The sequence below is a fragment of the Aedes albopictus genome, chromosome 1 (genome assembly GCF_035046485.1).
Source record: "Aedes albopictus strain Foshan chromosome 1, AalbF5, whole genome shotgun sequence".
Taxonomy (NCBI): Eukaryota; Metazoa; Arthropoda; class Insecta; order Diptera; family Culicidae; genus Aedes; species Aedes albopictus.
In genome coordinates this window covers 175,320,117-175,464,295 of record NC_085136.1, presented here as the reverse complement: position 1 = coordinate 175,464,295, position 144,179 = coordinate 175,320,117, and the positions used below count along the sequence as shown (strand labels likewise).

The 144,179-nt window shown below is 42.2% G+C and overlaps 7 protein-coding genes and 1 long non-coding RNA gene across 8 annotated transcripts in view; 2 read left to right on the top strand and 6 right to left on the bottom strand.

Moving 5' to 3' along the window:
* Positions 1-752, bottom strand: part of LOC134289892 (uncharacterized) — a 1,155-nt gene extending 403 nt beyond the window's left edge. The window contains exons 1-2 of the mRNA XM_062856599.1: positions 702-752; positions 1-647 (exon numbers count right to left, since the gene is read on the bottom strand). The exon at positions 1-647 is cut by the window's left edge and continues 403 nt beyond it. Coding sequence (XP_062712583.1) covers positions 1-647; positions 702-752 — 698 coding nt within the window. The remainder of the gene's footprint in view (positions 648-701) is intronic.
* Positions 753-1,322: 570 nt separating this feature from the next.
* On the bottom strand, positions 1,323-2,501 carry LOC134289891 (uncharacterized). Its single transcript, XM_062856593.1, has one exon. The coding sequence runs from the start codon at positions 2,499-2,501 to the stop codon at positions 1,323-1,325; it is 1,179 nt and encodes a 392-aa protein (XP_062712577.1).
* A 41,726-nt stretch (positions 2,502-44,227) lies between these two features.
* On the top strand, positions 44,228-53,361 carry LOC134285303 (uncharacterized). Its single transcript, XR_009996283.1, has 3 exons — positions 44,228-51,330; positions 51,393-51,466; positions 51,524-53,361. It is a non-coding gene; the product is annotated as an uncharacterized LOC134285303 (long non-coding RNA).
* A 12,722-nt stretch (positions 53,362-66,083) lies between these two features.
* Positions 66,084-67,376, bottom strand: LOC109408040 (uncharacterized). Its single transcript, XM_019681266.3, has one exon. The coding sequence runs from the start codon at positions 67,374-67,376 to the stop codon at positions 66,084-66,086; it is 1,293 nt and encodes a 430-aa protein (XP_019536811.3).
* Positions 67,377-98,077: 30,701 nt separating this feature from the next.
* Positions 98,078-123,611, top strand: LOC134285309 (uncharacterized). Its single transcript, XM_062845870.1, has 2 exons — positions 98,078-99,765; positions 99,829-123,611. The coding sequence occupies exons 1-2, from the start codon at positions 98,078-98,080 to the stop codon at positions 100,739-100,741; spliced, it is 2,601 nt and encodes an 866-aa protein (XP_062701854.1). The 3' UTR covers positions 100,742-123,611.
* An 8,930-nt stretch (positions 123,612-132,541) lies between these two features.
* On the bottom strand, positions 132,542-133,822 carry LOC134289882 (uncharacterized). The gene has a single exon (XM_062856579.1). It carries the CDS (start codon positions 133,820-133,822, stop codon positions 132,542-132,544), a length of 1,281 nt encoding a protein of 426 aa, XP_062712563.1.
* A 60-nt stretch (positions 133,823-133,882) lies between these two features.
* On the bottom strand, positions 133,883-136,657 carry LOC134289881 (uncharacterized). The gene has a single exon (XM_062856576.1). It carries the CDS (start codon positions 136,655-136,657, stop codon positions 133,883-133,885), a length of 2,775 nt encoding a protein of 924 aa, XP_062712560.1.
* A 162-nt stretch (positions 136,658-136,819) lies between these two features.
* LOC134289879 (uncharacterized) lies at positions 136,820-137,938 on the bottom strand. The gene has a single exon (XM_062856573.1). It carries the CDS (start codon positions 137,936-137,938, stop codon positions 136,820-136,822), a length of 1,119 nt encoding a protein of 372 aa, XP_062712557.1.
* Positions 137,939-144,179: the final 6,241 nt, after the last annotated feature.

The following is a 144,179-nucleotide window of genomic DNA, read 5'->3' as shown; positions in this document are numbered from 1 at the left end:
GGTCCGACCATCAGGGCATCGTTTAACGAAACTCCTGTGGACGTTTTGCAGGATGCGTCGAATACTACCCGCAACTTCGTCGTGGTACTGTCTGGTTTCAACACTGCGTGATGCGGAAGGAAGTAGATGGGAAAGTCTGGATCTTCGCTGTCCACCTGTTTCATATGGCCAAGCTGCTCATATTCTCGGATGATCTGATGGTACTGAGTCTTCAGCTCGGGGTTGGCTTCTAGTCGTCGTTCCAAGGCTAAGAAACGTTTAGTGGCAATCGTTTCACATTCACCAAGCTGCTGCCTGACGAACTCCTTCTTCGGCAACGACACCATGAATCTGCCACTGCTATCCCGAGTTGTTGTCTCGTCAAAGATGGTCTCGCACGTTGATTCTACCGACTGGATGCTACTGGACTTGCAGGACTCCAACTCCCAGAATCGTGCTAGCTGGTCCTGGATGTCCGCTAGCGTGCACGAAAACGAAACTGATTGCGTTGGGCTCACTGGTTGATCAGGAATGCGTCCTGAAACAATCCAACCGAAGACAGTATTCAGAGTTGGTCCCTCCTCGCTAATCTTGCTTCGTCCTTCGGTGAGAAGATCGTAGAAAGACTCGGCACCGATGATGATGTCGATCTGCCCGGGCTCACAGAACTGTGAATCGGCCAACACGATGCTGGATGGCGGCTTCCATTAACCGACGCTGACCCTTTGGACAGGCAGAGTGGCTGTCATCTCCGGTAGAATGTAGAACGACATGTCCTCGTTGTAGGACGAAATATCACCGGACCGGGGAAGAATACGAGCGTTCACTCGTCTACGAGATATGGAATTGGAACTTCCGATTCCTTGAACAGTTAAGTGATCGGGAAATCCACGGAGTTTCAGTTTTTGACTGAAATTGGTGGTCATAAAACAGAACTGCGAACACGAGTCTAGCAAAACTCTGGCTAGTCGTGTCGCACCGTACTGGTCTTTGACAGAGACTACGGCAGTGGAGAGAAGGACATCTCCGGTACGGTTGCTCACTGAGAGGGAAACGGAGTTCTGGCTTGTGCATGTCTGATTTGTGGTGTGCAATGGTTGAGTGTTTGGCGAGTGAGTAACAGGGAGAGCGCTTGTGGACGGTGTAATGGTCTGGGTTGGTGTGGAATGGCTACTGGTGTGTGGTTGTGTTTGGTGTTGCTGCTGGTTTGACGATGGAGGTTTCTTCTGCGACGGGACGGAGGATTTGACAGGTGGGGGTGACTGCTGGCTTGAATCAGTGTGCAACAGGGAATGATGTTTCTGCTGGCAGTGATGACAGCAGCCCTTCGTGCACGACTTCGCTTAATGTCCAGCAGTTAGACAGTTCAGGCAAACTTTACTCCGCCGAGCCACGTCAAGACGTTCTGGAACCTTCATCTTCAGGAACTTGAAGCAACGGAATGCAGAATGGAACGATTCTCCACAGAAGAGGCACTTGTTCCACGACTGAACTGCAGCATTGCTCACGCCAACCTTCGACCGCTTTTCTTGGACAGGAGTGGAATTACTCGGCGCAATTGACTGGAGTACAGAGCAGTGCTCACGAAGGAACTGAATCGAATTCGCGTACGTCGGAACCGCATTTGACTTATGGTGTGCCTCCCATTGTCTGAGAGTGGCCGGATCTAATCGCGAGCAGATCATGTACACCAGGATGGTGCTCCAATTCGCCGTGTTCTCTCCTATCTTGTCCAGCATCAACAGGTTCTTCTCAAAGTCGCCGATCAGCTTACTCAACGACTCGTAGCTCTCCTTCTTCATCACCTCGACCGAGAACAGCGAATCCAAATGGGCCTTGACGATCAGCTTCTTGTTCTCGTACCTACGCTCCAATGCTACCCAGGCTGCGTCGTAGTTCGCTTCAGTCATCTCCACAGAATTGATTTCTTGGAGAGCCTCTCCGGTTAACGACGATCGTAAATACGTAAATTTGTCCATTGCTGACAACTGTTGGTTGTTGTGAATCAAGCTACGGAACGTGTCACGGAATGTGACCCACTCTCTCAGCTGTCCATCAAAGCTCGGCAGTCGGATTTCTGGGAGCTTCACTCTCGAAACAGCTGGAGCGGCTGCTGGTATGGGTTGACCACCGGACACCGCATCGACGGGGCTCGTTTTGGGTAGCAATCGGGTGAGGGCAGCCTTGATTTTGTAGTAGACGTTCTCGATCTTCATCATGATCTTGACGTTCGCTTCTTCTCTCGCTTGGATCACGCCGGCAATACGAGCCTTTCGCTGTTCCTTGGTTTCCTTCTGGTCCACTTTTTCTTCTTCTTCTTCGGGAAACACATCTTCAGTGAGCAGCTCTATCTTCCGACGGACAGCATGGAATTCTTGGAACACTTCCTCTAATCGCTGTAGACGAATCGCCACTTGATCGACTTGGTCAGGATTGTAATGCTCAACGAAGTACTGCATCCCTTCCAACGTCTTCCGGATGTTGCGATCCTGCTTCTCCAGCTCACGAAGATCGTTCGTCATGGTCACTGATCAAGGATTCATCACCGCACTCAATAATAATGGTATCAAACACTTCACTGCCACTGATAATTAATCACTTCCACTGTGCACTGATTTTTCAAAAAAACACCCACAATCGACTCGACGTCCCGCGCGACCTCGCGAAATAGCAGACAGACGACCGTTACTGACAGCAGCAGGCGAACAAACCAAAGCAGACAACAACCAAAGTGACGAAATTGCCAACAATTCCAAGACCAACCGAACCGACCCACCCGGGGGATAATTGCATTGATGCAGGGGCTCGATTCCACTCAAAAACAAAAACGCCAATCGAATTTATTGCAATTCAATAGGGTCCTAAAATGAAAAATATTTCCCCGGTTTTGCTGCATAACACGAAAGAGCATGCTTTTCTGATCTCAATGGTAATTTTTCCGAACTTAAACAATAACAGAATAGTTAATAAACTTGAAAATAAAATAATGATGAGCAGGTCTTGTTTGACATTCGAGGTCAACCTTGACTTAACGAAAGTGAAACGGCGGGTTGCAAAAGACACCACATTGGCTCACTTTTGACAATAAATGTTCCTGTTTGACATACACGGTAAACAAAATTTACCCAAAATTTAGTGCTAAACAAGGAGTGTTGCAAAAATTATTAAAATTTTTGAATATATATTTTATGAGCTTTACCTAATAGGAATACTTAAAAAATGAGTAAACATGTCGTTTTAATCAATGCTTGATCTATTTATGCAGAAATTGAGATAGGCCTTTAGGAGCCTATTATGCGTAAATACACTCACCATTCAGTAGCGTATCATGCAGCCACCACAAGAAAACAGATCATGCAAATACTTCCCCGGTTTCAGCAGTCTCGATGCTATTGTCGTCGTCGTCGTCGTCGTCTTTGTCGTCGTCGTCGTCCTCTCGATCGAACTGCCGCCTGTGTCGTCGCAGCCAAACGGGAATAATTGCTCGGCTGGGTCTTCCGAATTGCCAACAGCTATCACCGTCGCACTAAACTCTGGATCGCTAGGGTTCACTGCTCTTCGCTTGCAGGTCACTGAACCTCGTTCACACGCACTGGACCCTCTTCACCAGGTCAACGTTCAGTCCATATGGTTTGATGACTGTTCGCAGTCCATAGGTCACTGGGTTTTCGGCAACTTTTCACGGCACTAAGTCCCCGAAATCCGGTTCGAAGGACCAAAAAATGTTGAGTACCTACAGCTACTCGGGATGATAGGGAGCAATAACAAGAGAGTGTTATGCATTCTCTCTTCTGTGGAGCGTTTGCTATTTAAAACTAGGGTGTTACAATAATTCAAAAGAGTTCAAACATGTGTATTTTGATCATTATTTTGTCGGTATAATTTTTTTTTCGCTAAGCCAATAGTGGACGTAAAATAAGGTTTAGGTGTATTTATAATAATGGTATAAGTTTGCTTGAATAAGATGAATGGGGTCAATAGTGACGTAGATCGCAAAGGAAACTTCCTTGAATTTCTTCATGCCTACCACACGATAAACAAATGAAAGCCCCTCTACAGCTCAACGGACTCAATATGTTTGATAAGTCGTATTAGAGTAATATTTTCAGTCTTACTTCCAATACTTGTTTTGGTTAAGTTCTGTCGAAACATAATATGTTTCATTTGTTCTTATGAAGTCATATTGAGTGTTTCTGCAGTATGTATGCAAACATGTGCAACATGATGACATGTTCATTATGTCTCATAAGTCATATACAGGGTGACTGGTAATTCATGTTACACCCGAAAGGAGGTGAAAGTAGACCATATTTGCAGCAAAAAATTGTTCTACAGGTAGGTCCGGAAATCACTGCTAAGTGAGTTATTCAAAAATTAGTGTTATTAAATAACCCCATCTTTAAACATCTCTAACTCAGAAACTATGAACCGTATAATCAATCTTAGCGCATGGATAGAAAGCTTAAAGCTTTGTCTTTTAATGTTCTTTGGACAGGTAATTGATAAAAAGTCATTTAAGTGCAGAAATTTTGACTTTTATGTAAAAAGTGCCTAAAAATGTACCCCCTTTTCACCTTTTTTGATAGTTTACTCGTGAAAAACGTGATAAATGTGAGAAATGTTCTTCTACAAAACATTCATTTTTTGATACGCTACCAAACTGTCCTTTGGTGCAACATTGTATCTTTCATAGTTTTGTCACAATCTTGAATTCAAAATTTTGTGAAATAAATCAATGTTTTTATTGCAATACTGTCTGGCAACCCTACACGTTTGCTTGCTGTTGGTCGTCGTGCGCATGGCAACGAAGTCCAGCGTCGCGGTGGCGGTCATCGTTTGACAGAGCCAACAGTGAACGGCAAATTGCGCGCAATGTTTATGAATCAATCTCAAGGCATCCTTTTCTTTGGGTGAAGATTCAATTCGCCTAGATGCCATACACCCAAACCCACTCACTGGTGGAATTTAGCGAGATCATACAGCTGGGTGGCACCGTTTTAAAGGATATTCAAACCTACGGGCTGAGACTGGGTCCGGGCCGGGGCCGCGGCCGAGACTCGATAGGGCTTTTGTCGCTTCGTTCTCACGGCACACAATGCTCACCGGGCTATAGCGCATGCGCACCAGCAATTTATGTTGCGCGAACGCACGCACAGTATGAAGCGGTTGTCATTTATTTTTGTTTCTGCGCACTTTCTCCAGTGTGTTTGATGTACATTCATCCAGAACTTTCTTTTGTAATTTCAGAACCAAAAGACGTCTTTTCATTTTCTGCTGACGTACATTGTCTGAAGTTCCCATTGCTGCCGTTCTTCTCAAGATCTTTCCTTGACCAACTGCTTGGACCGATTTCCCCTCCCCGTGATGCATCGTCCATTCTGAAGCCCCTCATTTGGATGTGTGACCGATATGGAAGGCCTACCCGTCCCTTCACCGGAGAGCTGGTGATTCCGATGTCCCTGGTAATTTCTGATCGGTTTTGGGCATTCGTCCTGCGCAAATCCGATTCGTTGGAAACGCGGATGGCTCCAGCTTTTTTATGATTTCCCTTGGAGTGCTTTCTGGGACTCTCCCGTAGTTCTTTCTGGAAAACCTCTAATGAGATTCTTCTAGGAGTCCTTCCTGGTATATCTCCAGCTACTCCGTCTGGGTTTTTGTCCTTGAGTTCTACTAAAATTTCTTCTGGGATACTTTCAAGAACTGGTTTAGAATTTTTCTCCAGAAATTCCTCCAGGAGTAGCTTCCCACAGTTTATTTATTTTCAGTTCAACGGGAAGCCCTCCTGAAGTTCCTGAGAGTGAGTCCAGGAGCTCCCAAGGCATTCCTCCAGGGCACCCCCAAAAAATACCAAGGGAATTTATTTAGAATTAGCCCAAGAATTCCTCCAGCATTTGTCGTAGAATCACCCTAGGATTTTACTGGGAATTTCTCCATTATAACTCTGGAAATTAATGCAGGAGTTCTCCAGCAATAATGCATGCTTCTGTTCAGGATTTTTCCCGAAAATTACTGAAGGACTCAAGGGATTTCTCCAGAAATTCCTGCATTAATACCACCAGGACTTCCTCAAGAGATTCCTCCAAAAAATCCTCCACGATGTCAACTAAAAATTCTTCCAGTAGTTCTTCCAGGAATAACTCCAGAAATTCATCTCGAAATTCCTACAGGAATTTCTCTTCAGGAATTGTGGAAGGGATTTCATCAGGAATTCTTCCAGGGATTTCACAAGACAATTTTTCAATAAATTGCTCCAAGACTTTCTTTAAGAATTCCTGCAAGGATTTATCTAGGAATTTCTCTAGATTTTTTTCCACGGTGTCTCCCAAGAATTCTTCCAGTTATTCCTTCATGAGTTCCTGCAGGAATTCATCCCGAAATTCTACCAGGAAATCCTGCAGGGATTCCTCCAGGAATCCCACCATAAATTCCTCCTGTAATTGCTGCAGGAGATTCTCTAGAGATTCCTCCAAGGATTACTCTAGAATTCCTTCCTGAATTTCTCCCAGGAAATCATCAAGAAATTGCTCTAGAAATTCCTTCAGTAATTCCTCCAGAAATTCCTTCAGTAATTCCTCACAGAATTCCTCTAGGAATTTCTACAGGGATTTCTTCAAAAATTTCTCCAGAAAGTACTCCAGGCATTTCTCCAAGAATTACTTCATAAATTTCTCCATAAATTATTCCAGGAAATCCTCCAGAAATTACTTCAGGTACTACTCCAGGAGTTCCTCCAAGAATTCCACCGGAAATTCTTCAAGGAATAGCTCCAGAAATTCCAACAGGTATTTTTCCAGGTAGTCTTCTTGGAAATACTCCAGGCATAACTCCAAGAATTTCTCCGTGAGTAACTCCAGGTATTCCTACTGGATTCTTACAGATGGTCATCCAGGAACCACTGCAAGATGTCCCCCAATTTTTTTCCAGGAATTCCGCCAGTGATTCCTTCATAAGTTTCTCCAGTAAATGCTGCAGAAAATTCTTTAGAGATTCCTTCAGAATTCCTTCCTGTATTTCCTCCAGGAAATCGTCCAGAAATTTCGCCAGTGATTCCTTTAATAAATCTTCTATGGATTCCTCCAGGAGTTCGTACAGAATATCCTCCAGAAATTCCTCCAGACATTCCTCCAGAAAACACTCCAGGAATTCCTCTAAGAATTTCGCCAGTGATTTCTTTCGTCCAGAAATTTCGCCAGTGATTCCTTTAATAAATCTTCTAGGGATTCCCCCAGGAATTCCTACAGAATATCCACCAGAAATTCCTCCAGGCATTCCTCAAGGAATTCCTACAGAAAATACTCCAGGAATTCCTCTAGGAATTTCACCAGGAATTACTCCAGGAATTCATCCACGAACTTTTCCAGAAATTCCTCCAGGAATTCCTCCGAAATTTCCTCCAAGAATTCTTTCAGGAATTTTTCCATAAAGTCTTCCAGGATATACTCCATGAATTACTCCAAGAATTGCTTCAGGAATAACTCGAGGAATTCCTCCAAAAATTCCTTCAAGAATTCCTTCAGAAATTCTTCCATAAAGTCTTCCAGGAAATACGCCATTAATTACTCCAAGAATTGCTTCAGGAATAACTCTAGGAATTCCTCCACGAATTGCTTCAGAAATGACTTCAGGGATTCCTACGGGAATTCTTCCAGGAACTACTTCAGGCTGTCCTCAAAAAAATCCTCCAGGAATTCTACAAGGAAATACTTACGGGATTCCTCCAAGAATTACTCCAGGAACTACTCCAGGAAAGCCGTCAAGAATTCCTCTCGGAAACAATCCAAGAATTCCCATAATTTCTCTTTGAATTACTCCAGGAATTCGACAAAAAATGACTTCTGGATTTTTTTCAGAAATTCCTCCCAGAATTCCTTTTAGAAATACCTCAAGGAAATGCTTCAAGAATTTTTTCAGAAAATCCTTAAAGAACTCCTCCAGAAGTGCCTCCAGTCAATCTTTTAAGGAAATCCTTCACGATTTTTTTTTCAGGAACTGCTCCAGATATTGCTTTGGAATATCTCCAGGAATTCGTCTTGAAGAACGATTCCAGAACGTACTCCAGGAATTACTCCAGGATTTCCTCAAGAAATGTCTCTAGAACTTCCTTCAAGAATTCCTTCGGTTAACTTTCTAGGAATTCCTCCCGGAATTATCTCAGGTACAGTATTCCTTAAAGAGTTACTACAGGGATTCCAGGAATAGCTCCAGAAACTCAGTTAGAATTTACTAAAAGGATTCCTCCAGGAATCACTCCAGTAATTCCTCAAGGTAGGATGTCATCCAGGAATTTCTGTAGGAATTCTGGGAAAAAATTTTGAACGGATTTTCGATTGAAATCTTGAAAGAATTCTTGGGAGAGTTCCCGTAGCAGTTTTTGGAATAATTTCTGGAGGATTTTCAGGGAGAATTCTGGAGTGATTTTTGAAGAAGATCCTGAAGGAATTTCTGGAGGATTTCCTGGGAGAAATCCTAGAAAAGTTTGTTTAGGAATTCCTCCCAGACTTCCGCCAAGAATGGCTTCAAGAATCCCTCTATGAATTTCTCCAAAAATCCCTCGAACAGTTCTTCTTGGGATTTTTGAAGAAATTTATTCAGGAATTACTTTACAATCTCCTCCAGGAATTCCTTCACAAATTCCTCCAGTAATTCCATCAAAAATTTCTCCAAGAATTTCTCCATGAATTCCACCAGGAAATCCTCCAAAAATAACTTGTGAGATAGCTCCAGGGATTCCTCCTTGAATTCCTCCAGGTATTCCTCCAGTGACTCTTTCAAAAACTCCTTCAAGGCTTACTACAGGTATTTCTCTAGGAATTCCTAATGAAATTTCTCCAAGGAAATCCCCCAGGAATTCTTCCAAGACTCCCTCCAGGTATTTCTTCGAAAATTCCTATAAGGATTATTTTAAGAGTTCCTCCAAGGATTCCACCAGGGATTCTTCCAGGGAGTAATTCCTGAAAGAAATTTCGAAGGAACTCCTGGGAGGAATTCTTAGATGAATTTCCGGATGACATCCTACCTAGAGGAATTACTGGAGTGATTCCTGGAGGAATTCTTGGAGTAAGTTCTAACGGAGTTTCTGGAGCTATTCCTGAAAAAAATATGAAGCGCTTCCCCGAGAAGTCCCTGGAGTAGCTCTTTAAAGAATTCCTGTACCTGAGATAATTCCGGGAGGAATTCCTGAAAGATTAACCGAAGGAATACTTGGAGGAAATTCTAGAGACATTTCTTGAGGAAATCCTGGAGTAATTCCTAGAGTAGGTTCTGGAATAGTTTTTGGAGGAAGCCTTGAAGTAATTCATGGAGAAATTCTTAGAGTGTTTCTGAGAGGAATTTCTGGAGGCCTTCCTGGAGGAAATTCAGAAAGGAATTCTGGAGGAATCTCTAAAGAATTTTCTGGACCATTTACTGGAGAAATTTATGAAGGAATCACTGGAGGAATTCCTGGGAAAAAAATTGGAGGACATCTTGCAGTAGTTCCTGGATAAACACCTGTAGGAATCCTGTAGGAATATCTGGAGTAATTCACGGATAAATTCTTGGAGTTATGTCTGCAGTATTTCCAAGAAGACTTCCTGGAAAAATACCTGCTGGAATCTCTGGAGGTATTCCTTTAGGAATTTTCGGAGAAATTCCTGGAGGAACTCCTGGAGTAGTACCTGAAGTAATTCCTGGAGGAATGCCTGGAATAATTTATGGAGAAATTCATGAAGTAATTCTTGGAGAAATGCATGGAATACTTTCTGGAGAATTTTTTTAAGAAATCCCTGTGGAAATTCCTATAGGAATTCTGTGAGGAATTACTGAAGGAATTCCTGGAGGAATTTCTTGATGATTTCCTGGGAGAAATTCTGGAAGGAATTCTAGAGGAATCCTTGTAGGAATCACTAGAGAATCTCCTGCAGCAATTACAGGAGGAATTTAAGGTGGAATCGCAGGAGGAATTCCTCAATGGACCCTTGAAGGAATTCCTGGAGGCATCTCTGGATGATTCACGGGAGAAATCCTTGAAGGAATTCCTGAAGGAATCCCATGGGAATTTTCTGGAGGAATTCCTGGAGGAGTCCCTGCAGGATTTCCTGGTAGAATTTTGAGATGAATTCCTGCAGGAACTCATGGAGGAATAACTGGAAGTAGCTGCTCCAGAAAATTCTTTTGAGATTCCTCCAGAATTCCTTTAATAAATCTTCTAGGAATTTCTCCAGGAGTTCCTACAGAATATCCACCAGAAATTCATCCAGGCATTCCTCCAGGAATTTCTCCAGAAAATACTCCACGAATTCCTCTAGGAATTCCACCAAGAATTACTCCAGGAATTCATCCACGAACTTCTCCAGAAATTCCTCCAAAAATTCCTCCAAGAATTCCTTCAGGAATTCTTCCATAAAGTATTCCAGGAAATACTCCATTAATTACTCCAAGAATTGGCTTCTTTAGTGGTGTTGAGATAATTCCACATTCTGAATCTGCATGCCAAACTGAGCCGAAATCCAAATTTTCATCAATTTTGTTGCCCGAGAACCTATTTAAAAATCAATTAGAAATTTGTATGGGAGCGATTTGTTGAATCACCCCTCGTCGCATTTTGTACTGAGCGGAGCTGTCGAGCAGTTGCCCAGCTGTCAAAAGGTGATTTCAAAAAATCTCTTTGAAATTGATTTTTGTACCAAAATAAAGTTCTAAAAATCTGGAAAATTCAATCGACTTTGAAAAAGGTGCTCTTTTGTGTAAAAATAAAAAATTCATTGAATTTTTCTTAATTTAAAAACCCAATTGCTTCAGGAATAACTCTAGAAAATCCTCCAGGAATTGCTCCAGGAATGACTTCAGGGATTCCTACGGGAATTCTTCCAGAAACTACTTCAGAATATCCTCAAAAAAAAGCCTCCAGGAATTCTACAAGGAGATACTTACGGGATTCCACTAAGAATGACTCCAGGAATTCTTCTAGGATCTACTCCAGGGATTCCTGCACGAATTCTTTCCGATATTTATCCAGGAAAGCCGTCAAGAATTCCTCCTGGAAACAATCCAAGAATTTGAAATTGAATTACCCCAGGAATTCGTCAAAAAAAACCTTCCAGAATTTTTCCACAATTCCTTTTACAAATACCTCAAGGAAATGCTTGAAGAATTTATTCAGAAATTCTTTAAAGAGCTGCTTCAGAAGTGGCTCCAATCTTTTAGGAATTCCTTCACGAATTATTTCAGGAATTCCTCCAGATATTGCTTACGAATATCTCCAGGAATACGTCCTGAAATTCTTCCCGAAATTTCTCATGGTTTTATTTTAGAAATTCCTCAAGAATTTTTCCAGGAAGGCCTCCAGAAATTCCTCTCAGAAACACTCTAAGAATTTCTCCATGAATTACTTCAAGGCTTTCTCCAAAAACTATTCCAGAACCTACTCTAGGAATTACTCCAGGATTTCCTCAAGAAATGTCTCTAGAATTTCCTCCAAGTATTCCTTCGGTTAATCTTTCAGGAATTCCTCCCGGAATTATCTCAGGTACAGGAATTCTTTAAAGAGCTACTCCAGGGACTTCTCGGGGAAGCGCTTCATATTTTTTTCAGGAATAGCTCCAGAAACTCCGTTAGAACTTACTCCAAGAATTCCTCCAGGAATCACTCCAGTAATTCCTCTAGGTAGGATGTCATCCGGAAATTCATCTAAGAATTCCTCCCAGGAGTTCCTTCGAAATTTCTTTCAGGAATTACTCCCTGGAAGAATCCCTGGTGGAATCCTTGGAGGAACTCTTAAAATAATCCTTATAGGAATTTTCGAAGAAATACCTGGAGGGAGTCTTGGAAGAATTCCTGGGGGATTTCCTTGGAGAAATTTCATTAGGAATTCCTAGAGAAATACCTGTAGTAAGCCTTGAAGGAGTTTTTGAAAGAGTCACTGGAGGAATACCTGGAGGAATTCAAGGAGGAATCCCTGGAGCTATCTCACAAGTTATTTTTGGAGGATTTCCTGGTGGAATTCATGGAGAAATTCTTGGAGAAATTTTTGATGGAATTACTGGAGGAATTTGTGAAGGAATTCCTGGAGGAGATTGTAAAGTAATTCCTGAATAAATTTCTTCAAAAATCCCAAGAAGAACTGTTCGAGGGATTTTTGGAGAAATTCATAGAGGGATTCTTGAAGCCATTCTTGGCGGAAGTCTGGGAGGAATTCCTAAACAAACTTTTCTAGGATTTCTCCCAGGAAATCCTCCAGAAATTCCTTCAGGATCTTCTTCAAAAATCACTCCAGAATTCTCCCTGAAAATCCTCCAGAAATTATTCCAAAAACTGCTACGGGAACTCTCCCAAGAATTCTTTCAAGATTTCAATCAAAAATCCGTTCAAAATTTTTTCCAAGAATTCCTACAGAAATTCCTGAATGACATCCTACCTTGAGGAATTACTGGAGTGATTCCTGGAGGAATCCTTTTAGTAAATTCTAACTGAGTTTCTGGAGCTATTCCTGGAATCCCTGTAGTAACTCTTTAAGGAATACTGTACCTGAGATAATTCCGGGAGGAATTCCTAGAAAGTTAACCGAAGGAATTCTTGAAGGAAGTTCTAGAGACATTTCTTGAGGAAATCCTGGAGTAATTCCTGGAGTACGTTCTGGAATCGTTCTTCAAGACGAATTCCTGGAGATATTCCAAAGCAATATCTGGAGCAGTTCCTGAAAAAAAAAATCGTGAAGGATTTCCTTAAAAGATTGACTGGAGGCACTTCTGGAGGAGTTCTTTAAGGATTTTCTGAAGAAATTCTTGAAGCATTTCCTTGAGGTATTTCTAAAAGGAATTCTGGGAGGAATTTCTGAAAAAAATCCAGAAGTCATTTTTTGTCGAATTCCTGGAGTAATTCAAAGAGAAATTATGGGAATTCTTGGATTGTTTCCGAGAGGAATTCTTGACGGCTTTCCTGGAGTAGTTCCTGGAGTAATTCTTGGAGGAATCCCGTAAGTATTTCCTTGTAGAATTCCTGGAGGATTTTTTTGAGGACAGCCTGAAGTAGTTCCTGGAAGAATTCCCGTAGGAATCCCTGAAGTCATTTCTGAAGCAATTCGTGGAGGAATTCCTAGAGTTATTCCTGAAGCAATTCTTGGAGTAATTAATGGCGTATTTCCTGGAAGACTTTATGGAAGAATTTCTGAAGGAATTCTTGAAGGAATTTTTGGAGGAATTCCTCGAGTTATTCCTGAAGCAATTCTTGGAGTAATTCATGGAGTATATCCTGGAAGACTTTATGGAAAAATTCCTGAAAGAATTCTTGGAGGAAATTTCGGAGGAATTCCTGGAGGAATTTCTGGAAAAGTTCGTGGATGAATTCCTGGAGTAATTCCTGGTGAAATTCCTAGAGGAATTCCTGGAGTATTTTCTGTAGGAATTCCTTGAGGAATGCCTGGAGGAATTTCTGGTGGATATTCTGTAGGAATTCCTGGGGGAATCCCTAGAAGATTTATTAAAGGAATCACTGGCGAAATTTCTGGACGAAAGAAATCACTGGCGAAATTCTTAGAGGAATTCCTGGAGTGTTTTCTGGAGGAATGTCTGGAGGAATTTCTGGAGGATATTCTGTACGAACTCCTGGAGGAATCCATAGAAGATTTATTAAAGGAATCACTGGCGAAATTTCTGGACGATTTCCTGGAGGAAATACAGGAAGGAATTCTGAAGGAATCTCTAAAGAATTTTCTGCAGCATTTACTGGAGAAACTTATGAAGGAATCACTGGCGGAATTCCTGGAAAAAAATTGGGGGACATCTTGCAGTGGTTCCTGGATGACCATCTGTAAGAATCCAGTAGGAATACCTGGAGTTACTCACGGAGAAATTCTTGGAGTTATGCCTGGAGTATTTCCAAGAAGACTACCTGGAAAAATACCTGTTGGAATTTCTGGAGCTATTCCTTGAAGAATTTCCGGTGGAATTCTTGGAGGAACTCCTGGAGTAGTACCTGAAGTAATTTCTGGAGGATTTCCTGGAATAATTTATGGAGAAATTTATGAAGTAATTCTTGGAGAAATGCCTGGAGTACTTTCTGGAGAAATTTTTGAAGAAATCCCTGTAGAAATTCCTAGAGGAATTCTGTGAGGAATTACTGAAGGAATTTCTGGAGGAATTACTGAAGGAATTTCTAGAGCAATTTCTTGATGATTTCCTGGGAGAAATTCAGGAAGGAATTCTAGAGTAATCCTTGGAGGAATCTCTAGAGAATCTCCTGCAGCAATTACAGGAGGAATTTATGGTGGGATTCCTGGAGGAATCCCTGCAGGATTTCCTGGTAGAATTTCGGGATGAATTCCTGCAGGAACTCATGAAGGAATAACTGGAAGAATTCTTGGGAGACACCGTGGAAAAAAATCTAGAGAAATTCCTAGATAAATCCTTGCAGGAATTCTTAAAGAAAGTCTTGGAGCAATTTATTGAAAAATTGTCTTGTGAAATCCCTGGAAGAATTCCTGATGAAATCCCTTCCACAATTCCTGAAGAGAAATTCCTGTAGGAATTTCGAGATGAATTTCTGGAGTTATTCCTGGAAGAACTACTGGAAGAATTTTTAGTTGACATCGTGGAGGATTTTTTGGAGGAATCTCTTGAGGAAGTCCTGGTGGTATTAATGCAGGAATTTCTGGAGAAATCCCTTGAGTCCTTCAGTAATTTTCGGGAAAAATCCTGAACAGAAGCATGCATTATTGCTGGAGAACTCCTGCATTAATTTCCAGAGTTATAATGGAGAAATTCCCAGTAAAATCCTAGGGTGATTCTACGACAAATGCTGGAGGAATTCTTGGGCTAATTCTAAATAAATTCCCTTGGTATTTTTTGGGGGTGCCCTGGAGGAATGCCTTGGGAGCTCCTGGACTCACTCTCAGGAACTTCAGGAGGGCTTCCCGTTGAACTGAAAATAAATAAACTGTGGGAGGCTACTCCTGGAGGAATTTCTGGAGAAAAATTCTAAACCAGTTCTTGAAAGTATCCCAGAAGAAATTTTAGTAGAACTCAAGGACAAAAACCCAGACGGAGTAGCTGGAGATATACCAGGAAGGACTCCTAGAAGAATCTCATTAGAGGTTTTCCAGAAAGAACTACGGGAGAGTCCCAGAAAGCACTCCAAGGGAAATCATAAAAAAGCTGGAGCCATCCGCGTTTCCAACGAATCGGATTTGCGCAGGACGAATGCCCAAAACCGATCAGAAATTACCAGGGACATCGGAATCACCAGCTCTCCGGTGAAGGGACGGGTAGGCCTTCCATATCGGTCACACATCCAAATGAGGGGCTTCAGAATGGACGATGCATCACGGGGAGGGGAAATCGGTCCAAGCAGTTGGTCAAGGAAAGATCTTGAGAAGAACGGCAGCAATGGGAACTTCAGACAATGTACGTCAGCAGAAAATGAAAAGACGTCTTTTGGTTCTGAAATTACAAAAGAAAGTTCTGGATGAATGTACATCAAACACACTGGAGAAAGTGCGCAGAAACAAAAATAAATGACAACCGCTTCATACTGTGCGTGCGTTCGCGCAACATAAATTGCTGGTGCGCATGCGCTATAGCCCGGTGAGCATTGTGTGCCGTGAGAACGAAGCGACAAAAGCCCTATCGAGTCTCGGCCGCGGCCCCGGCCCGGACCCAGTCTCAGCCCGTAGGTTTGAATATCCTTTAAAACGGTGCCACCCAGCTGTATGATCTCGCTAAATTCCACCAGTGAGTGGGTTTGGGTGTATGGCATCTAGGCGAATTGAATCTTCACCCAAAGAAAAGGATGCCTTGAGATTGATTCATAAACATTGCGCGCAATTTGCCGTTCACTGTTGGCTCTGTCAAACGATGACCGCCACCGCGACGCTGGACTTCGTTGCCATGCGCACGACGACCAACAGCAAGCAAACGTGTAGGGTTGCCAGACAGTATTGCAATAAAAACATTGATTTATTTCACAAAATTTTGAATTCAAGATTGTGACAAAACTATGAAAGATACAATGTTGCACCAAAGGACAGTTTGGTAGCGTATCAAAAAATGAATGTTTTGTAGAAGAACATTTCTCACATTTATCACGTTTTTCACGAGTAAACTATCAAAAAAGGTGAAAAGGGGGTACATTTTTAGGCACTTTTTACATAAAAGTCAAAATTTCTGCACTTAAATGACTTTTTATCAATTACCTGTCCAAAGAACATTAAAAGACAAAGCTTTAAGCTTTCTATCCATGCGCTAAGATTGATTATACGGTTCATAGTTTCTGAGTTAGAGATGTTTAAAGATGGGATTATTTAATAACACTAATTTTTGAATAACTCACTTAGCAGTGATATCCGGACCTACCTGTAGAACAATTTTTTGCTGCAAATATGGTCTACTTTCACCTCCTTTCGGGTGTAACATGAATTACCAGTCACCCTGTATGAGTAACATTTTCAGTCTGTCTTTCAATTGCACTTGTTTTCGATGAAGTTTTTGTGAAACATAATATGTTTTGTTTGTTTATATTAAGTCATATTGATGTTTTTTCCAATAAGTAAATGAACATATGTAACATAAACAAAAGTCATTATTTTTAACTAGGCTATGTTACACTACCGATCATAAAAATGTCGATATGATGTTCAATGTGTAATAAATTAAGAATAAAAACTATACTTTTACCGTGCCGCTCTACAATTTTGATTGTATTATTTAATAAAATTTCAATTGGCTCGACTGCATACATCAATTTTATCATCCTGGAAAAAAACTAGTAGTGTACCATTTTTCTAGAAGGAAATTCTTATCGACTTTCACCGTATTTTCTATGAAAAATTACCCATTTTACGAACCGACAACAATGTTGATAATGATATTGATTTTCACGAGGTAGTGACAACACCTCCTGTCAAATTTTCGTTTATAAAATCAGCCCAAAAATGTGAAATACATTTTCTTCTTCTTCTTACGTTGTCAACACTGGACCAAAGCCTGCTTCTCAGCTTAGGAGCACTTCCACAGTTATTTATTCAGAGCTTCCTCTGCCAATGTCAATTTTGCATGTGCATGTCACTTTAAAATTTCTTCATTAGTATTGTGCGCGACAGTAGAAGACCCCTTGTCACCGGTTATCACACGCAGCTCTCGGTCGACCGTGACCATGACAGACAAGAATGATGTCATGTAAGCTGTCATTATCACTTTGATAGATGTTCATTATTAACGAAAAGCTCTAATCAAAAACGAAGAACAGTGAAACACGTTAAAAATTGAAATAAATAGATTACAAGGACACTGATATTATAAAAACTACTTGTTACACGAAGACGGATTGTAAACGAAGAAGACTAGATAATCTTAAAGCTTACTCTGAACAAATAGACGATTTTGCCTTTGAAACGTCCGAACGACTTCACCGTCACCGTAACAAGATCTTTAAGATTATCTACACGAATTACGAGTGCATCTAACCATGTCGAAGGATGGCTCACGTGGGAAATCCAACCCCAAATCAAATGCAGGTGCCGATTCAACATTGCATCAGTGCATGATATGCAGCCTCCCGAATGATGCTGATCGGAAGATGGTCCAGTGCGACCTGTGCGACCAATGGTTTCATTTTATGTGTGCAGGGGTCAATGATAGCATCGAAGTTGAGAACCGAAGTTATGTTTGTGTAGCATGTACTCTACCAGCTCCGTCTGCGAGGATGTGACTCGAAATGCAACGTTTAGATGAGAAGAAGCGGCTTCAGGAACGGCTGCTAGAGGAACAAGAGAAGCAGGGAAGGGCTCTGCAAGAAATGACGATACGTTTGGAGAGAGAACGCGGTGAGAAAGCAATTGCGGCGATGCTTGCTCTTGAGAGGGAACACATTCAGCAAAAGTATAGTATGCTTCACACACAGCTGAATGATGATGGTGATGTAGGTAGCGTGCGGAGCCGAATGAACTATGGCACAACAAGTAAAGTTCAAGATTGGATGAACCAGAATACAGCCATAACCCTAAGTACCAATACTAGAAACAACCCCACTGGGCTTACGTTACAACCAGCTGCATCCGTTAGTTCAACCCAGATCAACTCGTCTGTTGTCGTAGCTTCTGGTAACACAGCAACACCATCTCAAGATCAACGTGTATCCCAGCCAGAGCCAGTACACTCGAAAGACGATTCGGTCGTCACTCGATCACACGGTCTTTCGTCACTAGCCACCCCACAAACGAATGGTCAGCCTGTATCGATGCAGCCACAAATTGAGCAACCTGCGAGTTCCCTGTCGATGTTGTGGTGCTACAGGAATCCAATACCTACACCGTCGGCGAGCGTACAAGAGACTGCGACAGTAGTGGCTACAACGAGTAATATAAACAACGTTTTTGTTATTTTGCCCCCTGTTTACTCAACCACTTCGTACGCACAACTGGCACCGATTCCCAATTCATTGTATTCGCACCAGTCAATTGCATTGCCGTCTACAACGTTTCCACCGATCGCTCAGCAGCAGCCTACAGCATCGTCAGTGAGACGAGGACCACCGTACCCAGCAGTCGTGTCATCTAGTTCCACGCAGTACGCTCAAAGAGGTTCGTTACCATGGAATACTACGTTGCCGCCGCCAGCACATCAGTCAACACCAACAAGCATACCGCTTGGAAGACAGTCGATGGCTAGAACTGCGGAGAATCTACCCTTCCATCCGCACTCAGCTCAGCACCTGGTAACATCCAGCCACCATAGGCTACTCCCAGGGCAAAATAATATAGTAAATCCTGCTGTGGGTCAGTATATCCCCTCAACTGTGGTGGTAAGTAACCAACCCCAGTTCAGTGACACACGGAACATGCATCAAAATCATTGGGCATCCGCACCAAACCAAAATTTGTCGTACGGATCCCAAAATGCTCCAAATAACATGGGTAATGCAAGTGGTCAGGGATATCTAGGGCACATTCCAAATCAAACCAATCAGTTCTCTCGCCAAATACCGATAAATATAATACCAGCTAACAGTGTGGGGTTGAATGTATCCAGTTTTCCAACACCAAGTGGGTATGGGCTAGCTTCCTATAAATCAACTGGGCCAGAGATGGGACCAAACGCTCAACAACTCGCTGCGCGTCACGTTGTCCCGAAAGACCTTCCACCCATCAGCGGGAATCCCGCTGAATGGCCGTTGTACTGGAGCAGCTATGAAACCTCGTCGCAAATGTGTGGGTACTCGTCGGCCGAAAATCTGCTGAGGCTACAGCGATGCTTAAAAGGGGATGCCAGAAAAGCGGTTAGCAGTTTCTTGCTGCATCCGTCCAATGTTGGAGAAATCATGTCAACGCTTCGAACTTTGTATGGCCGCCCGGATGTCATCATCGGCTCGCTGTTGCATGACGTCAGGAACACTCCAGCTCCGAAGCCGGAGAAGCTGGAGACTTTAGTAAATTTCAGACTAGTGGTGCGCAACCTCTGCGCACACCTGATATCGGCAGGACAGCAAACGCATTTGGCCAACCCCATCCTCCTCCAGGATTTTGTGGACAACTTACCAGCCAATGTCAAGCTTGGGTGGGCATTGCATAAGCAAACAATGGTGGATGCAGACCTTCGAAGCTTTTCAGACTACATGAGTGTTATGATCAATGCTGCAAGTAGTGTCACTAGTGGATTTGGGGAATCTTCCAAACTGGAACGACAGAAAGGAAAGGCGTTTGTCAACGCGGATCGTGCAGGGATCGATACCAACAGTAACCCTGGAAGCAGCAGTAAGAAGATCAGCGGTGGGAGGAATATGGACAATTCGCAGACATCGGGAGGTATCAAGGTGCAACCGTGTGCGGTATGCCAAGTGGATGGACATAAACCAAAAGATTGTCCCTCTTTCAAAGCGAAAACTCTCTCCGATCGTTGGCAAACCGTGCAAGAAGCGAATTTGTGCAAGCGATGTCTGTATCCTCATGGCAAATGGCCCTGCAAGGCGCCTTTATGTGGAACTGAGGGATGTTAGGAAAATCACCACAAATTTCTTCACCCAGGAAACCCAAGAGCAGTCATCAATTCGGCAAATAGCGTTTCCGCACCATCCAGTACTGAAGTTGTAACCGTGCATCAGCAATCGCATCAGAAAATTTTGTTCTGTATTATTCCCGTCTCGCTTCATGCAAATGGGAAAACAGTGAACACCTTTGCATTTTTAGACGGGGGATCTGATTCGACTTTGCTGGAGAGTTCAATTGCTAAGCAGCTGGGTCTATCTGGGCCAGCAGCTCCACTTTGTATGCAGTGGACGAATGGAGTGCAGCGAACTGAAGAGGATTCCGAGCGGGTTCAGTTAGAGATATCTGGAAATGGTCGAAAGCGCTACAATTTGAGTGACGTTCACACGGTGTCGAGTCTGGATCTGCCGCTGCAGACTATGGACTTCAAGCAACTCCAAACGAAGTTTCCGCACTTGAAAGGGCTGCCCATCACGAGCTACGAGGCAGCAGTGCCGGGGATACTCATCGGTTTGGACAACACCCAGCTGAAGACAACTCTGAAACTCCGCGAAAGTAGCAGCGATGAACCCGTAGCAGCGAAAACGCGGCTTGGCTGGACGTTATTCGGTAAAACTGGAAAATCGGAAGCGTCGTCATCTCACCGAGTTTTGCACGTCTGCCAGCAATCAACGGATACAGATCTTCACGAGTTGGTGAAAAGCTTCTTCGCGATCGAAGGAACCGGAGCTGAGGCAAACACAGTGGTCGAATCGAAAATGAACAGACGAGCTCGGGAGATTATGGAGACCACTACAGTACGTACGAATTCAGGAAAATTCGAAACAGGACTTCTCTGGAGGTTCAACAAGATAGCATTTCCCGATAGCAGACCAATGGCTGAGAGAAGGCTGCGGTGTCTCGAGACTCGTCTGTCGAAGAAGCCAGCACTCTACGAAAACGTGCGGAAACAAATGGTCGAATACGTCAACAAAGGTTATGCTCATAAAGCTACCAAAGAAGAGCTGGAGACAACTAAATCATGTCAAGCATGGTATTTACCACTGGGCGTGGTAAGCAACTCAAAAAAGCCGGAGAAAGTTCGTATTGTGTGGGACGCTGAGCTTCAGTTAAGGGAGTTTCATTGAACTCGGTTCTCCTCTAATCTTCTGCAGTCTCTACCGACAGTTTTATGCCGATTCCGACAACGGGAGGTTGCCATCAACGCGGATATCAGAGAGATGTTTCATCAGGTGTACATTCGACCGGAGGACCGCCAAGCCCAACGATTCCTTTGGCGAAACAATTCGACGGAACCGATGGAAGTATTCGTTATGGATGTTGCTATATTTGGCGCAACGTGTTCACCGTGTTCTGCGCAGTTTGCAAAGAATCTCAATGCTAGCGAGCATGCGACGAAATTTCCAAGGGCTGCAACTGCAGTAGTCGAAAATCATTATGTTGACGACTACTTAGATAGTACGGATACCGTCAACCAGGCAATACAGTTGGCAACAGATGTAAAATGGATACATCAGCGAGGAGGCTTCGAACTTCGGAACTGGCTGTCTAACCGCAAGGAAGTATTGGAGATGCTAGGCGAGGAATCACCAGATGCGTCCAAGAACTTCGTGATGGGTAAGGGCTGTACGTCAGAGCGTGTTTTAGGCATGATTTGGCTACCGCAGGAGGACGTCTTCTCCTTCGCTATCGATTTCCGGAAAGATCTGGATCGGCTTCTAGGCGGCGACATCTACACCACCAAAAGAGAACTGTTAAGCCTTGTGATGAGTATATTCGATCCTCTTGGGCTTGCGGCAAACTATATCATTCATGGCAAGATGTTGGTGCAAGACGTGTGGCGCACGAATACAGCATGGGATGAGAAGATACCGGATGATATCTTCCCGACGTGGCAACGATGGGTCCAGTCACTCCGTGAGCTGACACAGTTTCGCATTGACCGCTGCTACTTTCCGGGATACACTCCTAAGGCACTGGAAACATTGGAACTACATGTGTTCGTCGACGCAAGCGTGTCAGCGTATGCTGCGGTGGCCTACTTCCGCATAGTGGATCGTGGGACGGTCAGGTGTTGCCTCGTGTCGTCGAAGACCAAAGTAGCGGCGATCAAACAACTCTCCGTGCCCAGACTGGAACTGCAGGCTGCAGTTCTAGGAACGAGGTTGATGAAGTCCATCATCAGTGGTCACACGCTTTCGATCAACAGAAAGGTATTTTGGAGTGATTCCAATACCGTCCTAGCTTGGCTCCGTTCAGATCAGCGTAGATTTCACCAATTCGTGGCGTTCAGGATTGTCGAGATTCAGGAGGAAACGGACGTTTCAGAGTGGAGAAAGGTGCCGTCAGAATGGAACGTAGCAGATGATGCCACGAAGTGGGGCAATGGTCCAAAAGCTTTGAACAGCAGCAGATGGGTGCAAGGACCAGAGTTTCTCCAAAAGGACGAATCAGAATGGCCAGAACAAAAAAGTGACTGGATCACCGATGAGGAATTGCGAGCAACCGTGACTATCCATCGTCAGGCTGAACCAGAACGAATTATAGAGTTTGATCGTTTCTCTAAATGGGAAAGGTTGGTACGTGCAGTAGGGTACGTTCTGCGATTCCGCAGCAATCTCCAGAAAAGATTACGTAGGCAGCAGTTACCCGGCACCATCAGTCTAAGTAGCGAGGAGTTGTTGGAAGCAGAAAAGACGATAATCCGCTCTCTCCAACGAGAAGTATTTTCCGAGGAATATGCTATACTGGATTCGAAACAACAGTCTGAGAATGATGAGCCCAAGACGGTAAAGAAGACCAGTAAAATCTACAAGTTATGCCCTTTCGTCGGAGTTGACGGCGTACTACGGAAGGACGGGCGCATCGGTGCCGCTCCATGGCTTACTATTGAGGCTAAATTTCCAGCCATCCTTCCGAAAGCTTACTACGTAACAGCATTAGTTGTCGACGAGATCCACCGAAAATTCGGACATTCTAACAACGAGACCGTCGTCAATGAGGTCAGACAAAGGTATCATGTGTCCGAACTCAGAGCTGTCGCAAGAAGAGTGGCCCAGCGCTGTCAACGATGTAAGATGCGGAAAGCAACCCCTCTACCACCCCGAATGAGTTCTTTACCAGAGGTGCGTCTAACTCCTTACGTCAAGCCATTTACCTACACCGGTCTTGACTATTTTGGTCCACTTTTGGTGAGGATAGGACGAAGTCATGCAAAGCGATGGGTGGCATTGTTCACATGCCTTACAACAAGAGCCGTTCATTTAGAGTTAGCGTACACTCTATCCACGGAATCATGCAAGATGGCTGTACGGCAATTCGTGGCTCGCCGTGGAGCCCCAATGGAGATATACTCTTCCAGGGAGCCCGAAAAGAGCTGAACGAACAAGTTCGACGGATGAATTGCGAGTTGTCTTCAACGTTCACCTATGCAATAACTAAGTGGAAGTTGAACCCCCCGTACGCTCCTCATATGGGGGGCATATGGGAAAGATTGCTCCGATCGGTGAAGTGTGGACTAGCGGCCATGGAGATTTCAAGGAATGCGGATGAGGAAACGCTTCTTACAGCGCTTGCTGAAGTTTCTATGGTGAATGCGCGTCCCCTGACCTATTTACCGTTAGATGCAGCAGAGGATGAGGCGCTCACACCGAACCACTTCCTTCTTCTCAGTTCCAACGGTATTTGTCAGCCTGCGGTCGCCCCTCAGGACGAAAGGTCAGCGCTACGGTCTAACTGGAACCACGTTCGGGTCATGTTGGACAGGTTCTGGAAGAGGTGGATTAGAGAATACATCCCGGTAATAGCGAAGCAGTCCAAGTGGTTCGGCGAAGTGAAGCCACTAAAGGTCGGTGACCTGGTGGTTTCCGTGAATGAGAACGTGAGGAACAGCTGGGACCGAGGAGTAGTTATCATCGTATATCCAGGGAAAGATGGAAGGATCAGACGGGCAGACGTGAGAACGGCAGCCGGTGTATTTCTACGGCCTGTGACTCAGCTAGCGGTCTTGGATGTGCTGGAAAAAGGTGGTATAGCTGAAGAAACTACCAGCAATACGGGGTGGGGTATGTGCGCGACAGTAGAAGACCCCTCGTCACGGGTTATCACACGCAGCTCTCGGTCGACCATGACCATGACAGACAAGAATGATGTCATGTAAGCTGTCATTATCACTTTGATAGATGTTCATTATTAACGAAAAAGTCTAATCAAAAACGAAGAACAGTGAAACACGTTAAAAATTGAAATAAATAGATTACAAGGACACTGATATTATAAAAACTACTTGTTACACGAAGACGGATTGAAAACGAAGAAGACTAGATAATGTAAGTAGAACAAACTATTGAACTTTAAAACTAATAACTAAACAAACAATAAATATTTCAGCTTAAAGCTTACTCTGATCAAATACACGAGTTTGCCTTTGAGACGTCCGAACGACTTCACCGTCACCGTAACACGTATCCATATATGAATATTGTGATGGCTATATGTATGACATTGTAAAAAGAATATTCTCAATTTACATTTACAAGTTTACCAGATTGGTAAGCATTAAGCTAATTTCTAATCATAGCATGCCGTGTCATTATAATCTTAGCATGCCGAATCATTAAGCATGCCGTGTCCAAGTATGCCATTTATTCATTCATTAATACTTTTAATATTTATAAAATATCCAGTCAAATATCCCATTTTTATTCATGATGTATGATTTTTTTGCAGGAATTAGAAATATTATTTGGGAAAACAAAGCACTTTAGGTTACACATGTTGAAGTAAAACGATGGTTTTAATTTGTTTTATTTTATTATCCTTCAAAGATACGTGTTCATAAGGCGCATTAAATTTATCGAAGTACAAATGCCTATTTCACCAGAAAAAATGACTCGCACCACAATTTCTGGTCATAGAAAGCCAATTTTAAGTTGAAATAGTTTAGCTGAAATAGTATCGCAAGCCATATTTTGCACTTGAATAGTTTTTTTTTTACATTTTGAAACATAGTTGAATACGGTTAACAAACATTGATTACGCTTTGGAAAAGAAACTGAGTTTTCATCCTCAATTAGAAAAAGAAGACGTGTAGTTTGTTCATTGAAAGTTGTCAGAATTACGTACTGCAAAACATACTAAGAAACATTATCAAGTATGCTTCGATTCATATCCAGCTTTTTACGCTGGCCTGCCATCAAATTTGAATCACCCCTCTCTGACAATTCTTGCCACCACTATAATTTTATTATGGTTGGATCGAAGCAAGCTTTTTAGTGCTGAAAATTTTGTTGGGGACGATAGAACGTCAATATTGAAATTTTGGCTTGAAAAATAGCAATTATTTGTATTTAGGGGGATTAGGGGCATAATGGACACCCGGGGTGAAATGGACACCCCTGTTTTTGCCGAAACCGTTGACTTTTATGTTCAACTTTTAATGCATAAGTGCAAAGCAACAAGTCACGGTTCTATTTTTCAAAAGTACCATTTATATTGCTCCAAAATAACCAAAATATCATTGAAATTGAAAAATGTTCTTCATATGGTGAAATTCTTATAATTTCGAAGCATCAGCAAATAAGATATTACGAGTGTTGGAGTGTGTCCACCATAAAAACAAATGAATTGTTACCTTATCTACATGTAAACGGAGATTTAGCAATGGATGAAGTATTTTATTTTTGATCAAAATTTACTTGAAATAGCAATTTTAATGTTGTAGTCGATTCGGGGCGAAATGAACACCGGCAATTACAAATGGATGTACGCGCATTGCATACTGTTAGGCGTTTTAGATAGTTTGGAAAAAATCAATCCGATTATTTTAGCCTGAATTTTACTTAATTAACTTTGATGCTATGTAAACGCATCTAAGATGGAGTATTACATCTGTGGCATTGATCTCCGTCGGCAGATTACTTAGCTGATCCATGTAACCAAAGAATTAGCATAAAATATACAGGGGTGTCCATTGTGCCCCGATGGGTGTTCATTTCGCCCCGTACCTTTCCTGCCAGCCCTAAAAAACACACGATTTAAAATTTGTTATTTCTTCACAATAAAGACATTCTACCTGCTGTAAATGATTGAAATACGGAGGAAACAAGTTAAAGTTGTAACTAAACTGATAATATGTTAAGTTTTACTTAGTTATACAGGTCTAACGTACTCATTTGCTTAGGGTGTCCATTATGCCCCTAATCCCCCTAATCTCTAAAATTTTGCTTTTTAGGTATATAAGGCCGAACCGGTCGAACATGCAAATTGTGTGATAATTGCATGGGTAATTGCCAAAATGTTTTTCATGGACCAAGGAGATTTCAAAATGTTACTGTAGTGCCGAAGTATCGACCGTTGGCGAAGAACGGTAGAACTATCTGACACCGGTAAATGGAGTGCAAATGCCTCTTTTTCACTAGGCAAATTGTGGCCTAGCTGTGACTGCAATCCAGATGATTTTTAGCCGGATTATGTTTCTCCAAGTTCGGTTAGAATCACGACAGAAATCTCACTGAGCTGTGCCTCGCCATAGATATGTCCAGATCCTGGCCTGGTATGAGCGTCATCATCAAAGCCATGGTTTACAAACGACGAAATTGTGCAAAGGAATATACGGCTTCATAAATGTTGACTCATCAGCTGGTAAATAAAGTCGATAATGATTTTACATGTTACATTTTTGACGACAATAGGTAAAGAAATTTCCGCCGCGGTCATTTCCTTAGCTTTTTACCTTAGATGTAAGGTACCTCGGGGCAAGTGAGACCTATAGCTAGTATTTTTTTATTATTTATTTTTAAGACTAACATTAGGGGTACTCACTAAACAGATTAAATTGCAGCGTAAGCCATGATTTTCTGCTTATTTGAAATGTTTCATGATTTTGCGAATGAAATAATCAAAGATTGCCTTGGCGATCGCGACGTTTAATCAGTTTAATCAGTTTACGCTGTTAAGTGAATCCCCCTATTCTTCATAAAAAACATAGGTATCACACCTACGGATACTTTGAATACAAAAAATGTTGATGATTAACCTGGGCTTGTTAGGGAAATATCTGTAAATAAAACAAAATCGGGTTAAGTACGGTTCCTTTGAATTCCACTAAGAATTTGCATCCTTTGACAGATACGTATTTCGACCTCAACTGTAAGGTCGTCTTCAGTGTCTTGTACTTGACTCGACTGAAGAGATCCATCGCATTCTACACGTCTTATACATCTTAGGTAAAAATAACAGGTAATCTTAATGTAGGTAGTTTTTTTTTTTTTTTTTTTCTCCCGAGCATGCAAAAACTTATATCTATATTAACCTCCACCATAGAATGGGAATGTTATTGTTTCAACCATAAAGAGACCATATACGTTATTGTTGTTCATATGTAATTTTCAATTCACTAGTTAAGATTGACGTGCTCTACTGCATTCGTCATTTAAAAATAGATTTGTTATTCTACAAATATTTTTTTGGTTTCAGGATAGTATTTGGAGTTCATGCAAATGATTTCAAGCGAAAAAGCTGTATTTTATTTTTATTTATTACCTCTAGTTTACTGCTCTCACTTACCCCAGGGCATTCCACCATTTGGGGCAAGTGGGACCTATGAGAATAAACAAACACAATTTTATGGGTTCATCTCGTCTTGTCCAGCCTAAGATGAAATAAGCACGAAAGTTAATAAAAATTGACGCGTTAAGTAGTCTACTGTTGAATTATACTGTATTACACTAGTTTACAGCATTTTTGAGCTCGGTAAGCTGATGATCATTTTAGGTGTAGAATCATGCCCTGAGTTCGAAAACGCGTAGGAAAAAAATTACAGTAGAGCGGAATTTTTTTCGACTTTCCATACAAGGTTGACGATTTGAAATCGATTTTTGTTCTATTTTTAAGCAAAGTCGCTCACTTCAAACATCTCATTCTCCGTAATCAATGCTCCGATTGAGCAGAAATTTTTACTGTAACTCGCCTACATATAAAATGTCAAATAAACGTCGAGAAAGAATTTTTAAGTTGTTTTTTTCTTATTGAAAAAAATACATTTCTTCAAAAAAAAATAGGAATTTTGCTAAAATTTAAGGAGATCGTCCCCTAAAACTCGCCAATATCTTGAATTTCATCAATCTGACGCAAAACCTGTGTTCATATGGTCGAATGGTATTGTTTTCAGCTTTTAATTTATGGAAAAATATTTAAAATTGGTTGAACAAAACGCAATATATTTGAATTTTAGTAAATTATATATTTTGAAAAGTTGCAAAACTCGATATTGAGCTAAAACTCAAAAACTGATCTACTTAAAATTTTTTGAAGGTCGGTTTCGAAATCAGCACTAAATTGTGCTTCAAAAATTTTGGTCTTTGACAGAAGTTCACGACTTTCGTTTTATTTTGTAAACTTGTGTTACCTCTATTAAGATGATGAAATTCTTGTTAAAAATGGTAAAACCTTGGGTGTAAAAAAAAACAAACAAAAGCATGTATTTTTTATGTTTTTGTCTAAATATCTTACATTTTTTTCACTAAACGATACATAATGCATTCTTCTGAGCATTCGGGAACCGTCCATAAAAAATTAAAATAGGGAAATGGCCTTTTCAAAATTTATTATTAAAAATCATTATTTAATGATCGTAAGATTATGTAAGGGAGAAGATATTACTGAAAATCTCGAAACTCCAGATTTACTATTGGTTAGAATCATCAACTATATAATATAGAGAGCAAGTTTCGAAATCTTTTGTCTCTTCACTTTACGGCGCTTTTTGTACAAAAAAAAATCAATTTATGTTGCATGAGCTGCTAGAAATGATTCAATTTCCCCCAGCGATTTGTTATGTGTTACATAATTTATGCATGATACCATAAATCTCTTCTTATTTTAATCTCTAAACATAGTCATTCATATAAGAGATTTATGATTTATGTTACCTCATTTGTTGCAACTTATATTGAGCCCTTTGAACAAAAACTCTGAATAGGTCCCACTTGCCCCGTGAAACGCAGTAAATGAAGATCTGCTACACTTTTCTTTATATGCATAATACATGGAATGTAAAAATTTTGAAACAGTTTTAATGCACGTTAATAAGTACAAATATACCAACAACGTCTTTTGAGTCCATTGGCATTATTTAGGAATTTGTGTTCTGAAACTTTCGGCATGACAAAACCAAATTAGCATTTTTTAGGTCCCACTTGCCCCGGGGTACCTTATGTGATTTATTAAAAAATGAGAATTAAAAGAAAAGTTACGCCTCAAATGTGGGTGAAGATATTTTTGTTGGGTTGACTAATAAGTATATTTGTTTTCACGCATTGGACGCAGTGGACGAATGAATGAATTTCATTGTAAAGGGTAACTCATACTTCGCTTGATCTGAAACAGGCAGAGATACGCCTGAGCTCTTCACATCCTTTTTATTGGAAATCCTTTGATTGAATTACAACGCACTGCAAGGCCTCAAATATTCCATTTTCATTGAGATAAGCGTCACAATATTGTGGAAAATGAACGACGAATGACGAATTTCTGTTCAACTGTACTTGTTGTACTGATTCTTTGAATAAACAAGTTCTGCGCACTGTACAGAAAGTAGGTAGGTTTTAAAAGCTTTTCAATATTTTTTCACAGCAGCCAAATAAAATCGTTAATCCTGCCAGTTTAGTACCTAAAATTCATAAAAAGAAATTACAAATAGTAAATTAATACGAAAAATAATTCAAAACGGTCAGCTGTAAACAATTGTGAAAAATTTTGACAGCCGAATCAACAACCTACATTTTTAGCCTACTCAGACCCAACCATAAAATCTTTCGGCAAGAAATGTCTAAATCGATGAACCCCTCGTTACTTTATGGCTAGCGTAAAAAGCTGGATAGAACATGATAACATCTCAAATATGTTGCCGAAGCTCCACCTTCTGCGCTTTTTCGGTCATATATCTGTCTGAAAAACGGTTTTATTGTTACGAACCAAAACACAGTAACTGGTCATATTGGAGTCGAAATAATTCCTATAGAACATGTCGTGTTACTTGGGCACTTTCGTCAGTTGCTCTTTCCCCCTGAGAGCAGCTGAAACTGGCCCTCTTCTGAGTCCATGGATAGAAAATGATAACATCTCAAATATGTTGCCGAAGCTCCACCTTCTGCGCTTTTTCGGTCATATATCTGTCTGAAAAACGGTTTTATTGTTACGAACCAAAACACAGTAACTGGTCATATTGGAGTCGAAATAATTCCTATAGAACATGTCGTGTTACTTGGGCACTTTCGTCAGTTGCTCTTTCCCCCTGAGAGCAGCTGACACTGACCCTCTTCTGAGTCCATGACTCAAATGGACCCGGATACTTGGGCGTCGGCGAACGGCAACTCATAATGGACCCATGATAGGGCAGATAGTGAAAGCAGCGCAATGGCAACCAGTTCGATATAGAACAATTAGAATAGAATATATTCAGGCGCAGTACAAAGTGTAAGTACAGTTTCCAATTGGAATCGCTCACGCAGTGCCCTAGTGAACAAAAGAGCTGTAAATTAGGATAAGTGAATGAAGAATAATATATGGGTGTAAGAAGGGTAAAAAAGGTGGCAATAGTGGGCCGGTCTCAGCGAAAGCTGTTCTGAACAAATTCCCGAAGGAACCTCTAAATGATTCGCGGAGGAACTCCTGGAGCAGTTTCCTGAGGAACACTTGAGCAATTTCTGGATGTACTACTAGAGCAATTCTCGGAAGAAAACCGGAGAAACTCCTGGAGAGATTAGCTGATGAACTCCTAGAGCAACTCTCCAAGGTATTCCTTGAGAAACTCTCGGAGGAACTTCTGTAAACATGTTTGGAGCAACTACTACCCGACCAGAAGCTCCTAACAAGATAATAACAAAATTACAACAACCGTTGTTAGAAATAACAGAATTTGATATAACTTTGTTGTAAGGACTCTTATAGGTGTATAATCATAACATAATTGTAACAGAATTTGTTATTATTTCAAAAACAAAACTATATCAAAACTTGTTTTATTCATTCAAACAGATATATAACACCATTTGTTACATTATGCATATATTAAAATAATTGTCTATAAAATAATTTCGTAACACATTTATCATAATATTTACTGTATTTTTTGTAACAAATACAAAATAATTCCAAAATTTGATAGATTTTTTGTATTTACAAGAAAAAGTTTGATCATCTTTGTTATATTGATCACTTGAGCCATAAGACTTGAAACAAAGCTTATAACATAGATAGCATTCATTTGTAATGCATCCAGCAAACCATAGATCGTATAAGAATGTTAAATTAAAATTGTATAAGTGTACTAAGTTAAAATTACATAAGATTCAATATAAGATTAGTTTAAGTCGTTTAAGGCACCCGCATTTTCTACCAATTTGGTTTTGCATCTTATACAATCACAACTTCATATGTACATTTATATAACTTCAGATTGACATTATATTACAACTTCTGTTGCACTTGTTGCGACTGTATTGTAATTTAGAATTATCACTGTTTGTAAATATGAAGTCATGCGGAGGAAGATGTCGTTGCAGTGACGTTCAAAGTGAAAAATTAGTGTTTGTAAAAGATATGTTTTTCGTGGTTCGATAATTTACTTGTCAGATAAAATTCAGTGAGGGTTCGGCATTTCAACTCTTAACTTGGATTCTTGTTTGGCTGCAACTTTGCTCTACAACCGTGCTGGAAAATCATGGAGCTTTTGTGTTAGGCAAAGTTACTACACTGCTGCAATTACTCCGGTCGATCAAATGTTGTTATTTACCAGTGTGCTAATTTCATTAAGGTATGCCACGAAGCTAGTTTTTTCGAAGTTTCTCAGGAAAAGTGTTAATTATATATGCACAATTTTATTACCCAACTCTGGTAGCCAAGGTCGTTTATACCAGCCTCCAAATTATTTATATTTGTCCAAATTTCACGTCCTGCAACAGTTAGTGATTGACACAGTGGTAGGGTGTCAAATTAGTAATCTGCAGGTCGGAAACTGTAGGCTTGCAAAATTTCTGTTTTTATTATTTATTATTTGAGCTGGTAAAAATGAAATCGTATATATTTCCAGACAAAGTTATAAGTTAGAAGATGTTTTGCATTCCATATGAAGTCGCCTGAAATTGTATATCTCAAAGTGGTTTTCTCAACATGTGCGTATACGGCCTCCAAACTTGTGTGAATAGAGCATATTTGGTGCATCTTATACGATCTTTTTTGGACGGATAAGAGTTCACATAACAGAGTTGTAGAAGAGTAATATGAATCAATTTGTTGGCTGGGCAACGCTAAAATCGTCGTGTTTTAACATCCCCTCCTCTCCCGTTACGCTTTTTTGTATTATAGTCCTAAAATTTGTGTATTAACAGTAACGCTAAATTGTTCTTCCCCCTTTTCCTTAAGCGATACGTAATTTGTGTATAAAGGGTGATACGGTCAAAATTTGGTCACACAATTTGTTTCATAACTTGAGACTGCGTACACCAAAACAGCTGATTTTTGGACCAGTAATGGTACATTATATGTAGCTTATACCATAAAATTTTCATCAAAATCGATTGAGTGTTGGTTGATATATAGATAAAACAATCGACCTATTTTTATAAAATTTTGAATGAAACTATGAATGAATGATATAGAAAATGCCAAAAATTCTACTAATTCTGCTCAATTTGATTGTGGAATTTGTTTATTCTACCTGTTTGGCTTCGACCTAAGGGAGCATCCATTAAGTACGTCACGCTAAAATTGTAAATGGATGACCCCTTATGTGATAGATTTCATTTCATTGCCTAAAATAAAATAAAATGTTGAATATAACTAAATTATATCTGCAGTTGTTCTCATATCTGCATATGATATAATTGTGCTCGATTAAGGACAGACTTGTTAGAATCCCAAAATGGCCGCCACAATGTCCGGCTTTGGAACCTACTCACGATTTCGAGGGCACAAATCTCTTCGTAAACAAAACCAGTGCACCTGAACTTTTTATTTTAAGCTAATTACAAGTGAGCAAGAACAGAATAATGAAATACATTGTTGTTTGAAGCTTGCTTCTTGAGATTTGTGCGCCTGAAGTTTCGATGCAATGTTGAAGCGGGATTTCAAGACGTTTGTCCTTAAAACAAAGTCACTGAGCATGAGCATGAGCATGAGCATAGATGACCGTACAATTCGTAGTTGCTACTCCGTGATTGACCAGAACAATCGAAATTGCACAAGGAACCAAGCTTACGCAAACGGAGGCCTTCTCCTTCGCGGGTAGTCCGAAGAGTGTGGAAGCGAATGCTCGTGACAAACGTGACAAGCATTCGCAGAAGCGGGCGAGGCAGCCGTCAGGTGAGGAGCTGTCTGGCGGTGCCCGCAAGGCCAGGCGCATAATAACCCCGAAAGCCGGTGGTTATGCCGGAAAGTCGGACCCCAGCCAGGGTTCCCGGAAAGCTGGGAAGGGTGGTCCTGAAAAGGCCGGCCCGTCCCGGAATGATGGGAACAAGGGGTTGCGACCAATGGTGGGCCCTCAGCAGCCACAGAGCAGGGCGATCCAAGGAGAGGACCCTCCTTGGACAAAGGTAGAGCGGAAGAGGAAGAAGAAGGTGAATCCGCAGGTAGAGGTGCAGGTCGCCAAGCCTAGGCGTAGGAAGGCAGGTGCCAGGCGCGAAAAAGGTGACGCTATCGTCATCAAGACCGAACAGTCGAAATACTCGGACGTCTTGAAGGCGATGAGGTGCGACGCCAAGCTTGAGGGTCTTGGAGCCGACGTACGCAGTATCAGACGTACTCGTACGGGCGAAATGATCCTGGAGCTTAAGCGCGAGAAGGATCACAAGGGCGCCGCCTACAAGAGGCTGGCAGAAGAGGTCCTTGGTGATGGAGTGGAGGTGAGGGCTCTTACGCATGAGGCGACTCTGAAGGTCAAATACCTAGACGAGATCACCGAAGCGGAAGAGCTCATCACGGCACTGCGGCAACAGTGCGATGTTCAGGTGGCCGCCACAGCCGTCAGGCTGCGGAAGGGGCCAGCAGGGACACAGATAGCTCCGGTTCAGCTACCTGTGGCGGACGTTAAAAATACCCGTTAAAGTAGGGCGGATAAAGGTGGGCTGGTGTGTATGTCACCTGACATTCCACGAGCCACCAGAGGTTTGCTTCAGGTGTCTGGAACCAGGACACAAGTCGTGGGACTGTAAAGGCCCCGACAGGCGCAAACTGTGTAGGCGATGTGGCGCTGAAGGTCATAAGGCCCAAAGCTGCACGAGTCCGCCCATCTGCATGATCTGTACCGGGAAAACCTCGAAAAACAGACATGCGATGGGTGGTCCAGGGTGCCCGGCCTTTAAGAAAGCCGCAGTGAACAACAAATCACAGTGCAGGTAACGCAGCTGAACCTGAACCACTGTGATGCGGCTCAGCAACTGCTTTGTCAGGCGGTTTCTGAGTGGGAGATGGATATCGCCATCATTTCGGACCCATACCGAGTACCCGCCGGCAACGGCAACTGGGCCTCGGATGGGACCAGGAAAATGGCGGCGATATGGACGACGGGTAAATACCCCGTGCAGGAGTTGGTGTCTACTACCTATGAGGGCTTCGTGGTCGCCAAAGTAAACGGGGTCTTCTTCTGTAGCTGTTATGCGCCTCCGCGGTGGCCGATCGAGCGGTTCACGCAAATGCTGGACCGCTTAACGACCGTGCTAACAGGGCGAAGGCCGGTGGTAATAGCGGGTGACTTTTAATGCCTGGGCTGTGGAATGGGGAAGCCGTTTCACGAACCAGCGGGGTCAGATCCTGCTAGAAACACTGGCCATCTTAGACGTCGACTTGGCTAACGTCGGTACCAAGAGTACCTATAGTCGAAATGGAGCGGAGTCAATTATTGACGTGACCTTTTGTAGTCCTGGCCTAACAAGTAGTCCGAACTGGAGAGTAGATGATGGCTACACTCACAGCGACCACCTGGCGGTTCGCTACAGTATCGACTACAACAACAGCAGACAGCGGATAGAAGAAGAGGCGGCTAGGCCAAGGCTAAGCCCTCGTAGGTGGAAGACATCATACTTCGACGAAGAGGTATTTAGGGAAGCGCTCCGCCGTGAGCGAAACTTACTCGGTTTAGACGGCGACGAGCTGGTAACGGTGCTCTCACGTGCGTGTGATGCGACCATGCCTAGGCGAGTCCACCCTAGAAATTGGAGGCCACCGGCTTACTGGTAGACCGACGCGATTGCGGACCTGCGCCGCGCCTGCCTACGGGCTAGGCGGCGGATGCAGCGAGCACGATCAGAGGAAGAGCGAAACGAACGGCGGGTGGTGTTCGCCGCTGCAAAAGCCGCGCTCAAGACCGAGATAAGAACAAGCAAAAAGGCCTGCTTTGAGGGTCTCTGTCAGAGTGCCAATACGAACCCGTGGGGTGATGCCTACAGGATCGTTATGGCCAAGACGAGAGGTGTGATGGCTTCTACAGAGCAATCTCCAGAGATGTTGGAGGGGATCATTGGAGGACTTTTTCCGCGTCATGATCCTAGTCCTTGGCCTCCTTTCGTAGGACAGCCGGGGACTGGGGCTGGCGATGAGGAAAGGGTCACCGATGTGGAACTTGCGGGGATAGCTAAGTCCCTTAGCGTAGGTAAGGCCCCAGGTCCGGACGGAGTTCCGAACCTGGCCTTAAAAGTAGCTATTGCAGAAGCTCCCGAGATGTTCAGGTCTGCTATGCAGAAATGCCTGGACGAGGGAGTTTTCCCGGAAGCTTGGAAGAGGCAGAGCCTGGTACTATTGCCAAAGGCGGGGAAACCACCCGGAGACCCGTCGGCATATAGACCAATATGCTTGATTGACACGGCGGGGAAGGTGCTCGAAAAGATCATCCTCAATAGAATGTTGAAGTTCACTGAGGGCGTAAATGGTCTCTCGAGCAACCAGTATGGCTTCCTGAAGGGGAGGTCCACCGTAGACGCTATCTTGTCGGTTACAAAAACCGCCGAGAAAGCACTCGAGCCTAAGAGGAGGGGAATTCGCTTCTGCGGGGTAGTGACTCTGGATGTAAGGAATGCATTTAATAGCGCCAGTTGGGCTGCTATTGCCGATGCGCTCCTGCGTCTGGGGATACCGGAGTACTTGTACAAGATTCTCGGAAGCTACTTCCAGAATCGCGTACTAGTTTACGACACGGAGGTGGGTCGGAAGTGCTTTCACATAACCTCAGGAGTCCCGCAAGGTTCCATCCTGGGTCCGGTGTTATGGAATGTCATGTACGACGAGGTGTTGAGGTTAGAGTACCCAGTGGGAGTGGTGATTGTTGGATTTGCCGACGATATTACGCTCGAAGTCTACGGTGAAACGATCGAGGAGGTGAAGTTGACTACCGACCACTCGATCAAGGTTGTGGAGGCGTGGATGCGGTCCAGAAAACTGGAGCTGGCTCACCACAAGACAGAGGTGACGGTCGTGAACAACATGCAGTCGGCGCAGCAGACGGAGATCAGTGTAGGAGAGTGCACTATCCTGTCGAAGCGCTCTGTCAATCACTTGGGCGTGATGATCGACGATAAGCTTACCTTCGGTAGCCACGTCGATTATGCCTGTAAAAGAGCCTCCACAGCTATTGCGGCACTGTTCCGGATGATGTCCAATAGCTCAGCGGTGTACGCCAGTAAGCGCAAGCTTCTGGCTAGTGTTGCTACGTCCATACTTAGGTATGGCGGCCCGGCGTGGGGTACCGCGCTAAGTACTGAATGCTACCGACGGAAGCTGGAAAGTACTTACAGGCTTATGTGTCTGAGGGTTGCAAGCGCGTACCGTACCGTGTCACACGACGCTCTCTGTGTCATTACTGGTATGGTGCCTATCAGCATTCTTATCAGTGAGGACATGGAGTGCTTCGAAATGCGCGGCACAAGAGGCATACGCAAGACTGTCAGGATGGCCTATATGGTCAAATGGCAGCGCGCGTGGGACAGTTCCACCAAAGGAAGGTGGACCCATAGGTTGATACCGAGGGTAGATAGTTGGATTAATAGGCGCCATGGGGAAGTTTCATTCCACCTGACACAGGTCCTTACAGGTCATGGTTGCTTCCGACAGTATCTACACCGTTTCGGGCATGCGGATTCTCCCGAATGCCCAGTGTGCAATGGTTTAGAGGAAACAGCGGAACACGTTTTGTTCGTGTGCCCGCGTTTTCGCACAATGCGTGACCGCATGCTTGCCACATGCGGGGAGGACACAACTCCGGACAACTTGGTCCAGAGAATGTGTAGGGATGAGATTAGCTGGAATGCCGTTTCAACGGCTATCACCCATATCGTCTGGGAGCTACAGAGGAGGTGGCGCGTGGACTCGGAGAATGGCTAGTCCAGATGCAGTACAAGAGGTGGTCCAGGGGTTCGAAGTCGGCTTCGTAGATCATGCCGGTGCCCTGCGGTCGAGATCGACCCTTACAGCGATTAAGTGGCCGCGGAGAGGAAGTCCCGGTAGCGGTGCTGTCGTGGCGTCGGTCTACTGGGTTGGATCTGAGCCCGCGGTTGGAAAGGGGTCCCCGGCAAGGGTCGGGGTAGGTGAGCTCCTGCTGTCTGCAACCTACGGGTGCATCTGATAGGGCCTGAAGGGTAGTGATACCCTTCCTTACGGGCAGGTCAGATCGGGTTGCACGAGGGCATCAGTTCTTGATGTCCGCTCAGCAGTAGGGCGCGGGCGGGGTTGACCCTGCCCGCCTTCCGAGGACAAAGGGAGTGGCGAGGACCACTCGGGAAACTGGCTAAGCGCCAGCATGCTATCGTGATGGACTCTCCAGAGCGAGCCATCGATGTTCGTTGCTGCTAGGCTACGGCAGCTAACCTTGAGGGTGCGATATGCACTAGCCCCTCTCTGAAGCAATACCTTCTTGGTGGTTCCGGAGAGACGTAGGGTTTGGCGACCATAGGAATGTGTTTTAGTGGGTCGAGGAGAGAGTAGTCCTGGCTTCTACCGGCATTGTAGAAGACGGCCTCAACCCCACACTACCCTAACCTTCCTGTTAGGGTGTCTGATGAGCAGATTTATCCCCCTATGGTTTAGAAGGAAAAAAAAAAGGAACCAACAAACGGAGCTTGGGAGTAGCTACCGCTTTCAATGTGCACAGTTCGAGAATTCCAGACTTTATTAGTCAATAACGGCGCCGGCCACGTCCTTACGGTCATCGAGGAAGGAAAGGAATGTTAGTGTGACGTACGTTGCTACTAGAGACCGAGATCACCTCAACTTCTCCACGACTGTCACGGGAAGGAGTTTTTGTTAGTGGGGAGGGGAAAGTCACATGATTTGGATTCACTTTGGTAAGTGATTTGATTCATGCAACCTTTACTTGAGTCAAAACATTTATTCATTTTGACTAAAATATAACAAATGTCGACACCGAAGATGACGAACCATTCAAATTTGTGTGTAAATGCGAAAAATAAAAGAAAAATATTTGTTATCAACTGAATGTGCATTGAAAACTAGCGCCGACACATGACGTGACGAACTTTTCAATATTAGTTAGATAAATCGGCACCAACATTTCAAAAGGGCGTAACTGCTTTTGCAACCAATGCCTTCTCACAGAGCTGTGGGTCGTTAGGCCGTGTCGATTTTTGCAAAATTGCGAATACACAATCCCGAATAGTCACAAATGGTTGCAAATGGACCCAAATGAAACCCTGCAAAATTTAAAAATTCTAAAAAATCGGTAAGCTAGTCCGCAATCGACTTGAAGTTTTATATGGGAATTTTAATTTTTCAGTATGGGGAAATTCAACTTTTCAAACTTTTGAAGAAAAAGGCACATTAAAGCAACTCTAAAAATCCGCTCCCCCCCTGAAGATTTAGTGTATATATTAGGGATCATTTTGTTAGAAGACAACTTTTTAGTTGCACTTAAGATAAGGGCGTTATTAAATTTCGAAACAATGGACATTTTATTCGCATGATTTCTAACTTCTTTAATTGGCATCACTGCACGTTTTGCGTGTTGAAGAGGGTGGTAACAGCCATCTGCGGCGTCACCACCCGTCGCTGGATGGAGACGCAAGTACCTGATAAAAATGAGATAGTTAGGATTGAAATTATTCTTGCGATATTGCTTTATAAAAACTTGGTATCTTCGGCAAAGTTGTTGGCATGGTCAAGAGCTGTCCAGTGATGAACTAAATCATTGGAAAAACCAACGCTGGGCGGCGCTAGTATGCATACAAACTACATGCAATAGTATTAACGTATATGCGTGTATCTCAATAACGTGATAATTTAACTGTGTGGTGTCTTCGACAAAGTTGTTGGCTGGGCCACGGGCTATCCAGTGACGAACCAAGTAAGTAGGAATTCAACCGTTAGGCGGCGCTAGTGTGCATACAAACTGGATGCAAAAGTACAAACGTGTATGTGTGTATCTTAATAACGTGATAATTTAAGTAGGTGGTGTCTTCGACAAATTTGTTGGGTGGACCAGGGGCTATCCAGTGACGAACGCAATACAGTCTAGACTCCTACTACACGATTAGTTCGGGGGTGCAGTAGGAATCCGTGTTGTAGGAATCCCAGAGCTTATGGGATTTCGCCTAATTGGGGGTGTGAGCGAATATATCAGGAGTATTACAAGATAGCACCATACTTTCTTTGGCAAAGTTGTAGTACTAGAATAGATCTACCACACAATGCGAACTAACATCCAATTAGTTGGCCATTTTTGCCGATAGAGGCGCTATGTAGAAGTGGTTGCTTATGTTCACTCGCCAGTAGAAGTCGCTTGCGATATCTCAAGATCTACTTGATTTGGAAAAATGCTGTCTTCGGCAAACTTGTTCAGTAGGTCAAGAACAATCTGGTGGCTAACCAATTAGTTTGTGATTTCGCCGCTAGGTGGTGCTAGTTGTCAAGTAAAATTTCAAACTTCTCTAGCTCGCGATCCAGATCAGATAGAAAAGTGCCGTCTTCGTCAGAGTTTTTCAGGAAGTAAAAACCTATCTGATGATTTAACATTTCGCCGCTAGGTGCCACTAGTTGTTAAGTAAAATTTCAAACTTTTTTAGCTCGCGATCCAGAGCAAATAGAAAAGTATCGTCTTCGGCTAAGTTCTTCAGGAAGTCAAGAGCTATCTAATGACTTATCATTAAGTTTGTAATTTCGCCGCTAGGTGACGCTAGTTGTCAAGTAAAGTTTCAAACTTCTCTAGCTCGCGATCCAGATCAGATAGAAAAGTGCCGTCTTCGTCAGAGTTTTTCGGGAAATAAAAACCTATCTGGTGATTCAATATTTAGTTGGTGATTTCGTTGCTAGGTGGCGCTAGTTGTTAAGTAAAATCTTAAACTTCTTTAGCTCGCGATCCAGAGCAGATAGAAGAGAGTCGTCTTCGGCAAAGTTCTTCAGGAAGTCAAGAAAAATCTAGTGATGTAACGATTAGTTTGTGATTTCGGCACTAGGTGGCACTAGTTGTCAAGTAAAGTTTCAAACTCCGCTATCTCGGGATCCAAAGCAGATCGAAAAGTATCGACTTCGGCAAAGTTCTTCAAGAAGTCAAGAGCTATCTAATGACTTAACATTTAGTTTGTGATTTCGCTGTTAGGTGGTAATTTTGCCTCTAGCTCGCGATCCAGCGGAGATAGAAAAGTGTCGTCTTTGGCAAAGTTCTTCAGGAAATCAAGAGCTATCTAGTGAATTAATAATAAGTTGGTGATTACGCCGCTAGGTGACGCTAGTTGTCAAGTAAAGCTTCAAACTTCTCTATCTTGGGATCTAGAGCAGATAGAAGAGGGTCGTCTTGGCCAAAGTTCTTCAGGAAGTCAAGAGCAATCTGATGGTTCAACAATTAGTTGCATGAAGGGCTTGCATTTTTAAGAAAAATGAAATCTTTTGTCGTTTTGTTTCGCTCTTCGCTCAAGTGTGCTAAGCAACAACGAAGCACAGACAAACAGACGTATTTTTTGGAGGAAATTCATCAAAAACTTTTGCCCGGTATATTTTCCATGAGCACACAGATTAGAATAACTAGCGACAGAGGTCCAATGTCGCGACTGTTCGTGTGACAAACATCTATTTGCCACGCCCTTACAGCGTCAATAGCGGTACTAGAAGTGTCAAACAAATTTTGTTTACCAAAACAAATGATGCTCTTCAAGCTACACTTAAAAACAATCAATTATTATAATAAAAGTAATTAATTTAATTAAATAGGAAAAGTGACTAAAGCGCCATTGGAGTTCTAGTGTATTTCTATTGCACACAGCCACCTGTTCGAAGAACCGCTCGAGATACTGTCGATTGCATAATTCAGCAACGTGTACACTGGCAAACGTCAAAACACACAAATAAGAATTTCAAAATATGTACAAAAAAGTTTGCATCTGGGATCAAACATCGCACCTCTGAATTGTCAATCCTTCCCAAGTAACACACTTGTCACATAAAAGTTACAGCAGCAGGTTTTTGTTCCGCCCTTATGTGACAAGCGTGTTACTTGGGATTACTATTGCGGTGCAACAATAGCATACGCGCTGAAACACCAATAAATGCTACTTCCTAGTGGCGTTTCCTTGGCCGGTCGCCGCTCGTTTACAAGGAACAAAAAGGATGACAAAAACGTTGGTGGTCGACTATTTATCATTGAAGTTCATCCTCGGGTTCATCGTGGAACCCTTTACCGGCAATGAAAAAGCTAGTCATCAATGTTGTTCTATCATTGTTTTTTCTTTGCGCGGCGGTGAAGAGAACGAAGATTGTCAACCCTGCTCTGGATCCAAGATAGAGATGTTCAAAATTCTATTTGCCAATTACCGCCGCGTAGCGGCGAACTGCCTCCTAATTGTTGAATCACCAGGTTGTTCTATAGTCTATACTTTCTGAAGAAAATTGCCAAAGATAACACTTTTCTATCTGCTATGGATTCCGAGCAGCCTAGCATCACCTAGCAGCTAAATCACCAATTTATTGTTTTATCACCAGAATGCTCTTGGCTTCCTGTTGAACTTTGCCGAAGACAGTACTATTCTGTCTGCTATAGATCCTGAGATGGTGTTTTAAAATTTTACATGACAATTAGCGCCACCTAACGGCAAATTCACAAACTATATTTTTAATCAGAAGATTGCTCTTGACTTCCTGAAGAACTTTGCCGAAGACGACACTTTTCTATCTGCTCTGGATCGCGAGCTAGAGAAGTTTGAAACTTTACTTGACAACAAGGATCGGTATATTCGCCTCACTCCATTCATATTCATTCCTCTTTGCTGAAGCGAATCGAGAAAGATGCAGCAAACGGATAGTCGTGATCAAACATGCAACCCAATCACCAGTGGGATGCGATGCGCAAATTGTTTGACTTCGATATTCGTTGCCGTTCGTCGCAGTTTCGATCGCACGCGAATGGATGAATGGCGAATGGTGAAGAATGCTGGTGAGTGATCGAAGCGGCTATTATCATAACTTGAAGAGATTTTTTGCATGTAATGCATAAATTTTTAGTGTATTATTGTTGAAATGCTAGATTAGCAAAGAAAATAATTAACATTTTTTGAAAACATAAAAAATCGTATGCACAAAATCACTCGTATCACTCACGAATCGCATCACCGCTCGATCGCTTGCGATGCGAATGTGGACGAATGAGTAATTTCCAAGTGTGGCTTCCCACCGTTCGCCGGAGTTTGCTGTCGTCGCTGACAAGCAAACACACAAACTAAAGCGACAACCGTTCGCTGCTGACTACCTTCGAAAGTGGAAATCAGGAACCCTGCTTGACAACTAGCGCCACCTAGCGGCGAAATCACAAACTAATTGTTAATTCACTAAATAGCTCGTGACTTCCTGTAGAACTTTGCCGAAGACGACACTTTTCTATCTGCTCTGAATAGCGAGTCAGAGAAGTTTAAAACTTTACTTGACAAATAGCGCCACCTAGCGATGAAATCACAAACTAAATGTTATTTAATCAGATAGCTCTTGACTTCCTGAAGAACTTTGCCAAAGACGACACTTTTCTTTCTTCTCTGGATCGCGAGCTAGAGAAGTTTAAAATTTTACTTAAAAACTAGCGTCACCTAGCGGCGAAACCATAAACTAAATGTTGAATCACCACTGAGGTTTTGAATTCCTAAAAACTTTGCTAAAGACGATAATTTTCTATCTGCTCTGGATCGCGAGCTAGAGAAGTTTGAAACTTTACTTGACAACTAACACGGTGAATCCAACAACTAAATGTTGAATCACCAGATAGGTTTTTACATCCTGAAAAACTCTGACTTTACTTGACAACTAGCGTCACCTAGTGGCGAAATTACAAACTAATTGTTACATCACAAGATTGTTCTTGACTTCCTGAAGAACTTTGCCGAAGACGACTCTCTTCTATCTGCTCTGGATCGCGAGCTAAAGAAGTTTAAGATTTTACTTAACAACTAGCGCCACCTAGCAACGAAATCACCAACTAAATATTGAATCACCAGATAGGTTTTTATTTCCCGAAAAACTCTGACGAAGACGGCACTTTTCTATCTGATCTGGATCGCGAGCTAGAGAAGTTTGAAACTTTACTTGACAACTAGCGTCACCTAGCGGCGAAATTACAAACTTAATGATAAGTCATTAGATAGCTCTTGACTTCCTGAAGAACTTAGCCGAAGACGATACTTTTCTATTTGCTCTGGATCGTGAGCTAAAAAAGTTTGAAATTTTACTTAACAACTAGTGGCACCTAGCGGCGAAATGTTAAATCATCAGATAGGTTTTTACTTCCTGAAAAACTCTGAAGAAGACGGCACTTTTCTATCTGATCTGGATCGCGAGCTAGAGAAGTTTGAAATTTTACTTGACAACTAGCACCACCTAGCGGCGAAATCACAAACTAATTGGTTAGCCACCAGATTGTTCTTGACCTACTGAACAAGTTTGCCGAAGACAGCATTTTTCCAAATCAAGTAGATCTTGAGATATCGCAAGCGACTTCTACTGGCGAGTGAACATAAGCAACCACTTCTACATAGCGCCTCTATCGGCAAAAATGGCCAACTAATTGGATGTTAGTTCGCATTGTGTGGTAGATCTATTCTAGTACTACAACTTTGCCAAAGAAAGTATGGTGCTATCTTGTAATACTCCTGATATATTCGCTCACACCCCCAATTAGGCGAAATCCCATAAGCTCTGGGATTCCTACAACACGGATTCCTACTGCACCCCCGAACTAATCGTGTAGTAGGAGTCTAGACTGTATTGCGTTCGTCACTGGATAGCCCCTGGTCCACCCAACAAATTTGTCGAAGACACCACCTACTTAAATTATCACGTTATTGAGATACACACATATACGTTTGTACTTTTGCATCCAGTTTGTATGCACACTAGCGCCGCCTAATGGTTGAATTCCTACTTACTTGGTTCGTCACTGGATAGCCCGTGGCCCAGCCAACAACTTTGTCGAAGACACCACACAGTTAAATTATCACGTTATTGAGATACACGCATATACGTTAATACTATTGCATGTAGTTTGTATGCATACTAGCGCCGCCCAGCGTTGGTTTTTCCAATGATTTAGTTCATCACTGGACAGCTCTTGACCATGCCAACAACTTTGCCGAAGATACCAAGTTTTTATAAAGCAATATCGCAAGAATAATTTCAATCCTAACTATCTCATTTTTATCAGGTACTTGCGTCTCCATCCAGCGACGGGTGGTGACGCCGCAGATGGCTGTTACCACCCTCTTCAACACGCAAAACGTGCAGTGATGCCAATTAAAGAAGTTAGAAATCATGCGAATAAAATGTCCATTGTTTCGAAATTTAATAACGCCCTTATCTTAAGTGCAACTAAAAAGTTGTCTTCTAACAAAATGATCCCTAATATATGCACTAAATCTTCAGGGGGGGAGCGGATTTTTAGAGTTGCTTTAATGTGCCTTTTTCTTCAAAAGTTTGAAAAGTTGAATTTCCCCATACTGAAAAATTAAAATTCCCATATAAAACTTCAAGTCGATTGCGGACTAGCTTACCGATTTTTTAGAATTTTTAAATTTTGCAGGGCTTCATTTGGGTCCATTTGCAACCATTTGTGACTATTCGGGATTGTGTATTCGCAATTTTGCAAAAATCGACACGGCCTAGTGGGTCGTATTTCATTCATCTCACGCAATTCACATCCATTAATCGAAAGAGGAGGATTTTATCTTTCTATTTGTGCAAGTGGATTGCTCGAGAGGGATGGGATACGCTCCACAGCTTTGTGAGAAGGCATTGGTTGTAAATGCAGTTACGCCCTTTTGAAATGTAGGTGCCGAAATACACAAAAACCAGAGCAGAATTTTATACATCCTTTTGCATTAATTATTATGATAAAATGGAAAGAGCTCACCAATCAACATCCTTCGAAGTGTCCAGTGCGTATGTGCTGCAGCATCTTCCACTAACTGGCCTCCGAAATCACACTGAAACGCTACAACTATACACGGGTACGATGATGTGTACATTCAAATTGACGACGACGACGACGCGGCCGGTCCGAATGAAAAAAAGCGGCCTCTTCACTTCGCCACCAAAATAACAGTAAACCGCCCCGTACGAAGATGAGCACAGTCAAATCAGCGACGACGACGACGCGGCCGGCCCGAATGAAAAAAGAGGTCTCTTTACTTTGCCTCCAAAATCACATTAAACCGTCCCGTACGAAGATGAGCACAGTCAAATCGGCGGCGACGACGACGCGGCCGGCGCGAATGAAAAAAGCGGTCTCTTCACTTTGCCTCCAAAATCACACTCAGTTTCATTGATGATTACAAATTTCCGTTTAATTTATTGTTAAACTATTATGTAACAGTTTGGTTCTCTGTTATAACTCTGAAAAATGGATTGTAGGTCCACAGTTTGGTATGCTGTCCTTAAAACAAAGTCACTAACGACAAATCAAGTCTATTATATGTCAACAAGCTAAATGTGACGTCATACCACCTCGCTCTTGTACGTCTGACAAACGAAGATTAGAATGACGAAACTGTCAACGTAGAACCAGTAAAGCTTCTATCACCGCCCTTTTCAAGTCCTGTGATGGGCTCATTGGCAAAGGCACCAGTACCAGATCTCCACCGATGGTAGGTGTCTTGGTTCAAATCCCGTTCGGATCCGAAAATTTTATATGTATTGGAAACTATTTTTTTGTGTTACTTACTTTTTCTAAAAATAGAATAACACACTTAAAAATATTTACCCAAAAAATGAGTATAAAACTAGTTTTTACCCTAAAAGGTGTCAAAAGAATTATAACACAATTTCGTTATTATTTTGTTAAATTCTATCATATTTCATGAAACAAGTTTTATAATATTTTTGTTATGATCATAACAAAAGTTTGTAACGATAACATAATGTCACTTAATTTAGAACCGCATTGCAAATACGTTTTTACCTCAACCGTTTGTATCTGCTGGCAAAAGCTTTTAATTTTCACATGCTGTCAGTAAGGCCAGTAATGCTGTCAGATTGCATTAAAGTATTTTCACATGCGCCACCTAGGAGAGGATTGCGCAAACACGATGAAACATTTCGAGTTTAAATTTATTGCGTCGTAGAGAGTCAAACAGATCCAGCCGTGGAAAATTCCGTAAATGTAACAAAAGAGTTATTGAAAGTTAGACTCTCCGTAATCCACCAATTGGAGGAAATTGCGCAGTAAATTTTTGGCTATTCCCAATCTATCGCGCGTTATCCTATTCACTTGAGTGGAGTGCTTAGTGGAAGACAGTTGAATCTTACCATAGTGGAGTTAATTTTTCTAAAGGTGTTTCAAATCACATTTAAATCAAACCAATTAAACTCGAAGTAAGTTTCGCGCGTGCAATAATTAATTTAATCTAATTTCATTGATGAATTGCTCTTTTTAGTGACAGAATTTGTTGAGTTTAGATAGTTTATATTGAGAATAAATCTAGTGAGTAGTGGCTAATAATTAATTCAGGTAAGCCTATAATTTTGAATAAGTGAGCCAATAAATTAGATAATCCACGTTGTACAGGACGAGTGCCCACGCAACGAGGGCGGTTAGTCCGGATTGGACACTAGTTCAGCCAAACGAACTGGTGAGTGGAATCGTCTGAGCGTGTTTGGACTAGCAAGTGTCTTCGGTAGTGCTCGAATTCCGTCTAGCTCGTGATTCGTCCGACGTCTGTGGTGCAACGTCACGGTGTCGTCGCAAGTCAATAAGACGCCCGGTGCCAGCCGAGCTACAACCAACGGCTACCACTCCACGAAGCCGGGGACGCATTTACCCCGATCAACGCATCGGCGCGCGCGAGACACGTGATAGGACGAGAGCTCGTTTAGAGCCCGAAGCCGTTAAGCAGTTGGTGACGACCAACGAGAACGCTCGACGAGGGAAGATTTCGAGACGCGTATTTGGGAAGGATTGCATCTCGTAGCCACGTGTTACTTCCGACGCGGGACCTACAACGAACGATAAGGTCAGATAAAACCAAAATCTTTTCTTTGGCTCTTTTTCGCACATGTGCTATAAGACCCTAAAAGCTAATCCGATAGGAACGTGACGTCACATGAGGGAATTAGGCTTGTTTGAATTGATTTGAATAAAATTTCCTTTTTGAATTGAATGTTGAATGAAACTTGAACTCAATAAATTGTGTTGAATTGGATTACGCGATCGTTGAATGAATAGTTGTTAATTACTTCTAGTTTAATTTAGCTCTCCACGTTCGTTTCGCGTTACGGAATAAATTGTAAATATAGATTTCGATTGGCTTTAGTTAACTATAATCTGGACAAATGCCCCCTTAGGATTAGAAATCCCTAGACCAAAACAAGCTATGTAAGCAAGTAACGCTGCAAACAAAAGGCAATCCGCCAGAAGAAATACGATTACAGGATTGACTGATGGACCAAGAACAAAAATGAAACCTCGTCATCCTGGGTTCGGACTTAGTTATCTATTTGGATAACTGGGCACAATTTATGTTATGTGTTGCATGTTTGTGTTTTGTGCATTTGTAATGTTCCATTTTATTTTGCGTATCTGAGTTCCCAGACGTGGGGCCCGATACGGAAAATAAAATGTGCATTTGTAAGGTTCCAATGTATTCGTTATATTTTACTTTTCGTATCTCACTAGCTTCAAAATATGGGGCTCGATGCGGAAAATAAAATGCGCATTTGTAGGGTTCTTTTAGCAGTTGTCTACATTGTGGTACCCATTAACACAAGCTATGACGGCGCAAGTGCCTAATGCGCATAAACAAACACAAAAGCCGAAAAAAAACTCTTTTGAGGTGCAAAAGGCAACCGTCCAACGTTCGAGATGTCCTCAGGTTTCCTCACGTTGTCGACCACATCACTCAGCAACTGAACCTCCAGCTATGACTGCACTACGGTCGCGTAGTGCATACACTATCATCAATCAAAAACACATTCGTGGTGCAACGATACCGTCCGATCAGAAACAAGTAGAGATCATCGATCGTCGACAAACCTCTCAGTAGGCTGTAAACGGAATGTAGAGCTACGACGGTGCATCTGCCTGATGCACAAAAACAATCACACAACATAAAATACTCTTTGTAGGTGCTTCGGCCAAAAGTCCAACGTTTGAGAAGTCCAATAGGTTGCCTCACGTTGTTGACAACATTCTGTTTCGAATGTAGGTCAATCTAGTCTGCTCGATCAGACAACGACCTTGACCGCGATATCGAAACAAGTCGCACAAAAACGGTTCTCTCTTTTCTAATAAGAATAGTAAAGATCATCCCACATGTAGGTTTTGTCCATCACAATCAATTTGCACTTATAAGCACTTTTCTCTTCTTATTTTAAACTTTCTTTTCTCGTTCCTCGTATCATTCAGTAGTTGTCGCAGTAGACACATCATATTTTGCATAAAAGTTTGTTTTTTCGAAATGAATTCCTAACATAAAAATTTTGAAATTTTTTAAATTTCAAAATTTTTATTTCTTAGCATGGGCGAAATGTAACCATATTGTGAATTCACTCTAATAATTATCACATCATCAATTTGTGTTCATGTTTCCATCCGTTCACTATGCTGGCAGTTTGCTCGAAATCAAATATGCTGTCAGTTTACAAGTTCAGCCAAGACAACAACTACTCTATGCGCCACCTAAGAGTTGGCCTCGAAAACTCTATGAGTTAGTACGTCAGAATCTCCAGGATGCGTATAAGCGATATTCACGGCCGTACAATTTGAGATCGAACGAAAACCACGTCTTCAAACCTGGCGACCTTGTGTATAAGCGCGATATTCATCTGTCCGACAAATCAAAATACTTCGTTGGCAAATTCGGAACCAAGTACACCCGTGATAAAGTTCAGTCGGCTCTTGGAACGAACACGTATGTTCTTGAGAACGAGGAAGGTCATAGGATCCCTGGTACCTTCCATGGGTCATTCTTAAAGAAGGCCTAAAAGAAAGAATCAATGTTAGTTCTTCCATGGAGCTTGTAAAAGATAAGCTATGACGGCGCAAGTGCCTATTGCGCATAAACAACATAGAAGCCGAAAAAAAAACTCGTTTGAGGTGTAAAAGGCAACCGTCCAACGTTCGAGATGTCCTCAGGTTTCCTCACGTTGTTGACAACATCACTTAGTGACTGTAACATAAGCTATGACGGCGCAAGTGTCTAGTGCGCATAAACAAAACATCGTTGATGTCCAGAAAACACTCTCTTGAGGTGCAAAAGACAGCAGTCCAACGTTCGAGATGTTCTTTGATTCCCTCACGTTGTTGACAAAAACACCAGCTATGACTGCACTACGGTCGCGTAGTGCATAAACCATCATCGAATCAAAATACACATTAGTGGTGCAACGAGACTGTCCGATGTATCATCGATCGTCGACGAAGTTCTTATCTAGCTGCAATGTTGTGCAGCTATGACGGTGCATCTTCCTAATGCACAAAAACAACGAAACAACAAGCCCAAATAAAACACTTCAGTAGGTTGATTGCATCTTGCTTCAAATCTAGGTCAGTAGAGTCTGCTCGATCAGACTGTGACCTTGACCGAGAAATCGAAGCTAATAGGATTCGCAGCGGTATTCTCTGTTCTTATTAGAACAGCAATGAATAGTCGGCAGCGTTGTATGTTCACTTCACAATAACACAATTTTAGCACTTTTACGTAAATTATCTTCGTATCACTTCACCTTTTTTACTTTCCTATATTAATTTCCAATTTGTTGTTCATAAATCCAGTCGAATAATATCATTTTTGCAGTAATTTCCTGAAAATTTAGTAGAATATGTCATTTTCCTTACCTCATCATGCGTTGTTATTATCATTCCAATTTCTCATTCAGTTTTCACTTTGACAGTAATTTACAGCACGTTCTTAAAGCTTAGTTTTTGACATTCCGCGAAACGTCTTAAACGTCTGAATAGGGTAGCTATGTTGACTGGTAGGATTAGAATAGGGCGTGAATGATTTTCGGTATGCGTTTAGGTAATTAGTTAAGTAGGTAATTACGTTTTCCAATTCGTTAATTGGAGTAATTCGGTTAATCGGTCTTTGAGTTTTCCTGATGTGTCAGGAGTAAATCGGTTTAGGTAAGACAAATTTTCAGATATTTCCGAAGTTATCGGTATATAGAATAAGATGAAATGTTTGATGAGTGTTTCGGTTTGTCAGTAAAGGAATTATTTGGTTTGTTAGTATCGTGTTTGGTCAGCTCAACATAGTTATTCCGTTAGGCGATTTAGTATGTTTTGATTAGTTGCAATAGTTTCAGTTCAGTAAATTTCATGTTTCATTTGTTTAGGTTATTCCGATTCAGAAAAAAAATCTTTAAATTTTATCAATGTTCTATGTTAGTATTTTCTAAATAAATATTAAACATAAAAATTTTGAAATTTTACAAATTTCAAAATTTTTATTTCTTAGCATGGGCGAAATGTAACGATAACATAATGTCACTTAATTTAGAACCGCATTGCAAATACGTTTTTACCTCAACCGTTTGTATCTGCTGGCAAAAGCTTTTAATTTTCACATGCTGTCTGTAAGGCCAGTAATGTTGTCAGATTGCATTAAAGTATTTTCACATGCGCCACCTAGGAGAGGATTGCGCAAACACGATGAAACATTTCGAGTTTAAATTTATTGCGTCGTAGAGAGTCAAACAGATCCAGCCGTGGAAAATTCCGTAAATGTAGCAAAAGAGTTATTGAAAGTTAGACTCTCCGTAATCCACCAATTGGAGGAAATTGCGCAGTAAATTTTTGGCTATTCCCAATCTATCGCGCGTTATCCTATTCACTTGAGTGGAGTGCTTAGTGGAAGACAGTTGAATCTTACCATAGTGGAGTTAATTTTTCTAAAGGTGTTTCAAATCACATTTAAATCAAACCAATTAAACTCGAAGTAAGTTTCGCGCGTGCAATAATTAATTTAATCTAATTTCATTGATGAATTGCTCTTTTTAGTGACAGAATTTGTTGAGTTTAGATAGTTTATATTGAGAATAAATCTAGTGAGTAGTGGCTAATAATTAATTCAGGTAAGCCTATAATTTTGAATAAGTGAGCCAATAAATTAGATAATCCACGTTGTACAGGACGAGTGCCCACGCAACGAGGGCGGTTAGTCCGGATTGGACACTAGTTCAGCCAAACGAACTGGTGAGTGGAATCGTCTGAGCGTGTTTGGACTAGCAAGTGTCTTCGGTAGTGCTCGAATTCCGTCTAGCTCGTGATTCGTCCGACGTCTGTGGTGCAACGTCAGGGTGTCGTCGCAAGTCAATAAGACGCCCGGTGCCAGCCGAGCTACAACCAACGGCTACCACTCCACGAAGCCGGGGACGCATTTACCCCGATCAACGCATCGGCGCGCGCGAGACACGTGATAGGACGAGAGCTCGTTTAGAGCCCGAAGCCGTTAAGCAGTTGGTGACGACCAACGAGAACGCTCGACGAGGGAAGATTTCGAGACGCGTATTTGGGAAGGATTGCATCTCGTAGCCACGTGTTACTTCCGACGCGGGACCTACAACGAACGATAAGGTCAGATAAAACCAAAATCTTTTCTTTGGCTCTTTTTCGCACATGTGCTATAAGACCCTAAAAGCTAATCCGATAGGAACGTGACGTCACATGAGGGAATTAGGCTTGTTTGAATTGATTTGAATAAAATTTCCTTTTTGAATTGAATGTTGAATGAAACTTGAACTCAATAAATTGTGTTGAATTGGGTTACGCGATCGTTGAATGAATAGTTGTTAATTACTTCTAGTTTAATTTAGCTCTCCACGTTCATTTCGCGTTACGGAATAAATTGTAAATATAGATTTAGATTGGCTTTAGTTAACTATAATCTGGACAATTCCCCTTTGATGAATTACTGAGATTTTTCTTAGATTTTTTCGCGATTTTGTTGTAAATATTTGCTGATTTCTGTTTGGCTATCGTGCGAAGCGTTTGGTGTTGAAGTGAATCTTCGGTTCTGAGACAACTGTTTCACCTGCCCTGAGAAGGCAGTTTCAATCCGGGCAAATTTAAAGGAGTAACGGTCCTTCGTTTGAAGGTGGCGCATAAGCCGTTTACTTAAGGGACAGAACGGAGCGTTACAAGTTATTTCATTTTTGTTCTTTTCAGTGGGCATTTTGATAGAATTTTTGTTATTTTAACTACTAACGGTACATGTTTTATAACAACCATTGTTATAAAAATTTATTGTAACAAAATAACAAAGCTTGTTATAATTTTGTAATGTTCATCTAGTCGGGTAGACACTATAGCAACTCCTGGAACGATGTCCGAAAGCACTTCTGGGGCGATTTCCGTAGGAATTCTCAAAGAAACTCCTGGAACACTTCAGAAGGAATCCACATTATAATTCCTGGAGAAGTTCTCAGAGGAACTCGTGGACGAATCCTCGATGGACCATCCTGGAGGAACTCCGGGAGCCATTCCCGGAAGAACTCCTGGAGGAATTCCTGGAGGAACTCCTTAAGGAATTCCCAGAGGAACTTCTAGAGAAATTCGCGGATGAACTCGTGGAGGAATTCACGTAGAAAATCCTGGAGTAATCTCCGAAGGCACTTTTCGGGGAGTTGCCCGGAAGAATTCTCGAGAGAATTCCTAGAAGAGTTCTCGAATACTAATTGATAAATATTCGGAGGAATTCCTGCAGGACCTTGCGGAGAAACTCCTAGAGATATTCACTGTAGAATTCCCGGGGGAACAGCTGGGGAAACTCACGAAGGAATTCCTGGGGCAACTCACGGAGAAACTCCTGGAGTAATTCCCCGAGGAACTCCTGGAGCATTTACATGGGAACACCTGCAGCAAGACACAGAGAAACTCCTGTAGCAAATTTCGGATGGACTCCTGAAGCAATGTCTAGGCAAAATTTGAAAACATATTTTCGTACCATTAGAAATAGGAACACTTAAAAAACAAAACACTACTAATTTTTTATTTTTATTTTAAATATATTTTTCAATGTATTTCGTAATTATATTACTAAGAAATAAGAAAAAATATGTATATGTATAATGTACTAGTCTACGTCGGTTGACGAAATGAAATAAATAAATAAATAAATAAATAAATAAATTCCTGGAGGTATTCCTGAGGCAATTTCCCTGAGAACTTCTGGAACAATTCTCGGAAGAACCCCTGAATATGTTCTGGTTTGGGAAAACTAGTGTCGCCCTCTGCTTGTGACTGTAGTTGCTTGTTGTCAAATTCAAGGTCATATGGAGATAAAAAAGGACTGAATATATTCCGGCTTGGGAAAACTCCCTGCTTGTGACTGTAGCTGCGTGTTGTCAAATTCGAGGTCATAAGGAAAAAGGACAAATTATTCATTCAAAAATACACATGCATTTAGAGTTTCTTAATTGCATTGATGATCATTAAACTGGATTTGTCAGATTTTAACTAAATAAAAAAAAATCGCGTTAAGTACTCTCTCTCTTTCTCTCTTCTTGGCGTAACGTCCTCATTGTGACAAAGCCTGCTTCTCAGCTTAGTGTTCTATGAGCACTTCCACAGTTATTAACTGAGAGCTTCCTCTGCCAATGACCATTTTGCATGCGTATATCGTGTGGCAGGCACGAAGATACTCTATGCCCAAGGAAGTCAAGGAAATTTCCTTTACGAAAAGATCCGCGTTAAGTACTGTTCCTTTGAATTCCACTAAGAATTTGCATCCTTTGACAGATACGTATTTCGACCTCAACTGTAAGGTCCTCTTCAGTGTCTTGTACTTGACTCGACTCTAGATTTTAGCTACCAAAACTTGAGTAGAACAACCTCACAAAAACGTAAACTATTATCTGTTCTCTGCGTTGTTAATAAATTATTTGTATTTCTTTTCAGTTATTACATCTATGAACTAGAATCATCCAAAGTTGAACTGCTTTCTACAAAAGGAAATGATCGAATAGCTCCTAGACTGCAAAACGTTCTCTGGGCTCCTAAAAGAAATGGCGAAGGAAACGGCGAAAAAGGCATTTCTCAAGGCATTGCTTTTGTTCATGATGCTGATATATATTATAAGCCAAGAGTTCAAAGCGATTTAATATGTAGAATTACAAGAAATGGTACATTGTAAATTTTGGATGTGAATAAAAACTAATTTTTTTTATTTTTAGGAAAAAATGGATATCTGTTGAATGGCGTTCCAGATTGGTTGTATTCAAATGTTCCAGAATTAAGCAGTGCTACTTTATCGTTTTCACCAGATGGACAGTATTTGTCATATGTTTCCTTCAATTTATCAAATGTACACAAACATCAGTAAGTATTTTGACATTACTGGAAAATTCACTTTCACACAAAATTTTCACTTTCATAAAAAATGGTTAACTAGCTGTAACTTTTCGAGCAGTGAAAAAAAAAGTTTTAAATTTTAACTGTAAGTCAGTCAACCAGTTTTGTATCAGTGGTCAAAATTTGGAGAAGATCGTGCTTTTCTACACGAAATTGAAAAGATACAATACTTTGAGCTGACGTATCTCCGGATTCAATGAACCGAATGCCATGAAATTTACAGCATTTATGACTGATATAATTCTTCTTCTTCTTCTTCTTTATGGCTCGACGTCCGCACTGGGACTTGGCCTGCCTCACTTCAACTTACTGTTCTTTGAGCACTTCCACAGTTATTAATTGAAGGGCTTTCTTTGCCTGCCATTGCATGAATTTGTATATTGTGAGGCAAGTACAATGATACACTATGCCCAGGGAGTCGAGAAATTTTCCCGACCGGAACGGGAATCGAACCCGCCGTCTCCGGATTGGCGATCCATAGCCTTAACCACTAGGCTAACTGGAGACCCTGATATAATTATCTATCAAAAAAAAACTTTTGTCTTAACTTAAAATTCTTAACACGGAAGAAAATTATAACGATTAGACTATTTTTCTAATATCAAATTATCCAGAATTTCAACATCGTTTTAAGATTAGAGATGGTAATTATAGTTCCCCCTAGCTGACTTGAAAATAAATATGTTTTGATGGTATTACCGCTCCTCGAGGTCGTGTGTACCCCCCAGAAGGGGAATCGCACTAAACCTCAGGCTACTGGGCCACCCAACGGCAAAATGCCTATTTTGTGTCCTTGAGTCCCAGGGTCGTTGAGGAGGTAGTGGGGAGATCTTCGGATCTGATTAGTGAGCAATGTTATGAGGATTAGTTCTCAAACGAATATTACTCACTTCGCAGGCCTGACTTGAGTGGAAAAGGGTCGTTTCCAGCAGCGGTGCCGGAGTGGTCGGTAGGCAACCGGCGTGGCTTGGATGCGGTGGTGAGTTCAGAGGCCGGTGGGTAATGTCAACGGAGATGGCTTGGCAGTTTGCTTGACCACGACGGCATCACGGAATCACGGAGGTGGCTTGCGGTGTTGATTGCGGAGGTAGACAGCAACATCATCCTGACCAATGCTTAGTAATAGCGGTCTTCCGAATGATAGCGAAGGCTTCGACGGCAGCGAGAAAGGCGACTTGCTTGAGGGTAGGGGGGAGGTCACTGGCGTACAGCAATGTCATACCTTCAGCAATGCGCGCACTCGGGAAGGTGCCAACAGGCGTCCGGTAATGGCGGGGTTTCGTTACAGCGATGTCTTCGGCGGCCACGTGCAAGGCGGCCACAATGGGAGGCCCGTAGGCGTCAAAAATGGCAGGGCTGCGACGAAATCGACGTTCTCGGATGCGGGGGACACCGTGCTGACAGCAGGAGGCTCATATGGCGTCGGTGAAGGCGGCCTGTAACCGGGATCAATAGCTTAGACGGTGGTGAACGTAGCGTCCACAATGGCGCCGGACAGGATCGACAATGGTGATCACTGTAATGTAACCAATTTTATAAAATATCATAAATTAACAAAATGAACATTTCAAACATATTTTCCCAAAAACCATAAATTATCAGTTTCAACATTTCCAAAGAAACTGTTTTCCACTTGAAACATGAGTTGACCATTCTGTAAACGTTCCCATGCATAAGTTGGATGCGCATATGCATATTTCCACTCAAGGCAATATCCTCTACGGATAATGTCATTTCACAGCTAATTGCTAAAACATTTCTATACCACACAAGTGTTGCAACCCACATAGAACACTTGTGATTCCCATGCATTGAAGTGTCGACTCAATAATCGATACCATGTTGCACCATTCTAGAAACGGTCTCATGGCGTCAAATTTCATAGAACTCCCAGTGCGCTTTGCAATTCTGTTCTTTCTCCCTATCTTTGGCTTAAGCCATCGGCGCACAGCTAGAACATACCAGTGCCGTGTTCGCGCGCACATATTGGTAGTTGTTTTGTCATTTCTACTTTCCTGTGATTGGACGATCGGTAAATGGTTGTATCTAAACTTCTCCCACCAAAACCATTAGCTTAATGAAGTACTAGATTTAAGAACCTTCAACGTTTGTAATGAAACTGAAATAAATGACTTTATGTTTAACCACCAAGAAGAGTAGACTTGTTCTTACGGAAAAGAAGTCCAGATGGCGACCGGACTGAGAAAAGTTCGTTGTTTTTCGGCGACGCGTGTGGAAGTGTTCTAATCCGTGGCTATCCGTGCGGTTCAAATTGTGGCGATCGTTGCCCATTAAAGCAACAGCAATCGAAACGGTACACAGCGAGAGTGCAGCAAGTGAATTTACCCCACGAGTGAGGCCAGTCGATGTGAAAATCGTCATTGAATATTGTATGTGCGGTTGCTCGCTTTATCGAAAGAAGGGTGAAAAGTGAACTTTTTTCACGCAGTTTTTACGGGAATCCTGAAAATTGTGCTTTTTGTGGGATTAGAAAGTGAAAAAAAAATGGGATTTTTTAGTTCTGACGAAATAGTCGCGAACTCAAGTTCGACAGAAAATACAGTGATTGCAGCTGCACTAGTGATTATGGTGATAGTTATGCTGATTCTTGTACTTGCAAGAATGTACGCAAAGTATGTTAAAACCAGTGTGAGCGAAGCAGCAAGGCGAGAAGTGCAATTGAGCACATTGCGCCAAGTGTAAGTGGAACATTCTGAACACAGACTGAAGTGAAAGTAAAAAAAAAAACTGAAAAAAAATCCTTATGAAGTATTACAACAATTAATTAGTGTGGCCACTACCTCGCCAAAGAAAAAAAAAAGGTAAACAGTGTTAATGAAGAAATCAAACAAGAGCAGAGAAAATTTGAACAACTGCCACCAGACGGACGGCAGGCGATGCAACGAGAGCCGAGAAAATTGAATAACTGCCTTTACACGGGCGGTAAGCGATGCACCGAGAGCCGAGAAAGTGAATGACTGTCTACACACGGGCAGCAGAAGCAGTGGACAAATCGGAAGAACGCGATTAATGGGTGAGTCGGTAAAATATTTTTATTGCTATTTGAATATATGGAAAGTAAATGAGTATTGCCATTCTATACAATGTTGATATTTTTAATTGCTATTATAAAATATGAAATGTAAAAGAGTTTGCTATTCTATTCAGAGTTTCTATTTGTGATTGTTATTTGAATGAGTTTGCTTTTGATTGCTATTTGATTATATATAAAAAAAAAAACATTTACAGACAGAATTTATGTCTTTATTGAACGAAATAAAAAACGGAAAATCTAATATCCCGGCGTTTGCGCCATTTGACAAAACCAGCCAACCGAAAACGTGGGAAGAAGTAATTAAGCGTGTAAAAGAATTGCCTGGGGATGATCCAATTACGTGGTTACCACTGAATGATAAATCAGTAGCGGTAAACGCAAATTTAAAGAAATCAAAAAAATGAAATGCAATCGTATGAACAATTGCACCGATTGTATAAATATTTTAAAAAGGCAATAAATACTAGGCTTACTACTGATTTATTGCGAGATAAAGAAAAACTTAACCACAAATTGAAAAATGATATAGAAATTTATTTACAAGAAAATCTTCATCATATAGAAGATACTGAATTTAACGTTATTGTAAAAAATTCAAGATTTTGGCATTTTGAAATTCAAAAGCTAATTAAACACAAGCTTGAATTATCCAACTTACATACTACGGTGAATAAGAAGACTCATTCATTGGGTGGTATAGCAAAAACTACCACCGCATATGAACATACTTTGAAAACAAATAAATCTACTTTAAACTCAACTAAAAATATAAAAATGGCTCTATTTGATATGAAACAGGCGACAGCCATCGTACCGATGTATGATGGTACGCCTGAGGATTTAGATGCATTTATTGATGCGATCAACCTGCTTGCAGAATTAACAGCAGAAGAAAATACATTGACAGCTGTAAAATTTGTCAAAACAAGATTGACCAAAAAGGCAAGACTGGGTCTTCCAAATAACTTAGCCGACTTGGCAGGCATTGCAAACGATTTGAAAACACGTTGCAAAGGCCAAATCAAACCGGAATCGATAATAGCGAAATTAAAACAAGTGAAGAAAAAGTCAACGGCTGAATTTTGTGATGAGATCGAAAATCTCACATTACAGCTAAAAAGTCTTTACATGGAACAGCAAGTTCCAGAAAACGTTGCAAATTCAATGGCCACTAGAATTGGGTTAGAATCTCTCATTGATGGAGTCTCTTCCCATGAGACTAAGATAATATTAAAAGCTGGAAACTTCTCAAACATTAAGGATGCAATCCTTAAAGTTAACGAGAATAATGATACACAGAATGCCCAGGTACTATTTACCAATTCAACAAGCCAATATAATAGGCAATTCAATCAAACGCCGCGACACAACTCTCGATTTGGCTCATACAGCAATCACCAGCGTGGTAATTTTAATACCCGCAACACAAGGGGCCGCCAGTCTTTCAACAACGGCACGCGAGGCTTCCAAAATAATAACAACTATCGTCCACAAAACCAACGCTACAACAACAACTACAACAACTACAGGCAGCAAAGAGGAAACCCTGCTCGTATGTCAAACCAAAACAATCCACATTTTAGTAGAGTTTACACAGGGGCAGCGACACAGTTACCCAGTGCTCCGCATATTAACGCCTTCGCTGACATGCAGTCTGCTCCCCAAGTTCAAAATATGATGAATCAACTAAACCTAACTGGCTCGTCCAGTGGAAACATGAACCATCCAACAGCACGTACTATGCAACCAATGAATGTGAATGGTTCACATTTTTTAGGGGGGAATACGAACCTACCTCAATTTATGCAATGAACTTAGGTGCAACAAACTTTATCAAATTACATGTAAACATGACCAGCACCAAATGTTCTTTCATAATAGATTCGGGTTCAGATATATCAATTTTCAAACAAGATAAAATACAATATTATCAACCAATCAATCCAAATAAACGATTTAAAATAACAGGCATTACAGATGGTGTGACAGAAACCATCGCCGAAACCGAGACCATCTTAAAATTTGAGAATGGTCTCAAACTGAAACATAATTTCCAAATTGTAAATAATGATTTTCCAATCCCAACCGACGGTATATTGGGACGGGATTTCTTTTGTAAATATAGATGTGTAATTGACTACGATCAATGGCTATTGAAATTTATTTTCGAAAACCATATGATTGAAGTTCCTATAGAAGATAATATTGATAACGGTTTCATTTTACCCAGTAGGTGTGAAATAATAAAAAATATCTCAAAATTAAATATAATGGAAGACATGGTTGTTTACTCTGAAGAAATCCAACCTGGAATATTCTGTGGAAACACCATTATCTCTCCGAAAAATCCTTGTATAAAATTTATAAATACAACGAACAAACCTGTGTACATAAATAATTTCAAACCAATTATGGAACCACTACATATGTATCACATTGTTAAAACAAATATAAGCAGTGTTAATGATAAGAGACGCTTAAATGAAATAATTAATGAAATAGACGTAACAAATATACCAGATTACGCTAAGAATGACTTTTATAAATTAATTGACGAATACGCAGATGTATTTTGTCTGCCGAACGAACCACTTTCTAGAAATAATTTTTATACTCAAAATATAAATTTGAATGATAATGTTCCTGTTTACATACCAAATTACAAGACCATACAAGCGCAAAGTGATGAAATTCAAAATCAGGTGAACAAAATGCTTAATGAAAATATAATTGAACCATCTGTTTCACCATACAATAATCCAATTTTGCTAGTGCCCAAAAAGGCCGAAAACAATTCCAAAAAATGGCGTTTAGTTGTCGATTTTCGACAACTAAACAAGAAAGTATTAGCAGATTAATTCCCGCTACCAAGAATTGATGATATACTTGATCAACTTGGTAGAGCAAAATTTTTCAGTACTCTTGACTTGATGTCAGGATTTCACCAAATACCCTTGGATGAAAAATCACGAAAATTCACTTCCTTTTCAACACAATCAGGACATTTCCAATTTACAAGATTGCCATTCGGTCTTAATATAAGCCCGAACAGCTTTCAAAGAATGATGACGATAGCAATGGCAGGTTTAACACCTGAAATGGCTTTCGTCTACATAGATGATATTATTGTTATTATTATTATTATTATTATTTATTAGCGACACTTTACCTTTAGGAGGCATTCGTGTCATATTAATTAAATTTAAATACTACAAGCAAAACAAAAATACTAAATTGCATTGAAAAGGTTACAATCTATCAAGAATTTAACTATTGCTTCTTCTTTTTCTGCAGTGTATCCTAATATTTCATATAGCGATCCACTTATACCGCAACTCTTCCTAATTTGTTCTAGTCCTCTGCATTCGGTTAGCATGTGATGTACTGTTACCTGCACTCCACAGTAATTGCACATTGGCGGCGGATTATTGGTCATCAAATATGCATGTGTAACTCGGGTGTGCCCTATACGCAATCGTGATAGAACTCTCTGTTCGGCGGAGGATTTCCGGTCTGGGTATTTGGTGGGCGTTGTCTTGATCTGTCGTAGGTGTACTGTACTTCGATGCCACTGTAGTTCCCATTTTTCCCAAATTTTGCTCTTCATCGTACGGATAACGTCTTGAGCAGGTATGGACACATCCAGCAGCGGTTGGGATCTTCCTTGTTTAGCTAGCTCATCCGCTTTCTCGTTGCCTGCTATGCCTGAGTGACCTGGGATCCAACTAAATGTGATGGGTTGACCGTCTACCATATTTTCAATTGATTGAATCCATGGATGTCTGGATTTTCCTCCGCTCAGGGCGTCGATACAGCTTGCGGAGTCGGTTAAAATAATTGCGTTATTTCCTTGTAGATTTGATACAGCTGTTTTGAGTGCAAACGCTTCGGCCGAGAATACGCTACATGGGTCCGGAAGGCAAAAACTGAGGTTACTACTGCACGAGACGATTCCAGCGCCAACTTTTCCGTTATCTTTAGATCCATCCGTATACAGTTTCTCATGGGTGCCGTAATGGTTGGTGATGAATTCCTTGAAATTTGCCTGTACAATACTTTGGTTTGCACCGGCTCTAATACTACGTCGCAAACGGTTATCAATTTCTGGAGATGCTGCGTACCATGCTCTGTCTGTACTTCTTAAGGTCTTACAGACGCTAGGTAAAGACCATCCAGTCGTATCCATCAACAGACTTCTTGCTCTTTGGGGCATAGGAACTTCGTTGATATTCTCCTTTTTTTCCAGGTACCGAACTGCTAGTTGAGCTAAGCGTTGGATTATAGCAAAGTGAAAAGGGAGGCATCCTGCTTCGGCCATAATTGAGATTATTGGGCTAGTTGCAAATGCACCCGTTGCTTGTCGTATTATATCGTTATAGGTAGGGCCTAGAGTTTTTTCCATTTCCGTGATGTTGATGCTCGTTATACCAATCCCGAAAAAAAGCTTTGATAACACCAAAGCAGACCCGATTTTCAAAAGAGTAGTTCTGTTACTTCGCTTCAGTCGACGTCCGAGTATCTTTAAGATTTGAGTCCGCTTTCGACAACTTTCCTTGATATACGAAAAGTGTTTTTTGAAATTAAGCTTGGAGTCGATTACAATTCCCAAAATTTTTAGGCTGCGTACCATCGGGATTGGTACATTGTCAATTTTGATTGCACGGCCACGTTTGCGATGGCGTGTAGAACAAACATGTAGCAACTTGGATTTACTGGGGGCTACCGCAAACCCTACTTCTGCAGCCCATCCAACCGCTGCCCCAACTGCCTTTCTTAGGACCTTACGGAGCTCGCCATGTTTTTTCCCCTTCACGATCAGTAAAACATCGTCCGCATAGAGGAGTATTTCTACACCAGCTGGGATTACCTCGAAAATGGGTTGCATGGCCACAAGAAAGAGTGTTACGGAGAGAATTGATCCTTGGGGCACTCCGTTGTTTGCCTTTCTGAATGAAGACAGAGAACCATTTGCAGCTACTTGAAAATATCTGTCGCAGAGAAAACTGGCGACAATATTCATTAATCTCCCAGAGAAGCGCCATTTGGATAAAGTGCGCAGGATTGCAGGTCTATAAGTCGTATCGTAAGCTTTCGAAACATCGAGAGATACGATTTCAGCATGTTCATCTGCATCGAGGCTGATGAGAGATTCTAGACTTGCCAAGTGAGAGTCGACACCCTTTCCAGCTCGGAAAGCATGTTGACGTGCATCTAGTTTACCCATGTTCTCCAGTTCGGTGATAAGCCTGCGGTTGACCATTCTCTCGAAAAGTTTGCCAAGGCAGCTGAGAAGCGTAATTGGTCGATATCCTTCAGGTCTGCTGCGATCTGCGTCTGGTTTCGGAATAGGGATTATAGTTCCCACTTTCCACTGCGCTGGAAATATACCACTATCCCATACTTCGTTGAATAGGTTCAAAAGGGTGAGTTTCGCAGAGAGAGGGAGACGCTGCAAAAGAGTGTAGCTGACGTTGTCTGCTCCGGTAGAGTTCCCACCACGTCGATCAAGTGCCCAAATGAGTTCGTCTAACGAAAAATCCGTATTATATTGTTTGTGAAGGTTTGGGCGCTGATTCTTGAATGCTTCACAATTATCTCCTTTGTGTTTTCGCCTGAATTCTTCGGTGTAGTTTTCATCAGACGATTTCAGTTGATATTCGTCGGCCAGAGCATTCGCAACCGTCTCTCCGTCGTTAGTATGTCCTGTTGGTAAGCTCAGCGTTATCGTGTTGCCTCCTCTTTTCCCCTGAAGCCTGTTGATGTTACTCCAAACAAGAGATGTCGGAGTGTTCGGGTTGATGCTTTCTACGAATTTCTCCCAGCTTTTTTGTTTTGCATCGTTGATGGTGTTGCGGCAGATTGATCGGGCCTCCTGAAACTGCTTGAGTGCAACTATTTTCTGGGGGTCGTTGTCTTTTAGGCGGCGAAGCGCTCGTAGACATTTCCGTCTTGTTTTGATTGCTACCTTAACTTCTTCATTCCACCATGGAACACATTTCTGTCCAATATTCCCGGTGGTTTTCGGAATACTAGTATCTGCTGCCGAAATTATTCTGCTGGTAAATTCCTCCACCGTGAGGGGAGACGAGGAGTCTAGACTATTCAGAGTGGTTTGCTCATACAGCTCCCAGTTGGCCTTCTCAAAAATCCATTTCGGTCGATGCTTTGGCTTACTCGTAGTGCTATGTGTGTCAATCAAAATTGGCAGGTGATCGCTACTGGAGTAATCTAGAAGGACTTTCCAGTTGAATTTGGCTGCGTGAGACATTGAGCTAATAGAGACATCAAGAGCTTGAGAGGTCCCGTTAGATGGGTCGATACGTGTGTGAGTGCCGTTGTTGAGAACAACCATGTCATGTTGAACTACCAAGTCCAGGATGGCTTCACCCCTTTTTTTCGGTTCAGATGCTGTAACAGAAGTCCTACTTCCCCAGGCCGAGTGGTGCGCATTCAGGTCACCTAATATCAGGACCGGTTTTGGGAGCTCTTTGAGGAATTCTTCTAATAGTTTGGCCGCATTTTTCTCTTTCGGCGAGAGATAGACCGATGCGATTGTTATCGTTATCGGCGCAAGCAGTTTGATGGCAATGGCTTGAATATTAGTTTGAAAATGGATTTGCTGAAAAGGGGTTCCTGTTTTTATCGCCATTCCCGCCCCTTGTCTACCATGCGTAGAGCAGTGACTTAGCAACAGTTCATATTGTTTCCCAATAAAATTTTGTCCAACTCTGTCGTTATCAGCATTTGTTTCTTGCAGACAAATCAGGGTTGGCTGGTACTTTGCAATCAGAAGCTGCAATTCATCTAGATGAGAGCGGAGACCACTAATGTTCCACTGGATTGCAAAAGAGGCCGCGATGTTCTTCGTTCTGGTGGGACACGGCTCAGAATCGGAAGAAGATTGTGAAGGTGAACGCGATGCTGGGGTGTCAAACGTCGTATTTATCACCCTATCCGGATTTGCAGGCGATCTAATGTTGGGGGTTGAGTTCAGCGCCTCCTGCGTGCTCCGAGGTAGGCAGCAGGGCTGATCACTGCTGGTGGTTCCTGTCGAGTGTGGCACGGTACTGGGAGCTGTGGTTGAGTAGGAGAATGTGGCAGAGGATATTTCTTGACATTGATGAAGATTTATGGTACTTGCCCGTGGATGTGGGCAACCCACGTCAACTGCCGCCAGAGGCTCATCGAAGAAATCCGGGACATCCCTGGTCAGGGTCGACGTGGGAGGCCTCGCGCTTGGCGAATCAAAACATGCAGGTGTTAATGGACTTTTCCGGTGTAATAAAGCAGCATCGTGCAGTTGATTGGATCCATGTGCTCTCCAACGGGCTTCGGTTATTGGTGAACTGATGGATGCGGTTGATCTGGGCGTATTTTGCGTGCTCCACGAGGGTAGATTACTGGTGATTACGTTAGGCATAGTACTGGAGGCTGTGTTGGAGTGGAAGAATGTGGCAGAGTATGGTTCTATGCAATAGTTATAAGATTTGGTACTTGCCCGTGGTTGCGGGCAGCCCACGTCAACTGCCGCCAGGGGCTCGTCGGAAGACTCCGGAACATCCCTGGTCAGGGTTGACGTGGGAGGCCTCGCGCTTGGGGAATCAGTATGGGGTGGAGCGTTGATCACGTTGGTTGCTGGAGTTGAAGTTGGTATGGAAGCTTTGTGAGAGAAGTCCATTTCAACCGGATTCCAGGAGGAAGTAAAGGATGCAAGGCACTGGTGACTGACCTCATCTCTTTCCCCCCAGACATCCACTCCCGGATTAGGGAGGGGGGAGGTTACTACACGCTCTCCCTCCCCTCGTCGAATTACGCCACGGGGCGCAGTTTTGTCGATTCTATATTGACCTGAGATGGCGAAAGGATTGGAGGTATTTCGCTGTTTTTGTAATGAAAAACGTGAGAAGGTACTTGCCCGATACAGTGGGCTGCCCACGCCGACTGCCGCCAGAGGCTCATCGGAAAAATCCGGGACATCCCTGGTCAGGGTCGACGTGGGAGGCCTCGCGCTTGGCGAATCGTATGGAGAAACTGGAGTGATTTTGCTTGTCGACGGAATGCTGATGAGGTTGTGTATTTTATCATATTCAGCTGCTGTCAAAGGGGGACGACTGGGGTAAAGCTTTCCATTGGTATTGTTCGTATTCGTCATTCGTAGTCCTGAGTCGTGGTCCATGTCCTTGCGATTGTCAAAAATACCAAAAATTTGGGGTGAAGATCGTTCGTCCGTTCTCGTGTCCATTTTCAGTGCAGGGTCGTTATTGTAGGTGGGACAGAATGCTGGTTTATGAGGTTCCTGGTCCATTATTTGATTCTGCGTCGATGGATGTACTGGTTTTGTTCGACGGTGCTGGCGTTCGTTTGCCCTGGTGGTGCGCTATTTCTGTAGGTGAGAATTCCATGTGCCGTTTATTGCTTCTACTACGAGTCATGATAGTGCACTGCTGTCTGTTGTTTTTGCGGTTTTCTCGTTGCTCTTGCTGCGGCGGGATACCTGATTGGTCCTTCCTAGATAGCCGCTCGGTTTGTGGTGGTTGAATTTGCTGCACATGTGTACTTGAAGAAGCTTTAGAAGATGGTTTCTGGGTAGTGGTAGTATTCTGTTGATGGTGTGGTGATGGTGGTTGACTGTGGGAGAATGATTTCAGTGCTTCTTTCAAAGCGGCGAGCTCTTTTGTTAGTGTAGCTACTTGTTGCTGCAATGTAGCTATTAGGAGATCTTTGGCAGTCAGTTGTTGTTGGATTTGTTCTTGTACAACTGTTGCAAAAGTTTCCCGTTTATTTTCTTCTGCGTACAGGCGTCTTGCTTCGGTAATTGAAATGCTTTTGTCGACTTTCAAACGAACAATTTTCTCCTCCTCTTGGTATTTAGGGCAGTCTCGCGAAGTCGTTTGATGTCCAGTCTTGCAGTGAAGGCAGTTTGGCGGATTGACACAATGTTCGCCATCGGGAACATCATGTTGGACGGCACATCGCAGGCAGATGCTGGGCTGCTGGCAGATTTTCTTAGAGTGTCCGTAGTATCCACAGTTGTAGCAGATCATGGGCGAAGGGTAGTAAACCCTGACTTCTTTACGCAGTAGTCCAAAGTAGACAATATCCGGCACAGTGGTGCCATGGAAGGACAGAACCAATAGTGGAGTATTCTTAAAAGCGCCGTTTACTCGTTTCCTGATTCTCCTTACTGCATGAACACCCTGGGGTTTGAGGTAGTCCAGAATCAGATTCTCGTCTTTGTTGATGGTGTCCGTATCATACACTATTCCTTGAACGGTGTTGAGCGTAGGATGATGGACGATTTCAACCTCAGTGCCGTCTGTCAGTTTCGTGATTTTGGTGAGCTTCTCGAGAATACTTTTGGAGCTAGTGCGAAGAATGTAGCGTGTACCGCGACCTTCGCGAGAAGCGCTTATGGTTCTGGCTTCCTTCACACCAACCATGAGCTCTATGGAAGCACCCACAATGATGGAGTCCGGTAAGGCAGCATTTTCTTGTTGTTGATCACCAGGCACTTTGTCATCCAGTTTACGTCGCAAGACTAGTACAATCACTTGGCCTAAATCATCCGGACCAAGCATCCATTCTGGTACGTTGCTGCGGCATATTGTCCTCTCTGAGCCCCCAGGGGGGCCAGGAGACCTACCGGACATTTACCCGGCAGTATTCAGCACAATTTAATCTTCGGCGTATTTATCACTGAAACGTTTTTTGCCTCTTCTAAGACACTACCTAGCACTCGGGATACTGCACTGTGTATTCAATTTGAAAACGACGAGTGTGTGGATGTGTTTATACACAACAGCAGCACCGCGTGATATAGCCACTAACTGTTTTGTGATAAATTCACTAGTTTCACATCAAATTATCCGTAAACTTCACTGTTTATGTAATCTATTGCACTCCACTAACTGATTAACCACCGTTGGTGGTTTTTTAATAGTGTTATTACAACAGAAGATTGCTCAATCGATGAGGATTATTCGCGCGTCTTGACGAGCTATTATATCCCGAACTCGAATGTGATATTATTGTGGTAGGATGTTCGGTCCGACACCATTTAACAAATTTATCAACAGTATTTGGCAGATTACGAAAATACAATTTAAAATTAAACGCGAAAAAATGTAAATTTTTTAGTACTGAGGTAACGTATTTAGGTCACAAAATAACCAATAGAGGTATTTTGCCAGACAGCTCGAAATATGAAACAATATTGAATTATCCTTTACCAAAAAATAATGATGACGTAAGACGATTCGTAGCATTTTGTAACTACTATCGCAAATTTGTACCAAACTTCGCACTTATTGCATATCCTCTAAACCAATTATTGAAGAAAAATGTTCAATTCATATGGTCAGATCAGTGCCAACAAGCATTTCAAACGCTTAGAAGGTAACTGATGTCACCAACAATTTTACAATTTCCCGATTTTTCAAAGACTTTTATCCTCACCACCGACGCGTCCGACGTTGGATGTGGAGCGGTGCTATCTCAGAATACAAATGGCAATGACCTTCCAATAGCATTTGCCAGTAAAACATTCACCAAAGGCGAAAAGAATAAAGCCGTTATTTTAAAAGAGTTAACAGCCATTCATTGGGCGATTAATCACTTCAAAGCATATCTATATGGTAAGAAATTTATAGTTAAAACGGATCACAGACCTCTAGCTTTTCTGTTCGGAATGAAAAACCCGACGTCAAAATTAACTAGAATGAGACTGGATCTAGCAGATTATGATTTTACAATTGAGTATATAAAAGGAAAATCAAATGTGGGTGCTGATGCTCTATCGCGCATCATAACCACATCTGATGAATTAAAACGACTTTCCGTGCTCATGGTCAACACAAGAGCCATGACGCGTAAAAATAAACAAAATAGTATAAACATCCATGATGGAAGTACTAGTGAGACTGATCACCTCGCTATGTATGAAATCGAAAACCAGACCAAAACGAAATACTTACCTAAGCTTAGAGTTAAAACATACAACAATAATATTAAATTCACGATATACTATGGGACGCATTGCACAGAACGTACTACACTCGTGTACGAGTTCGAAATGCAATTACATAATGGAAATCAAACACTAGAGTTTGCTTTTTCAAAACTTGACAATGATATGAAGAAAATGAAAATTGGAATAATAGCGCTACCTTATGATGACGAAATATTCACATTGATTCCGGCCGGAATACTTAAACAATTATGAAATAAAATACTTAAAAATATCAAAATTTTGATTTTTAAGCCAGCAAAGTTCATTAGTGATCCTTGCGAAATACAAAGAATTCTAAAGGAAAACCATGAAACACCACTTGGAGGACATATTGGACAGCACCGACTGTACAGAAAACTTCGAGAATGGTATACGTGGATAAACATGAAAAAAATAATCGCACAATTCATAAGGGCCTGTGAATTGTATAAAATAAATAAAATTAAAAAACATACCAGAGAGAAAACAATCATTACTAATACACCGTCTAAACCTTTCGAAGTAGTCTCTATCGACACAGTAGGGCCACTTCCTAGAACTAACCGAAATAACAGATACGCTATTACATTACAATGCGAATTAACCAAATACATTACATTAATTCCAATACCAACTAAAGAGGCAAACGTTATAGCCAAAGCCTTAGTTGAAAATTTTATACTTATATATGGAACATTTTTAGAGCTAAAATCGGATCAAGGAACTGAGTACAAGAACGAAGTACTTGATCAGATTTGCAAATTACTACAAATAAAACAAACTTTCGCAACAGCATATCATCCTCAGTCAATGGGATCGCTGGAGAGAAATCACAGATGCCTTAACGAGTATCTGAGATCATTCGCCAACGATCAACACACGAACTGGGATGATTGGCTTCAATTCTACGCTTTCAATTACAACTCTACACCACACACTGACCATGGTTATACGCCATACGAATTAGTGTTTGGAGTTAAACCAATTACACCAAACTTACCATGCTTACAAACAGGAAAAATCGACCCGATATATAATTTTGAACTATATAGTCATGAACTGAAATATAGACTTCAAAAATCACATGAACTTGCAAAACAAGAATTAATAAAACAGAAAATACTACGAAAAGAAACTCTGGATAAAGCAGCAAACCCTATCAAACTCAAATTAGAAGACACCGTATACTTACAAGTAAACAATAGACACAAATTAGATTCCTTTTACAATGGTCCATATACAGTAACAAAAATAGAAGAACCAAATTGTGAAATAACCCATCAATTATCAAAACAATCATTCAAAGTACATAAAAACAGACTTATTAAAGTTTAAGAAAATAAAATACATTCATTTTAAAACATATACAAAAAAAAACAAAAAAAAATAGAGCTTATAGTTTTTAACATATAACAAACCATTTAATAATAAAAAAAAAAAAAAAAAAAAAAAAAAAAAAAAAAAAAAAAAAAAACCAAGTATGTATAACTGTATAACGATAAAGATTATAAAAAAAAATATATTGTAAAGAAGTTTAGAGCAATCCTTTTTTTATGAATTTATACAAAACATGACAAAATTTGAATGATTCCACTATGTTACATCATTCACCGAAAGGGGGGTGATGTAATGTAACCAATTTTATAAAATATCATAAATTAACAAAATGAACATTTCAAACATATTTTCCCAAAAACCATAAATTATCAGTTTCAACATTTCCAAAGAAACTGTTTTCCACTTGAAACATGAGTTGACCATTCTGTAAACGTTCCCATGCATAAGTTGGATGCGCATATGCATATTTCCACTCAAGGCAATATCCTCTACGGATAATGTCATTTCACAGCTAATTGCTAAAACATTTCTATACCACACAAGTGTTGCAACCCACATAGAACACTTGTGATTCCCATGCATTGAAGTGTCGACTCAATAATCGATACCATGTTGCACCATTCTAGAAACGGTCTCATGGCGTCAAATTTCATAGAACTCCCAGTGCGCTTTGCAATTCTGTTCTTTCTCCCTATCTTTGGCTTAAGCCATCGGCGCACAGCTAGAACATACCAGTGCCGTGTTCGCGCGCACATATTGGTAGTTGTTTTGTCATTTCTACTTTCCTGTGATTGGACGATCGGTAAATGGTTGTATCTAAACTTCTCCCACCAAAACCATTAGCTTAATAAGGTACTAGATTTAAGAACCTTCAACGTTTGTAATGAAACTGAAATAAATGACTTTATGTTTAACCACCAAGAAGAGTAGACTTGTTCTTACGGAAAAGAAGTCCAGATCACTAGCGGTATGGACCAGCTCGCCAATCAAAAGGTCAAAAGTGGTGAAGAAGATTCCAACTTTCCGCAAGTGGCAACGTTCCGAACCACGAACAGCCTGGGAGGACACTCAGGTCTATACTTGGCCGAATCTTGATGTGTCACAAGTATCCCACCGAAAAAACTTTCTTGCGATGTTTGCACTTTGACAGTCACAACTTGAGTTCCCGTTACAGTCTTATTCCCTTCACCCTGAGCCCCAACCATCACACTCAGTGACGATTTCGTTTTCCTGTATCCGTTTGCTTAATACATCATATCTATCATCCATAAGGCTACCGTTTAAAGCCATTTATGGGCAAATGATACGCCTCCCTTCTGGGTAGCGCTGCGCGAAGCAAAGGGGTTCTCAAACCGTATCCGTTGCAAGCTAGTTAATCCGATAGTGAAAATCGCAAACCCAATACTTTCTCTCGAATAACATACTAAAACTCTGCTACATGCCTCGATCCCCCTGGTACCACTGATGCGACTGTTTCTGTGCTCATGCACATTTTGTGGCTTCAAAATTTGTTATTCTAATCGTTCTAGTGTTCGTACCTAACCAATCGCCATTCAGCGAAATAGTTAGTATAACATACACCAAATTTGTAATTCTCATGCCACGCTAACCCCTTCGGATAGAATCGGTCTAGCCGCATAAGTTTTTCATATACCATATTCTTCGGTTCAGCTTCTAAAATGAACTGTAGGTGGTTGGATTTAGATATAGCGAAAAGAATTTTTCAGCACTGCCCGTGGCCACTAGTTTGTACAAGTAAAACATATACACTCAAACTTTAAACGAAAACTAAAAAATATATCGCCCCCTTAAGGAGAAACTTCAGAGGATACAAATATGGCTGCCACAATGGCTGACTTGAGCCCCTACTCACGATTTTAAGAGCACCAATCTTAAATAATCGTAAACAATTGCGCTCGATTTGGAAAAGCTGCCCCTTTTTGCAAGTGAGCAAAGCCAGGATAAACAAGTGCAGCTTGGTTCGATACTCCGTTCTGTTGGCAGATTCCAGATGGCGACAGAGGAATACCCAAAAGGAGTTTTCGGATTGTCTGGTGGAGAAATCACACACGAAGTTACTCGGTTAACAACTTGGTTTAATAAACGTAAACAAGGATAAAAAATAGTGTTTACGCGGTAGCGGACGACGAACGGATGGTGAACGACGATGGGCGCGCAACGCAAGGTCGTAGGGGTGCGCACGCAGACGCTAGTGATAGGGTTGCGCAAAAGATACAATGGCTGCATTTATTGTTAGAGGTGAGCATTGCACCCTCCAACACGTTCGTCAGATTTGTGCCTTTAAAGTTTGTATGCAAAACTGCAATGGGATTTCTTGATGTTTCACCTTAATGCCTGAACTAGGTAACTCGTTTTGGAACGTGCGAATAAAAATGGCTGGTAAAACTTATGTGGTATAAAACAAACTCTTTGTTGGTCTTAAAAGTTGAATTAATATGTGTTTTCGGATTTTCAATTGACTAACTTGTGTTTATTGTGGTGTACGTTCAGATATAAACAATTTTCTTGTGGTTTCGCCATACCAGTTACCTAGTTCTAGCATTAATGATCGTTGATCGTTTCGGAGGAGATACAAGAATAGTATATCTTTCGAATGCCGGGTGTTAGTTTGGAGTACATTTTTATTTGTTAATATCGGTATCAGGTTTACATATTTACTCATTATAAGAAAATTTTATAGAAATTCCTCAAAATCTTCAAATCGCAAAAACTTTAGTTTCCCTCGATGAAAGATTTTCAAATTTTCAGAGGAGAATGCCGGGTGCCATTTGGGTGAACATTTTTATTTGTTAATAACGGTTTTTGGCACACCGTGCCCTAAGTACGAGCCATTTGAGAGGGAAAAATTAATTTCTGTTGGTTTTATTTTATAAATAAAAAATAATAAACAGCCATAATAACCGATACAAATATTAAATTCACTTTTTGTCCCTCCACCCTTTGGCTGGTCGAGGGGGGGGGGTATAAAAATAATAAAGCATTTAACCTAAAAAATATTAAAAGCTTTCTATAACGCAGTTTCATCTCGGTCAAAAAGTAATATGATTTTAATAACTATTTTATTTTATTTTTCAGATACATCTGGTATGGTGATGATGAACAATATCCCAGCATTAAAAGCATGCGTTATCCGAGAATAAATTCTCCCAATCCTAGCGTGACTGTGCATGTAGTTAGTTTGAATGTTTTGAAAGTAATATCTCAAAAATATATTACAATTCCTGCCTACATAAGCAACGAAAGTTATGTGGGTGCAATGACATGGATTTCCACGTACGAGCTCTCCGTTACATACGCCAATAGAGGTCAAAACCAGTCCCACGTTATGCTTTGCATGGCTCCGCATTTTGTGTGTGTAGAGGTAAGTATCATTAATGCTATTCACATAAAACACGGTGTGTTGCATATGGTGTTTCAGGTAATTTGGACAGATCGTAACGCGTATTTATTTTGGACGATTGTGCGATATTTGCCAGAAAACCGTTCGCCAGAAAACCATTCGCCAGAATGACAAACGCCAGAAAACCATTTGCCAGAATGTACCATTTGCCAGAATACTATTTGCCCGAATGTACCATTTGCCAGAATGTACCAATCCCCAGAATTTAATATTAAATATTTAATTCTGGGGATTGGTACATTCTGGCAAATGGTACTTTCGGGCAAATAGAAATTTTCTTCATTTCCTAGGAATTAATTTCAGTCCATTAATGGATGTTAATTAATATAAAAAATGACGTCAGTTTAAATCTTTTACAATAATTTGATATGTTCACTGCTAGGATGATCTCTTGGTTTGTTTCGATAAAGAACGTCTATGGCTAGAACAACGGAAACAACTGGAAATGACTCACCGGTAGTTATTAAGCAAAGAGAAAATCGATGAAGAGAAATCGATCATTACAGGTACGCCTGTATGATACTAAGAGCGAGACTTCTATGTAACTAGGCTATAAGTGCATAGGTCCACAAACATCTGGTATGGTGAAAATACTGCTGACCGAAGTACATTAGGCCGATTGGTCAATGGATAGAATGGTGATCATGAATCGCTATTCAGTGATTATGGAACAGGAATCGGAACGGTTTCTTAAGTTTGTTCGGTTTTCCAATAATTAGCTGATACTTCTACAATATTAATATTTCCGTATTGTTTTACCACAATCAACAATTAATGTCAAAATCTAGTCTTACTAACTAAGAAGAACAGCCTATGTTCAAAAGAAGGCAAAATTCACTAGTTGAACATCAACGGTTTCGATGCAAAAACCATAGTTTTTGATTCAAACCATCTTTTAGCGAAGGCTAAATTTCCAAATTGTATTGAAATCTATTTTAGAACTTCGTGTTTCAACTTGCCCCCGTGTACCTTAAGCATGGTGCTGAAGCCTTTTTGCGTGCAGATATACGATGTATTTAGAGCAATCATTACTTTACATGCAACTTTAAGGTTGATTTAAAGTGGAAATGGTCAATTATAAAATCAAATTAAGATTATATTGGTATAATCTTTGTTCAGTCGCATAATTGCCATTTCCACTTTAAATCAACCTTAAATGTTCATGTAAAGTAAGAATTGTTCTAGATACACCGTATATCAGCATGCAATAAGGCTTCAGCACCGTGGTTACTTGGCAAGTTCAAATAGTGAATTTTTCCTTCTTCTAAACACAGGCTGTTCTTTCTAGTTTCATTGTAAGACTAGTTTTTGGCATAAATTGTTGATTATGTTAGAACCATAAAGCAATATTATATCTAATAATAAAAAAATATAACAGACCTTAGACTCGTTTATTGTTCCTATATTTAAAAGAAGGAAAGATTCATGGTTAAAATACAGTAGCTCCAACTTCAACAATTATTTTAACAGCATATAAGGAGAAAACGAAAAAAAAATATGGCCATTCGGCAAAATAACTTTTTGACCAAATGACATTCGACCCAACGGCCTTCAGTCGAATCACCAACACCAACAGCCTAACACCATTGATATTAAGATTCTATAACAGTAGCCGGAGCGCCATTAGCCATAATACGAAAGCCCAAATATGTTAAGCTCACATATTACAATTACCGTGATAAGGGAATATATTGGTTAAAAAATGGCGCAAATAAACTAAGAAGTTCATCCACAAAGAACAGCAGATGATTAAAAGAAGGAAAAAACTCTGCTGGAATTATTAGAATTAATTTTCTCAAGAACAAGCTTTTTATAGCATTTGATCAAGTGATATTCAGCCCAATGGTAATGGCTTTCGGGCAGTGACAGTCAGGCTAATGGTATAGGTGAAACCGTCACTTGAGTTATTATTTCTGTGTATTTTACTCGTTGCTTCCAAAAGGTTTTTGTTTATGGTATTCGATTGACTTTAGTGTGTGGTCAACAATTCCGGGTAATTTTTCTGTTTGGCACAAACATTATTATTTAAAGAGATCATGTTATTGTTATTGTTAAAAATAAGCTTAAAAAATTACTTTCAATTGAAAGCAGGGAATCTTTGAAAAATATAAGTAAAGCCAAAAATTCCATATCAGTAAAAGCTGGGAAGAACATCCTATGTGTTGAAAAAAGGAAAATCTTTGATGAGTATTGATCAAATTCCGTCAAAATAATATTTGATCGATTGGATCCACATCATGATCAACTTCTCCACAAGACAAATTTGTGGAAATGTTCTAATTGAAAAAATAAGCTGTTGTGCGCAATAAAATATTTGAATAACATAAAAGATTTAATGTATTGTGAAGTTTGAAAGGTTTGATTTCACATCATTTTTTTGTTTCAGAGTGATTTGCCCTTCTTCAAATTATAGGCTTTTCTTTAAAAGTTACTCTAAAATCATTTCTTGTTTGTCCTTACATCAGTTCCGATAATTTATTTAACTTTGGCATACAAATCTGAACAAAAACTTAATTTTACATTTTTGCAATCGTTATTGTGGGCTAATCGATCCCAAACTAATAAAAAACACGATTTATTTTTCAATAAGGTTTTTTTGAAATTATCATGAGATTGGGAACACTTCTGGATTGAGAACTATGGAAAATTTCTGGGAAATGGTACTTTCTGAGGAATGGTACATTCTGGGCAATGGTTTTCTGGGAAATGGTTCTTTCTGGCAAACGGTTTTCTGGGAAATGGTATTTTCTGGCAAATGTCTTTCTGGCCAATGGCCTTCTGGCGAATGGTTTTCTGGCAAATATCGCACAATCATTTTGGACATTTCCATTTGATTTTGCCGTAAATGTTCAAAATATATACGCGTTATGGTCTGCCAAAAATACCTGAACTCCCCTAGAGCAAAATCAAGCATGAGCATGAGCATAGATGACCGTACTATTCGTAGTTGCTACTCCGTGATTGACCAGAACAATCGAAGTTGCACAAGGAACCAACAGACGGAGCTTGGGAGTAGCTTACCGTCCTCAATGTGCATCTTCGAGAATTCAAAACTTTATTAGGTCAATAACGGCGCCGGCCACGTCCTTACGGTCATCGAGGAAGGAAAGGAATGTTATTATGACGTGCGTTGCTTACTAAAGACCGAGATCACCTCTGCGTCTCCACGTCTGTCATGGGAAGGACTTTTTGTTAGTGGGGAGGGGAAAGGGCGCATGATATGAGTTCACTTTGGTAAGTGGAGTGATTCATGCAACCATATTAATATCAAACCACTTATTTTCATTTGGACTAAAACAAAACACATGCCGACATCGAAGATGACGAACCATTCAGATAGTTTTCGAAGTGCGAAAATTAACGAAAGAGAAAATAAAGTGATTTGAACCAACGTGGCTTTGGAACTTGGGCCGACACTTGACGTGACGAACACTTCAATGTCTGTTGACTAAAATCGCAAAAAATGTTGTTTGTTGCATTTATCGTATCATAAATCACCCCGTACGAAGATGAGCAGTCAAATAGACGACGACGACGACCGAATGAAAACGGGGCCTGTACACTTTGCCTCCAAAAACTCACTCTCGCAAAAATCTAGCAAAGCGAGCGCGTGAAACTTTGCTGCTGCCGAACTACCGCACACTACTGACTGCTTGGCGTCCCGTCGTCGGAGCCCCGCAGAGAGAAGGGGAAAGAAAATCGCAAAAATCTAGCAAAGCGAGCGCGCGAAACTTTGCTGCTGCCGAACTACCGCACACTACTGACTGCTTGGCGTCCCGTCGTCGGAGCCCCGCAGAGGGAAGAGGAAAAAAAAAATCGCAAAAATCTAGCAAAGCGAGCGCGCGAAACTTTGCTGCTGCCGAACTACCGCACACTACTGACTGCTCGGCGTCCCGTCGTCGGAGCCCCGCAGAGGGAAGAGGAAAAAAAATCGCAAAAATCTAGCAAAGCGAGCGCGCGAAACTTTGCTGCTGCCGAACTACCGCACACTACTGACTGCTTGGCGTCCCGTCGTCGGAGCCCCGCAGAGGGAAGAGGAAAAAAAAATCGCAAAAATCTAGCAAAGCGAGCGCGCGAAACTTTGCTGCTGCCGAACTACCGCACACTACTGACTGCTCGGCGTCCCGTCGTCGGAGCCCCGCAGAGGGAAGAGGAAAAAAAATCGCAAAAATCTAGCAAAGCGAGCGCGCGAAACTTTGCTGCTGCCGAACTACCGCACACTACTGACTGCTTGGCGTCCCGTCGTCGGAGCCCCGCAGAGAGAAGGGGAAAGAAAATCGCAAAAATCTAGCAAAGCGAGCGCGCGAAACTTTGCTGCTGCCGAACTACCTCACACTACTGACTGCTTGGCGTCCCGTCGTCGGAGCCCCGCAGAGAGAAGGGGAAAGAAAATCGCAAAAATCTAGCAAAGCGAGCGCGCGAAACTTTGCTGCTGCCGAACTACCGCACACTACTCCTGAACTCCCCTAGAGCAAAATCAAAACAACAAATTCGGCATGGCTGGAAAACTAAAACAATGAAGCTGAGACTTTCCTTTGTAACCGATCGCGTAGCGAAGCGTAGAAGTTGTTCGAAGTTAGCTAGCTTGAATCGCTTCTTAATTGAATCAGGATTAAGAAAACGTTACTCAGCGTAACGCCCGATTTAGTCCGACGGTATTTTAAGTTCGAACACGAACCAATGCACGCGGACCGTTTGCTGCAAATTGTGTGCAATTGAAAACACTTCTCTCAAATTTCTCCCAAATTAATTTAGGCTTAGCCAATAGGAATGCGCCACATGCTGATGCCATTCCTCCCCATTATCATCAGAGGTCTACTCAATACTTGCTTTAGTAAAGCTGATCATTCCAAAATCAACCAGCAAGTGTGCAAGTTCGCAGAATACAAAGTGATCAATAGTAGTCGAAGATAGTGGAAGAAGAAGTTGTGAAGCATAGTCAGTTTCATGGTTATTTAGTAGAAAGTGGCATCATCTTTCCAATTGTTTAAATTGCCAACTCTTCTTAGGTAGTCCTATACCAGCCAAAGAAAAAGGAATAGAATTCAACCGAGTGAATATCGAGCGGTTGAAGCGCAAGGTAATTAAACGCAATGCTTGTGTGATGTAGGCGTAGGCTGAAGTGATCCTAAAGCACGATTTCGATTCGAAGGCGAAAACCTTCGAGACGAAGGTTTTTATTCCGGACAGGTTCGAGACGGTCACGAGAAATCGGAAGCCCAGCGGATAGTTCCATCTCCAAGTCGGTGGCGTCATCGTCCTGCCACGCGTCCCACGAGTATCGTAAGACGCGCTCCCCGTAGGGGCCCAAGCCATCACCATGAGCAAGTGGGGACTCGCCACGTGACCCTCCGGTCGCGAGTATTCACCGGCGCCATCGCGCTAGCCCCGCTGCAACGCACCACGTTGTGCAGCGCGAAGTGTGAATAGGTGATCACCGAAACCAAACAAGCGATTTTCTGAAAACCATCCAACGTCACGTGAGTTGTGTGGCCGTCGCGTGAGGTGTGAATCAGTGCGTGAACCACCGTCTAGAGCGTCCAAGAGCCCGCCGAGCCAATCGGTGTCGAGCATCGTACGCCGCCTTCGGCTAGGTCCACCTCCTCAGCCTGCCGACCCCATCGGCGTAAAGCTTCGTGCGCCTCCCTCGAACCGCTCGCCTCCAGCGTCAGCAGCATAGCATCAGCAGCAGTTACCAACTGCAATAAGGTCAGAACGAAGTTAGTTTCTAATCAAACCTTTGTAGAACACAAACTAACCCTCTAACCTAACACCATTTGTACAAATGCAAAGCAATATCGTTTTTTAAACAACCAAGCTCGATTTGTATCGTTAGGCGTTTGGTGACGTCAAGTATATTGGATTAGGAGTCTTTTTAGGTACCGTGATCGATAGACCCGTCCTGAGCAAGTTAGCCGGGCAGACCTTACAACGCGCATTTCCGCATCACGCTGAAAGGCGTGTTGGCGCTTAAGCAGATTTGTAACTTTAACTTCTAGGGCATTGGTCAATCTGTTCGTGCCAGAAAAGTAGTCCTGTTTAGATTCAGTTCCGTTTTAGTTAGCTATTGAGATCCGCTTCTTTTCTGTTACCGAACCCGGGGACCAAGATACCCACGGCACAGGCGTACCGGAGACGTAGGTATCGTATTAGTTTCGCAGTCGAACCGGGCCTGTCCGTATTTATCTTGTTACACCTTTTTTATGTAAAGATCAACACCGAAATAAACTGTCGGGGGCCATCGTAACTTTTTTTCAACTTTTTTCTGGATATAAGATGCACTTTAGCGAGTACGCGATTTTATGAAAAACAAAAAAATATACAGTCTCACAGTCACTATGTATACAGTCTGGCGAATAAGGACTGTTCAATTTATAAAACGGACAACTTGCTTGTGCGATATCTTTTTTTATTTTTCAATAAAATCATTATCAGTTTTTTGCATAACTTTCTATAGCTATTCTCAAATGAAGGAAATATATAACATTAAGCAAATTTGTCTTTATTGTGTAACTGAAGCGGTTTTCGTAAAACATAAATAAAAACCCATATCTCAAAATTCGACATAACTTTCCACATACTTAACATGCCCATTTTCATGAAGTTTTTAATGTATTGGAATCTTACACTATTCTACTAAAGGTAAAGCTCAATAGTTGGTCAGTAATAATGCACCAAGCAGCCTCCAGCTTGATATAGTGCATTGACTTGTTTTCATAGAAATAATTAATACATATTTATTCAAGTCCTGTGTTGCAATAGCACAATGGATTCGTCTAAAAAATTGTCCAGAGTAGTAGAATATTGCTTGCTGAATGATACAGAAGAAAAAAAATTCTTTTAATTGCATTCTTCATCAAAAATTTAATCCATAACGATGGTCATAGTAAAAAATTGCACATTTTTTGCTTCATTGATGCAGATTTTCCGACTCTAGCGAAACTTGTTATTATTTATTTTCAACAAAGTTGGTCCTATGTTATTGTACACCTTATTTAATAATAATCGGATGTAAAGTTTTTATTTCGACCATCATAGTTATGCAAAATTTGCATTAGGTTGCATTATTATTTGGAACAACCTTCAAAGAACGAAACTGTTTGGATTACTGTACCTGTAATGGCGCACAGTAACCAAACCAGCAATGATATAAAGAAGCAGTTTTCTGCATTTAATACCACATTATTCCTGCTTTCGACTAGATGCATACAAAAATCAACACCGAAATAAACTGTCGGGGGCCAGCGTAACTTTTTTTCAACTTTTTTCTGGATATAAGATGCACTTTAGCGAGGACGCGATTTTATGAAAAATAAAAAATATACAGTCTCACAGTCACTATGTATACAGTCTGGCGAATAAGGACTGTTCAATTTATAAAACGGACAACTTGCTTGTGCGATATCTTTTTTTATTTTTCAATAAAATCATTATCAGTTTTTTGCATAACTTTCTATAGCTATTCTCAAATGAAGGAAATATATAACATTAAGCAAATTTGTCTTTATTGTGTAACTGAAGCGGTTTTCGTAAAACATAAATAAAAACCCATATCTCAAAATTCGACATAACTTTCCACATACTTAACATGCCCATTTTCATGAAGTTTTTAATGTATTGGAATCTTACACTATTCTACTAAAGGTAAAGCTCAATAGTTGGTCAGTAATAATGCACCAAGCAGCCTCCAGCTTGATATAGTGCATTGACTTGTTTTCATAGAAATAATTAATACATATTTATTCAAGTCCTGTGTTGCAATAGCACAATGGATTCGTCTAAAAAATTGTCCAGAGTAGTAGAATATTGCTTGCTGAATGAAGAAAAAAATTCTTTTAATTGCATTCTTCATCAAAAATTTAATCCATAACGATGGTCATAGTAAAAAATTGCACATTTTTTGCTTCATTGATGCAGATTTTCCGACTCTAGCGAAACTTGTTATTATTTATTTTCAACAAAGTTGGTCCTATGTTATTGTACACCTTATTTAATAATAATCGGATGTAAAGTTTTTATTTCGATCATCATAGTTATGCAAAATTTGCATTAGGTTGCATTATTATTTGGAACAACCTTCAAAGAACAAAACTGTTTGGATTACTGTACCTGTAATGGCGCACAGTAACCAAACCAGCAATGATATAAAGAAGCAGTTTTCTGCATTTAATACCACATTATTCCTGCTTTCGACTAGATGCATACAAAAATTGTTTGTTTAATATTTTCATGCCCTTTTTGCTTTACAATTAAATTTTATTCAAAAAATCGAATCTCACTTGAGACTTTAATATGTCAATAACTAATTTTCCAATTGAGTTTAAATTTCGCCAGAATGTTTATTACTCATGCTGCTGCAGCATGGCACACGCTTTTCAGATATTCAAAACGATATACCATATGTGAACAGTAATTTTATACATATTTTCAATTTTCAGCAATCGAAAAAGTCACCTCATTTAACACCTGGCCGATTTTCTATAAAATAAAACTATTTTTATTCGATTCAAAAATTATTACTATAATGAATGATGATGTACTGAAAAACGAAACAAGGGTGGTTAAATTTGGACTACGCGTTTTGTTTTTATAGCCTTGTAAAGTTGTCCGTTTTATAAATTGAACAGTCCTTAGAAAATCGTAAGAACTGGCAACTGGAGTAAAAAAGTTTTTATTACTCATGCGCCAACAGGCATAACGGAGCCAAATTCAGTTATAACTTTTACAATTTCATGTTTTTGACATGTAAACTATGTCCTAAACTAACTCCAAGACAATAAAACTTTCGGTTTGGTTGAGGTTAGGGGATAAAAATCTATGTAAATAAAAATATAATGGTGTTTGTATGTCACGAATAGGCTCGGGAACGGGACAAACGGATTCACAAAATTCTTTCACTAATACATTCGTGCAGGGCTCCGACGTGTTCGTACGAAAAAATAATTGAAAAAAATTGACCGGGAAGGAAAGAAAAACGGGAAAATCTGAAATTCTGGAGCAACATTTGAAAAGGGCATACAAGATTTGGTAAACAATGACCTCACACGTCGCTCCTGAGCCCTCATAAGCTTATTCACACAAACTAAGACCGTTATCAGATAGAGCGAACATCGATCTTTCGGATAACGGTGTTCATTTGCGTGAGCGGGCTGCTGTTATGCCCTGCGGAGCGTTTTCGAAAAAAGACACAAGACCTCTTGGGCCCTTTTCAAATGTTGCTCCAGAACTGTCTATTGGTAAAGAGCATTTTGTTACTAGTTGATTCATCCACATATTTGATTTTAATTATGATTGTCATATAAGCAGTAGGTAGTTGTAGCACCGACAATCCGATGTGCCAGCTCATACAAATTTCTCAAATTTACTCAAATTTGATTTACAGATTCTCTTTAAGAACACTAGCTCCACCTGTGCGATACACTGCTTCTTCATTATGTGTGCGTGCGTAAAGGAGCTTTAACTTAACAAATTATTTTACACATTTCGAAGTAGCAGCCCTCAGTCAATGTTTCGCAAAATAAGACGACTTTCGTAATAAACCTTGAAAAGCAGTTTTATCAGATGAAATCTTTTGCGTTATCCTAAACGTAAAGTCTGGATCACAAGAGCTCGCTGAGCGTCGCGTTGCCCCGACTTCGCGTTGACGCGTTGTTTTGAAACTACGGCACGCCATATGAACCAGCACAAAAGAGCGTCGCGTGTAGCGTGTCGTGTGAATAGTTCGAACTAGAAAATGATGGATGTTTGAATAGAATTCGATTGGTTTTAGATGAATAGTTGCTATTGAACATGTGGAAACGTTTTGACCATCATTGGCACTTTCAGAAGTTTTCTGGCTTTGCCTGGTTTCCGCGAGAAAAAAAGACAGTTGGCGCATATATGTGGCCTTGGGCACAATTACATTGAAATGCACTTGAGCTTGTTTAGCGATTTTTCAGCCACGTTGAATATGGTAGTGAATTGATAATTGTTGTTTCCACATTGGATATTTCCAAGAAATCAGGCTTTGTCCCAGTTGGGACGTTACGCCAAGAAGAATAAGATGTATGAGGAACGAATTCACTTTCTGCAATCCATAAATATTTCTAAAATTTTCTTAAGCAAATGGAGAAAACCTTAGAATAATTCCTGAAGAAGTGTGGATAAGTTACTAGAAAAATTCATGAAAAGAAATATTTGAAGGAATATTTGAGAAAAAAATCCTGCGGAATACCTGACATAATTTCTGTAGAAATCGAACAAATTACACAGCGCAACATTTTTCTTGTCTCAAGAGCAAACGTATGTGTCTCCGAAGGATTTTGGGCCGCTGAATCCGAATCCGGGCTCAAATGTTCTCCAACACGTCACAATTTTGAGCTATACCTCAATTTATAGGGCAAAATATGCAATTTTGGGCTTTTTTGACTGCAAGCCATTAAGCATGGAAATATTTTTTTAAGCAATCAAAAAGTTAATTGGTCAATTAAAATCTAAATTAACGACTCATGCAAAATATTTCGTTTTACCTAATCAAATTTGATAGATTTAAGCATTTTATGTTGATATGAAAACTTGCATGCAACTTTTGGAGGGTGACTTGTATGGGAAATATCGTACCTAACTTAAATCGCTTAAAACTATCAAATTTGATTTGGTAAAACGAAATATTTTGCATGAGTCGTTAATTTAGATGTTAATTGACCAATTAACTTTTTGATTGCTGGAAAAAATATTTCCATGCTTGATGGCTTGCAGTCAAAAAAGCCCAAAATCGCATATTTTGCCGCATAAACTGAGGTATAGCTCAAAATTGTGACGTGTTGGCACAAATCTGAGCCCGGATTCGGTTTCAGCGGCCCAAAATCTGTCAGAGACACATAAGTTTGCTCTTGAGATAGACCAAAAGTTAATTTTTGTTACGCTGTGTTATACATGTTCGTGGAGTAATTTATGGGATAAATCATATTACAGGAATTTTTAAAGTATTATTTGGTAATATTCCTTAAATATCCTTGAATAAACATTTGAAAGAAGCCTTTCGATTCGTAGAGGAATCTTCGGAAGACAGATTGGATAAGTCCTTGGAGGAATACCTGGAGAACTTGTTGAAGGAATTGAAGAAATCTTTGAAATAACACCCGAAGGTATATGACAAAATTCTTTGAAGAATTTCTGAGAAAGCCCCACAAGGAATTTCATGGAAAAAAATCTGGAGGATGTTCTTGGAAGAGACCTTCGGACAAAATCTAGAATTTTTTTAGGAATGCTTGGAAGATTTTATGATGAAATCTCTGAAGGAATTCCTGAGCTGGATCATGGGACTTGTCGGGATCCAACGTACCTCGTACTAGTGGACTGTATGTGGGGGAATTCCTGTACTCAACATCAGTGGTGGTGCAAATGGCGAATTCCAGGGTAAAGGGCGATTTGTCTTCCAACAGCGATCGCCAGACGACCTTGAGGTTTCTAATGGACGTCTTTTTTTTTTTTTTTTTCCTTCTAAACCATAGGGGGATAAATCTGCTCATCAGACACCCTAACAGGAAGGTTAGGGTAGTGTGGGGATGAGGCCGTCTTCTACAGTGCCGGTAGAAGCCAGGACTACTCTTTCCTCGACCCACTAAAACACATTCCTATGGTCGCCAAACCCTACGTCTCTCCGGAATCACCAAGAAGGTATTGCTTCAGAGAGGGGCTAGTGCATATCGCACCCTCAAGGTTAGCTGCCGTAGCCTAGCAGCAACGAACATCGATGACCCGCTCTGGAGAGTCCATCACGATAGCATGCTGGCGCTTAGCCAGTTTCCCGAGTGGTCCTCGCCACTCCCTTTGTCCTCGGAAGGCGGGCAGGGTCAACCCCGCCCGCGCCCTACTGCTGAGCGGACATCAAGAACTGATGCCCACGTGCAACCCGATCTGACCTGCCCGCAAAGGAAGGGTATCACTACCCTTCAGGCCCTATCAGATGCACCCGTAGGTTGCAGACAGCAATGGACGTCTGGGAGTTCCAGAGGGGTTTCTGGCTTGGTATTCACACAATTGACACAAATTCACAATTTGTGTAAAGGGTGTCCCGAACCAAATTGCACCACGGAAAACAGTGCATAAATTTGGATTGTTTGCATAAAAATCGCTGATTTTTTAGCCAGCAACAGTATATTATGTAGATGATGCTATACAAATTTCATCGAAATCGGTTGAGTATTGGCGGAGATACAGGGGGTGGCCAAAATGTTTGGGATAGGCATTTTTTTTCTCTCACAAAAAAATCAACATGCTGTAACTTTTCATTGAGTGCCTCAAAAATTCTCAAGCTTTGACTGTTTGACAACCTATTATATGTGCATCATTGGTACAAATTTGAGCTCTATTGAACAACTAATTTTTAAAATGTCTATCTTGTAGACCAGTGAACCGAATTGAATGAAATTTTGAGCGGTTTTTAACAATATAATAATGCTTGAAAGTCCTTCAAAACATGGGTACTTTTTAAATGTTGAAAAAAGTTATTATGATTTGAAATTTTCACCCATATAGAGGAAAATGAGTCAAATTTACAATACCGTACAAAAAACACTAAATGTGTTCTTCCTTTAATCTAAATGGGCTCAAATATACACTCCTGATCAAAAGTTTGGGGTCACTCCCTCAAAAACATGTCATTTTTTAGACCCATATCTTCGCCAATTTGCGTCCGATTTCAAAATCCTAGGTTTCATTCAAAAGATAATAAGTCAAAGAAACTTTGAACATGATTTAAAAGAAACTTTTTCAAAAAATGTTGTATGTAAACTTAACCCAAAGTTGCCAAATTTTCTAAAAAATGAATATAAACTTACGGCAGTGTTGCTAGAAATTGGGTCGACCAATTTTTAAGTTGATTGCGGCAATATGACCCATTTTCTATTAGCTTTCGACTGCTTTTTACAGAACTTAGCTGAAAAATCTGGAAATAAAAGTTAAGTAAATTAATCCTTGATGTCATCGACCAAACGTTTGGGGTTACCCCTCAATATTTCATAAAACATGGAAAAGTGATTTGGTGATATCTTCTTCATCTATAGTACAATTTTAATTCTTTTTGGCTCATTTCAAAGATAATCAACTAAATTTACGTTTGATGTTTTTAACTTAACGTATTTACCGATTTTTGTATATAAAAATGTTATGCAAAGTTAATACATTTCACGACATTTCAAAATATGAGGCAACTTTACGTTAAGTTTTAGTATGTAAATTTCAACTGTAAGTGTTTGGTTTGTTAATTGGTAGTGTTGAAGTGATTTTGTGTTTTTTAATTCGAAAATATATAGGACAGGTAGATTTCGTGTTAGAAATAGGTATTCCACCCAGTAGTCCCCCACTTCGCATACAGCTAGAACAGTAGTAGGCAAAATCACCTTAAACGCTGCATACCTCCCACCAAACTTCCACACCCCACCACCAGAGGTCGAAGACGATGCAGTTATGGGCGGCCATAAGGGGTGGCGTAATGGGGCCATTACGAAAGATGCACTTCAAAAAGGCAATGACCGAGGGCCGAGGTCATGGACCTTGAAGCCTGGTGAAAGAGTCAAAGTCTTTCACTTACCCGGTGATCGTTAGCCAAGTCAGACGAAAAGTTAGAAGTCGGAAAGTTTTAAAGCGAAATCGATAGAGAGCCAAGTTGAAAAGTTAGAAGAGGAGTGAAGTGGAGAGAAAGTGCGAAAAGAGGACATCAGGTAACGGAACTCAACCACCGACGTCAACTTGTTCCCTTACACCGATATTTGTCCGTCTATTTTATTAGGACCCCGCAGTTTTAGTGTGAAGCCTGCAAAGGTTTCCCCTTCGCCCTACCACGTCCTGGTGCTTCAACCGGGTAGATTCCGGCAGAGTTGTTGGCCGAAGGCCGATCCGTCCAAATATCGGCAGCCTAGGACGTGTAGGCGGGTCCATTCAGCTGCAGCTGTACCCCAAAGCCACCCCGAGGCAAGAGACGCGGCCAGACGTGGCCTGAAGAACCTGCGGTACCACGTGCGCCGAAGGAAGGAACGCCGGCGACCGGCGGTGAGGAGAAAGGAGGTTGCTGCGGAGGAAAGGGGCCCTGAACATTAGGAAAAAGGTTAGATAGAATATAAGGAAGTGGGGAGGAGGTTAAGGAGAAAAAGGAGAAGAGGTAATAAAGTGTGCACAGTGTCCAGAAACCAGAAATATAGGCCTTGTTTTAACGAAGTGCTTGTGTAGCTACCTAAATCGAGTGCGAGAACTCCCTGTCCCGCGATAAACGTAGGTGAGCGTGCCAACAATGAGGCAGTTGAGTCGGGTAGCCTCTAAGACGCTCCCGATTGGCTGACCTGATACTTACACAACAAATATGTGTGGTTCAATGTCTATGCAGTAAGTATCATTCATTTTGTTTCAAATAAGCCAAGAAGAATTAAAATTGAATGAAAGATGACAAAGATATCAACAAATCACTTTTCCATGTTTTACGATAGTGACCTCAAATTTTGGGATACATCATTATGAGGGGTGAACCCAAACTTTTGGTCGATGACATCAAGGATTAATTTACTTAAAAACTTTTTTTTCTAGATTTTTTAGCTAAGTTCTGTAAAAAGCAGTTGAAAGCTAATAGAAAATGGGTTACATTACCGCTCTTATCATAAAATTTGGACGACCCAATTCCCAGCGACACTGCCGTAAGTTTATATTCATTTTTTAGAAAATTTGGTAACTTTGGGTAAAGTTTACATACATTTTTTTTGAAAAAGTTTCTTTTAAATCATGTTTAAAGTCAACAAGAGGCGAATGAATTTAAAATTTAAAGCCTCTATAATAAACGCAAAAAAAAAATGTTTAAAGTTTCTTTGACATATCATCTTTTGAATGAGACCTGGGGTTTTGAGATCTGACGCAAATTGGCGAAGATATGGGCCTAAAAAATGACATGTTTTTGAGGAGGTGTCCCCAAACTTTTGATCGGGAGTGTATCTTATTATAGATATCTAAGAACAGAAGTAGAAAATCTTTGGATGTCAAAAATAAAACTTAATGACATAGATGTGAAAAAATACATTTTTTCGAGAAATATCCAAAAAGTGGCAGTCCATTATATCTTTTTTCATCGTTTGAAAAGTACCTATGTTTTTAGGGATTTTAAAGCATTATTATATTGTTAATAAACGTTCAAAATTTCATTCAACTTAGTTCACTGGTCTCCGAGATGTGACAGTTCAAAAATTAGTTGGGGCAGCGGACCTGGTGTGATGGTTAGAACACTTGACTATCACGCCGAGGACCTGTGATCGAACCCCACTCCCGATAAATTCGCAAAATGTGAGTTCTTCCTTCGGAAGGGAAGTAAAGCGTGAGTCTCAAGATGAACTATCCTAGAACTAAAAATATCGTTAAAACAGATAAAAAAAATTAGTTGTTCAAAAAAAAGTGTTTTACGAGAACGGTTCTAGTTTGAAAAACTGTTCAGGTTTTAAAGGAGAGCAAAAAATGTGTTCCGAAAAGGGGCTGACAAAATCGGGTCACTTATGTATTTGATGCATATTACGAAAAGTTACAGCATGTTAAACTTTTTTGTGAGATAAAAAAAAAGTTGCCCTGTAACTCCGACGCGAGAATATTATTTTTTTTAAATCTTGTACACGCATTTGGAAAATAGTTTAGACTATAACTTTACTATTAGTGTATCCAAACGTCTGAAAATTTGACTATAAGTTCTCAACGTAATAAATAGTAAGTGGTAAAATTTTCATTAAAATCGGATGACTACTTATTTTTATATGATTCAAAACTCAAACCACTTTAAAGTGAATTTTAGGCACTTCTTAACAATTTTAAGATCCGTTTGCACTGTTTCGGCTATAAAACTTTCAATACTGCTGCGATTCTCAATAAAATTGGACAGTGTTGACCTAATATAATAACATGTTCTCAATCAAATATTGAGCCATTTTGGCTTAACACTTCCAAAATTAGAAAACTTTGAATGTCACAATACAATAAAACAGAGGTTCTCAAACTTTTTTAGCTAGCGACCCACTTTTCATTTTTATATGAATTGGCGACCCACCAGCAAATATTTCCAAAGAATACGTATTTTTTGCAAATTAGGACTGCCTATATAAGTAAATGCACTTTATCACTTTCACAGGTTTTGATAAACTTACGTTACGTTACGTGCTCAACTTAAAAAAAAAATCTATAGTGCTCATTGTGGATCACTTATGCAACACTACAGATCAGTTTTTAGGTATTCTTTCACATATTCTAGAAATAAACAAAAACTTACAATTTATTGAATGTTTTCGAAAATATAGTGACAGTTGTATGCTTCTGCAGACCTTTAAAATCAACTCAAGAATGGAAGATCGAGTTGAAAATGATACAAATATTTACAGCGAGTGGTCGAACATCAAGTAGTGTTTTTAGAATTATACATAGTAAGTATTGCTGGATGATCAGATGGATCCTCTTAAAATGTTAAGCCATATCTTTCATACACACTTATATATTATTTCTATTTTTTATTGGTATCATTTTTCAGTGGTTCAGTTTTCCTTAAAAGTTTAAATTATCGACTTTCAGCAGAATTTTACCGACGACGTTTAGCTTTACTGAAGTTCGGTAAAGGTAAGGTTTCTTATCGAAGTTTGGTAGTTTTTGCCGATTTATGGTGTTTCAATTTATTAATATTTTAAATGCTGAACTTGGCGTATAAATCTAACTAAAAATGAAAAATCAACAACTCATTTTTTCTAGAACAAAACTAAAATTTAAAATGTTATTCTAATTTTAAAACTCATAGTATCAGAATCGATTTCAGAACGCAGAGAGTATTTTCAATATTCATATGTACTCCAGACTAACACGTATAATACAAAATTTTGAATAGAATTATGGAGACTACGAATTTCTAGAAATAACTGTGCCGACTCTCTATTGTAATCTAAATGTAAATTAGAAAATGGCCAGCAATATCATTTGACATAAGTTAATCAATACCTTTATTACAATGTCGCCAAAGCCTTCGCGACCCACTAAAAATCAACCTGCGACCTACCAGTGGGTCGCGACTTATAGTTTGAGAAACGCTGCAATAAAATATTTTTGCTTATTGTGGCTTTTGGCTAGATATAAGACTAGACTACGATCCATACAAATTTTAATTTTTTTGTATGGACAAAAGTCTACGAGGGGGGAGGGGGGTCTGAGATGGCCAAATTTTGGTCTTCGTGGTTTATGAGCAGCCCCACATTAGAACACTACGTAAAATTGGACATTTATTCTTAAAATTACTGTCATGCGTGCCCTACTCTTTGGATGCTCATGATAACCTAAACCTAATTTGCTTTACAATCTAATTTATTCCCTCATTCTCCTAAGCAGCATCCCGATGCGATGTTTCCCGATCAGGAGATAGAGATATGAGAGAGGCATGAGTTCATCTTCATAATGGGAATCAGCCGTGTAGAACCTATTTAAATCTCTCGTTCTCATCTGTCTAATAATAATTCGTCGAAGGTAAAACAGTTGTAGTTGGTGGTAAGCTATTCTCCAACATTCTCACCCACCCAGAGATGTCAAATTTCTGAAAAGATGCAAATCCTCTTCGACAGGGAAAGGGAATTGGGAAAGGATCTGACTACTTGTCTGTAACGGTAATTTCCTCACCATCCGTTATAATAAGGCAAGAAACAAAGTTTTTCTATCGAGCGTTTCAGCGTACCGTTGACGGTTTTCAGTGTCACCGCCCTTACAACGCCATCAGTCCCAGGATGTAGTTCGCAGATTTGTCCCATCTTCCAACGTGACGGTGGTTGTTTGTCATCTTGAATGACTACTAGCTGATCACATTCTAGTTTAGTGGTTTCCATCGCTCTGTACGGGCCTGTAGAGTATGCAGATATTACCCAGGTAACCACTAAGCACTGTTCTGAGCATTATAACGGCCATTAAACAGCTTTTCAGTGCTAAGTAGCTCTATATAAGCATTCTTAATGCTTTTAGGTACTATAACCAGTAAGAACTAAATTAAGCCCTGTAAGCCTATATAAAGCCTACAAGCTGTAAAGAAGTTTGTCAGTGCTGTCACAGGGCTTAGAGCACATGACGTTTATATCAATCAAAATAGATTTCGACCAAAACAGACTCGAGTCGGTCATGATCAATACATTTTAAACATCCATGTCGGACAGGATTGACGGAACGGGATTATTTTTGTTGTTGGCATGTTCATCGGAATGGTGTTGTTAAATATATAATGGAATCTGGTTATCTTGATTATTCCATTTTTTTTTTCAATCAAGACAAACTCCAGCTCGTTTCCCTCTTCTTGTGAAACGTTTCCCGAACATTTATATAAATATTGCTTCTTCTGCTTCATTTCCTGCGTTAGTCACCACCAAGCTTACCACTGAATCATCCTCATCCCATATCATTTTCAACCCTCGAAATGCCCAAACTATTTTGTTTTTCATGGTTTAAATACTAGTTTGATCACACCATTCCCATGGTGCATTGGTGGAGCAGATGAGAAAGGCAACGGACTTGGACTTGATCAGGAACTCGGAGGACAACAGCTAGAATCTGGATGAAGTAGCAAAAACGCAACTTCAATAGAAGCGAAGGAAGTTAGAAAAGAACAGGAGATAAACAAAATATTTTTTTTTCTTTTTTCTTTGTCTCACTTTTGACAACTTTCGCTTCAGAGACTTGGTACGATATTTTAAAGTTGGCCGTATATCAGCCGAATAATTCGCCAAAAGTGGCTTTTGAGCAGCTCTATAAGAGGATATAGAACCAATTAGCTCTGTTAGCCAGGTTCTACATTCGACTATAGAGCCGACTTAATGCCATTTTTACGGCTTAATGGTTACTTGGGTATCTGCGCCATCTCGTCCAAAATAGTAGCATCTTCTGGGGATTCAGGATATTCTCCCAGAACTTTCAGCAGATGATGCTTAGCAGATCGTACAGCTGCCTCCCATATGCCGCCGAAATGTGGTGAGCCTGGTTGAATAAACTATCACTCCATACCTTCATTGCAGCAGAACTTCGCTACCGCTTCCTTGTGGCCATCATCGGTTAATAACTTGAACAGCTCTTGAAGTTTGTTTCGAGCCCCAACAAAGTTTGTCCCATTGCCGGATTGCATAACAGCACACCTTCCTCTTCGAGCCACGAAACGACAAAGTGCCTGAAGGAACCTATCAGTGGACAGGTCGGTAACGAGCTCCATGTGGACGGCCTTTGTGCACAGCCAATAAAAATTGCAACGTAAGCCTTAAACCGCTTGGCGTCGTGGAGCAGGCCTGACGTAGATGGGTCCGAAAATAATTACTCCCTTCTTCAAGAAAGGCCTAGAAACGGTGATCCGAGATGCTGGCAGTTCGCCCATAAATGGTTGAACAGGTGTTGGCTTCGCTCGATAGCATATTTTACATTTGTGTACAATCTCTCTTGCTACATTTCTGCCACCTAATGGCCAGAAGCGGAGTCTAACTACTCATAGCAATAGTTGTGGTCCTGCATGCTGTAATGTAATGTAATCGTACATGATGATATTGAAGAAGCATCCTGGTGAACGAATGTCTGGCTGGTAAGACAGTTGGATGTTTAACTTCTTCTGACTCCTCCGATTTACCGAGCCTTCCGCCAACTCGAATGACACCATCAGTTTCAATGAATGGGTGAAACCATCGCAGACGTCCCTTGGAAAGGGAGTTCCATTCTTCAACAAATCTTTCCTGCTGCACGAGATGAACCAGCATAAACACTGATTCCTTTAGTTCCTCAGTCGACAGATAACTGTGGTTTTTAAGCGGTTTGACGAATTAGCTTGCTGTACGATGAGTATTTTCCGATGTAGAAGTCGTTGAAACTCTCCTCTTTCACTGCTCCAAAGGCATTTTCAATTTTTCTTTTTTCCGTTTGTTCCGAGTCCGTTTATGAATTCTCAGGATGAATCGGCCAGTTTACTGAGTCCTCCTTCAACCAGGCTGGTCCATGCCACCATAGCTGGTTTGGAATGATTTTCCTGGGCGGTATGCCTCTTGAAATCAAATCCACAGGTTTAAGACTTCCTGGTACGTGTCTCCATTGGCTTTCAGTCGTAATCGTCTGTATTTTTGCCACCCTATTGGCCACAAACGTAACCCAGGTATCAGGTATCAGGTATCAGAAGGCCGGCTCCAGAGGCACGTTATCCTCCATTTGGGACATTTGTGCCATCGCCAAAATAACAGCCTATTTCATCATCTACCTGAGGGAAAAGGAAGGAAAAATGGATTTGGATGGGGATAGGAACAGGTAGGGAAATAGGAAAAATACCCTGGAAGAGGGTACTAACGCACAAGCGTACCACAATGGGTTCAAACAGCGCCCTGAAAAGGGCACTGTAATAACGCATAAAGCGAAAGAGAGCCTATAGCTCTTTACCATAGCGGGTTAAGAACAACAGAATATCCTGAAGATTCAGGTTTCTGAAGTCAGTTTCACTTAATAAGTGTTTACTGAATACTCGGAAACGCAGTTGCGCGAAAACTGGACAGTTACATATCAAATGATACGAAGTTCCATAATCGGATTCACAGCTATCACAGGCAAATGAATCAGCTTGCTGAATATTCGCCATGTGATAGCTGAGTCAGCAGTGGCCAGTCAATGCTTTGACCAGCATGCTGCAATTCTGCTTAGACAGATTATTTAGATACTTCACCACCCGTAGAGATGGCTCAGCACTATACAATTTGGTTTGACGACATGACTCCAAACTATTCCAATATTGTCTGTGTTGAGTGACAGCCCAGGTGTGAATCTGAAGCTTAATCCAACACTTCGATATCGGAATAGCTGGCTCAGGTCCAATGAAGTCATGTGATGCTCCAGAGCGAGCTAACTCATCAGCCAATTCATTTCCAGCGATGGAAGAATGACCAGGTACCCATAGAAGGTGAACAGCGTTTGCTGAATTCAGCTCTTCGATTTGAGTTCGACAAGCGATAACTATCTTCGACCTGGAGTTGGCCGAAGCAAGTGCTTTAATAGCAGCCCGGCTATCTGAACAGAAGTATATTACTTTGCCCATTACGTGCTGCTGAAGTGCTGATTGCACTCCGCACATAAGAGCAAAGATTTCGGCCTAAAAAACGGTGCAGTGTCTACCAAGTGAGTAAGACTGATACAGCCTTAGCTCACGAGAATAAACACCAGCACCTGCTCGACCTTCGAGAAGGGAGCCATCAGTGTAACATACGATGCCGTCTGGAATACTCCTTTCCAGATAACCAGATGTCTACTCTTCCCGGGAAGGGAATTTCGTGGAAAATGTCCTATATGGAAAATTACAAGCAATTGTAAGATCACTTGGAGCAAGGACAATTTTGTCCCAATTCACTAAAAGTGGAAACAACGAGGTGTGTGTTGATGTGCGGTTTACAGGAGTTTCCTCTAGTAGACCGAGTACCCGTAACCGGTAAGTGCAAGAAAGGGCTTCTTGTTTGAGATGAATGTGTAGTGGGGCAACGTCAAAGAGAACTTCTAGCGCTGCCGTAGGAGTTGAAGAGAACGCTCCAGACATCGCCATTAAGCACATCCTTTGGAGATGGCCTAATTTTGATTGGACCGTTCTCACTTCACCATTTTGCCACCACACAAGACATCCATAAGCCAATATTGGCCGAACCACAGTTGTGTAAATCCATTTGATATACTTGGGTTTTAGACCCCAAGTTGTACCAAAAGTACGCCGGCATTGCCCGAAGGCCATACAAGCTTTCTTGATTCTGAACTCAATGTGAGGTGTCCAGGAAAGCTTGGAATCAAGAATGACTCCAACGTGCTTTACCTGTTCAGTCACATCGATTTCAGAATCAAAGAGACGCAAAGGTTGAACGCCATTACGGTTTCGCCTTTCCGTGAAAAGAACAATAGATGTTTTACTCGGATTAACCGAAAGGCCATATTGGCGACACCAACCCTCAACTACCTGAAGGGCGTTTTGCATCAGGTCGAAAAGGGTGCTGATGCACATACCAACTAACAGTGTTAGGTAGTCGTCGGCAAAACCATAAGTAGGAAAACCGCTATTATTGAGTTGCCTCAATAGCGTATCTGCTACGAGATTCCACAAAAGCGGTGATAAGACTCCCCCTTGGGGGCATCCACAAACGCTCAATTTCCTAATCCCTGCTAGACGCAATGTCGAGAAGAGATATCGGTTTTTGAGCATTTGGTGAATCCAATTGGAAATCATTGGAGATATACCATGACTCCGTGCGGCTTCCAATATGGCATCGAAAGGCACGTTGTCAAAGGCACCCTCGATATCTAAGAAAACACCCAAACAAGATTGCTTTTGAGCGAACGCTTTCTCGATATCGTAAACAACCTTGTGTAAAAGAGTCACAGTGGACTTACCAGATTGGTAGGCATGTTGGTTCACATGAAGAGGCACGTTGGCCAGATGAACATCACGGATGTGATGATCCACAATGCGTTCTAAGCATTTAAGAAGAAAAGAGGTCAAACTGATAGGTCTGAAACTTTTTGCTTCTACATACGACGCACAACCCACTTTTGGAATAAACTTCACAGTAATATCCCGCCAGGATTTGGGAATATACCCTGTAGCAAAACTGCAAACAAGTAGTTTTTCAAAACATGTTTGAAATAATCAAATCCCTTCTGAAGCAAAATAGGATAAATCCCATCTGCCCCAGGAGATTTGAAAGGAGCAAAGCTATTAAGAGCCCACTCAATCGATTCTATAGTTACAATACTCCGAGCCGAAGCTAAAGAATCATAACTACAAGAAAAGACATCAGGATCATCCGAAGATGTAATATCCACACATCCAGGGAAGTGTGTGCTGAATAAGCATTCCAGAACTTCCTCATCAGAGGAAGTCAGATCGCCATTTGGCAAACGAAGTTCGTTCACCCGGAAATCCTTAGATTTCGCAAGGATTTTGTTTAACCGACTGACTTCACTCAAGCTGGAAACATTTGTACAAAGGTTTTTCCAGCCAGATCGTTCAGCAGACCGGAGAGCTTTCCTGTAGGCCTTGCGAGCCGACTTGAAAGCCTCCGAACCAGCCGAACGTCGTCTTTCCAACTCTTTCTACATTGTTTCCTGAGTTTCGCCAGATCAGAGTTCCACCAAGGGGTTCCTCTTGTGATCTTCACAGACCGTAGAAGGCATGCTTCTTCAAAAGCTTCCATGATGAAGGTCGTTGTAGTATCAACGGCATCATCTAAATCACTTGGAGTGTCAATGGATGGTGAATATCCATGAAATTTGGCTGCAACCAAATCAGTATAAAGATCCCAGTTTGTTGACCGAGGATTCCTGAAACGCAATGTTTGCGAAGTAACATTTAAATGTTCAAAAAAGATGTAGCGATGGTCAGATAAAGATTCTTCATCTGACACATGCCAATCGTGACTAATTCTGCTAGAGCAAAGCGTTATATCTAACACCTCCCTTCTAGCAGATACCATGAAGGTTGGGCGGTTGCCTATATTAAGTAATGCAAGATCTGTACTACTTAAGTACTCCATCAAACTGGAGCCTCTCAAGTTAATGTCTGAGCTGCCCCAGATGATATGGTGAGCATTAGCATCACTGCCAACAATTAGCGGAAGGCCTTTTGAAGTGCATTATGCGATGACTTGTTTGAAAGCATCCTTAGGGGATGGTTCATCATGCGGTAAATACACAGAACAATAGACGTATTTCCTGTTGAGGTTTCCAACAGATACATCAATTGTGATAGCACATACATCTCTGGTGGTTAGTTCAGAGATGAGTGTAGCAACTATTGCGTTGTTGACAAGCATACAGGCTCGAGGCATGACACGCGAGTTTGCCATTTCATGTTTACTGAAAGTAGTAAACACCGGGTTCACAAGGTTTCCTAGATAGAAATTTCCCTTACGAAAGTAAGGTTCTTGTACCAAGGCCACTTGGGCTGTACCATTTTGCATAAATCTGCAAATATTGATCGTTGCTGTTCTTTTATGCTGAAGATTGATCTGAGCTATCTTAACCGTAGCCACTACCCAAACTAGGTAAGATTAAACTCTTCGCAACAACAGCACAACAAAGAACAGCAACAATAAAACCAAATCGGTATCGATTGGAAAACGCCAATGGCGAGGATACACAGAATACACTGTGTAAATCGCATAATGCGAAACCATATAGGTGAAAATTTAAACTAATTGTTCCGGAAAGATTCTACCCACAATACCCCTCGTACATCTCAAATGATCCAATCAACGCAGTTTATGATCGCTACCTGATACTGTCAGAGATAGATTGTCAAACCTATATGTTAGGTAGATAACAATAGGTATAAACTGAATCAAACCATATGTGCATTAAAAGTGAATTACATCTTATATAACTTTGGTAGGCTTATCAATTTAATTAAAAATGAATTTGTTTATTAATCCGCGATTTATTACAGATTTATTACGATAATTGCTTAATTAGCCAAACGTTCATCTGTGGTGAATTGAATCACTAGTGGAGACAAATAGTAAGCCAAAATGTTCCATAAAATACTGTCACCTCTAACAAATACACGTAATTACAGCTTCGAGCTACTCACAACACAAAAACGAGTTGCTATCCAGAAGGTCCGAAAACTGGCTTCGCCACAGATAACTCGAAGAATTTACACAATGTCCATCCCACCAAGACAGTCGATGATCAGGCAGACACGATCGAAAACCCGCGCGGCGAAGGAGAGTGCAAATCCCAACCTCCAAGTTGAGATGGAGTCTCTGGAGGAAAATCACTCGTCCAATTCGTTTGAACCGTCGATCATTGATGTCTATGGAGGTGATAAATTTGAGTGCGGCGGTTGCGACAAACCGAACAATTTCGAATTATATATGGTCCAATGCCGAGGCTGTGCCCGTTGGTATCACTTCTCTTGCGCCAACGTGAAGCAATCGACGGTTCGGAGAGAAGCCTTTGCGTGTAAACTGTGTATACCCCCAGCTAGTTCTAGAACAAGTCGCACTACTACGTCTAGTATGCGACGGGCGAGGATTGCCCGGGAACTAGAACGCCTTGATGAAGAAAGGAAACTGATGGAACGGATGCACGATGAGGAGTTTGCACTGCAGGAAAAGGCCAGGAAGGACAAGTTCGAACACGAGAAGCAATATTTAGCCAAAAGGTTTGATTTGCTGCGGCAGCAAGATGAGCAAGACGGAACATCGAATTCGGGTAGCAGTCGTCGTAGTCAGCATAGTCACCAGGGAAGCCACCAAAACCGAGTTCAGGACTGGGTGGACGACGTCGCCAGAGTTAGCGAAGGCGCTGGCGAACAGGTACCAATAACCACCGTAGTCGTCAACGAAAAGGACTTCGACCCGAATGTCATCGTTACCAACGAAGGTCACGCTTCATCAACCCCATTAAAAGCTCCGTCTTGTAATGCTGGCATTGGTCTAATACCACCACCACCACCATTACCAGTTCCATTACGCCTGAATGACAAGAGCCGCGAACTGATTGCGACTCCACGTACCACCGGAAGTATTGCGATCGGGGAGACAGCCGACGAGGATTCAGAAAGCGTGATTGGAGCTGTTGGCGGGACAAATCGTCCCAGGATTTCACCGGTGCTGTCGTTCGTTGATGTGGTAGGCCCCCTTGACGATCTGCTGAACAATCCGGTTGTGACGAAATCCAAAACGGGCACGATTCCGAAGTTGCAGACTCGTCCACCCTTCGAACAATGGAGTTCTCGAACTATCAACAACGAATACGAAAAGGAGCGTGTAAAAGAAAATGATGTACGGAGGCAGCGGGAGCTGGATTTGATCGATCAGCTTAACCGGCTCGAGATGCAGAAAGAAGACGGGTTCCTCAAGAACCGAGAACTGGAACAGCAGATGAAAACGCGAGAACAAGAACAGGAGCAATTGGTTCTGCACAAACAACGTGAATTGGTCAAAATGGAACAACAGTTGCAACATCAAAAGCAGGAGAAGGAAAATTTTGTCCGGCAACAGCAGAAGGTTCTGAAGGAGCGTGATGAGGAACTGGAACGCCTACGGAGATTGGAGCAAGAATACAACCAGTATAGACGAACGAAGGAGTATCAACGGGAGGACGACCGAGTTACAACTCTACGACCACCACTGGTTCATTCCGCCGCCGTAATGTCAAAGGCAGCCGAATACCGTGACCGTGCAGAGCCTCCTCGGCATGAAGACATCTGGTACATTAGTGGTTATCAACACAAATCGCTTCCTGCATGTGGTAACATCTCGATTAATTCCAGTGGAAACCCGGTAAGTGATGCTTTGCTAGGCGGTACTCAACCGCATTCACATGATGTCCGATTACAACACCGGAGCTTCGACGAACCTGGAATCAACACTCCCGTGGGAGGGCGCTCAGATATTGATGTAGAAAGTAGGGCGTTTGCTAGTCAAGATTCTGTTAGGCCTAGTCAGATACAAAATCCAGTATTGAACCCCTACCTCCCAGTCTCGACTCCGCCTGTAGTCAACAACGTCGCTATTCCTCCCCAATTGACTCCTACTCCCCAACAATTAGCGGCCCGACAAGTGGTTAATCGTGAATTACCTATATTTGCGGGTGATCCGATTGATTGGCCCCTATTTATAAGTAGTTATAACCATTCGACACACGCTTGTGGCTACTCAGACTCCGAAATCTTGCTTCGTCTTCAAAGGTGTCTGAAGGGAAGTGCCAAAGAAGCGGTAAGTAGTTTCTTGCTCCATCCCACAAAGGTGCCGCAAGTGGTTTCAACGTTACAACTCCTGTACGGTAGACCAGAGCAAATCGTCCAGAGTTTGATCGCCAAAGTACGTAACACGCCGGCACCGAAGAGTGAACGGTTGGACACGCTAGTAAGTTTCGGTCTCGTTGTGCAAAACTTATGCGGGCATTTGAAGGCCATAGGATTGGAAAACCATCTTTCGAATCCAGTTCTCCTCAATGAGCTGGTCGAAAAGTTACCAACAGCAGTGAAGTTCAATTGGGCCCTTCATCAGAGTCAACTCGCGGTGGTCGATCTGAGTGCGTTTGGGGAATACATGGCGAATGTTGTGTCTGCGACAAGCTGCGTGGTATCCTGGAATGGAGTAGCGTCTAAGGTGGCCAAGGATGACCGCTCCAAGGGTAAGGATCGGGCGTACATCAACACACACACACCAAACCGGGAATGACAGGAAGACATCATGAAGTTGTCGAAGAAGGTCGCGCCACTTTCGTTACACAGCAGGAAGGACCCTAGAGCTCGGAGAAACCACAGACATGTCCGTCGTGCATGAATAGGGGTCATCTGGTGGAAGATTGCGGACTGTTCAAGAGGATTTCTATTGACGATCGTTGGAAGGTGGTAAAGGAGAATAGACTTTGCGGTCGGTGTCTAACGTCCCACACACGTTGGCCTTGCAAGGGTCAAGTATGTGGAATAGATGGGTGCCCAAGGCGACATCATCGTCTTCTCCATGATAAAAACTCATCGGTGCCAACCAAAATTGATGCTGGAAAGAATGCAACGATATCCCTCCATCGGCAGCCGTCGTCCTTCAATCTCTTCCGTATTGTTCCTGTGACTCTTTACGGAAGGAAGGGAAAAATGGACACCTACGCCTTCCTTGATGACGGATCGTCGGTTTCACTGATAGAAGACAGAATAGCTGATACACTCGGAATGGACGGTGTCGCTGAATCTCTCTGTGTCCACTGGACTGGTGGAATCAAGAAAAACTATTCCAATTCTCGGATGGTTTCGTTAGAAATTTCCGGCGAAGGGAAAGATAGGCGGTACCTTGCATCGGAAGTCTACACAGTGCGTAACCTTGAACTGCCTGAGCAAACGATGAAGATCGCTGATTTGGCAAAGGAGTTCCAGCATCTGAAGAACCTTCCGGTCCGGGATTTCGATGCAGCTGTTCCCGGTATCCTTATTGGCCACAACAACGTACATTTGCTGGCTTGTCTAAAACTACGAGAAGGACGTAAACATGAGCCGATTGCCACGAAGACTCGTTTAGGTTGGGTTGTCTACGGAAGTCGACGTGGACCAGATATCAACTACCCGCGTTTGCAGATGTACATCTGCACCAAACAAGAAGATCAAGATTTGCACAATTACGTTCGTAACTTCTTCGAATTGGAAAGCTTGGGTGTAGCAGTTGTACCAGAGATAAAAGGATCGGACGAGCAACGAGCATTGTCGATTCTCAATGAGTCAACGGTTCGAACACTCAGCGGTCGTTTCAAAACGGCTCTCTTGTGGAAATACGATCACTTCGAGTTTCCGGACAGTAATCGGATGGCGATTAAGCGAATGGAGTGTCTGGAACGGAGATTGCGCAATAACCCTGACTTGTATAACAATGTTCGGAAACAGATGGCGGAATATCAGGAGAAAGGGTATTCCCATAAAGCCACGGCTGAAGAGCTACAACGGTTTGATCCGAGAAGAACCTGGTTTCTCCCTTTAGGGGTTGTTCTAAACCCCAAGAAACCCAACAAAGTACGGCTCGTGTGGGATGCTGCTGCCACAGTCGATGGTATATCGCTCAACACAATGCTGATGAAAGGCCCCGATTTGTTAACACCCCTGTTACACGTCTTGTATACGTACCGTGAACGTGAGGTGGCCATTTCCGCGGATTTTTTTTTTTTTTTGTCTGTATTAACGAGATGTTTAACCCTAGGCTAGTTCATCTCGGGACCCACGTTTTACTTCCCTTCCGAAGGAAGAACCCACATTTTGTGAGTATGTTGGGAGTGGGATTCGATCCGAGGTCCTCGGCGTGATAGTCAAGTGTTCTAACATTTCCGCGGATGTAAAAGAGATGTTTCATCAACTTCTGGTGCGAGAGGAAGACCAGTGCTTTGCTGTACCTCTGGAGAAACTCTACGGATCTTCCATTGGACACGATGGTCATGGATGTGGCGATATTTGGAGCATCGTGTTCGCCCACGCAGGCACAATACGTAAAAAATGTAAATGCTATGGAATACGAACAGCAATTTCCTCGAGCGGTCCTCGCGATAGTACGGCGGCACTATGTGGACGATTATTTGGATAGTGTCGACACCGTGGAAGAGGCTACGGAACTCACCTCACAAGTCATGGAAATTCATGGTAAAGCTGGCTTTGTTATCCGGAACTGGATATCCAACAAAGAAGCAGTCATGAGGGCAATAGGAGAAGTACATCCTGCAGTGGTGAAGCATTTTACTCCGGATCAAGAAAGCAACGGTGAACGACTGCTGGGGATGATTTGGCGACCAATAGAAGACAACTTTTCATTCGCTTTGAATTTCCGTGAGGATTTGAAAGGCATCTTGGATGGCGACGTTGTTCCAACGAAACGACAATTGCTCAGAATCGTCATGAGCATTTATGATCCTCTGGAACTCGTTTCAACATTCGTAGTTCATGGAAAGATAATGATTCAGGAAGTATGGAGACTCAAGATAGGCTGGGACGAAGAAATTCCAACTAGCCTTTTTACTCGTCGGCAGCAATGGCTCATTCACCTGCGGGAAATGGATGAGATTGAAGTACCGCGCTGCTATTTTCCCGGCTATGAATCATGCAGTCTTGATACGCTTCAGTTGCACATGTTCGTGGACGCTAGTGCGGAAGCCTACGCTGCGGTTGCATATTTTAGAATCGTCGATCGGGGAAATGTCTGTTGCGCATTGGTGTCCTCCAAAACGAAGGTGGTTCCGCTTCAGCCTCTATCAACACCACAAGCAGAACTTCTCGCAGCGGTTCTAGGAGCACGTTTAAGGAAAACGATCGAAAAAGGACATTCGTTGAAGATACGTCGAACCTATTTTTGGTGCGACTCATCCACCGTTCATGCGTGGATTACATCGGATCTTCGACGGTATAGACAATTTGTAGCGTTACGAGTCAACGAAATCCTCAGCCTGTCTAAACCAGAGGAATGGAGGTGGATTTCGACGAAATCGAACGTTGCCGATAAGGCAACTAAATGGGGGAAAGGGCCTTCGTTCTCCTCTGACAGCCGCTGGTATCGCGCTCCGCAGTTTCTATATGAGTCCGAAGAGTTTTGGCCAGGAGATCAGGAGTTTCGAATTACCGAAACGGATGAAGAAGTGAGACCAGCATTTGTAGGCAAACACTCTGTGGTTGCATGACACTCGTGCTTGTTGAACGTTTTTCGAAATGGGAGCGGCTTTTTCGATGTGTAGCTTATGTGCTACGGTTCATCAACCGCATACGACCACAACGAAAGATTACTACTCAATACTCTACAGTGAGTCTGTCGAAAGAAGAATTGTTAGAAGCGGAACGGACATTGTGGAGATCGGCGCAACAAGAAGCATATCCTGACGAGGTAAAAGTTTTGAAATCAAGCATGGAAGTTCCCCGAACACAACAAAAGTGTGTCGAAAAGAATAGTTTGTTGTACAAACTGTTACCAATGATAGATGAGCATGGGGTTATTCGTATGAACAGCCGGCTATGTGCAGCCGAGTTTTTGCCCTATGATACCCGATATCCAATCATCCTTCCAAAGGATAGCTATATCACCCGTCTCGTCGCTGACTGGTACCATCGAAACTACAAACATGCTAATGATGAAAAGGTCATAAATGAGATTAGACAAAAGTTTCACATTTCGAAGTTGAGAGGGCAATTGAGCTTCGTCAAGTAAAATTGCAGTTGGTGTCGAGTCTACAAGGCACTACCAAAAGCGCCGCAAATGGCGCCACTTCCACCGGAAAGGCTTACTCCGTTTGTTCGTCCATTTTCCTATGTAGGAATAGACTATTTGGTGCCATAGCTGGTGAAAATAGGAAGAGCTTCTGTGAAACGCTGGGTGGCTCTTTTTACGTGTTTAACGATTAGAGCCATTCATTTAGAAGTCGCATAAAAAAAAAGGCCATTCGTAGATTCGTCGCCCGGAGAGGTGCACCATTGGAAATTTTCAAGGACAATGGAACAAATTTCGTTGGAGCTGGGAGAGAACTGGCTGAGGAAATAAGAAGGCTGAACGATGAACTTAGCAGTACGTTTACGGATACCCACACACAGTGGCGAATCAATCCTCCAGCAGCTCCCCACATGGGGGGCTGCTGGGAACGGATGGTGCGCTCGGTCAAGGTAGCACTCGGTAGCGTACCTACAACGCGGAAACTCGACGAGGAATCCTTCTCGACCATGCTAGCAGAGGCCGAAAGCATGATCAACTCTCGGCCTCTTACGTTCGTGCCACTTGCTATTGATTCGGAAGAATGTTAACTCCAAATCACTTCCTGAAGATGAATTCACGAGGGGTTAAACAGCCAGTCAAGGATTCGGTTTGCGACGCTGTAGATTGGAAGGATAGTTGGTCTACGATACAGAAGGTTTTGGATCACTTTTGGAAACGCTGGTTGTTGGAGTATCTTCCAACGATTACAAGAAGATCTAAATGGTTTCAAGATGTCCCGGGAATCAAAGTTGGAGATTTGGTAGTGATTGTGGACGAAAGCATTCGAAATAGTTGGGCCAGAGGACGTATTCTCCGAACTTATGCAGGTCTGGACGGCACCGTCAGGAAAGCCGATGTGCAGACTAAAGGAGGTGTTTTGCAACGTCCTGTAACAAAACTTGCTGTGTTGGACGTTGGCCGGCTTGATGACGCAGAAGCGGAACTTCAGTCGTCATGCGGGGGAGGATGTTCCGGAAAGATTCTACCCACAATACCCCTCGTACATCTCAAATGATCCAATCAACGCAGTTTATGATCGCTACCTGATACTGTCAGAGATAGATTTTCAAACGTATGTATATGTTGGGTAGATAACAATAGGTATGAACTGAATCAAACCATATGTGCATTAAAAGTAAATTACATCTTGTATAATTTTGGTAGGATTATCGATTTAATTAAAAATGAATTTGTTTATTAATCCGCGATTTATTATAGATTTATTACGATAATTGCTTAATTAGCCAAACGTTCATCTGTAGTGAATTGAATCACTAGTGGAGACAAATTGTAAGCCAAAATGTTCCATAAAATACTGTCACCTCTAACAAATACACGTAATTACAGCTTCGAGCTACTCACAACACAAAAACGAGTTGCTATCCAGAAGGTCCGAAAACTAGCTTCGCCACACTAATTAACAACATCTTCATAATCCCGCCCTTATTTAGCCTCAAGTGAGACTAAAGAAGGGCAGCTGATTGTCTCGGAGAAACACAAGGTCCACTGCACCATTGCTCCGGTTAGCGCAGTAAGGGCTATATACTGTGGAGGGCGCCCAGGTACTCCACAGGCTCCGTTAGCGGTTAGGTTTTTATAAGACCCCCCTAGCCATTCATTCCTAGGCACGGTAAGCAAAAAGCCGCATCACACCATGAATTAGGGGTCACCTGTTGGTGGATTCTTACCACCGGAACAGGCGGTCCGTAGTGTTATTCTTAGCCAATTGAGACAATCGCTACCGACACTACACAGCTATCTAGGCTGATCGAGAAAAGAAGTTAATATTGATGATCAACTTCATACGGACTCGAACAGCCGATAAAACGTAACCCAGGTCATCGGAGGCGCATGTATCCACCGGAGCACACAAGTGGAATCCGTCCAAAAGTATGCTTCACATTCTACGTTGACAGGCCTTCTCGGAGGCATCTGTGAAACAGTGTAGCTGAACGGAAACCGCATTTTGAAGAACGACGCAACGTTTCACCCTTATCTCGTTCAAAAGTGGCAATTAATCGTAATATTTCTTGTAGGTCTGTAAGTGTTTGATTTGTTAATTGGTTGTGTTGAAGGGATTTTGTATTTGTATGTGCGGAAATGAGTGTTTTTTTTATTCCTATTCGGGTTTGTCACTGCGACCAGTTTTTAGATCTATTGTGACATTACCCGTATCCTTAGTGTTGTGCATGTCGCATTACTCAATTGCCATTGAAGGGCAATAAAGTATCGATTTTGATACAGTTTTTGTTTTGTTTTCTTAGAAAACAAAACAAGAGTACTGATATTGGCCATGCATCGGAAACCTAGCATCACTCTTGTTTCACTGCTAAATTCTCCCCAGTAGGAAGTCTAGGAACCGGGATATAACATTAGCAGCAATATCATTCCAATAATGGAACATGTGCACAGTAATTAGGATTCTAGTATGTTCCTTGCGTACTAGCACTTTCCAGTCTTCGAAGAGTTAGTACATACATGGATCCCTAACCCAATTTGATTTCCTTTGCATTGAGTTTAGCCTCAGATGGTGAGGTTTTTAACCATATGCAAAGTAATGTTGGTAAACTTAGTTTTATTCAAAAACTGGAAGTCACCAAAACACCAGTAGTAAGGACTAAATACTATAATCCCTTGAATTACCAGAACACATATTCCAAAATTGAAAAATAGATCGACACTAGATTTCGGTTTGGTAGATCTTTCACCACAACACAACCCAAAATGGCGATCTACCCACGCTACGGGCTCCGTTAAAGATCGAGCATCTTTTAAACCCCCTCAACCATTCATCCCTCACCACGGGTCGCCTGACACCTTGGATTGGGGTTACCTGTTTAGTGGACTTTTATCCCCGGAACAGGTGGTCCGTATTGCTTTTCTAAGCCGGCAGCAGGGGCAGCAGGGACGAAAGTCCTGGGGCCTGACGCACCCCCCCGCTTGCGAGTCAGCCGCGTAGTCGCCGGCTAAGAATAGGACTACTAACCCCAATTCAAGGTGTCAAGCGACCCGTGCTGAGGAATGAGTGATCGAGGGGGTGAAAAAGATGCTCGATCTTTAACGGAGCCTGTGGGGTACCTGGGCACCCCCACAGTAAGCTATCCCTTACCGCGTTAATGCAGGGCTCTGGCGTGGTGGACATTCTTTCCCGTGCTACTCGTGGGATTTAATCATGAAGTCAAATAAACAAAACCAATATTTAGGTGGAAGTAGTGGTGGGATCAACCCCTTCGCAAGAAGCGGGTTGATGAGATCTCCGACAAGGAGAAGTGAGGAGATAGGCGCTTTGAGTTGCGTACGCAGCTCAAGCGTGGGTGCTCCAGTCCACTTCCCGGCAAGCATGTGCATCCCACATGTTAGCAAATCCCATTTCCAAATTTTAAGGGACCACTCTAGTGGCACCCCACAAAGAAAATAGCAAACGTTTTACAATGCCATCGAACTGATTTATGCAGCGTATGAATATAAGCCCATAAAGCAGTTCGATGACTTAAAGCCTGACCCGGCAAGAAATAGGCTGGGATCATATTACATTCTGTACACGCAAACAGCGTGTGGTCGTCAAGCGCAATTCGGTTTGGCGCAATTAGCCTTCTCCGTATCTCTCTCTCTGAACATTCTCTTTTTCGGTATCGACCACTGATTGGTGATCAAATACATAACAATACATAAGTGCTTTCAAGTGTCTCCAAACTAAATAAGTGTCAGAATAATTTTGGAGAACTGAATAAATCAATTCTGTCTTGACCCTCAAACCGAGAGGTTCGTTTGCCATTTAATTATCGAAGATGATGACTACCAAAAGTTTACATGGCTACCAAAGTGACAGGCTACCAAAGTGAAAAAGTGTGAAAAACAGTTGTGAAGATTTTGAAGTGAAGATTTTGCACCATGACGGTGACATCGATCTTAATTATAATGCTAGCATTAATTTTGATGTGCGCAACAGTGGCATTATTGCAGCAAATAATCACCGAGTGGGCTAAAGGAATGGAAAAGGCAAAATTTGCCATATTAACGAACTAACTGAAGTGAAATAAAACGGACAAGGAGCGTTAGAACAGTGTAGTTTGAGTGAATCAGCAACATGGGCACTACGGAGTCCAAGGACACGGAAAATAAAGGTGACCCACAGGTCCAAGTACTCAATAGATTAGAAGTACACGAAAGTTTACTCCAGAAAAACGATACTAAACTGAACATGATTCTAATACTAGTAGTACTACAACTACTAATCATGTTTTACCGCATGTATAAGGAACATTCACGGAAGCAAGCTTTAATAGCTGCGAAGAGTGTGTCGGCTTTAAATAAGCTAAGTGAGGTTTAAAAAAAAAACAGTGTCGAACTCGAAAAACGGTCAGTTTTTTTAGGCACCCATCTCGCCTCTAAGAGATAAACAGTGGGGCAGTAGCCCATAATAAAGAAAGCAGCCGAATCTAACATGATGAATAAACGCGAGACCCTTGCCTGAGGCCGGCAACAGTAGCAACGAATAGCAGCAGAAAAGTGAATCATCATTAAAAGCGAGCGTAGAGGAGTGCGCCTCCGCCGCAAGGAACAGCAATTGAACCAGAATTCAGCGTCGAGGAGTGCGCCTCCGCTAAACGGGTGGAATGGTTGTAAGATAAGTAAAGGATTTGTTTTTACTTTTAATGTTTATAGATATAAGATTAGCAAAATATTAATGATACAGCTTTTTTTTTTCCTTCTAAACCATAGGGGGATAAATCTGCTCAACAGACACCCTAACAGGAAGGTTAGGGTAGTGTGGGGTTAAGGCCGTCTTCTACAATGCCGGTAGAAGCCAGGACTACTCTCTCCTCGACCCACTAAAACACATTCCTATGGTCGCCAAACCCTACGTCTCTCCGGAACCACCAAGAAGGTATTGCTTCAGAGAGGGGCTAGCGCATATCGCACCCTCAAGGTTAGCTGCCGGAGCCTAGCAGCAACGAACATCGATGACTCGCTTTGGAGAGTCCATCACGGTAGCATGCTGACGCTTAGCCAGTTTCCCGAGTGGTCCTCGCCACTCCCTTTGTCCTCGGAAGGCGGGCAGGGTCAACCCCGCCCGCGCCCTACTGCTGAGCGGACATCAAGAACTGATGCCCACATGCAACCCGATCTGACCTGCTGAAGGCAAGGGTATCACTACCCTTCAGGCCTTATCAGATGCATCCGTAGGTTGCAGACAGCAGGGTCTCACCTACCCCGACCCTTGCCGGGGACCCCTTTCCAACCGCGGGCTCAGATCCAACCCAGTAGACTGACGCCACGACAGCACCGCTACCGGGACTTCCTCTCCGCGGCCACTTAATCGCTGTAAGGGTCGATCTCGACCGCAGGGCACCGGTATGACCTACGAAGCCGACTTCGAACCCCTGGACCACCTCTTGTACTGCATCTGGACTAGCCATTCTCCGAGTCCACGCGCCACCTCCTTTGTAGCTCCCAGACGATATGGGTGATAGCCGTTGAAACGGCATTCCAGCTAATCTCATCCCTACACATTCTCTGGACCAAGTTGTCCGGAGTTGTGTCCTCCCCGCATGTGGCAAGCATGCGGTCACGCATTGTGCGAAAACGCGGGCACACGAACAAAACGTGTTCCGCCGTTTCCTCTAAACCATTGCACACTGAGCATTCGGGAGAATCCGCATGCCCGAAACGGTGTAGATACTGTCGGAAGCAACCATGACCTGTAAGGACCTGTGTCAGGTGGAATGAAACTTCCCCATAGCGCCTATTAATCCAACTATCTACCCTCGGTATCAACCTATGGGTCCACCTTCCTTTGGTGGAACTGTCCCACGCGCGCTGCCATTTGACCATAGAGGCCATCCTGACAGTCTTGCGTATGCCTCTTGTGCCGCGCATTTCGAAGCACTCCATATCCTCACTGATAAGAATGCTGATGGGCACCATACCAGTAATGACACAGAGAGCGTCGTGTGACACGGTACGGTACGCGCTTGCAACCCTCAGACACATAAGCCTGTAAGTACTTTCCAGCTTCCGTCGGTAGCATTCAGTACTTAGCGCGGTACCCCACGCCGGGCCGCCATACCTAAGTATGGACGTAGCAACACTAGCCAGAAGCTTGCGCTTACTGGCGTATACCGCTGAGCTATTGGACATCATCCGGGACAGTGCCGCAATAGCTGTGGAGGCTCTTTTACAGGCATAATCGACGTGGCTACCGAAGGTAAGCTTATCGTCGATCATCACGCCCAAGTGCTTGACAGAGCGCTTCGACAGGATAGTGCACTCTCCTACACTGATCTCCGTCTGCTGCGCCGACTGCATGTTGTTCACGACCGTCACCTCTGTCTTGTGGTGAGCCAGCTCCAGTTTTCTGGACCGCATCCACGCCTCCACAACCTTGATCGAGTGGTCGGTAGTCAACTTCACCTCCTCGAACCGAAACTCTTCAAACAAAATTTAAAAATAACAGCAGAAAACCTCATAGCTAAACTCGCTGCAATTAAACAAACGTGACTGACTTTTGTGAACAAGTCGACAAAATTATCGCGCAGCTAAAATCGGTGTATTTGGGTGACAACATACCTGAAGCTACAGCACAGAAAATGGCCACAAAACATGGCGTAGATGCTCTCATCAGGGGCGCTAAGAACAATGAAGCACGAATTGTTCTTAAAGCAGGTAATTTTACCAATATGATTGACGCAATCCAGAAATTGCAAGAAAATGCATAATCCAGCCCAATTACTGGAGAAACAAGTCAAAATATTTTTCGAATAATTTGGACATCAAGAGATGGAGCTCGAGGTCGTGCTCGAGCCCACCAAACGCAAAATAATCGCGGCAGATTTCAACAGCACAACAGTGGAAATTTCCATCAGCACAACCATGGAAATTTTGGTCACAATCGTGGAAGTTTCCGTCAAAGCAGAGGATATCAGCGATATCCACATCAAAGAGGAGGTTGGTCAAGTCGTGGAAATTCATTTCCAAATCGTGGATTTCCTTTATCAAATCATGGAATGTTTATTGCCCAAAGTGCAAACGAAGGATATCAACAACAACTGCCAAGCTCTCAGCAGCAAATACCCCCTTTAGTATCGCCCGTGAACTATCAGCAACCACAACGCCCTTTAGGGGTACAATCAATACAGCAACACCCTTTAGGGGTAACGTTCGGGCAGCATACGCAATAAATGTAGCTGCCTCGAATTTCGTATGTCTTAATATTGATGCATCAGAAACACCGTGCATCTTCATGGTGGACAGTGGGTCCGATATATCAGTCTTAAAAGCAAACAAAGTTAAACCAAGCCACATTTATCGTCCAACAAACAAATGCAACGTAATCGGTATAGGGAATGGAACAACATCCACTCTAGAGACACTTTAGTGCAAATCAAAATTTATAACCAAAATCTAGCCCAAAATTTCCACATCGTGGACGAAAATTTCCCAATTCCTACCGATGGAATTCTCGGTAGAGATTTCCTTGCAGGTTGGAAATGCAATATTGATTATAATACCTGGATATTGTCAATCAGAACTTCAGCCAACACCCTCGAAATCCCTATAACCAATCACCTGAGAGGTAAATACTTTATTCCACCACGATGCGAAGTATTAAAACGACTGCATTTCGGCAATATTGAGGATAGCGTTACCCTAGCACAGGAAATTCAACATGGAGTTTTCTGTGCTAATGGCATAATTAGCACAAATTACCCTTATGTTAAAATCATGAACACTTTAGATGAAACGGTGCAGATTTCAAATGATTTTATACCAAAACTAGTACCAATCTCAAATTACGAAGTATTTAATATAAATAAATCAGCAAACAATACTCACAGGAAGCAAGCACTATTAAATGAATTGAAATTGAACATAACTGATACAAAACTCAAAGGCAAGCTCGAAAATCTTTTTGAAGAGTTCAGTGATGTTTTCGCATTGACCGACGACGAATGACAGAAAATAATTTTAACAAGCAAACGATACATCTAAATGATCCGAGTCCCAAATTACAGGATTCCGGAAGCACAAAAGCATGAGATGGAAATTCAAGTCCGAAACATGCTGAAAAATAAAATAATTCAAAACTCAGTTTCCCCGTACAATAACCCAATACTTCTAGTACCGAAGAAGTCCGCTACGGGCGATAAAACTTGGCGCCTAGTAGTGGATTTTCGCCAATTAAATAAAAAAATAAGCCCAGATAAATTTCCATTGCCAAGGAAAGATGAAATCTTAGACCAACTAGGACGAGCGAAGTCTTTTTCTAAGCTCGACCTTAAATCTGGATTTCATCAAATCCCGTTAAGTGAAGAAAGCAAAAAATATACAGCTTTCTCATCGAATTCAGGGCACTATGAATTTAACCGATTGCCATCCGGACTGAATATAAGCCCGAATAGCTTTCAAAGAATGATGACGATTGCATTAAGCGGTCTTCCTCCCGAAACTGCATTCCTATATATCGATGACATCATTGTCATCGGGTGCTCAATGAATCACCATATTGCCAATCTTAAAGAAGTTTTTCAACGTTTGAGGAAATACAACCTCAAACTTAACCCTCACAAGTGCAATTTCTTCAAAGCAGATGTTACCGTAATCCGGGGTCAAATTGATCACTTTAAAACAACTTTTGCGGATAACATCATTAACAATTCAAATATTGCCAAAAGAATTTTTGTAAAACCAGTACCCAGTGGATCTCCATGAAACCATGTGACAGAATTTTGTTCAACAAATTTAAACTTTAAGTTAAATAATTCCAAAAATCCAACAATTGGAAATGCCACTTTGGGGCGAAATTGATCAATATACAATTAAGCATCGGTTGGAAAGGAAAATTTCCTTCTCCGCTTAATTTTGCTCTTCTAAAACCGAATAACGCGTTTAAAATCTTACAACTAGTTAATTTAATACTTTAAATGCAAAATTAAATTTTGAAATTTCCCCTTAAATGCCTAAAGGTAGGCAATTTCATTTGAAATAAGTGATTTCTATCACAATAAATGACTATTTTATCATAAAATGAAACTTTTACTTACTATGTCATGTTCTGATTAGCTACATAACTTCCCAACCAAGGCTACACAAAAATGTTAAAACAGAGAATTTAAGGGAAGTCCTATTAGCAATCGATTGTTTAGTAGGAATGATTTCAGCTAAATGAGAAATACATTGCATATTTCTTCAAAAATAAGGCAAAACTAACTTTTTTCTATAAAAATAAAAGTCTACACTCATCTCTAGACATCTACGAACCAGATGACGTAAAAAATTTAAGACCATTACGACGCTTAAGAGTTCCTAGTATGGAATTACAATGTAGTACCCGAATGATCAATTTCACCCCGTTGATCAATTTGACCCCGGTTTACGGTACCTATTTAGGGCATCATATATCCGCAAGCGGAATACAACCTGATAAAAATAAATATACAGCCATTATGAATTTTCCTGTACCAACGAATACAGACGAAACTCGTCGATTCGTTGCTTTTTGTAATTATTATCGTCGTTTTATACCAAACTTTGCTCTTATTACAAACCCGCTCAATGTACTTCTAAGAAAAAACGTACCATTTCAGTGGAGTGATGCTTGTCAACAAGCATTTGACTCCCTTAAACGGTCTTTACTATCACCAAATGTCCTAAAATTTCCCGACTTTAGAAAAGAATTTATTTTAACTACAGACGCCTCAAATGTAGCCTGTAAAGCAGTTCTTGCTCAGCTACATGATGGTGTTGAACTACCTATTTCATTCGCCAGTAAAGCTTTTACAAAAGGCGAATCCAACAAATCTACAATCGAACAGGAGTTGACCGCAATCCATTGGGCGGTTCAACATTTTCGACCATACCTTTACGGTCGTAAGTTTAAAATAAGAACGGACCATAGGCCTCTTGTTTACCTATTCTCAATGAAGGAACCTTCTTCCAAACTCACCCGAATGCGACTGGATTTGGAGGAATTTGACTTCGAAGTGGAATATATAAAAGGAAGGTCTAACGTAGTATCAGATGCTCTTTCGAGAATTCAAATTTGTACTGAATCTCTCAAACAAACAGGCAAAATTTTTACTTTTCAAAAAATGTTCAACTAGCTGTAACTTTTCGAAAAGTGCATCGAATATTCTCAAATTTTTACTGTACACGCTAACGCCGCTCAGCACAAAAGTGCATAATTTCCAGACTACACCAAAAATGTGTAACCCTTGCACATTCACAAAATCAGCTCCTGTGTCCGCAATATTGTTAAATTCGCAAAAATTTCTGTACAGCAATCTAGCTAGGTTTACTAGTGACCTTGGAAAACAAAAAAAATCGACTTTTCGCATCTAGACGAGTGTACGAGCTGTTTTTTGAGAATGTGTAACTGTTACACATTTTTGTGTGGTCTGGAAATTATGCACTTATGAGTAGGGCTTACACATTTTAGTGCTGAGCGGTTTTACTGTGTAAGTTCATCAACTAGTTGTGTATCAGTGGTCCAAATTTGAAAAAGATCGGGCTATTTTCCACGAAGTTAAAAACATTCTTCAAAAAGGTAAAATTATCCGATAGCCAATTTTTAACTGTTATATCTCAGAATTCAATGAACTGATTTCAATGAATTTTTGTCCATTCATGACTTATATAATGACCTCTAAAAGACGTTTGACTTATCTTGAAAATTTTAACAAGAGGAAAAGTTATAGCGATTTCATTTATTTCACGATTTTTTAGTAAATTGATCTATTTTTAATGTACATCCCATTACTTTCTCAATTTGTTGTCGGCTATGTTGTTACTTTCCTTCAAAACACATTTATATATATATAAGTCATTTAGAGGAAATTTAAATGAAGTATAATTTGCATCTTGAGTTTTGAAACGATGTTTAAGTTTTGGATAATTTGGTGTTTTATTAGAAAAATAATCTATCCGTTATAATTTTCTTTCGTGTTAAGAATTTTAAGTTAAGTCAAAAGTTTTTGATTCCATCATTATGTAAGAAGTCATAATTGGTCAAAATTTCATTTCATTCGGTTTATTGAATCCGGAGATATAACAGCTCAAAGTTGGCTATCGGATGAATATACCTTTTACTTAGAATCTTTATAACTTCGTGCAGAATAGCCCGATCTTTTCCAAAATTGGACCACTAATACACAACTAAATGATCAACTTACAGTAAAAAATTTAGAATATTTGATGCACTTTTGGAAAAGTTACAGCTACATGAAAAGTTTTTGAGAGGTGAAAATTTTGCCTGTCCCGATCATTTTGTCTATCCCCTGTATGTAGTAACACGATCCATACATAAAAGGCAAAACAGTGTTACACATCCTAACGTTCAGTTACAAAAGCCTGATCAACTTTTTGTGTACGAAACAGTTAGTAATGAGGAAGCTTTTGTTCTGCCGAAACTAAGTTTTGTACATAATATCGATAATTCACTAGATATAGTAATTTTTAATAAAAATTATACTAAGGGAACGGCCTTCGGGCTGAAAATCCAAAGTAATAACGACAATATAAATAAAATAGTAACAATACAAACAATAATGAAGGAAATTGAAAAGGGGGCCACAAAAATAACAAATAAAAGAAACAATTCATACATGCTAGCGATCGCAACAAACGATCTTATATTCAAATACATTGATATTCAAAAATTTAAACAAATCGGTAATGATATTCGAAGGAATACGACCATATTATTATTCGAAAAACCTAGGCTTTTGACAAGTCAAGAACAGGTAAATAATGTACTAAACAAGTTTCATAACTCGCCCACAGGAGGACACCTAGGTATTAACCGGTTATACCGAAAAGTGAAATCCATGTACACGTGGTAGAATATGAAAGAAACCATATCAAACTACGTCAAATCTTGCGTAGAATGTAAGCTTAATAAAAATTTTCCTTCAATTAAATCTAAATTAGTAATTACATCAACACCAGTCAAACCTTTCGATGTTCTGTCGATAGACACTGTTGGACCATTTTCACTTAAGGACTGTTCATTAAAGAAAGTGGACATCTGTTTACCAATAGTTTAGAGTTAAAACTAAACAAAAAATTGTGAATTCTTTCTCAGTGTGTAAAAACATTGTTCACCTTGGCAACACACTCAAAGAAAACGGAAAAAGTAAGAAATTTCGAGCGATAGGTCGTATTAGCTTTGCGACTAGCAGATTAATTCTGCACAAATGGTGTTCCAAAAAGTTGTCGTTTCGAGAATTAGCTTACTAATACACTTCCGGAACCACAATTTTTTAACGCTAAGCAGGGGACAGATGTGCCAGATGATGTAGGGTACATCAGAACTGAAAAAAGTTTTTGGTGTGGCAAGCCAATTGTTCATGTGGCTTAAAGAGTTCTTCGTATTTCACAACGGAAACAATTAACGGTAAAAATAACAAAAAGGAATGCATCAAAAACGACTTCTACCCATCTACCGAAAACATACGGATCCTCTTTTGTTTTAGGCGGATCTGTCATCCGTTTATTACGCTTCTTCTACACTACACGCTATGTCTGAATTAGAAGATTATAAAAAATGAATGTACATCTGGTTTCTTTCCACAGGATATCAGAATTCATGCTATATTATCATATGCAGAAACTTTTAAAAGATTTCATCGGGGAAATTTTGATTTTTTCATCTTTTTAGCTGTATTTTGTATGAAAAAAATTTGGATGAAATTCTCGTTTTCAACCAATTTCTCTCCCATACAAAATGTATGGAAAAATTTTCACCGATAGAATATTTTTAAACCTTCTGCAAATGAAAATATAGGTTGAATACTGATGTTCTGCGGAAAAAAATCCGATGTACATTCAACTTTTATAATCTGCTGCTTCAGACATAGCGTGCACTAGAGATGCTCAAGACGGAAAAATGTCGATTTTGTCGAAAAATGGCAAAATCCACAAAACTACCCTGAACAGCGTCCTGTGGAAAGATACTGGACAATAATTAAGCGGCATCTCAAGAAAGATGGAAGAGAAGCAAGTTCTGTTGATTGCTTCAAAAAAAAAAAAAAAATGGTCTGCGGCACAACGAAAAATTACAGAGAAAGTTGTGCAGAATCTAATGGGAGGTATCAAGAGGAAAGTCCGAGCGTTCTTCCGAAAAGCGAAGCAAATGTTCAAACTCACGTGAATTCGGCCACATGTATGTTGATTGTCATTTATAAAACATAAACCTTTGAATTTGTTCGAAAATACATATTTTCTATTGAAAAACAGGTGTCCACTTTCTTTAATGAACAGTCCTTACTGAGAATGGAAATCGTTACGCTGTAACTATGCAGTGTGATTTTACTAAATTCGTAATAATCGTTCCGATACCAGATAAATCTTCATACACAATAGCGAAAGCAGTTGTCCAACATTGCATTTAAAACTTCGGACCCATGAAAAGTACAAAACCCGATCAAGGACAGGAGTATAAAAGAGTGTTCGACGAAATATGTAAGCTACTATATATAAACCATACATGTTCTACCGCATATCATCCACAGACGATAGGAGCATTAGAAAGAAACCATAGGTGTTTAAACGAATACCTACGGATTTTCTCTAATGAATCCAAATCAGATTGGGATGAATGGATACCACATTACTGTTTTTCATATAGAGGGTGAGTCGATAATTATTGTGCCATTTTCAAACTAACGTAACTTTTTTCCTACTTCACCAAAATCAACCAAATTTTGTACAGTTTCTCCTTAGAGTCCATTGTTTACATAAAATTAATTGAGCAGTTATCAGTGAGATTCCACTCGATATAGAATAAATTTAGTTCACAGTTCTAAAAAAGATGTTGTACAATCACATGCTAAAATCTAAAATCATGGTATAGCGCCTTGGAACAATTGATGATTATACAATATCGGATCATCTTAACGTTCGTCAATAGGTTTCAGGAACGGTTGTCAGTGAAACATAAGCTTGGAGCTGGGTGAAAATCAGGCACGATGCGCATAAACAAACCAGAGAGCTTTAATTATTTGTTGCAAGTGGAACCTGAACATGTCCACATGGAGGGCGTTAATTGAAAATGTCGTGAATTTCACTAAAACGCATCCTAAATTTGAACCTATACCAAAAAGTTGAAATACATACATATACGAAACTACAGCAAAAAATTGGTTTCATTTCGTTGACTGTAGACAATTTGCGAATTACTTGAAGGTATGGTGGCACAATAATTAACGACTCACCCTTTAATACTACACCGAGTGCAGACCATGAATACACACCCTTTGAGCTCATTTTTGGAAGAAAGTGCAATGACATACAATTTTTGGCAACCCAAAAAATTGATCCACTTTATAACCATGATTCAGACAATCACGAACTGAGATATAGATTACAGATTGCTCATTCAAAAGTTTTGCAGAAAATAGTAAAAAGTAAAACACTAAGGACAAATCGAATGAACGAAAACATTAACACTTATGTGGCCGGCAGGGTACCCGGGTACCTTTTTCAATTTCAAATCTCGTGGGAATAAGTATGAGCAAAAATTCGAAAAACAACATAGGTGGAATTAGTGGTGCGGTCAACCCCTTCGCAAGAAGCGGGTTGATGAGGTCTCCTACAAGGAGAAGCGAGGAGTCAGGTGCTGGAAGCTGCTTACGCAGCTCAAGCGTGGGAGCTCCTGTCCACTCCACGGCAAGCCAGCCGGCGGAGGTCATGGACGGAGCATGGTTGCTGAGGGCCATCAGCCAAGTGGCAGAAAAAGGACGGCCCGCATTAGAGGTAGCTGAGCAGCAGCTTGGCAAAATTATCGACTTCGCGACAACTAAGTCAAACATAAGCAAGGACCTGAAAACGGCCTTGCTTCGGCTTAGAGCGTCTGTCGATAATGCCAAGCAGGAGCACGCGGTTGCGTTGCTGGCTGCAGCAGCGGCGGAACCCGCAAAGTAGAAAGCGTCTAAGTTTACACAAACGGAGGCCTTCTCCTTCGCGGATAGTCCGAAGAGAGTGGAAGCGAATGCTCGCGACAAACGCGACAAGCATTCGCAGAAGCGGGCGAGGCAGCCGTCAGGTGAGGAGCTGTCTGGCGGCGCCCGCAAGGCCAGGCGTATAATAACCCCGAAAGCCGGTGGTTATGCCGGAAAGTCGGACCCCAGCCAGGGTTCCCGGAAAGCTGGGAAGGGTGGGCCTGAAAAGGCTGGCCCGTCCCGGAATGATGGGAACAAGGGGTTGCGACCAATGGTGGGCCCTCAGCAGCCACAGAGCAGGGCGATCCAAGGAGAAGACCCTCCTTGGACAAAGGTAGAGCGGAAGAAGAAGAAGAAGGTGAATCCGCAGGTAGAAGTGCAGGACGCCAAGCCAAGGCGTAGGAAGGCAGGTGCCAGGCGTGAGAAAGGCGACGCTATCGTCATCAAGACGGAACAGTCCAAGTACTCGGCCGTCTTGAAGACGATGCGAAGCGACGCCAAGCTTGAGGGTCTTGGAGCCGACGTACGCAGTATTAGACGTACTCGTACGGGTGAGATGATTCTGGAGCTGAAGCGCCAGAAGGAGCACATGGGCGCCGCCTACAAAAGGCTGGCAGAAGAGGTCCTTGGTGAAGGTGTGCAGGTGAGGGCTCTGACACATGAGGCGACTCTGAAGGTCAAAGACATTGACGAGATCACCGAAGTGGAAGAGCTCGTCACGGCACTGCGGCAACAGTGCGAGGTGCAGGTGGCCGCCGCAGCCGTTAAGCTACGGAGAGGGCCAGCAGGGACACAGATAGCTTTGGTTCAGCTACCTGTGGCGGATGTTAAAAAGTCCGTTAAAGTAGGGAGTATTAAGGTGGGCTGGTGTGTATGTCACCTGACATTCCACGAGCCACCTGAGGTTTGCTTCAGGTGTCTGGAACCGGGACACAAGTCGTGGGACTGCAAAGGCCCCGACAGGCGCAAACTGTGTAGGCGATGCGGCGCTGAAGGTCATAAGGCCCAAAGCTGCACGAGTCCGCCCATCTGCATGATCTGTACCGGGAAAACCTCGAAAAACAGACATCCGATGGGTGGTCCAGGGTGCCCGGCCTTTAAGAAAACCGCAGTGAATAACAAATCACAGTGCAGGTAACGCAGCTGAACCTGAACCACTGTGATGCGGCTCAGCAACTGCTTTGTCAGGCGGTTTCTGAGTGGGAGACGGATATCGCCATCATTTCGGACCCATACCGAGTACCCGCCGGCAACGGCAACTGGGCCTTGGATGGGACCAGGAAAATGGCGGCGATATGGACGATGGGTAAATACCCCGTGCAGGAGTTGGTGTCTACTACCTACGAGGGCTTCGTGGTCGCCAAAGTAAACGGGGTCTTCTTCTGTAGCTGTTATGCGCCTCCGCGGTGGCCGATCGAGCGGTTCACGCAAATGCTGGACCGCTTAACGACCGTGCTAACAGGGAGAAGGCCGGTGGTAATAGCGGGTGACTTTAATGCCTGGGCCGTGGAATGGGGAAGCCGTTTCACGAACCAGCGCGGTCAGATCCTGCTAGAAACACTGGCCATCTTAGATGTCGACTTGGCTAACGTCGGTACCAAGAGTACCTATAGTCGAAACAGAGCGGAGTCAATTATTGACGTGACCTTTTGTAGTCCTGGCCTAACAAGTAGTTCGAACTGGAGAGTAGATGATGGCTACACTCACAGCGACCACCTGGCGGTTCGCTACAGTATCGACTACAACAACAGCAGACAGCGGATAGAAGAAGAGGCGACTAGGCCAAGGCCAAGCCCTCGTAGGTGGAAGACATCATACTTCGACGAAGAGGTATTTGGGGAAGCGCTCCGCCGTGAGCGAAACTTACTCGGTTTAGACGGCGACGAGCTGGTAGCGGTGCTCTAACGTGCGTGTGATGCGACCATGCCTAGGCGAGTCCACCCTAGAAATGGGAGGCCACCGGCTTACTGGAGGACCGACGCGATTGCGGACCTGCGCCGCGCCTGCCTAAGGGCTAGGCGGCGGATGCAGCGAGCACGATCAGAGGAAGAGCGAAACGAACGGCGGGTGATGTTCGCCGCTGCAAAAGCCGCGCTCAAGACCGAGATAAGAGCAAGCAAAAAGGCCTGCTTTGAGGGTCTCTGTCAGAGTGCCAATACGAACCCGTGGGGTGACGCCTACAGGATCGTTATGGCCAAGACGAGAGGTGTGATGGCTCCTACAGAGCAATCTCCAGAGATGTTGGAGGGGATCATTGGAGGACTTTTTCCGCGTCATGATCCTAGTCCTTGGCCTCCTTTCGTAGGAAAGCCGGGGACTGGGGCTGGCGATGAGGAAAGGGTCACCGATGTGGAACTTGCGGGGATAGCTAAGTCCCTTAGCGTAGGTAAGGCCCCAGGTCCGGACGGAGTTCCGAACCTGGCCTTAAAAGTAGCTATTGCAGAAGCTCCCGAGATGTTCAGGTCTGCTATGCAGAAATGCCTGGACGAGGGAGTTTTCCCTGAAGCTTGGAAGAGGCAGAGCCTGGTACTATTGCCAAAGGCGGGGAAACCACCCGGAGACCCGTCGGCATATAGACCAATATGCTTGATTGACACGGCGGGGAAGGTGCTCGAAAAGATCATCCTCAATAGAATGTTGAAGTTCACTGAGGGCGTAAATGGTCTCTCGAGCAACCAGTATGGCTTCCGGAAGGGGAGGTCCACCGTAGACGCTATCTTGTCGGTTACAAAAACCGCCGAGAAACACTCGAGCCTAAGAGGAGGGGAATTCGCTTCTGCGGGGTAGTGACTCTGGATGTAAGGAATGCATTTAATAGCGCCAGTTGGGCTGCTATTGCCGATGCGCTCCTGCGTCTGGGGATACCGGAGTACTTGTACAAGATTCTCGGAAGCTACTTCCAGAATCGCGTACTAGTTTACGACACGGAGGTGGGTCGGAAGTGCTTTCACATAACCTCAGGAGTCCCGCAAGGTTCCATCCTGGGTCCGGTGTTATGGAATGTCATGTACGACGAGGTGTTGAGGTTAGAGTACCCAGTGGGAGTGGTGATTGTTGGATTTGCCGACGATATTACGCTCGAAGTCTACGGTGAAACGATCGAGGAGGTGAAGTTGACTACCGACCACTCGATCAAAGTTGTGGAGGCGTGGATGCGGTCCAGTAAACTGGAGCTGGCTCACCACAAGACAGAGGTGACGGTTGTGAACAACATGCAGTCGGCGCAGCAGACGGAGATCAGTGTAGGAGAGTGCACTATCCTGTCGAAGCGCTCTGTCAAGCACTTGGGCGTGATGATCGACGATAAGCTAACCTTCGGTAGCCACGTCGATTATGCCTGTAAAAGAGCCTCCACAGCTATTGCGGCACTGTCCCGGATGATGTCCAATAGCTCAGCGGTGTACGCCAGTAAGCGCAAGCTTCTGGCTAGTGTTGCTACGTCCATACTTAGGTATGGCGGCCCGGCGTGGGGCACCGCGCTAAGTACTGAATGCTACCGACGGAAGCTGGAAAGTACTTACAGCAGTGATTCCCAAATCGCCCTTGGGGGCGAAAATCACGCCCAAGGGGGCAAAAATTTTAGAAATACAAATTGGGGGGCGAAAATACTAAAAAGAGGGGCGATTTTTTCAATGATTGGAAAACATCGAAAGTATTGAATTACTAGGCGAGAAAGGGAACTGAATCATAAAAACTCCCTGACATTCAAGCTTACAGTTCAAGTTTTGTCTAGGATAATAAAAAAAATGCTGTGACTATTAAACAAAAGCATCGACTTAATTTTACAGAATTATTGGAATTTATGTGGACTCTTTGGCAAAATTGCTTGACAAGACCGCTACACGTATTTCTGAAGGCTTTGTGTGGTTCTGGAAATCTAAATAAAAATATATTTGAAAACTCCTATAATGAACATTCGTGAATCGTGATTAGTTTTTGTCAAAATTATGAAAAGAGCATAGTTTTTTTCGGGAAATGATGAGAAAAATTGCATTTCATGGAATTTCCAAGCAAAAACATGACTATCAGCAAAATTTTAGAACATTTTGCTGATTAAATTCGTATCACAGTGTTTACAATCAACTGTGTTTGAAAATATTTCAGAGAAGCGTCTCGGAGGAATTCCAAATTTTACTGAAGTTAATTTGAAAACATTCCAAAAATTCTGCGTAAAATTCCATTTAAATCTAATCATGAATGCTGCATATTTATTTATTTGATATTTTTTTAAAACACAGAAAGCATTCAAATTTATACGAAGCTCGTTGATTTGAATCTGGAGAAACGTAACTACATTTGAAAATACACCAATATTTATTATTATTATTTTTCTTTATTATCGAGATTTTCAGCCCTCGACAACACACCGATATTTTTCTGCGTTGCACTTTTACATATCATATGTTTATAATTGTTTTCAAATTCTCCACCAGTATTATTTGGCTACTTGTGACCAAACATTGACTCTCAGTTGTTGAAAAAGTCCTTTTAAAAATGATAATGATAAAACATCTGGTAGGAATATCGAGTGTTTATATGTGTTTATATATCGCAGCAGCTTGGCAAAATCATCGACTTTGCGTCCACTAAGTCGAACATAAGCAAGGACCTGAAAACGGCCTTGCTTCGGCTTAGGGCGTCGATCGACGATGCCAAGCAGGAGCACGCGGCACTCGCGTTGCTGACTGTTGCAGCAGCGGAGCCTGCAAATGAGAAAGTGCCGAAGTTTACCCAAACGGAGGCCTTCTCCTTCGCAGGTAGTCCGAAGAGAGTGGAAGCGAATGCTCGTGACAAACGTGGCAAGCATTCGCAGAAGCGGGCGAGGCAGCCGTCAGGTGAGGAGCTGTCTGGCGGCGCCCGCAAGGCCAGGCGTATAATAACCCCGAAAGTCGGTAATAATGCCGGAAAGTCGGATCCCAGCCAGGGTTCCCGGAAAGCTGGGAAGGGTGGGCCTGAAAAGGCTGGCCCGTCCCGGAACGATGGGAACAAGGGGTTGCGACCATTGGTGGGTCCTCAGCAGCCACAGAGCAGGGCGATCCAAGGAGAGGACTTTCCTTGGACAAAGGTAGAGCGGAAGAAGAAGAAGAGGAAGAATCCGCCGGTAGAAGAGCAGGACGCCAAGCCAAGGCGCAGGAGGGTACGTGCCAAGCGCGAGAAAGGTGACGCGCTCGTCATCAAGACTGAACAGTCGAAATACTCGGACGTCTTGAAGGCGATGAGGTGCGACGCCAAGCTTGAGGGTCTTGGAGCCGACGAACGCAGTATCAGACGTACTCGTACGGGCGAAATGATCTTGAAGCTTAAGCGCGAGAAGGATCACAAGAGCGCCGCCTACAAGAGGCTGGCAGAAGAGGTCCTTGGTGATGGAGTGGAGGTGAGGGCTCTTACGCATGAGGCGACACTGAAGGTCAAAGACCTAGACGAGATCACCAAAGCGAGAGAGCTTGTCACGGCACTGCGGCAACAGTGCGATGTTCAGGTGGCCGGCACAGCGGTCAAGCTGCGGAAGGGGCCAGCAGGGACACAGATAGCTCTGGTTCAGCTACCTGTGGCGAACGTTAAAAAGTCCGTTAAAGTAGGACGGATAAAGGTGGGCTGGTGCGTATGTCCTCTGACATTCCACGAGCCACCAGAGGTTTGCTTTAGGTGTCTGGAACCAGGACACAAGTCGTGGGACTGCAAAGGCCCCGACAGGCGCAAACTGTGCAGGCGATGCGGCGCTGAAGGTCATAAGGCCCAAAGCTGCACGAGTCCGCCCATCTGCATGATCTGTACCGGGAAATCCTCGAACAACAGACATCCGATGGGTGGTCCAAGGTGCCCGGACTTCAAGAAAGCCGCAGTGAACAACAAATCACAGTGCAGGTAACGCAGCTGAACCTGAACCACTGTGATGCGGCTCAGTAACTGCTTTGTCAGGCAGTTTCTGAGTGGGAGACGGATATCGCCATCATATCGGACCCATACCGAGTACCCGCCGGCAACGGAAAGTGGGTCGCGGATGGGACCAGAAAAATGGCGGCGATATGGACGATGGGTAAATACCCCGTGCAGGAGTTGGTGTCTACTACCTATGAGGGCTTCGTGGTCGCCAAAGTAAACGGGGTCTTCTTCTGCAGCTGTTATGCGCCTCCGCGGTGGCCGATCGAGCAGTTCACGCAAATGCTGGACCGATTAACGACCGTGCTAACAGGGCGAAGGCCGGTGGTAATAGCAAGCGACTTGAATGCCTGGGCCGTGGAATGGGGAAGCCGTTTCACAAACCAGCGGGGTCAGATCTTGCTAGAAACACTGGCCATCTTAGATGTCGACTTGGCTAATGTCGGTACCACACGCAGAAAAAAGCATGGTAAAATCAAACATATTTCAGGTAAACTCAAATAAATTGTCAATTTGTTCTGGCAACAAAAATAAAACTGTTTGGAGCAAATCGAACGTCACATTTGAAGCAAATTCAAGCCATTTTTGAACCAAAAAGGCATCTTCTGACAGGTTATGTTAGAAACAAATGTAAAACTATTTGTTTTTTTCGTGGCAGGTCGGCCCTACGGAAATATTGGTTTTCCAATTAAATTTACAAAGTCATTTCCTTCTCTAGGAAAACCCATCTGCCGCGTGGCACTTTCAATGCCAACATCATGTAGATAACATACGCTCCCGAAATCAATGGGATTTCGTGGAAACTTTTGGTGAAACTTGACTTTTTTTGCAGGAGGAAATCTTGTTTGGTGCTGCAGCTAGAACTTGAGAGTTTTGTTTATGTTCTCGACGGCGGAACGGGGGGCTCTTCAATGGGTATTGCAGAAATCAATAGGTAATTGAGTTAGTTTTAAAAATTATTATTTGAGTTTTAAATATTTTATCAGTTTACCGAATAAACATGAATATTTTTATTTCAAACGATCGAAATTTGTCTCCGTGCAAGAGTACCTATAGTCGAAACGGAGCGGAGTCAATTATTGACGTGACCTTTTGTAGTCCTGGCCTAACAAGTAGTTCGAACTGGAGAGTAGATGATGGCTACACTCACAGCGACCACCTGGCGGTTCGCTACAGTATCGACTACAACAACAGCAAACAGCGGATAGAAGAAGAGGCGGCTAGGCCAAAGCCAAGCCCTCGTAGGTGGAAGACATCATACTTCGACGAAGAGGTATTTAGGGAAGCGCTCCGCCGTGAGCGAAACTTAATCGGTTTAGACGGCGACGAGCTGGTAGCGGTGCTCTAACGTGCGTGTGATTCGACCATGCCTAGGCGAGTCCACCCTAGAAATGGGAGGCCACCGGCTTACTGGTGGACCGACGCGATTGCGGACCTGCGCCGCGCCTGCCTACGGGCTAGGCGGCGGATGCAGCAAGCACGATCAGAGGAAGAGCGAAACGAACGGCGGGTGGTGTTCGCCGCTGCAAAAGCCGCGCTCAAGACCGAGATAAGAGCAAGCAAAAAGGCCTCGAGGGTCAGGAGTAGGACAGCCGGGGACTGGGGCTGGCGATGAGGAGAGGGTCACCGATGTGGAACTTGCGGGGATAGCTAAGTCCCTTAGCGTAGGTAAGGCCCCAGGTCCGGACGGAGTTCTGAACCTGGCCTTAAAAGTAGCTATTGCAGAGGCTCCCGAGATGTTCAGGTCTGCTATGCAGAAATGCCTGGACGAGGGAGTTTTCCCAGAAGCTTGGAAGAGGCAGAGCCTGGTACTATTGCCAAAGGCGGGGAAACCACCCGGAGACCCATCGGCATATAGACCAATATGCTTGATTGACACGGCGGGGAAGGTGCTCGAAAAGATCATCCTCAATAGAATGTTGCGGTTCACCGAGGGCGAAAATGGTCTTTCGAGTAACCAGTACGGCTTCCGGAAGGGGAGGTCCACCGTAGACGCTATCTTGTCGGTTACAAAAACCGCCGAGAAAGCACTCGAGCCTAAGAGGAGGGGAATTCGCTTTTGCGCGGTAGTGACTCTGGATGTAAAGAATGCGTTTAATAGCGCCAGCTGGTCTGCTATTGCCGATGCGCTCTTGCGTCTGGGGATACCGGAGTACCTGTACAAGATTCTCGGAAGTTACTTTCAGAATTGTGTACTAGTCTACGACACGGAGGTGGGTCGGAAGTGCTTTCACATAACCTCAGGAGTCCCGCAAGGTTCCATCCTGGGTCGGGTGTTATGGAATGTCATGTACGACGAGGTGTTGAGGTTAGAGTATCCAGTGGGAGTTGTGATTGTCGGATTTGCCGACGACATTATGCTCGAAGTCTACGGTGAAACGATCGAGGAGGTAAAGTTGACTACCAACCACTCGATCAAGGTTGTGGAGGCGTGGATGCGGTCTAGGAAAGTGGAGCTGGCTCACCACAAGACAGAGGTGACGGTTGTTAACAACCTGAAGTCGGAGCAGCAGACGGAGATCAGTGTAAGAGAGTGTACTATCCTGTCAAAGCGCTCCGTCAAACACTTGGGCGTGATGATCGACAATAAGCTTACCTTCGGTAGCCACGTCGATTATGCCTGTAAAAGAGCCTCCACAGCTATTGCGGCACTGTCCCGGATGATGTCCAATAGCTCTGCGGTGTACGCCAGTAAGCGCAAGCTTCTGGCTAGTGTTGCTACGTCCATACTTAGGTATGGCGGCCCGGTGTGGGGCACCGCGCTAAGTACTAAATGCTACCGACGGAAGCTGGAAAGTACTTACAGGCTTATGTGCCTGAGGGTTGCGAGCGCGTACCGTACCGTGTCACACGACGCTCTCTGCGTCATTACTGGTATGGTGCCTAGCAGCATTCTTATCAGTGAGGACATGGAGTGCTTCGAAATGCGCGGCACAAGAGGCATACGCAGGACTGCCAGGATGACCTCTATGGTCAAATGGCAGCGCGCGTGGGACAGTTCCACCAGAGGAAGGTGGACCCGTAGGTTGATACCGAGGGTAGATAGTTGGATTAATAGGCGCCATGGGGAAGTTACATTCCACCTGACACAGGTCCTTACAGGTCATGGTTGCTTCCGACAGTATCTACACCGTTTCGGGCATGCGAATTCTCCCGAATGCCCAGTGTGCAATGGTTTAGAGGAAACCAGTGTGCAATGGTTTAGAGGAAACGGCGGAACACGTTTTGTTCGTGTGCCCGCGTTTTCGCACAATGCGTGACCGCATGCTTGCCACATGCGGAGAGGACACAACTCCGGACAACTTGGTCCAGAGGATGTGTAGGGATGAGTTTGGCTTGAACGCCGTTTCAACGGCTATCACCCACATCGTCTGGGAGCTACAGAGGAGGTGGCGCGTGGACTCGGAGAATGGCTAGTCCAGATGCAGTACAAGAGGTGGTACAGGGGTTCGGAGTCGGCTTCGTAGGTCATACCGGTGCCCTGCGGTCGAGATCGACCCTTACAGCGATTAAGTGGCCGCGGAGAGGAAGTCCCGGTAGCGGTGCTGTCGTGGCGTCGGTCTACTTGGTTGGATCCAAGCCCGCGGTTGGAAAGGGGTCCCCGGCAAGGTTCGGGGCAGGTAGAGACCCTGCCGTCAGCAACCTACGGATGCATCTGATAGGGCCTGAAGGGTAGTGATACCCTTCCTTTGCGGGCAGGTCAGATCGAGTTGCATGTGGGCATCAGTTTTTGATGTCCGCTCAGCAGTAGGGCGCGGGCGGGGTGGACCCTGCCCGCCTTCCGAGGACAAAGGGAGTGGCGAGGACCACTCGGGAAACTGGCTAAGCGCCAGCATGCTACCGTGATGGACTCTCCAAAGCGAGTCATCGATGTTCGTTGCTACAATCTACGCAGCTAACCTTGTGGGTGCGATGTGCACTAGCCCCTCTCTGAAGCAATACCTTCTTGGTGGTTCCGGAGAGACGTAGGGTTTGGCGACCATAGGAATGGTTTAGTGGGCACGAGGAGAGAGTAGTCCTGGATTTTACTTTTGTTGTAGAAGACGGCCTGTCAGACCTACACTACCCCAACCTTCTGTTAGGGTGTCTGTTGAGCAGATTATCCCCCTATGGTTTAGAAGGAAAAAAAAAGCCGGCAGCTACACGGGCACGGAAATGTGTTAAGGACAGGTAGATTTTGTGTTGGATATTCAGGTTTTTTCCTAGCTGACCCACCTGGCATACGAGTAGGGCACTAGTAGGTGAAACCACCCTGGCTACCACCACCCACCAGCTTTGGAAACCCACCAACAAAGGTCTTCGATCGGCCCATTCAGGCGGCCATTAGGAGAGCGAAATATGGGCCATTACAACAAACCCGAATGGAAGGGTAATGACCGATGGCTCGGGTCAAGGACCCTAAACGCTATTAGCACCAATTTCAACTCACTCACTTACCCGGAGATAGCTGAAGAAGTCTTCTGTCAGAAAAAAGGTTAAGAAAGATAGAATAAAGTGGGAGTTGTGACTAGTGAAGTGCTTGAGGTTTTCCTAGGTCTAGTGCGAAATTTTCCTGTCCCGCGATAAATTAACAGTAAGCGTGCCAGCGTGCCGACCCTGAGGTAGTTGAGTCGGGGAGTCTCTTGGACGCTGACCCGATACTCACACTTTGGCGCCCAGCATAAAATTGACTTACCATCAGTTTGTTGCAGGTTCAGCTAGGAAATTTGCATTTCGATAACTGGTTTCGACGGAGGTCTCTGGGAAAACATCCAGGCCTTCACAGGACGGTTGCCATTTTGGGCTTTACTCCTTTTATCTGACACAGAACGTGGAATTATTTCATTTTGAAACCGAGGGGTTCTGATTGTCCATTCATCAGTAACAAAGATTAAAAAGTGAATGAGAGTTTATTAATTGAATTGGAAGGAGCACAGTGTTAAATCGTGTGGTGTGATTCGGTAGGAGGAATGGAAAACACAAGAGCAGAATCGTATTTTATTTGCGGATTCGTAAACTAGGATTTTCAAATTAACAAATTTTTGTTTTTTTTTTCAATTTTAGGATTTTTTAATTTAGGATTTTCATTTTTTTTTTCAGCGTGCAAGACTGCTTTTTGCAAATCTAGGTAGTTCTTTTTAAATTTTCAAATTTCAAATTTTTGCTGAAACGTAGTGATGGAGTTGGCAACACTGCACTCGCAGTAGGGTAGGACGGGGCAAGAAGGCCACCCGGGGCAAGATGAGCACCCCTCTGTTTTACTACTTTTATGATGAATTTTGCCCAAACAAATTCATAATCCGTTAGAATAATGTTTATCCTGTTTGTAAACCTGATATAAGGTACTTCGTAATGAACGAATTAAAAAATATCGTCAAATTAGTCAATAGCATGGATTTTTAGCATTTTCTTATAAGAAATCATCAGAATAAAATAAGGTTTTTATATCAGAATCAATTCTTTACCATAATTCTTGTTATCAGCCAACATTACTAGCTTACTGCAAAGCATTTTAATTAATATTAGATTTTTTTTCTAAAAACAAACATTAAAATTTATTCAATTTTAGTTATTTACCTATAGTGGGGCAAGATGAGCACCGCCTGAGGGGAATATAGAAAATATTTTGAAATTATTGGAATCCACTCAATAGTGGTGAACATAGGTTTCTGTAACCTCTGCAACTATTTGGTTGCGTAAATTCATAAAAATAAGCAACCTAATAATCGTTTATTAAATAAAAAGAAAATCGCGTTAAGTACTGTTCCTATGAATTCCACTAAGAATTTGCATCTTTTGACAGATACGTATTTCGACCTCAACTGTAAGGTCGTCTTCAGTGTCTTGTACTTGACTCGACTCGAAGTCGAGTCAAGTACAAGACACTGAAGACGACCTTACAGTTGAGGTCAAAATACGTATCTGTCAAAAGATGCAAATTCTTAGTGGAAATCAAAGGAACAGTGCTTAACGCGATTTTCTTTTTATTTACAGATATTCCCCTAACAAGCCCAGGTTAATCATTATAATCGTTTATTGTTTTTCGGGTCATTTTGAAGTATTATAAAACAGCATTTTTTTTAATAATCAAAAATATTGATAACACTGGTCGACAGTAGATCACGCACTTTGACCACTTGATCCATTTCCGAAGGATTTTGGCCCGCTAATTCCGAATCTGGCTTCGGAATTGCTGTAACACGTACAGTTTCTGAGAAAAATAGGGTTTTATTCACAAAATTTCATATTTTTATAGAAAACACTATGTTGTCTTAATATTTATATTTTTTTTATCTGCTCATCATAACCAGTATTTAAATTCAATAGATTTTGATTCACTGATTCAGAATCTGACCTAAGAATTTTTGTAAAACGTAATTTTTTTGAGAAAAATGGGGTTTTATTTACAAAATTTCATATTTTTAAAGAAAATATACTATTGTCTTTTTAATTTCAATTTTTTATCTCCTCATTTTAGCCAATATTTATATTTATTAGATTTTCATCCACCGATTTGGTAACTAACCTAAAAATCTCTGTAACACGTGCAGGTTTTGAGAAAAATGGAGTTTTATTCACAAAATTTCATATTTTCAAAGAAAATAAAATGTTGTCTTTATAATTTTAAAGTTTTTTATCTACTCATCTTAATTCATATTTTATATCTGAAAGATTCTGTTTCATTTATTCATATTCTCACCTATGAATTTCTGTAACACGTAAAATTTATGAGAAAAATATTTTATTCACAAAATTTCATATTTTCATGGAAAAACTATTGTCTTTATAATTTTATTTTTTTTATCTGCTCATATTAACAAATATTTATGTTTAATGGATTTACATATACTGATTCGAAATCTGACCCAAGAATTTCTGTAACACGTACAATTTTTAAGAAAAATAATTGTTGGCGTAAGTAAAAGGAAAACACAGTCTGTTGCCAAACTGGGCAGCTTCAAAGTTGCAAATATATTTCGATTAATTCAATAGCATATACAAAAAAATGTTTCCGAATCATTGGATCAAAATCTATTAAATATTGGTTAAGATGAGGAGATAAAATTTTAAAGAGAGTATTTTCTTTTCTCTAAAAATATGAAATTTTGTGTTTTTTTCTTAAAAGCTGTACGTTGTTTCGGGAGATAACTGGGCACTTGGCACGACACTGGCACTTTTCGACGCACTTTGGAGTGTTCTTAACTTCGACCGACCGACTAACCGACACTTGGACTTATTTCGGACCGTATTAAAGATTCGATTTGGGAGCTTGGTAAAACGCGCACTTCACTGCTTGGTAGTTTTTATTGAACTGATTTGTGTTATGCTGTTTTGTTGTTCTTCATGTACGTTGTGTGTCTTCAGCTTATGTGTGTATATGTGAGAGGGTATGTTACAATTCAGTGTTTCTCAAATCTGTTTTCGCTGGTGATTGTGGTAGTCTTGAACATGCCGGCCGCCGTTGAAACCGTCCGTTTCAACCATCCAACATGCTTGTAGACGGTGTTTGTGACGTGTCCTCGTCTCCGGAATCGATGGGGAGCACCGCGACCTTTGTGATGGCTCGCTTGTAGTCGCCTGCCGCCGTTCTCACCACGACAACACGAACCCGCCCGTCCGAACCGGTGATGGTCTCGACGATGCGTCCGAGTGGCCACTGTAGCGGGGGGTAGTTGTCCTCTTTCAGCAGCACGAGCTGCCCCTTCTTGACGTCCAGGGATGGCCGTCGCCATTTGCTTCGTTGATGTAGCTGGCTTACGTAGTCCCGCGACCAGCAGCGCCACAGATCCTGGACCGAGCGTTGCATGTCCTGCAAACGGGTGACGCGATTAGGCGACAGCTGAAGTAGATCGGGTTCGGGAATGGAGACGAGAGGCTCTCCAATCAGGAAGTGTCCTGGAGTTATGGCGGAAAGGTCGTCGGGGGAATCGGAAATGGGAACGAGGGGACGGGAGTTTAGGACAGATTCGATCTGTGCCACGACGGTTAGGAGCTGGTCCATGGAAAAAGCCTTCTGTCCCATAATCCGACGAAAGTGGTACTTAAATGATTTTACTCCGGCTTCCCATATGCCTCCGAAGTGTGGAGAACGAGCAGGGATGAAACGGAACGTGATCCCATTTCCGGAGCAGTAGTCGGCCCATTCCTGGGATTGGAATTGCTGCTGGAACTCCTTGCGCATATTCCGCAGCTCGCGATCGGCCCCGACGAACGTAGTTGCGTTGTCGCAATGCAACTCGAGGACGCGACCACGACGGGCAACAAAGCGCTTGACGGCGGCGATGCACGCGACGGACGACAGATCCGGCACGACTTCGAGGTGTACGGCCTTCACCACCAAACACACGAATAACGCGACGTATACCTTTACCGACGTACCTCTCCCAGTCAGCGGACGAACGAAAAACGGCCCACAGTAATCCATCCCGGAATACGCGAAGGCTCGGGCAGGTCTGAGGCGAACTGATGGTAGAGGCGCCATGATCTGATTTGCAGGTGTTGGGTTGCATCGGAAACACGTGACGCATTGGCGAACGACCTTGCGAGCCAAGTCCCTCCCCCGAAGTGGCCAGAAACGTTGACGCATTGTGGCGAGCAGTAGCGAAGGGCCACCTTGAAGCGTCTGCAGATGAACGGACCTAGCGATCATCCAGCTCAGTTGATGGTTGGCTGGCAACAGGATCGGATGACGGGTATCGAACGGAGCGTTCAGATTCTTCAACCGTCCGTCAATCCGAAGAAGTCCGAACTCGTCCATGAAAAGATTTAAATTCTTGAGTGGCGATTTCGATGCGTTGCAGACGGCCTTGTCCGTCTCTTAACGGTGGTACAGGCGAACTTCCGTTGGGAATTCCTGGCTCTGGGCAAGGCGTACCATCGACTTCAGCGCCAAGTCTACTTCTTCCGGCGACAGCGAGGACAGAATGCGTTGGTTCTTTGGAACTTTGCAGTTGTTTCGGAAGCGGTAGCAGTACGCAACGAATCGCGTTAGCTTGGCTAACTCGGAAAACTCGTTGAAAATGTTAACGTTTTCGTCTACCAGCGGGAGGGATACCAATGGACGCATTTCTTCTTCAATTTCCGACTTGGTCGGCATCGAAACCGCACACTCCGGCCACTGATCGACGGGGGAGGTAAGGAACGCTGGACCATGCCACCACAGCTTGTCGTGTAGGATCTGGCTTGGAAGCATTCCTCGGGAGATATGGTCGGCAGGGTTTAGATCGGTCGGTACATGCATCCATGGTGCATCTTTCGTCAGGCGTTGGATCTCTGCGACCCGATTGGATACGAAAACTTTCCAGTTATTCGATCTGGATTTGATCCAGTGAAGTGCGACGGCTGAGTCGGTCCAAAACGTGACTGGTGCAGACAAGTTGGTGTTTGTCAGTAGGTTGTGCACCAACTGACTCCCGAGTCGTGCTGCGCAGAGCTCCAGCCGTGGAATTGACTGTCCACGAAGTGGTGCAACACGAGACTTCGATGTTAGGAGATGCGAGTGGAGCTGCCCAAGCTTGTCCGATGAGACGATGTAGACGCAGCATCCGTAACCCTTCTGCGAGGCGTCGCAGAAGCAATGGATAGAGTATTGGCTTCGAGTGTTCCAGAGAACTCTTCTCGGAACTTCCAGTTGGTGAAGCCGTTCGATGTCAGCACGGTACTTTCTCCACCATGCTGCTGAATCTTCTCCAAGCTCAGAATCCCACGACAGGTCTGCTGCCCAGAGAGTTTGGATGAACATCTTTGCGTTCACGACCACGGGTCCAAGAAGTCCGAGTGGGTCGAACAGTTGGGACATCTCGGAGACGACAATCCGCTTTGTCACGGCAGGCAAATCTGGTAGCGCAGGGACCTTGAACTTGAATACGTCCCGCTGGGGGAACCACAACAACCCCAGAGTTTTGACGGCTTGCGAACGATCGAGCTCTAGCTCTGCCGATGTCTCCCACAGTTCTTCTGGAATGTGACACAGAACTGTTTTGTAGTTCGAAGCCCACTTTCGAAGCACGAAGCCACCGGACTTCATCATTTCGCTCAACTGCTTGCAAGTCTCAGCCATTGTATCATGGTCGTCGTCTCCAGTGATCACGTCGTCTACGTAGGTGCCTTTCAATACCACTGGCACGGCCAGCGGGAATCGTTGTCCTTCGTCGTCGGCTAGCTGGTTCAAAACGCGAGCAGCATGGAATGGTGAGCTTGCAAGACCGTAGGTGACGGTTTTTAGTTGGTACGTGCGGATCGGTTCCGATGGACTGCCACGCCAAAGAATTTGCTGGAATTTGCGGTCATCTGGGTGGACCCAAATCTGCCGGAACATTTTCTCTGCGTCGGCAGTTATAGCGAAACGTGGCAGACGGAAGTTAACGACAGTGGAGTAGAGCGCCGGTTGAACCGTTGGTCCGACGTACAGTGCTTCGTTCAGCGATATCGAGGCCGCTCCACGACAGGAACCGTCGAACACCATACGCGTTTTAGTGGTCGTACTCTCTGGTCGCTGGATGGCATGGTGCGGGAGGAAAAACTGCGGGCTACGCGACGCGACGGGAACCAACTCCATATGACCCAACCTCTCATACTCCTCCATGAACTCTGTGTAGCTGCGACGGAGATCTTCATCGACGGCGAATCTTTTCTCCATTTGTTTAAATCTTCGCAGCGCAGCGGTGTGCGAATCTCCAAGCATCGACACCTTTTCTTCCTTGAACGGAAGACGAACGACGTAGCGGCCCGTGTTGTCACGAGCGACGGTGCTCTGGAAGTGGTCTTCGCAGAACTGTTCATCTGGAGTGAGTGCTTTACCGTCATCGAAGTTTTCAATTTCCCAGAAACGCTGGAGCTGGGTATCGAGCCTGTCTTCAACGCAGATGTGACAGGTCTGGGCTTCTGTTGCTTCGGGCGTTGGCTGCTCTAGCTTTCCACAGACGATGTATCCAAGCACTGTTTTCTGAAGCGTTGGATAGCCAGAGGCGAGCGAGATGCGATCGTGCTCGAGAAGATCGAAGAACAGAGCAGCTCCGATGATGATGTCCACGCCTTGGCTGATGTTGAACTGTGGATCAGCGAGAGGAAGATTCCTTGGGATTCTCCAGCGAGTGACGTCGATGTGGTGGCTAGGCAGCGAGACGGTAAGCTTTGGTAGCACGAGGCAGTCCAACTGAGCAGTGAAGGTTTCGAAACGAGAGGTAAGCGATAGTGTCACAGCATAGCGGACGTTAACGACGGATTGTCCGATCCCACTGACTGGCGAGTTCAGCTTTGTCCGCTTCAAACGAAGTTTTTGGCAAAGTGCTTCGGAGATGAAGCTCGGCTGTGATCCACTATCCAGGAGGGCTCTGGCGAAAACGTACTGATTGTCAGCGTCTTTCACTTTTATCACTGCTGTTGACAGAATGACTGTTGACTGCCGAGGTTGGGTAATCACTTCCGCGCTTTGGCAGGCGGTGGATGGGGAATTGGTAACGAGATCGACCGACGAACATGGGAAAGGCTTACCGCGCGACGACTGCGAACGAACCGACGAGACAGGTGGTGAGGCAACGGCGAGCTCTTCCGGCGGAGAGCTTTCGACATGACTTGGAACGAAGTGCGACATTTGGCATGACTGCGAAGTGTTTGCTTCAGCGGACTTGTTCGACGAAGTCCCTGGTTGTGGACCAGGAGCGGAGGAGAGGGGTGGCAGGTGCAGCAACGAGTGGTGTTTCTTGCCGCAGCTCTTACAGGATCCGCTGGAGCAGTTCTTCGCTTGGTGTGTTCCCTACAGGCAGTTAATGCACAGCCCGTGCTTCTTCGCGACTTCGAACCGTTGTTGAGGAGAGAGCGTTCGGAATTGTTCGCACTGGAACAGGAAATGTGCCTGCTTGCAGCTGGCGCACTTGGGAACATTGTCGGATACAACGTGCGACACGACGGATCGGGATTTGGGATGTTTGATCTCGGATTGGGTGGTTGCCGTTTGGGAGAGCTTTAGTGTTTGAATAATTCGCGATCTTCTGTGGATAAACTCGAGAAGTTCTTGGTACTTGGGATACTCGTCACTATTGGAAACGGACGTTTCCCACTCACGGAGCGTGACGGAGTCAAGACATTGGCTCAATCGTTCGACTAGAAAGGCATTCCAGTGGTTCTCAGCACCTTCGAGTTTATCCAGCAGCTGCACGTGCCGATTGAACTCATCGGCGAGATCTGCGAGTCCTTGTGCAGACTCTTTCTTCAGTGAAGGAATCATGAGCAAGGCAGACATGTGCCGCTTCACCAGCAAATTCGGGTTTTCGAACCGTTCCTTCAATAAATTCCACGCTACGAGATAGTTATTGGCGGAAATCTCGAGCGAAGAAATGATGCGAGCCGCTTCGCCAGAAAGCGTCGCACGCAAATAGTGCATTTTCTGCACCGCAGTTAGCTGCACGCTCGAATGAATAAGCGAGACGAACAGATCGCGAAAAGAAACCCAATCATCGAGATTCCCAGAGAACTCCTTCAACTTAATCTCCGGCAGACGAACGCTCGACGAGATGGGAACAGCCGAAGAGAGTGGTTGAACAGGAGCGGGGGTGGGTGCAGGTGGTGGAACAGGAATTTTGCTTTGTAATGACGCCTTTAATTCAAAATACAAGGTTTGGAACTCTTCCCTCTCTTCCAAGAAATCTTCCTCAGCGTCTTCCAAAACCTCAATTTCCTCCTGCGTTTCTTCAAATTCACGCCACAACGCATCAAGACGTTGAATGCGTATGGGCAATTGACCTTCTTGAGTGGGATCGAACCCGTCGTTAAATTTCTTGATCAAATTTGCGGAACCCAAAATGTTGGTCCGGCGACGGTACAATAGCTTCAATTTGGTTTGTTTGCTACTAGTTGCCTTCTTCGGAGGCGTCATTTTGATCAATTTCCCTTCACCAAAAAAAGTTTGTCAAATACCTGCTTTTCTGCTACTTGGTGCTTTTTACCCAACTCTCCCCCTTCTGGGTGTTTACTTTCCGTCCGATGCGAACGAAATCCCACGATCCGCTGTTTTTCTGCTACTGCTGCTGCTGTAGCAAACGACGAGATGACGACGACGACGAAGTGATGATGATCCGACACTGATAATGATGATTTCGTAGGGGAGCACAACTGATGACGATCGACTCCGACCGGCGGTGGTTGTTATTGCGCCGAATGATTGTTCGGCAAGGGCGACGACGACTGGTGGCGAACGATCGATCCCGACGGGGAATGCGATGATGACGATGATGGTAACACCGATGGGTGTACGACGACGACGAAGGGCCGACGGGGAATGCTTTTCGCTTCGCTCGGCCGGTGGACGACGACAACGACGACGACGAGTTTGCTGGTTCGAAAATGCCAGGTCACCACCGTGTGATGGCGATGGAAACTGCAACTGCCTCCCGGGTTTCGGCACCAATGTTTCGGGAGATAACTGGGCACTTGGCACGACACTGGCACTTTTCGACGCACTTTCAACACGGAATTACTTCGACCGACCGACTAACCGACACTTGGAATATTTTCGGACCGTATTAAAGAAATTGAACGGGGAGTTTAGATAAACGCGCACTTCACTGGTTTGTAGCTTTTATTCAACTGATTTGTGTTATGCTGTTTTGTTGTTCTTCATGTACGTTGTGTGTCTTCAGCTTATGTGTGTATATGTGAGAGGGTATGTTACAATTCAGTGTTTCTCAAATCTGTTTTCGCTGGTGATTGTGGTAGTCTTGAACATACGTGTTACAGAAATTCTTAGGTCAGTATATTAAAATCTTTTAAATACAAATATTGGTTGCGCAGATAAAAATATGAAAATTATGAAGACAACAGTTTATTTTCTATGAGAATATGATTTTTTTTGTATAATTCCATTTTTCTGAATCAGAATATAAAAATCTATTAAATACAAATATTGGTTAAGATGAGCAGATAAAAGTATTAAACTTATAAAGACATATGAAAATATGAAATTTTTTGAATAATCCCTACTAAAATTTTACCTGTTACGGAAATTCTTAGGCCACATTCTGAATCAGTAGATCAAAATCTTTTCAATAAAAATATTGGTTATGATGAGCAGGTGGAAAATTGAAAATTATAAAAACAATATTTTATTTTATATGAAAATATGAAATTTGGGAATAAAACCCTATTATTCTCAAAAATTGTACGTGTTACAGAAATTCTCAGGTCAGATTCCGAATCAGTATATGAAAATCTATTAAAACAAATATTGGTTGAGATGAGCAGATAGAAAAAAATTAAAATTATAAAGACAGTAGTTTATTTTCTATGAAAAAATAAAATTATAAAGACAGTAGTTTATTTTATATGAAAATATCAAATTTTGTATTTAAAATTCAATTTTTCTCAAAAATTTTACGTGTTTCAGAAATTTTTTGGTCAGATTGCAAATCATTAAATGAAAATTTATTTAATATAAATATTGGAAAACATGGGCAAATAAAATAATAAAATTATAAATACAATAGTCCATTTTCTATGAAAATATGGGATTTGTGAATAAAACCCAATTTTTCTCAAAAAAAAAAATACGTGTTACTAAAATTATTAGGTCAGATTCTGACTCAATGGATCAAAATCTATTGAATATGAATATTGGTTATAATGAGCAGATGAAAAATTTGAAATTATAAAGACAATATTAAGTTTTCTCTGAAAATATGAAATTTTGTGAATAATACCCTACTTTCTTAAAAAAATTACGTGTTACAGAAACTCTTAGGCCAGTTTCTGAATCAGTGGATCAAAATCTATTGAATAAAAATATTGGTTATGATGAGCAGATGGAAAATTGAAAAATATAAAAACAATGTGAAAAACTGAAATTTGTGAATAAAACCCTATATTTCTAAAAAAAATAACGTGTTACAGAAATTCATAGGTCAGATTCCGAATCAGTATATGAAAATCTATTAAACACAAATATTGGTTGAGATGAGCAGATAAAAAAAATTAAAATTGTAAAGACAGTAGAGCGATTCCACGAACAAGTGGGAAATTTTTCCAGTTTTTATTTTTTTTATTTTTTGATTTGCATGGAACCTTGCATACAAGTTTTTGGGGAACAAAAACGCCGTTTTGCATACTTGGTTCGCCATTTTTAATCTAGCCTTACTTATGAGAAGGCCCAAGTAACCACAAGCATTATATCATAACATTAATTCCATCGTATTATAGTTTAGCTAATGCAACATAACTTTTATTTTACATCTGTCAAGTAATGAAGCGTTTAATCTTCATTATGAAAGCATTGAAGCATTACGAGATTTTGACAGTTCTGTATAGTTCTATAGAGCCGTTGTTAAATGCTTCATTGCATTACCATGTTAAAAGCTTTATAGCAATCAATAATGCAAGCATTTATTACTTTATATGTGCCTTTACTAAAGCTTCCATCGTTGTAAACAGAAAAATATCGCTCAGTTCGAAAAAAAAATGTAAAACACTTTTAGAAACAGAACCATTCAAAACAAACCAAAATTTTCATGGATTGCTGCGGAGCACTTAGATTATCATGCTCTGATGTTGCTGTGTGAAAATTTATATTATGTATGGTTTTTTGGGTTTCTGGTTGGGACATGAAAATAATCAGATGCTGAGGGAACAAAAATTATGTGGGGTATCGGTTTCCTTGTTTAACCCGATTTCATAAAAGGAAGAATTGAAGCGCTGTTTGTATTGTTTCTTATTTATTGTATTTTAGGTAGAAGTGAGCACATATGAAAACAAAAAAAACAGAATCAACACAGACGAATTTATATTCGACAGTAACATAACTGATGGCATTCAGACCCCGGCACATTTTTTAGAGTTGCTGAAAACACAACTCAATAAGGCACTAGCTAAGAATACTTTACTTTATGTTGCACATTTTTCCAGGTGCAAAATACATGGTATCGTAGCACACAGCATTAGCGCGTCCGAGTTTCATCGTGGTCAGTTTCAGCAGTCTAGGTTCAATTCCCGAAATACAATAAAAAACATCAAAGTGAGAGTATCAGAAGATAAAAATAGATAGAAAAATGATAAACATACTTTTTTTCATTTTTGACATGATGCATTAAGTGTGCATTCCATGCGATTTGATTGCATTAGCTATAAGGTACAAGCATTTTATATGCTTTAGCAATCACCACAGTAAAGCTTGCTGTAAATCAACAATAGTAGCGCCACTTTCGACTTTAAACCTACTTTAATGGTGCCTATATGACAAAACAACTTTATATCGCATGTCATATAATACACTATAAAGCGAAAATAATGCTCTATATAAAGCGTCATGGTTACTTGGGGGGCCTATGAAAAATGCACATGATATCTTCAAAAAATTGTATCTCGAAAACGGTTTGTCCGATCGGTTTGGTGTCTTCGGCGAAGTTTTAGACAATTGTTGGTGCTATATGGAGAAAATATGCACGGTAAAAAAATATGTTTGGTTTTTGTGATTTGAACTAAAACATAATTTTTCCCTCAAAAGTGACATGTCAATATTTTTTTTATTATCCTTATGTTATAGCTGACTGAAAATGCTACCTAGTGCACAGTGGGTTGTTCTGGAGAAAAATAGGTTACAATGAAAAAAAAATGTTTTAAAAAATTACGGTTTTCAAAAAAAGCTATTAAGTAAAGTCAAAAAAGTTTGTCGCCCTAATTTTATGAAAGTACATCAAATTTGCAAGAAAAAAGTACTTCGGTAATATTTTTCTAAGATGCACCGTTTAGAAGATATTACTAATTTAATATTGATTTTTTTGATAACTTAATAAGTTTTAGCCCTTTTCGAATGTACTCCGTGTTTCTCCAGTTTCAAAAGTATTTTTTTCGGAAAGATTGGAAAATTTTGAGTTAAAATGACACTGACAGCTTAAAGATTTGAGTGAAATTCTCTGCCTTAAAAGTATTTTGAAAAACAAGTTACAAAATCCCACTATCAGGAACAATGATTTCTTCCAGTGGTTTATGGTGTATTGTGTTGAAAATGTGCATTCAACTCTTGCATATCGCAAGCTCCTCCATTGATTATACGTCGTTTTCAAAATTTGTTACTGAATTGTTGTATGAAGTGCCAAAAAGGAGAGTGAGCTCATTATGTACTTTGACAAATACGCAGTTTACTTCAAGCGCATAGAATCTGCTTCCAACAAAATATTCATATACCAGCATCCAAAGGATCGCAATATACATATATTAAGATTTCCGATTGATGCTTTGTAACTAAAAGGTTGTGACTGATTATACCAAGTAACCACAAGCATTATATCATAGCATTAATTCAATCATATTATAGTTTAGCTAATGTAAGATTACGTTTATTCTACATCTGTCAAGTAATGAAGCGTTTAATCTGCATTATGAAAGCATTGAGGCATTATGGGATTGTGACAGTTCGGTATAGTTCTATAGGGCCGTTGATTAATGTGTCATTGCATTACCATGTTAAAAGCTTCATGGCAAATAATAATGCAAGCATTTATTACTTTACTAAAGTTTCTTTCGTTGTAAACAGAAGAATACCCCTCAGTTCGAAAAAAAAACCTTTATAGAAACAAAACCATTAAAAACAAGAAAAACAAACCAAAATTTTCATGGATTTCTGCGTAGCTCAGACGGTGCTGTTTGAAAATTTATATTTTGTATGGTTTTATGGGACACGAAAACAATCACATGCCGAGGGAACAACACTTATGTGGGGTTTTGGTTTCGTTATTTAACATAACGCCCCGATTTTATCAAAGAAAGGATTAAAGCGCTGTTTGTATTATTTCTTATTTATTGTATTTTTTGGTAGAAGTGAGCACGTATGAAAACAAAAAGAACAGAATCAACACAGACGAATTCATATCTTAGTATTATCCTCGTTTGTGGAATCAATCGGTTCTGTAATCGCTTGTTTTCGATTAGGATGAATTCAGACCCCAGCACAACTTTTTAGAGCTGCTGAAAACACAACTCAATAAGGCACGAGCTAAGTATACGTCACCTTATGTTGCACATTTTTCCAGGTGCAAAATACATGGTAATCGTAGCACACAGCGTTAGCGCGTCTGAGTTTCATCGTGGTCCAGTTTCAGTAGTCTAGGTTCAATTCCCGAAACACAATAAAAAAAATATCAGAGTGCGAGTATTGGAGCAGGCATGAGAAGATAAAAATAGATAGCAAAATGAAAAACATACTTTTTTTCTTTTTTGACATGTTGCCGTAAGTATGCATTCCTTACGATTTGAATGCATTAGCTATATGGAACAAGCATTTTATATGCTTTAGCAATCACCACAGTAAAGCTTGCATTAAACCAACAATAGTAGCGCCACTTTCAACATTAAACCTACTTTAATGGTACCTATATGATAAAACAACTTTATATCGCATGTCATATAATACACTATAATGTGAAATTAATGCTCTATATCCAGCGTCATGGTTACTTGGATATTTTTTTTTTCCTTCTAAACCATAGGGGGATAAATCTGCTCATCAGACACCCTAACAGGAAAGTTAGGGTAGTGTGGGGTTAAGGCCGTCTTCTACAATGCCGGTAGAAGCCAGGACTACTCTCTCCTCGACCCACTAAAACACATTCCTATGGTCGCCAAACCCTACGTCTCTCCGGAACCACCAAGAAGGTATTGCTTCAGAGAGGGGCTAGTGCATATCGCACCCTCAAGGTTAGCTGCCGTAGCCTAGCAGCAACGAACATCGATGACTCGCTCTGGAGAGTCCATCACGGTAGCGTGCTGGCGCTTAGCCAGTTTCCCGAGTGGTCCTCGCCACTCCCTTTGTCCTCGGAAGGCGGGCAGGGTCAACCCCGCCCGCGCCCTACTGCTGAGCGGACATCAAGAACTGATGCCCACATGCAACCCGATCTGACCTGCCCGCAAAGGAAGGGTATTTTTACCCTTCAGGCCCTATCAGATGCATCCGTAGGTTGCAGACATCAGGGTCTCACCTACCCCGACCCTTGCCGGGGGGCTCAGATCCAACCCAGTAGACTGACGCCACGACAGCACCGCTACCGGGACTTCCTCTCCGCGGCCACTTAATCGCTGTAAGGGTCGATCTCGACCGCAGGGCACCGGTATGACCTACGAAGCCGACTTCGAAC

Bases quoted from the DNA above. Each gene is read 5' to 3' on its own strand.
- LOC134289879 (XM_062856573.1), bottom strand. From the start codon at position 137,938: ATGACGCCTCCGAAGAAGGCAACTAGTAGCAAACAAACCAAATTGAAG.
- LOC134289881 (XM_062856576.1), bottom strand. From the start codon at position 136,657: ATGTCGCACTTCGTTCCAAGTCATGTCGAAAGCTCTCCGCCGGAAGAG.
- LOC134289891 (XM_062856593.1), bottom strand. From the start codon at position 2,501: ATGACGAACGATCTTCGTGAGCTGGAGAAGCAGGATCGCAACATCCGG.
- LOC109408040 (XM_019681266.3), bottom strand. From the start codon at position 67,376: ATGCTTGGTCCGGATGATTTAGGCCAAGTGATTGTACTAGTCTTGCGA.
- LOC134289882 (XM_062856579.1), bottom strand. From the start codon at position 133,822: ATGGACGAGTTCGGACTTCTTCGGATTGACGGACGGTTGAAGAATCTG.
- LOC134285309 (XM_062845870.1), top strand. From the start codon at position 98,078: ATGTTCCATAAAATACTGTCACCTCTAACAAATACACGTAATTACAGC. The intron at 99,766-99,828 runs GTACATTAGTGG...GATTAATTCCAG, and splicing joins CCTCGGCATGAAGACATCTG to TGGAAACCCGGTAAGTGATG.